Below are 131,731 nucleotides of genomic sequence, written 5' to 3'. Positions count from 1 at the left end.
TTTTCAGTCATAGACTATCTGGAATTTCTTAGTCCCATATTTATTTTGAATATAGTCAATCCATCTTCTCCACTCCAATTTATATCTCTCATTTGAATGGTCCTTGAGATATGCTGATATTTTAGCCATCTCTGCTAAGTTTGTTACTTTTAATGCCCATTCTTGAATAGTAGGCAAATCTTCCTTCTTCCAATATTGCGCCACCAAAACAATCTTGCTGCCGTTATCAAGTACAAAATCAAATTAGTCTCTACAACAGTACGGTGTAGTTACAATTTATTGACGGTACCAGGAGATGCCAGAATCAACGAAAAAGAACTGGAAAAAAATCAAGAAGTATCGTGACCTGGCCATCAAAACTACCCGATTATGGATGAAGCATGTAACAGTGATACCCAAGGTCATCGGGGCACTTGGTACCCTGGCCAAGAATTTTACAAAACACATCAAGAAATTGCAGCTTCCTGCAATAACACCAGCGGAACTGCAAAAAAGCCGAGGTGGTGCAGTGGTTAGGGTGCAGTACTGCAGGCCACTTCAGCTGACTGCTATCTGCAGTTCGGCGGTTCAAATCTCACCGGCTCAAGGTTGACTCAGCCTTCCATCCTTCCGAGGTGGGTCAAATGAGGACCCAGACTGTGGGGGCAATATGCTGACTCTGTAAACTGCTTAGAGAGGGCTGAAAGCCCTATGAAGCGGTATATAAGTCTAACTGCAAAAAATAACTGCAAAAAACTACGCTACTCAGAACATTGTATATTTTAAGAAGGTTCTTGGTTGATACCCAGGATGTTGGGCAGCAACCCGCAGCAACCATCAGCACTGGCCTATGGTATTTGTGACCCATCTTTAAATGTCCACTTGCCTGAGTTTCATGCTTAATAGATAAATAATAAGTTGATATCTAATATATAAAAGAAATAATAAGTTGATATCTAAGACGTTGGCAGTAACCTGCATCAACCATCAGCACCGGCCAATGGTATTTGTGATGCATTTTTGAATGTTCAGTTGACTGAGTTTCATGTTTAATGAATAAAGTAGTTAATAACAATAATAATCATCATCACCACCACCATCATCATCTGCAATTCTGCGGTTTCCCTCCAGGAGGAGCTCTTGCCCCTGTTCTGGGCTCTCTCGGTGTCCCAGCATCTCCAGTGTGTTTGCTTGACAGCTAACCCGGAACACCGAGGCCCGGGCGGGGGGGGGGGTCCTATGTCCCAGAGCTCCCCCCCCCCCCCCGTTGCATGCACCCCGCACACTTGACACCTCGCGAGGATGCCGTGAGAGGAGCCGAGGAGCCCCGGAGCCCTCTGGCGGCTCTTTCGTGCAGCTGGCTGGGTTCCGGGGGCAGCTTGGGAAAGGAGAACATCCCTCCGATTGGAAGCCATCGGCCTCCGCGCCAAAGCCTTGCCTGATTGGAGGCCGGGACCCCTTTAATGCCGGGTAGGGAAAGGCGAGGACTGGCCTACATTTCCCAGCAGCCCACGGCGCGCGCAGAAGGAATTGTGGGAACTGAAGTCCTAGCGAATCTGCCAGCCGCAGCTTGCCCAACCCCGGGGGCAGGAGCAGGACGTGCGACCCCCACCCTTGGCTTCTCCTCCCTCGTCCCCCTCACCGAGGGAGGGGGAAATGTGCCAGGAGACCCTTTGGCTTCTTCCAGGGGGAAAAAAAGACCCCTGCAACATCTGGAAACTGGATTCCAGCAGCACCGAAAACCCCTGGGCACGATATAGGATCTTCCCCCAATTCCTCGCCTGTGGGGGTCTCCTGCTCCTGTACATGGAGCCTCCGTTTTGCCCTGGGGGCTGATTGAGCGGCCTTTCACCGGGCCCGTTCGTCCTGCGTCGCCCAGGGGCTGGGCGGGCAGCGACCGATGTTTCCAGCTTAGAGGAGGGATGAGCTGTGCCAGCCTCCTGCAGATCGCCTCTGCGCCTGCCGCCCAGCCCTGCTTTAGCCATCCTTGGTCGCATAAGCCCCAGCTCCTTGGGGTCCGTCCACGGGCCCTTTCAAAAGATACTCGCGGGTGCTGAAGTGAAGGAAGGAAGGAAAAGGAAAGAAGGAAGGAAGGAAGGAAAGAAACGTTCTTCGCTGCTCCCGCAGGGTCTGTAAAGAAACCCGGCTGGGCCCCGCCGAGGTTGGAGGCGGCGCTGGGCTCGCCGGCTTTGCGGCGGCGGAGAGCGGAGCGTCTCGGCCGGGCGGGGGCTGGATCAAGGCCCGCCGCCGCCCCGCCCTCCCTGCCTCTTTCCCTCCCTCCCGGGAGGGTGTGTATGAAGCTCAGCCCGCCTCCAACCCCCCCTCTGCCCGCCTGCAGCAGAGAGAAAGGACCGGCTGTTGCTCCGTCGAAGCCGCCGCTGCCGCCTCCGTTTCGGCTAGGAAGGCGCGGGGGTCTGGGCGGTGGGCGGCCTTGGACTCTGCAACTGCGCCCCCTCCCCCCTGCCCTGCAGCTGATGCCCAGGGAAGGGCGACGCGATGGGCTTCCTGCACCAACTTTATCTCCTGCTATGGAAGAACGTGACGCTGAAGCGACGCAGCCCGGTCAGTAGCGGGGCGGAGGGTGGTGGTGGTGAAGAATTTGGAAGGGAGGGGTACCGGGGCCTGGCCCCCTCCTCCCCCTCGGCCGGCGGGGCTTCCCAGATTCCAGCGGTCTTGGGGGTGGCCGAGATTTCCTTGCCCTGTTTTGCAAGGGGGGGTGATGGTGGCGGAGGCTTAGGAAAGGCTCCCGCCGAACAGCTGGGCTGAGAGTCCGAAGAGCCCCCCCCCCCCGGAGGCAGATCTGCGCCCACACTCTGTGCTTTCCCCCCTCCCCCCCTCCCTGCCTGCCTGCGGGGGATGGGCTCTGCTTGGAAGACCCCGAGCTGCTGGCTGGAAGGGCCGGAGGGAAGCGGTCGGGCTGGAGCCCGGCCTTGGTCGGAGGGGCTGAAAGGCAGCGAGGGTCAACCCGGGGCTCAGAAGCGCCTCCTCTCCCGCGGACTGTCACCGTTGGGGCGGCTGCAGAGAGGCTGGGCGAAGGTCGCCTCCACCTGTCCCTGCCAGCCGCTCTTCCCTCCGGTTTCCAGGTCAAGGGCGGGAGGGGCTGCAGAGGCCTTTTCCCCGGAGAGAGAGAGAGAGAGATCGGCAACAGGTCTGGGATGGGGCATCCTGAGCGTCTGCGCTTTCCCCAACTTCCCCACCTGGGCGATATCTAAAGAGCAGGAGGTGAGAGAGGTGGGTAGGTAGCTCCCTTCTGTGCCCCTCCGCCTCCATCCAGTCTGGGCAGTTTCTGTGCTGCTTCCCAGCCCTTAATAGCGATGGCACTTAGACTTATATAGCGCTTCTCTAAGCAGTTTACAGAGTCCCCAATAGTCTGGATCCTCACTTTGCCCACTTTGGAAGGATGGAAGGCTGAGTCCACCTTGATTAAAGACGATGAGGGAGGCTGGGCAGGCTTTCCGTGAACCAGTTGGAAATAAAATGCTGGTGATGTCTGGCTTCACCTGGAAGGCAACGCCAGAGGCAGCTGGGTTCCCAAATGGTGCTAAACTGAGCCAAGAACAGCTAAACTCCAGGGCCTGCCCCTCGTTGTTGACACAGTTTAATCTCTGCTCCCCTATTTAAAAATAAACTTGGCATGTTTTCTTTGTCAGAACCAGCCTCACCAGGGGGAGGTTTGGTTCTCACTTTGCCAAAGGAAGTAGTCTGCGCTGTGCTGCCAGCTGCTTGCCCTGCCTGGCATCTGCCTTTCAGCAGCTCTGCACACACCCTGGCCTGTGGAACTCATGGCCACAGGTCCTGGCATGAATTAAGATGCTAATTGTGGAGAAAACAACGGTCCCTCTTGCAGGAGCTAATTGTGCCGCCTTGATGGTCTTCTGGGAGGGGGTATCCTCCTTATGAGGGGTGGGCGTCTGGGGGCAGTGTGGGGTGGGAATTCCCCTCGTGTTTGCTGGAGGAACTCCACTGACCACTCTTCACTGGTATGAGAGTGGTCAGGCAGAGGGATCGTTAGGCTTTAAGGCACCAGGCTGGCATGAAGGAGGGACATTGGCATTTTATCTACTGCTCTTTTCCTGGTGGGGAATGGAGGCCGCGAAGTGCAGGGAAGCTCCCCCAAAGTTATCTGAAGGCCGTGATGTGAAGTGAGCTCTGCAGAATTGATCATCTGCAGTCCTTTTAAGGGGCAGCTTCATCCCTGGCTGCCTTGGGGCACAGCCAGAGCTTGAAAACCAGAATCAGGTGCCATAATCCAGGAAGGGATTCTTCCACCTGTGGAAATCTGCACCCGCTTTGTTTTTCTCCTCCCAGCTTAAGACCTGGGCTCTGATTGGGTGGAGGTAGTTTGGGGCTACCTGGAAGCGTTGCGTCACCCAGGGCTGGAGGGTCTTTCATTTCCCACTCTGCCTTTCCAGGGGCCAGAAGGACTTTTCTGAGCCTTTCAATGCTGCGTGAGGATTAGGCCATTAAACGTATCCCAGCTCTCTTGGAAGCTGGTGTGTCTCCTTCCCTTCTCCGCTGGCTTTCCCTCTCTGGCTGAAGGCGAATCCCTCTTCGGCCTCCGGCCCCTCCTCAGCAGGGATGAGCCCCTATTTCACAGAGGGCAGTTTGATCTGGGGTCCTTCTTAGAAAAGGGCTGTGTGGGGGAGCAGCAGGTTCAGATTGCACTCTGGGACTTTGGTGAGTTCAACTGGGGCATCTGTCAGTCACTTGTTATCTTGGGGCGGGCGGATAACTTTGCGTGAATTTGGCTGCTGCTTCTGGCGTCAGTTTCTGCTTTATCTTTGACTTCCCTCTGAATAATCTGGCAATCTGCCCGTTCTTGGAACTGTAACTTCATGTATGCCGTGGCTCCTTCCCTCTGCAGAAGAGAGCCTCCCCCATAATTTATGCCCATTGTAATGAAGGAGCCCTGGAGGATTTGGCGAAGAAGGCCTCTGCAGCAGCACCAAGGCGTTTCGGGGGCATAAATTCTGCAGAAGCTTCTGCTGCGGAGCAAGCTTGGATTCCTTTCCAGCTTCCCGGGCGGGATGTGGCCCCTTGCAGGGAAGCTCCGTGCACTTGTGCCCTGCCAGGACTCGCACGGGAGACCCTCCGAACTCTCAGGATGCCTGTTGTCCCAGGGAGACCAAACCATTCCCCAAAGGCAGGGGGGGGGCTTTGTGTGGAGGCTGACTGACTGACCTGTAAGGTTGGGTCCATCTTGACCCCAAGAGCTGGGCCAGACCCAACGAGAGCTTCTTCCTTAACTCCGGCCAGATAACACCCGGTGCTTTTTCTGGAAGGTTCTTCTGTTTTTGTCCCTGTCTCTGGCGCATAGCAAAATAGTCAGACAGACCCTGTCGATAAACTGATTTCCGCCCAGAGTAGAGCAAACAAAGTTTGTGTTTGGAGAGAGCTGGTTCCCAAAGCTGGCGGGAGAATTCTGGAAGTCTACCCGTCTTCAGAGCTGCCACGTTTGAGACCCGCTGCTCTAAAGGGGGGTTGCATTTCAGCCCCTACTTTTCCCCCCTCTAGGGAATCAGTCTGGGTGGGTTGAAGCATCCGCAGGAGGCTGGAGCAGCCTCAAAAGAGGAGAGCCTGCAGTTGTTCTCCCTGCCTGGCCAGAGGACGCAGAAGAGGCTGTGACATAGAAGTGTCCCCTGCAGCGTCTCCTGAGCAGGGCCCATGTGGCTGGGCTTGATTGACCTCCAGGATCTTTAAAGGGTCTCCTTGCTTTGGATCCACGTGAGGGAAGAAAGGCTGCCCCATTTTAGGGCTGGGTCTCCGTCTAATGAGGCATCCTCACCTGGGCACATCAACCCAGATGGGCCTGGTTTGTTTACGGAGAGCCTTGCAGATCTGGACCTCTGCTAAGGGACACCTGGAGGAGGAAGGAAGCCCCTTAGAAAGCAGCTTGAACACAAGCCTACCCTCTTGGCTGTGGGCCTCCCCATTGTCCTCCCAGTTTGAAATGGAGAGATTTGGCTGCCCTGCTGGAGCTGACCTCCCCGCCTGGACAAAGGGGGGTTTGTCCACCAGGACGTCAACGCCGCCACCTCGGCTGCGGGTTTCTGGGAAGCCTCTGAGAACTGCTGGAAGAATCTTCTGTGTTTTAATACAGGGGCTTTCTTTGTCCGCCGTCCTCCCTCCCACCCACCCACCCACTCACCCACCCAGCTGCTCTAAAGCCAGGAACTGGGTGGGCAGCTCTGCTCATCTTTTAATCCTCTTGTGCATGAAAATTTGGGGAGGGAGAAGAGAGGGGACTCTCTTGTGGCTTTTGACTAAAAATCCCTGAATGGTGGAATAGCTGGTTTTTTTTTTTTTTTTTTTTTTGTTTTGGTGGCCATGAATAAAGGTGCAGGTTGTTAATTTTAGGCTCTCAACGGGTGTCGTGCTGGGCAACCACCCACCTGTTCTTTGGGCGGCTGTTCCACCTGGCACATAACGTGAGCTGTGCAGGTTAATTTACTGCCCTCCCCCTGTTATTCCACACACTTTTTATTATCTGCTTTTCGGTTTCTCTTTAAGGTGGAGAGAGGGGAGGGGGCAAGCAAGAAAAAGGCTGCCATTTAATCCCACTTAAAGCAAAGAACCCCTTTGACTACAGGAGAGAAAGAGAGGGAGGGAGAGGGAGAGGTTGCTGCTTGATGCAAAATTCACATATTTAGAAGCAGGAACTGATTTGTTACAGGATGTGTTGTAAAAGTTGAAAGGAAAACACTTGGAGAAAGTTTGTAATTAACTCTGCGGCTGAACATTCTGCCGTGATTAAATCTTTTGAGATCATCCAGGGCTGGGGAGGAAGCAGCCACACAAGCTTCACATCCTCAAGCGGTGTGGGTGGGGATCTCTGGGCAGGGACCCTCGTGGTCATGCCCCTGAGCTTTCACCCAACTGAAGGCAACCAAGCTGCTTTCCCCTGGCACAGTGGCTTTTGACACAAGAACTGGCTTAGCTGGGGCTTTCTAGGTGCCCTTTGAAGTGGTCCTTTTCTTCTGGTGCTTCTCCCCTGGCCAGTCGTTTCCTCCTTGGCAGTGCCAAACAGAACATTCCCTTCCTTCTGAGGGGAGGCACACCTGCCGTGCCTCGGGAGAGCAGATGGCGCTTGGTGGCATGGGAAGAGTCCCACGGGGGAAACACGGGGCCATTGTGTTTGGTGAGTGAGTGCCAAGAACCTTTCTGCAGCTGCAACAAAACCAGGGAGCTGCCCAGCGTTGCTTTCCTTGGGGATGGGGCTAGGCCATAATTTACCTGGAAATCTCCAATTTATTAGCCTGGAAGTGAAAGAGGGAGATGTGGGCAGGGCCAGAGAAAATGACATTTCACCCCCAGCAAGAACACTAGCAGGAAAGGGCATTAAAAGCCAATTTGCACCCACATGAGTCATTCTCTATGCCGAAGGTGGGTGAGAACCTTTTGCCGCTGGTCCCAAGGAGAAATCGGATGCCTGCAGTCTGATCCTCCCCTTCCCAGCTTAACCAGCGTTTCTCCACCTTGGCAACTTTAGGACGTGTGGACTTCAACTCCCAGAATTCCCCAGGCAGCTTGCTGGCTGGGGAATTCTGGAAGAGAAAGCCTCGCGTCTTGATGTTCTCACGATTGAGAAGCCCTGCTGTAGAGTTTAGTCCATTCTCTGAAGCGTCCAAGCTGCTTGGGGAATTCTGGGAGCTGAAGTCCACACATCTTAAAAGTTGTCAAAGTTGAGGAACACTAAGTTAGACTGCTCCTGAGCATCCAGCTCAGTTATGTAATCATTCGGTGGGTTTCCCTGGTCCCCTTCCCCAGTCAGTGGGTTCTCAGCCCACCTTTATTGCTCTGAGTTTTGCCAGAAGAAGAATTGAGAGAATGAGGAAATGCCCATGACTTTCTCTGGAGGGAGGGGCTCCCTCGAGCTGCTTCCTCCCAGCCCTGCGTAATTGCATCACAAGCTGTGTTGTGGGTCTTCTCTTGCTAAACAGCCAGACACACCCCTTTCCTTTTAGGAGAAAGGTGAGGCTGGTAAACAGTGCTGGGAGCGCCTAGGCGGCAGCTGCGCCCAACAACAGCTGAGAAGTGCCAGGTGGACCTTTCTTCCAATTTCCTCATTGCAGAAGAAAAAATAAAAGGCAGCTGCCGACCCCGGCCTGCCCTTTAGCCAGCAAAGCCTATATAAAATATAGGGTGTGGCGGGAAGTCCTGGAGGCTGCTGTGTCAAGAGAAATAAAAGATTTCCCCTTGTTATCCAGCTGTGCACACGCACATACCCTCAGGGCTGCTGTTTTTGACAGAGGCCCCTGGTGCTCCTTTTCCAAGGGGAGAGGAGAACTTTCTCTCTGAGAGCTCTTCCCATCACTTGTCTCCCTTCCCACTTTTGGGGTGGGGTGGGGTGGGGGGGACCGGAGTTTGCTCTGTGTGTGTACGTGTGTCTGTGTGTGTGTGTAAGAGAGCGAGTGCCAGCAGTCTCTTTGCGGGGTCGGAACCCGGGTTCTGTCGAGGGGTGATTCACTCCGGCGTGGTGTCTTGTGGGCAGAACAGTGTGCCTGCTTGCAATGTAAAAAAAACCGGATTTGGTTGCTATGGAAACGTAGCAAAGAGGATCTTCTTCATAAGGCTATTTTTAAAAAAATAAATAAATTGGAGAGGGATCCAAAAGGGAAAAAAAAAGAGAGGGGTGGGGGGAACTGGATCAAAGATCTGATATGAACCACTTGCCCCCTCCTCCCACAAAGGGCTAGCTGGGAGCTCTGGGGAGATTGGGCAAGACTTGGGCAAGGGGGTTGCGTATCTTTTCCTTTTTGGTTGTTGGGTGTTAAGAGGAAAATTCTCTGTTGCTGTTTCTTACTGTGGAGGCATCGGTTACTGCTGCAATTTTGCTCAAGGAAATGGAAATATACAAAGACTTGCTTGATTCCAGAGCTACAAAGGAGGGAAGAATAACGTGCGTGAAATAAATATTCTGCCTCTGGATGCTGCAAAGCAGCCTCCGTCTCGCAGGGGTTTAGCCCGGAGGTCTTTCCATCAGCCTTGAGGGCCCTGTGGGCTGCGGGCAGTGCCACCCTCTTTCCCTGCCGTTTACAAGTTGGACAGCTTGGGCAAAGGGCTGCCCAGGGCCCAGGTGTGACTTCCTCCTCTTCGGTCTGCTTCAGGCAGCCGTTGGGGCCCTGGGGCTGCCAATGGCCCTGAGCCTCTTGGAGGGACGGTGCCCTTCTGCCCTTGCCGAGGAAAACGGCAGGCGATGCCGCTTCCTTCCGAAACGTTCATGGTGGAAGGGAAGACGGCCAGCCACCCGGAGGCTAAAATGCTTGGCGCTGCCTGGTAGAAACCAGCTAATGAAACAGGCCTGGTGTTTCTGGGGACAAAGTGACAATTGTCAGCTTCCCGTGAGTAAACAAAGGAGGAGGGAGTCAGTGGGGAGACGGCTGCCCTCCCTGGAGGAATTGTATTCGGCGCCTTGACTCGGCTTGGGCAGAAGAAGCTGGTGCTGCATCCGAGGCCCAAAGGCGCCTCTGTCCCTCCAGCTTTCCCAGTTCCCCTCCCAGCAGAGAAAGGCTTCTGTTGGCACCCAGCCAGAACATTTCCCTGCATCTCCCCCTTTTCCTTTTCAAGAAAGAATTTCAACCTGAGTAACCTCCAGGCAGGATACCGAGGTCTTCTCTCCACCCCCACTGGTGTTTTTTGCATGAATCTCCACAGAGCTTCCTTAGTGTGGGATCCTGGCAGGTGGGGGACTTGATTGCTCAAGGGTGGCCTCCAAGGAAGGCCACGGCTGTGGTGCTGAAGCCTCCTTGGTTCCCAGTTTTAGGAAGGCTTCCTTAGGCCCATAACTCTGGGGAAGAATCAACAGGTCAATCGTGGCCAAGGGCCGTGGGGCACCTTTACAGGTGGGCCCTTCTGAGAAGAAAAGGGAATTGCTTCTCTTGGGCCTGGAGGGGAGGCGGGAGGGGGTTGTGGCCTACCAGTGGCCAGTGGAGCTGGCAGCAGATTCGGACAAGTAAGGAGGTTGGGGAGGAACCTGGGCCAGTCCTGGGCCAGTTCTGGGGAAGGCTCTGGTTAGGGCTCTGCGTCGGAGGGAGAGAGGGGGCCAGAGCCATATGCCAGTTATCAGCTGCCTTCAGAGTCAGACATCAGTGAGGCAGAAGAACAGATGGAGCCTGTTCCCAGTGTGCGCATGTGCAGAGTTGCCAGCTAAACAACAGGGGTTGACTTGGGAGTAAGGCCACAGGTGGACGATGAATGGCCCAGAGGGAATAAAAGAGCGAAAAGGGAGTGGAGTTTGCAGGAGACAATTAGTTCCTTTTAATAGTTCGACTCTCGAGACTCCTTGCCAAGTTCTGCAGAGATCGGCCTGGCAGCTCTCCAAGCCAGAGAAGGTCTGTGACTATAAATCCTCCCTTGAAAGACTTTGCTGGAGGCGAATGAGCAGATTTCACAGCAAATTAATAAAAGGGTTTTTTATCGGGACAAGGAGTTTGCTTCATCCTCTTGGGAAGCCTCAGTCAGAACAGAGGGGTTCGCAGCTGCTCTGCCCAAGAAGAGCAAAATGGGCATCCAGGTGGGCAGATGGGGTGGGGAGAGCGGCTGGTGGGGTAGGAGGATCTGAGTGGGGATCTTGCACAGCAGTGCTCCCTCCCTCCCTCCCTCCCCATTTTCATACTACTTTGAACGCTCAATTGCCCGACATTCTGGGTTTGCACTAGTAAGCCTCATTCAAGCAGAACAAACATGGGTTGTTGCCACCAGAAGAGCTGAATCTAGGTCAGTGAGTCAGGAGGTCTGGTTGGCATTCCCAGGTTGCCTCCTGATCCATTCCCCCCCCCCCCACTAGGAAACAGGAGGGCGACTTGGGGGATCCTAAGCCACCCTCGGATTTTGGGGGTTCAAGCCTTCTCCTTCGGCACAAAAGACTCCGGTGGGGTTTCTGTGTCCCCTCCGTTTGCCTCCCAGCCAGGTTCGGGGACGGTGGGCTCTGCCTGGAGGTCTCCCCCTGCCCTTTGACTCATTCAAGCTCTTCCCCCCCCTCTCCAGTGGGTGCTGTCCTTCGAAATCTTCATCCCGCTGGTTCTCTTCTTCATCCTGCTGGGGCTGAGGCAGAAAAAGCCCACCATCGCCGTGAAGGAAGGTAAGTGCCTGGCCGCCGGGAGGAACATGGTAATATTGGTGAGTCTTCCCCGATGGCCACGGGCACAAAGTCCACAGGTGAAGCCTGTCACCAGTGGCAACCAGGCCTCCCCGGGGAAGGCAGAGCCGAGGGATGCCGTGCCCTGCAGTTAGCAAACGATCCCTGCTTCGGACCGAAAGTGTCCTCAGCTGCCCGGAAGCTCGCCCACCTGGGGCAGAAACTCCTGCAGAGATGCGATGGGCAGCCTCTTCCCAGAGCCACTGCCACAGTCAATGGTTCTGGCTTTGGGGGCCCAAGAACCCCAGGGGCCTGGTGGGCAGGGAGGAGATTCCCAAAGGGTTGCAGCTGCTCCGCTGGTGATGGCGATGTAGGCAGAGGGTCACAAACTCTCTGTTAAGCCCCATTGGAATCAGCAGCAGCCTTTAGGTGCCCATTGGAAATGCCCCCGCACATAACCCAGCCCTTTCTTTAGTACCCCCCCCCCCAATGCCCATGGGAAGCTGCCCAGGCTGGCAGTTCTACCGTCGGAGGCATCGCCATGATCCGCCCCGTTTTGCTTTGAGGTTTGTTTTTTTCTTTTGTTTCTGAAATGTTTTTTTTTTCTCTTCTCTTCCTCCCACTCTTATTTTTCTTTTCAATTCCCCGCAACCTGACCTCTTTCTTCCTTCTTTTGCACCTGTGTTTCTTCTAGTCTGTAAGTTGGTTTCCTTTGGGCTGGGGCCATGTCTTCAGAGGGGGGGGGGGTCTCTTTGCCCCCACCCCCACCCCTTAGTTGACTAACGTTGTTTTAATGCCAGCTTTTTCCGATCTCCCTTCACATTCATAGCCCTCCCGGTCATGGTGGCAGGTAATCTGTTGGGGATTGGCGAAGGGGTATAAAGTCCTATGCAAATTCGGAAGCCAAGGCCTCTTCCCAAAAAGCTTTGGGAATCGCAAAAGCCTCGAAAATGCCCCCTCCTCAAAAAGGCTGTAAAAGAAGGTTATTTGCCACCATTGGGATCTCCCCCCCACTCCTAGATTTATATCTAGCTTACTCCTTATCTCACCCCCCCTTTCAATCCTGCCTTTTTTTTCCTGCAGTTGATCAGGGTTGGATCCTGGCTTAATTCCCTCCTCCCTGTCTTTTTAACTTGCCCTCTAGGACAGTGTTTCTCAACCTTGGCGACTTTAAGTCCTGTGGACTTCAACTCCCAGAATTCCCCAGCCAGCTGTGCTGGCTGGGGGATTCTGGGAGTTGAAGTCCACAGGACTTAAAGTCGCCAAGGTTGAGAAACACTGCTCTAGGATGTGACTAACCGGTTGGCCAAAGCCATCTGCCTTTGGTCAGGGTGGGTCAAAGGTCACTGGTTCCTGAGGTTCTGGATGGGTCAGCAACTCAGGAGTTTGCACAATCTCCGATGCCTCTGAAGCACAGAAGAGTAAATAAAATTAGATTTCAATGCATGTTTGCTTAGAAACGAATCACTCTTTCAAGTAAATCTTTTACAGAGTGAAATTATTTGATCAAGCCGTACCTTTTGGAATCGCTGGAGATCCTGGAATTCAGAGTGGACATTTATTTGCAATTTTGGGGAAGGTTTTGTTTTGGCTCCAAATTCCGCTTGGGAAGGGGCTGCAAGGGGCTTGGAGTTCTGCCTGGGAACAGACGTGATGCCATCTTGGCTGCGGGCAAAGAACCGGCTTCTCCATGCTCCTGAGGTGCTGGACTACAGTACCCATACCCCCTTGTGAAGTGTCGTGGGGCCTATGACCCAGCACATCTCCAGGGCACACTTAAGCACGGAGAAGGGGGAATTGGATGGAAGGACCGCTGACCTTTAACCCTCTGAACCGTCCCTCTGGCTAATCGGAAGAGACTTCTCCAAACTGATCTGACTTCCACACTGCTCTCTGAACTGGTTGTGCATCTTCTTACACACCCTGTCAGGTTTCCACCCACCCCTCTTTTCTCACGCTCTTCCTCCTCTAGCCTACTACACGGCAGCGCCCCTCACCTCGGCCGGCATCTTGCCCATCATGCAGTCCCTGTGTCCCGACGGGCAGCGCGATGACTTCGGGTTCTTGCAGTACTCCAATTCCAGGTGGGCCCCGCCACACCCCAAATGCCCAATTCCTGGTCTTCTGTTGCAAAGGATGGTTTGCAGGAAGAAAAGTGTGGGTTTTTTCCCCCATTCCTTTTGGTGCTTTGTAGCCTTTCTGGAGAGCAAAGGTGAGCAAGGCTGGGCAGACCTCAGGCTCTTTCCTCCACCAACCCTGGCAAGTGCAAAGGGCTGAAGGAAGTCAGAGCCCCTCTCAGGGTGTGCCTCCCCTTCATACATGCCTCCCCCCACCTTGGGGATCTTTCCTGCAGGGTTACCCAGTTGCTGGAGCGGCTGAACGAGGTGGTGGAGAAGAGCAACCTGTTTGACCCGGATCATGCCGGGCCGGAGGAGGAGTTGGAGTCTCTCCGGCGCCACCTGGAGTCTCTTGGCAGCAGCACCGGGCCCAGCCCCGTGGAGACCCACTTCACCACCAACGCAGGTGGGTTGGGGTCCTCCCCCTGTGGGCCAGGATGCAGCTCAGGGGAGAGTTGCTGCCGGTGTTGCTGTCAGTCCGCATTGCGTGCATGCAAAACTGCTTGCACAGTTGAGTGTAAATTGTTCTGAGCATGTGCAGAAATGAAAAAATGAGTAAAAACCAGCAGCGTCTAGGGAACCGGTTCGGGGGCATGGCCAGCCTGCTGCTACCAGTGCGAACCGGTAGCAACCCACCTCTGATGCAGCTGCTTGCCTCGTCTGGTTGCTGCTTCTGGGGACAAGCTGAGGGACATGCTTCCCGCCTGAGGGTGGGCGCTCTCCCTGCTCCCGCTCACCGCCCCATCTCCCCCTCCCCATTTATCCTTCCTTGGCAGCCCCCGGCTTCTCCCTGGACTCCGTGGCCAAGGACAAGACGGAGCTTCACCGCTTCCTCATGCAGAACCTCTCCTTGTCCAACGAGACGGTGGGGCTGCTCACGGGCTCCAGCATCAACCTGAGAGAGGTTGGCGGGGCAGGAGCAGGGGGCAAGGGGCAGGGGGGAGTCAGCTGCAGGCCCAGACCTGGAGGGACAATTGGGCCTCAGATAACGGGGGGGAGGGGGGAGTTGCCAGGGTCAAAGATTGACAGTTATTTTCTTAGGTCTACCGGCTCGTCTTTGGTGTGTCTCCTGGCTCTCCTGATGGCTTTGGCCCAGTGGACAAGCGGCATCACCCGGAGGTAAGACTTCCTGGCGCCTCATCTTGCTTGTCATGGCAGGCATGGGGGGGGAGAAAGAGGGGGGAAGATGGACAAAGGTTTGGCTTGGGGTGAGGGATGGACTCGGGCTGGTTCAGGAGGGGGTGGCAAATGGATGGTTGCCGTTTGGTCCAGAAGCCCAGCCTGCCCCTTCAAAGACTTCCTAGGAGGTGGGGAATTGTGGGAACTGAGGTAGGGAAGGTTGTGGGCAAAAGAGAAGCCGGAGAGGGTCTCTGACCTCTTCTCCACTCTTCCCCTCCCCAGAAAAGCTTTCTGGGCAACCTGAAGATGATGGAAGATGGGCTGGTCCGGCAAGCGCTCCGCCGCCCCCCCAAAGGCGCCCAGCGGAAGGCCATCCTCCGGCTCTTCTCCCATGCTTTGGGCCTGGCCAGCCCCATGGCAGAGCCCCCTGGCTCCGACAGCCCCCAGACCTTTGTGAGGGACGTGGAGGTGAGGGGGCCGCAGGGGGGGGAAGCCAACTCTCTGACTGGGGGGTTGGCGAGGGGGCTCTGCCATGGGGCTGGGGAACTGGTTCAGGGGCATGGCCAGCCTGCTGCTACCAGTGCGAGAGGGAAGGCAGGCAGGGGGCAGCCACCAGCCTCCCAGCCACAACAACCCTGCTTTGCCATCACGGCCCATGACAGGGCCATCGACCATCTCTTCAGTAACCACAGCTGCTTCCCCCCCCCCCCAGAACATCCTCTTCACCGCCCCTGTGCTGGAGAACCTGACATGTCGCCAGAGCCAGGATGCGCTGAGGCGCATCCTGGTCATCCCGGAGAGCCAGCAGCCTCTCCTGCAGGCCTACCGCGCTGGTGTCTGCAACCAGAGCGCCAGCCTGCGGGCCGACTACTTCAGGCAGCTGGTGGTGGAGATGAAGGACCAGCTGGAAGCTCGCAAGGTGGCTGAACAGGTAGGCAGGGCAGACTCTTCTGCGGCACCCCAGCCTTCGCTCACTCTCCTCCTGACCCAAGAGCCTCACCTGAGCGTCCGGTGCAGGGCTGGGATGGTCTTGGACTGCGCGGTTTGATTGGACCCGAAGGATCTTCCGAGGAGCAGAATTTCCTCGGTTGCAAGTAGATCTTTCTTCCCGCAGCTGAAGCTGGACGAGGTGAACCACACGGCCCAGAGCCGGCTCCACGCCCTGCTGGAGGACCTGATGGAAATGGAGAAGGTGCTGAAGGACCTGGACATCCTCTCCGCCCTGGCCAAGCTCCTCCCCAAGGGGGCCTGTGCTGCAAAAGCGCCCCCCACCGCCCCCAACAGCACCGGCTCAGCTGTGAACTTCACCTCCGGCACCAACTCCAGCTCCGAGGAGGGCAGGGCCGAGAGCGAGGCGCCAGCCGAGGATCCACAAGGGCAATGCTCGGCCTTTGTGCAGCTCTGGGCCGGCCTGCAGCCCATCCTCTGCGGGAACAACCGGTGAGGATCCCAGGGCGGCTGTGCCCGGGCACTTTGCTCTGGGGTCAGTGAAGCACAGGCGTGTGCCGTTTACCCTCCACATCTGCCCCCTTAGGACGATTGAGCCCGAGGCGCTGCGGCAAGGGAACATGAGCTCTCTGGGCTTCACCAGCAAGGAGCAGCGCAACCTGGGCCTCCTGGTGCACCTCATGACCAGCAACCCCAAGATCCTGTATTCGCCCGTCGGCACCCAGGTGGATAAAGTCATCTTGAAGGTGGGCAGAGCTCAGGAACAGGCTTTGCTCAGGGAATGCATCCAGGGGTGCCACCCGCCCTCTCTTCAAATGAAACACACACACACAACCTTGGCACGTTGTCTGGTTGACCTTCGGAGAGGCTGCCCGGCTGCCAACTCCAAGGAGAAGCGACACCAATGGAATCGTGGTGGAGTCCCCCTGGTGCTCCACAGATTCCGGCCACTGCCACGCCTTTCCCCGCATTGCAAAGAGGTTTATTTTTATTCCAGGGGAGAGTTCTCAGCACCCAAAGGAAAACGTTCCCAGATTCCCCTTGAGTACCCCACCTGCAGCGTCTTTGGGGCACCCTGCTTAACCCCCCCCTCCCCTCGCACGACAGGCCAACGAGACCTTCGCCTTTGTGGGGAACGTGACGCGCTACGCCCAGGTCTGGCTCAACATCTCTGCCGAGATCCGCAGCTTCCTGGAGGAGGGCAAGTTGCAGCAGCGGATTGCTTGGCTCCAGAAGGTATTGGGGGGGGGGGTGGTTGGCTTGAGCCCCCTGCTCACCCAGGGAAGATGGCCGGCAAAGAGGACCTGAAGGCAGAGAGGAGGGGGCTGCCCGCTCTCACTCCCCGCTCTCTTTGGGGCCCCCAGATGGCGGCCGACCTTCACCAGAACCCCGAAGTCCTGAATGTCTCTGACAGCAGCCTCTTGCACAACTTCATGGAGAGCAACCTGTCGCTCTCCAACACCAGCACGCTCCTCCAGCAGCTGGACACCATCGACAACGCTGCCTGCGGCTGGATCCAGTTCATGTCCAAGGTGGGTCTCGCTGGGCCTCCTCCCTGGCCAGAAGGGGAAGGGTCAAGCGGGGCTCCACCTCCAGCTGGGCAGCGGAGATCTCAGGGTTGGGGAGTCAGGAATGGAGTCCAGGAAGAGGGCATGGCAGGACTTTTTAAAAAATACATTAAAGATTTAAAATATATTTTTGGCATGGTGCCATTTGGTGAAATCATGATTTAAAGGATTTGAGATTCAAATGGCTTAAGAATACAAGCTACATCCGGCAGGGGTTGGTTTCCTCCCTCTTTGAGTCGGCATTGCTTTCTAGGGGGTTTCCTGCCTCCCTTGCTTGGGGTTCCTAGGCTTTGGGGGGGGGCATGTTCCTAGGACTGGCGCTCTCACACAGTCGCTCCACTGGGTGAGGGGAAGCTTTAATTTTGGGCTGTCAAAGCGCCTCCCTTGCAACTCAAAGGGTCCCCCTTTCCCCCAGGTCAGCGTGGACATCTTCAAGGGCTTTCCGGACGAAGAGAGCATCGTGAACTACACCCTCAACCAGGCCTACCAAGACAACGTCACAGTCTTTGCCAGTAGGGGCCTGCCTTCCCCTCCCTTGCTGCTCTTCCACCTTCCTAGCAGAGCCACCAGTTGGAGCCCTGGAGCTTCTGGGCAGGACTGGCCCTCAGTATAGCCAGCAGGGGGGAGTTTTTAGAGTGGGCCTTCTATTTTGGACCACAACTCCCATTATGGAAGGGAACGGTGGTGCCAATGGCTTCAGCACTGTGGACAGCTCCAAACTCGTTTTATTGCATAATTTGCTGTTTGTCAACCTGGTCAAGTATAAGGTGTGTAGGTGTCAACCCCCAGAATTCTGGGAGGATGAGCCTGCTGGATGGGAATTCTGGGAGTTGAAGTGCACATGCCTTAAAAGATGACAAGGTTGGGAAACACTGGTGTGTTGACTCCCTGGTTGCACAACGATGTATGTAAGAGCCTTTTCTGAGTACAAGGCTAATGGGGACTGTAGAGAGACAGAAATATTGATTTATGAGGACATTTACTCTAGAGGCCACCTATTATTTTAGATGGTTGAATGCAACCTCCCAGGTCAGCACCTGACTTACTTTGAGCCAGGTGTGCTGGCACTTTTTTCGCCTCCCTTATGGGCCATTTTCTGTCTTTTTTTCTCTCCCAAAGGTGTAATCTTCCAAACCAACAAGGATGGCAGCCTCCCTCCCCACGTCATGTACAAGATCCGCCAAAATTCCAGCTTCACTGAAAAGACTAATGAGATCCGGCGGGCGTATTGGAGACCCGGGCCAAACCACGGGGGGCGTTTCTACTTCCTTTATGGCTTTGTCTGGATCCAAGGTGAGCCCTTCCTGGCTTTCTCAGAAGATGAATCGATGCTCCCTTTTCCCGTCCCAATGACTGCAGGTTAATTGAGGGCATACATCAGTAACACTTTCTGACCCTTCGTTTTATTGTCCATGTGGTGAAAAGGCCAGTCACCTCTGGAGGCCCCAGGGCTGACCTTCCCAAACGCAGGGATCCATGCCCTGAGCACCTTTGGCATAAACCTAAGTGCTTCTCTCTTCCCAAAGACATGATGGAACGCGCCATTGTCAACACCTTTGTCGGCCGCGATGTGGTGGAGCCGGGCAACTACGTGCAGATGTTTCCCTACCCCTGTTACACCCGTGACGAGTGAGTCCCCGTCTCTGTCTTGGGGGGGCGGTGCTCCCTGGGGGAACAGGTCCTCTCTGAAGGCCAAGGAGAAGGTCTGTGCTGCTGTCGGCCTGGCCCCCGACTCACTCGGCCCCCTCCTCCTGGGGACGGATGGGGGTTTCCTGGACTGTGGACGAGGCTCCCATTTTTCCCTCCTCCAGCTTCCTCTTCGTGATCGAGCACATGATGCCACTGTGCATGGTCATCTCCTGGGTCTATTCGGTGGCCATGATGATCCAGCACATCGTAGCGGAGAAGGAGCATCATCTGAAGGAGGTGGGACGGGAGGGGCTGCTTCCCAAGGCCAGGGGGACATTCCGAGGCAGGAAAGGAAGAAGGAGAGTGGGGAAACAGTCCAAGGGGGTGGGGAGCTTTGCTGAAAAGCCGGGGGGGGGGGGCTGAGCTGGGTGCTGCTGCAGCTGGGATACCTTACCCAGAATGGGAGTCTCCAACCAGGACCCTGCAGGCCTCCCTGGGTGCAGGTGGCAGAGTAACGAAATGGGTGCTGTGAAGGGCTGGGGAGGGGGGCGCGAAACCTCCTCCTGGAACTGGAGCTGGACGTGCTCCCAGAGGGGGGGGGTCCCTCCAGCTGCCCCCTCGTCTTTTCAGCCATGGCTCTTCCCAAGCCGGCGCCCTCCCTCCTGTGGCGCTTCCCTGCAGAGCTCCTTCCTTGCCTCTGTGCCAGGAGGGCCTTCCCTTCCCATTCCCGCCGGCGTGGCTGTGTCCCTCAGCCGCCCTGCTTAATGAGATCATGATGAAGTGCCAGGGCAGAGAGCCAGCCAGCCACACAGCCTGCCTTCGGGTGGGTGGCGGCGTCCCTGCCAAGGGAGTTGGCAGAGGTGCCAGCTGCAGGGAGAGATTCCGTCCAGGCTGGCAGGCGGGCAGGGAGAGGCCCTCGCCAGAAGCTCTCCTGGCCACAGCAATTTTGCCTCAGAAGGACGGCTGGATTCCCCTCCATCCGAAGGCGGAAGGCTCAGAGTTTCAGAACTGCAGCAATTTCTGAAGGTTTTGGGCCTGGGAGCTGCCGAGGGGCCCTTCCCCCTGGGGCTGACGCTTTGCCTGTGCCCGGCAGGTGATGAAGATGATGGGGCTGAATAATGCCGTCCACTGGGTGGCCTGGTTCATCACAGGCTTCGTCCAGCTGTCCATCTCGGTCACTGCCCTGACCGCCATTCTCAAGTACGGGAAGGTCCTCATGCACAGCGACGTGCTCATCATCTGGCTCTTCCTGTCCGTCTACGCCGTGGCCACCATCATGTTCTGGTGAGGGCCAGCGGAGGGGAGGATGGCCTGGTTGAACGTTCACCCTCCTCTGGCCTACATTATGGGGCTTTGCAAAAGTAGGAGATCCGGTCCCTTGCCTCCCGTGGAGATGCCTTGCTGAGCAGAACGTGGGGCTCCCTCAAAGTAGACCCCGGCTGAGGATGATGGGCTTGGGAAGCCTGCTTAGCTAAGCCGATTTACCACCACCCCATCCATAGAACAGCTGCCTGTCACTGACCCCTCCCCCTATCTCCCCACAGCTTCCTGGTGTCCGTGCTGTATTCCAAGGCCAAGCTTGCCTCGGCCTGCGGTGGGATCATCTACTTCCTCAGCTACGTCCCCTACATGTATGTGGCCATCCGGGAGGAGGTGGCCCACGACAAGATCACCGCCTTCGAGAAGTGCATCGCTGTGAGTCCCCGGGAGAGACGCCGTTGGGGCTCCTGGCACTTGGGGGGGCAGCAGGAGCCTTGGGGTGATCTGTCTCTGTAGGGGGGTGGGCAACCTCCTCCAGCTGGAGGTTCTGTGGGGCCTGAGTTGGGCATCGGCCTGGCACAGCAAGGCGTTTTTCTCAGCCCTTTGAGGAATTTTCCCCCCTCTCCATTTCTCCCCAGTCCCTGATGTCCACCACAGCCTTCGGGCTGGGCTCCAAGTACTTTGCCCTCTACGAAATGTCCGGCGTGGGCATCCAGTGGCACACCTTCAGCCAGTCCCCCGTGGAAGGGGACGACTTCAACCTCCTGCTTTCCATGATGATGCTGATCGTGGACGCCGTGGTCTATGGGGTGCTGACGTGGTATATCGAAGCCGTGCACCCAGGTATGGGTTTGGGGGATCCCAGGGTGGGGGTCTTGCTGACTGCAGCTGCCACCCTGGGCTGAGACCCTCCAGGGCTCCTGCTGTGCCAACCGGCGCTTCTTCCCCAGGGATGTACGGGCTCCCGCGGCCTTGGTACTTTCCGCTGCAGAAGTCCTACTGGCTGGGAAACGGGCGCACGGAGACCTGGGACTGGTCCTGGCCCTGGTCGAAGCGGCCCCACCTGAGTGTCACGGAGGAAGACCAAGCCTGTGCCATGGAGAACAGGAGGATGGGTAAGGGGGCGAGGGAGCAGGGCCAACGCGGGGCATGGTGAAAAAAAGGGGCCCTTTGCCCGAGCTTTGGAGACTCTCAACAGCACACCTGGCCAGAGAGGTCCAGAGGTGCTTTTTCCTCAGACCCCCCGTATTCTCTGCCCTTTGTTGACCGCTGCAGAGGAGAGCCGGGGCATTGAGGAGGAGCCCACTCACCTGCCCCTGGTGGTCTGCGTGGACAAACTGACCAAGATCTACAAGACCGACAAAAAGCTGGCCCTGAACAAGCTCAGCCTTAACCTCTACGAGAACCAGGTGGTCTCCTTTCTGGGCCACAACGGTGCGGGCAAGACCACCACCATGTGAGCGTTGCAGGGGGCCCCGGGCAGGGTGCAGGGGGGAGGCGGGCAGGGGACGGTGGGGGGGGTGTAGCTCCGCCTGACCCCATCCCTGTGCCGCTTCCTCCCCCGCAGGTCCATCCTGACCGGCCTCTTCCCTCCGACCTCCGGCTCGGCCACCATTTACGGCCACGACATCCGGACGGAGATGGACCAGATCCGGAAGAACCTGGGGATGTGCCCGCAGCACAACGTCCTGTTTGACAAGCTGACGGTGGAGGAGCACCTTTGGTTCTACTCACAGCTGAAGGGCATGGCCAAGGAGGAGATCTGCAAGGAGATGGCCAAGTGGGTGGCCCCCCCACCCTCCCCCAGCACTCCCAGCTCCCATGCTCCCCAGCCAGCAGGAGCAGGCCTGCTGCTCCCTTTCCTCCTGCTCCGTCCTGCCTCTCGGGCTTAGGTCGAGAATCCTCCCCTCCAGCAGATCCAGGCGAGTCTCCCCTGAGGGGCCCCCAAAGTGACGCCCCCCCTTGCTTTGCTCCCCACAGGATGATCGAGGACCTGGAGCTGACCCACAAGTGCCACTTCCTGGTGCAGATGCTGTCCGGAGGGATGAAGAGGAAGCTCTCGGTGGCCATCGCCTTCGTAGGGGGCTCGCGGGCTGTCATCCTGGACGAGCCCACCGCCGGCGTGGACCCCTATGCGCGCCGGGCCATCTGGGACCTCATTCTGAAGTACAAGCAAGGTGGGTCTGCGGGGCCCTTTTTGGGGGGAGTGCAGTCCCTGGTCCTCTCTCATCTTGGTAGGCGCTTTGTGAGGGGAGGGTCTTCCAACCCCCCTCCTGGCCCACCTTCCCCTTTTCTCCTCCCCCCCTCCAGGTAGGACCATCCTCCTCTCCACCCACCACATGGACGAAGCAGACCTGCTGGGCGATCGCATCGCCATCATCTCCCATGGGAAGCTGAAGTGCTGTGGGTCGCCCCTCTTCCTGAAAAGCACCTACGGGGACGGCTACAAGCTGACGGTGGTGAAGAAGCAGTCGGACGCCCGGAGCAACCCCGGTCAGTGGCCCCACCAGCCCTCCTCCTGTCTCCCGGGCAGGGTGGAATCCTCGGGCTTTGCGCTGGGCACTCTGCCTCGGTCCTCTTGCGCCCTTGGCCTTTCGTGCTTCAGGTAGACTTCCTGGGAACAGGGAGGTTCAAATCGCCCCCAGGCCCTTTGCAGACCCATCTCTTTCCTCTTCTCTCTGCCTCTCCTTTCCAAGACTTTCTTTTGAAATCCCCCAATTCTGCAGCCCTTCTGGTGGTCATGCTCCAAATCCTGAGCCACGTGGAAAAGCCTCCTTCCCCCCCCCTTTTCCTTTGGCCTGGCTAACTCTCCCCTCCCTCCCTCCCCAGAGACGGGGCTCCCCCGCAGCCCGCCCTGCCCCTCGGCCACCAGCCCCTGCTCCGAAGAGCGGGTCAGCCAGTTCATCAAGAAGCACGTGGCCTCCTGCCTCCTCATCTCCAACACCAACACGGAACTCTCCTACATCCTGCCCAGCGAGGCTGCCAAAAAAGGCTGCTTCGAACGGCTCTTCCAGGTGGGCACGGGGGTCTCACGGGCGGGCGGTGGGAGGGCTGCCTTGGATCTTGAGTCCAGGGCTTCTTCCTTTCCTGGGGGGCATGGGGGAGGTGGAAACACATCAAAAGTCCTTTAAAGCAAGAGAGACCCAGAGATGGTGATCTCTGGGCCTCTCTTCTTCTCAAGAAGCTAGTTCTCTTGAGGGGGGGCTCCTTGCCATCCTAGATGCCCCTGTTCTGCCTCCAGGGGATTTGTAAACCATTCAAATCTCACATTTGGGCACTACTATGGAGGATGCCGTCATTGGCAGAGAACAGCGGCCCCTTGTGGTTGCGGAGGAGGTCTGCCCCTGAGTCTGGAAGCTCAGCGTCAATATCCACTGATAGCCCCCTCCTCCTCCTCCTGGAGTTGGGAAAACTGATTTAAAGCCACGAATCTGCAGGAAGTGGAGCAGAGAACTTCCTTTCATCCACCCTGGAAGGACCGTCACTGACCGAGGCACGGTCTGCATGGAGACATTCCAGAGAAGAGGGCTGCAGGGCCCTCTCGGAGACCGACCCCCCCGAATGGAGGTGATGCAGTGGGGCCTGCTCCTAACACCCCCCTCCCCTGCTCCCTTCTGCAGCACCTGGAGCACAGGTTGGAAGAGCTGGACCTCACCAGCTTTGGCCTGATGGACACCACCCTGGAAGAGGTCTTCCTGAAGGTCTCGGAAGAAGACCAGTCTCTGGAGAACAGCGATGCGGGTACGCTGCAGGGTTACGGTCCGGCCTCCCTTGCCGGGGGGGGGGGGCAGTCTTCTGCGGCCCTCGGCAGCCGTTCTCACCTCTGCCCACCCTTGCAGATATCAAGGAGTCCAAGAAAGACGCTTTCCCGCTGCCCAGTCCCCGCCTTGGCCCCAAGCCCCAGACCAACGGCCATCCACTCCCGAGGCCGGCAAGGCCCACCAAGCCCGAAGTGGACCTGGGGAACCTCCTGGATTGCTCGGACCTGGCCAAGTCCCAGGCATCCTTGCACTCTTCCTCCTCCTCTTCCTCCTCCTTGGCTGGTTCCATGCGTGGCGAGGAAGGTGGGGCTTATTCTGAGTTCTACGGGGATTACTGCCCCCTGTTTGACAACCCACAAGACCCCGATAATGGCAGCCTGCTAGGTTTGTAGCACGGGGAAAGTCTGAGGGGTGCAGGGGAGGGGAAGGAGCCCCCCTGGTTCCCCAGAAGCTTCCCAATGGCTGCCTTTTCAAAGCAGGAAAGCTGGGTGTTCAACGGGTTAAGGGTGGAGGGGCGCGGCCTCCTGGTGCTCAGGCGTTTGGCAGAAGAAGGAAGGGGAAACTGAGGCAGGGCCCCTTTTCCTCCTAGCGTCCATTGTGTCTCCTCTTCCTGCAGAGCCAGATGCTGACCCGGAAGAGGCGTCCCTGACCGGACAAAGCAGCGCCAAGCTGGAGGGCTCCTGGCTGAAGCTGCGCCAGTTTCACGGGCTACTGGTCAAGCGCTTCCATTGTGCCAAGCGCAACAGCAAGGCCATCTTCTCCCAGATCCTACTGCCCGCCTTCTTCGTCTGCGTCGCCATGACGGTGGCCCTCTCGGTCCCGGAAATAGGTAGGGGGCATCCCTATCCTGCCCACCCCTATCTGAGGGGCAGGAGTCTCTCCCCTCCCCGCCCAATGGGGCCAAGGCTGGCCCTCCAGAGGGGATGGATTGGGGGTGGGGGCTTCTCTGTAGAGGGACATTTTAAAACCTCGTTGGGCGTTTTTGCTTTGAGTAAGCGATGGAGCCTCTGTGTGTGTGTGTGTGTGTGAACCCTCCTCCTGCCCCTCTTTTCTGCTGCTGAAATGGGGGGTGTCCTTCCACAGCCAGTTATTTAGCCCCCTCTTTTTTTTAATTAAAAGTTTTAAAAAAGTTTTACAATATATGCCTCCCCTCCCCCCCACAAACCTCCCAGAGCAAATAAGAGTATAAACATTTAACAACCATATTCTAAAATAAACTAACAGACTAACAGCATCATCCCTCACTTGTGCTTTAACTCCCCTTTTGTAAAGCTAACTTTAAACAAGTTATATCATTCCTTGCTCATTCAATCATAAGCTATCTGGAGTTTCTTAGTCCCGTATTTATTTTGGATATAATCAGTCCACCTTCTCCATTCCAGCTTATATTTCTCGTCTGAATGGTCCTTGCGATATGCTGATATTAGTTTGTTACTTTTAACATCCATTCTTGAGTAGTAGGCAAATCTTCCTTCTTCCAGTACTGCGCCACCAACAGTCTTGCTGCCATTGTCAGGTTCAAAATCAAATTAGTCTCTATAACTGTACAGTCAGTAATTATACCTAAGAGGAATAACTGGGGAGTAAACTTTATCCCTCTTGCTTTCCAGGTGACCTGCCTCCCCTCATCCTTTCGCCTTCCCAGTACCACAATTACACCCAGCCCAGAGGAAACTTCATCCCTTACGCCAATGAGGAACGTGGCAACCAGTAAGAAATCACCTCTCCTCTTTGCAATCTTCCCCCCCTCCCCACCCCCGGGGCATTTCCCAGGAGGTCTCAGACCTGTAAAATGGGAGGGGGGAGTAGCAAGGAGACCCTTGCCCATTCCAGGGCCTGCTCTGAGAGAGGTGGGGTACGATCTGCCTTGGTGTCTGTTCCTTTGAGAAGAATCTCTCAGGGTCTGGTTGGAACAAATGTCTGCTTTTGTCCTTCATACACCCCCCCCCCCCCCCACACACACACACTGGAAAGCTGGAGTCCTTCATTCAGCTGGGAAAATTCTCCTCTTCCTCCTCCTCCTCTTAGCCAGTCCTCACCAGACGCCAGCGCCCAGCAGTTGGTGAGCACCTTCTACCTGCCCTCCGGCATCGGGGCCACCTGTGTGCTCAAGTCGGCCTTCAACAGCACCCTGGACCAGCAGGTCCAATCCCTGAACCTCAACAGCAACGAGTCCAAGATGTTGGCGGCCAAGTACTTTGACGCCATGTGCCTGGACTCCTTCACCCAGGGCCTGCCCCTCTTCAACTTCGTGCCGCCCCCTCCGTCCCCGGCCCCCTCTGACTATCCCTTCTCTCTGGACGAGGACTTGCTGCGGGCCTGGAATTTCACCACCTTCCCGCCAACTGTTAAAGGTAAGGGCGGCCCTCGGCCTTCGAGGGGGATGGACGTTGTGGCCCACCAGTGGCCAGTGGAGCTGGCAGCCAATTCAGACAGTGAGGAAGTTGGGGAGGAACCTGGGCCACTCCTGGAGTCTGGGGAAGGCTCTGCGTCGGAGGCAGAGGGAGGGTCAGGGGCATCTGACAGTTATCAGCTGCTTTCAGAGTCAGACATCAGTGAGGCAGAAGAACAGCTGGAGCCTGTTCCCAGTGTGTGCATGCGCAGAGTGGCCAGATGAAGGGAACAGCTAAAGAACAGGGGTCGACTTGGGAGGAAGGCCACAGGTGGACGATGAATGGCCCCTCCCAGAGGAAATAAAAGAGGAGCGAAGGGGGAGTGGAGTTTGCAGGAGACAAATAGTTCGCTTAATTGGTTTGTGACTCTCCGAGGCTCCTTGCCAAGTTCTGCAGATCTCGGCCTGTCAGCTCTCCAAGCCAGATAAGGTCTGTGACTGTAAATCCTCCCTTGAAAGACTTTGCTGGATGTGAAGGAGCAGAATTCACAGTCAATTAAAAAGGGGTTTTTGTAGGACCAGGAATTTGCTTCAGGCTCCTGGGAAGCCTCCGTCAGAACACTGGAGACGCAGAGGCAGGCTCTGAAAATGGCGCTTCCATGGTGCCTGTGGTTGGCTGGGAGGGGCTCCTCGGGCAGGCTCTGGGAGTGGCCGGGAGCCCCCTCGACTGAACGGCTGCCCCCCTTCCATCCTTTGAGCTGCTTTTCTCTGAGGCTCCTCCGCGGTTGCTGGGTCCCCTCGGTGGGTGAAACCTCTCCTGGTTTTCCTCCCTGCCAGAGACGGTCACCTCCACCCCGGCCCAGCCCAGCATCGTCCACGAACCCATCAGGTGCACCTGCTCCATGCAGGGCACCGGCTTCTCCTGCCCCAGCGGGGTGGGGGGCCACCCTCCCCAGATGAAGGTGGTGACGGGGGACATACTGGTGGACATCACGGGGCGCAACGTCTCCGAGTATCTGCTCTACACATCGGACCGCTTTCGGCTGCACAGGTCTGTGCGTGGCGGTTGCATGGTGGGGATGGGAGCGTCTCCCCCCCCCCCACCCAGGAGGAGCTCTGGCAGGTGCCTGTGAGTGAATGTGGCAGCTGCTTTCCTGTCCCAGGTATGGAGCGGTGACCTTCGGCAACATCCAGAGATCCATCCCGGCCTCTTTTGGGGAAAATGCGCCTCCGATGCTCCGGAAAATTGCTGTCCGCAACACGGCCCAGGTAGGGGCTCGGCTAAATCTCTGCCTGTCTATGGCAGAAGCACAAGGCAGTTGGGTTGAATGGGAGTTCCTGTGGCAGCTATCAGGGGCCGTTCCCTCCAGGGGTCCTCTGTGCCCGCTGCCCTCCTCAAGCGCCCTGTCTGCGGGAGAGCAGCCTTGGCCAACGCTCCCCTCCCTACGCTGCCTTCCTAGGTATACTATAACAACAAAGGATACCACAGCATGCCCACCTACCTCAACGCCCTCAACAATGCCATCCTCCGTGCCAACCTGCCCAGCAGCAGGGGCAACCGCGCAGCCTATGGTGAGCAGGGAGGGTGGAAAAGATGCTGGGCAGAATTGGGGCAGCGGCAGCATTCGACCGGGTGGCATGGAGAGGCTCTGCCCTCTCCACATGGGAGGAGGCGAGAGGGGAGGGGGAGGCGATGTGGCTAGGAGGGAATCTGGAGGAGGAGGAGATGGGCATTGGTGGGCTTGGCAGAGGAAGCCCTCTCAGGCACTCATGCCAGACTCTCTCTATCTGCCCCCCAGGCATCACTCTGACCAACCATCCTATGAACAAGACCAGCGCCAGCCTTTCTCTGGATTACCTGTAGGTCTCCTTTCCCCCTCTTAATTGCTTGTTGGTTTACCTCTGCACTGCTTTTCAGCATCTTTTTATGACCTGGGGTGGCAGGGGGGGTAAAGTTTCCCTTGCATCCCACTTCTCCCTCTGGCAAGCAAGGGGCCTCTCTTGGAGCAGGCCCAGGGCATTCACAGACCTCGGGGTGGTGGGGACCATCCCAACCTCGCAGGGGCCTTGTCCAAGCTTTGGGGCAAAGACGGCTGGGGTCTGTGAAGAGGGTGGGGAAGCCGAGGAACATCGACAAGCGGGCCAACCTCTCCTCCTCCTCCCCTCAGCCTGCAAGGTACTGATGTGGTCATCGCCATCTTCATTATCGTGGCCATGTCCTTCGTGCCGGCCAGCTTTGTGGTCTTTCTGGTGGCTGAGAAGTCCATCAAAGCGAAACACCTCCAGTTCGTCAGCGGCTGCGACCCCGTCATCTACTGGCTGGCCAACTACGTCTGGGACATGGTAGGTGTCAACGCCCAGTGTGATCCTAGTGAGAGAAGGTTGGGGGGAGAGCTTTCCACGCACTGTTGGCTGAAGTCAGATCTCAGATTCCTGCAGCAGGCTTGGGAGGGGTGCACCTCATTGGTGAATGTGATTTATGACCCAGACTGAGTGGAGGGGAGGGACAGGGGTAAAGTTCAGCTATAAATCAAACAAAGCTCAGATCTGACTGCAAAGAGGCCTTGCCTAATGGGGCTCCTAATAAATGGCTAGTTTTTCATTGAAACTTGGCTCGATACTCATGAATCAATTAGGGCATTTTTAGGAAACCTTACAACAGGCTGAAAGGTGGGCTGGGCTGGCTGGGACCCCCAAGCCATTAGGGGGGCAGAGGGGTGGCTGGCTTTGGGGGCAGGGCAGAGGGACGCCAAGCTGAACCTCTCCTGGGCTCCCTACCCTTCCTCCCCTCCAGCTCAACTACCTGGTCCCAGCCACTTGCTGCATCATTATTCTCTTCGTCTTCGACCTGCCGGCTTACACCTCTCCCACCAACTTCCCTGCAGTGCTGGCCCTCTTCCTGCTCTACGGGTGAGTGGCGGCTGGGGGAGGAGCCATCGGGACCCTGGTGAGGGGGGGGTCTCCCCTGTCTGGCCTGGGGGGCGGGGCAGTGTCAGCCTGAGGCCTAGTTTCTCTCCATGATATGCTTCTTTGGGCCAAAGTGACACTTGTGGCGTGTGGGTCTTATTTGGAGGCTGCCGTAAGGCTTAGGAATGGAGCCTCCCCTGTTAGAGGCAGTCTACCTCTGAACCTCTGGAGGAAGGAGCTGGGTGGGAAATTCTCAGGCAGGTCTTTGAGGGCTTCCGTCTGGGGCCTCTTGCGCCCTTCCCCCCCAGGTGGTCCATGACGCCCATCATGTACCCAGCCTCCTTCTGGTTCGAGGTGCCCAGCTCGGCCTACGTCTTCCTCATCGTCATCAACCTCTTCATCGGCATCACGGCCACCGTGGCCACGTTCCTCCTGCAGCTCTTTGAGCACGACAAGGTGGGTGTTGCCAGAGCAGGAAGCCAAAATAAGGACTTTTTTAAAAAAAACCACCTTCCCCTAAGAGTCCCTGGGTGAGCCTTTCTCTTAAACACTGGACCCACGTGGGGGAGGGGCCTCTCGTTCCATGCACAGAAGCAGCGCAGCCTCCAAATCTGGGAGCTGGAGCTGGGGGGGGGGAGCTGTGGCGAGGGGGCTGGTCTGACGCTGCTGCCGCAGCCCTTCCTTAGCGCCTCTTTCTCCGTAGGACCTGAAGGTGGTAAACAGCTACTTAAAAAGCTGTTTCTTGATTTTCCCCAACTACAACCTGGGCCACGGACTCATGGAGATGGCTTACAATGAGTACATCAACGAATACTACGCAAAGATCGGTAAATAGCAATGGCCCTTAGACTTATACACCGCTTCACAGTGCTCTCTAAGAGGTTTACAGAGCCAGCCTCTTGCCCTCCCCAACAATCTGGGTCCTCATTTTACCCACCTTGAGCCTGGTGAGATTCGAAGTGCCAAATTTCAGGCAGCCGGCAGGCAGCAGAAGGAGCCTGCAGTACTGCACTCTGACCTCCGCTCCACTGTGGCTCTTAGAGTTTCCTATTTGGTTGTTCAGCTTATATGCTGCCATCTCACCCTCTCCAAAACGGCAGTAAATCCGCCCTTTGCTTTAGCCCCGGGATTTCTCCTCCCCAGTCTCCCTCCCAGGAATATGAGCTTTGGTTGTGAGGTTTGGAACATGCACAGAGCAGTTTCTTAACCTTGGCTCGCTTAGTGACGGCTGGCCTTAGATTGCCAGGGGGGATCCGAGAGGAGAGGAAATTATCCTGATGTCGTCCCCCCACAACCTCCGGTGGCTCTTGCATTCAAGGGAAACGTTTCTTAAAAGGGAAGAAAAAGCATCTTTGGGGCTTTTGTGTTTTGCTGGAAAAATAGCTCTGGGAAGCAGGAAACCAGCCCCTGGTGACCCTGGGAAGGCCTCAGACGAATCCCCCCTCCCCCACCAAGGAAGCCCCCAATCAGGGGAGGCTTTGGCCCTCTCACCCCAATTGATGCCTCTGTTCCTGTAGGGCAATTTGATAAGATTAAGTCTCCCTTTGAGTGGGACATTGTGACCCGGGCGTTAGTTGCCATGACAGTGGAAGGCTTCGTCGGCTTCTTCATCACCATCATGTGCCAGTACAACTTTCTCCGAAAACCACAGTGAGTGTGGCAAGAGGCGTGCCCAGAAGGGAGAATTTTCCTTCTCATCTGACTGGGTGGGAATCACAGTCCTGCAAATCCGTGCTGGGGAGGGAAAGACAGACAGAAGGACCTTGGGCTGAGTCTCCCCTTGAGAAAAAAAACAGCTTCTTTGCACCATCCTGCCCCCTCCCCCTCCCCAGGCGTTTCCCCGTGTCCACGAAACCCATTGAAGATGATGTGGACGTGGCCACCGAGCGGCAGCGAGTTCTGCGTGGGGATGCCGACAATGACATGCTCAAGATTGAGAACCTCACCAAGGTGTGTGCGGGGGAGTGGGGGGTGGGCTCCATCTGAGGCAGGTTTGGTGTCAGGGTTCCAAATAGCATCCAAAATTAAATCCAGAGTCCAAGGCAAAGGATTCCTCAAAGTCCCAATTTATTAAGAGTTGGCACATCTGGGACCTTAACCCGAATCTGAAAGCTTCCTGGTTTTCCCCTCCGGGGTACAATGTTGAACTTGCCCCCACACCCACAAGTCCATCCTATGGTCCAATCTCCCACTGCCATACTGGTAGTTCCACCCATCCATTTCTGGTCAGGTGCAGAGGTGCAAAGACAAAGGATGACCTTGGCTTTCTAGAAAGAATGTTGTTATGGCTACATATCATCTAACTCTGTACAATCCCCCCTCCTATTTTCCCACAATAGAAAATGCATAGTTGAATAATAGAAACTCTGGAAGGCCAAAGACCGAAAAGGAAAGAGGGCTGCAGGCCTGACATTTGGCTGGAGCAGGGGGCTCAAAGGGAGCGAGATCTGAATCCTGCTGAGATTTGGGGGCAGGAGACGGGGGGAGGGGAGGGGTCTCCTGCAGGTGGGGATGCCCCGAGGCTGAGGAGGAGCTCTTTTCTCACGGCTTTTTTTCCTGCCCTCCCCGGGACCCAGGTGTACAAATCACGCAGGATTGGGCGCATCCTGGCCGTGGACCGGCTGTGCATGGGCGTCCGGCCGGGGGAGTGCTTCGGCTTGTTGGGCGTCAACGGGGCAGGGAAGACCACCACCTTCAAGATGCTGACAGGGGACGAGATCACCACCAACGGCGAGGCCTTCATTAATGGGCACAGGTGCGCCTGGCACGCAGAGGAGGGGGCTGGAGGGTCCTTTAAGGGCCCACCTGTTGCAGGGCTCCCTGGGAACACTGCGCCCAGCGCTGATTTTTTTTCTGTTTATTCCGTTCTTTTCCCCTGGAATCTCCTGGGAATTTGCTCTCCCTGTCTGAAAATAGACTCATTTGCACACAAAGCAAGAAGGGTGATTCCATAGGCCTGTGGAGCCTCCATGGGCAGGCAGTAGTGTTCTGATTTACTCACTGCAGGGAAGCGCCACCAAAAGAAGGCTCTTTTCCCGCTAGCTGTTGGAATCCTGTGCTCATCTTTTTTTTTAAAAAAATAAATTTTTATTTCTCATATATACATTCACAATTATATGATCTCATAACATACGAATAATAATATGTATTTGTAACAATTTTTCTCCCCTACAATTGACAATATAATTGAAATTACTTTCTTACCATCCCATAAACCCATCTTATTTTACAACAATTCTACTTCTTCCTTCCTTCCCTCCTTCATTCCCTCCTTTCTTCTCTCCTTCTCTCCTTCCTTCCCTCCTTCTTTCCCTCCCTCCTTCCCCTTCCCTCCCTCCTTTCTTCTCTCCTTTCTTCTCTCCTTCCCTCCTTCCTTTCCTCCTTCCTTCCCTCCTTCCTTCCCCCCTTTCTTCTCTCCTTCATTCCCTCCTTCTTTCCCTCCTTTCTTCTCTCCTTCTCTCCTTCCCTCCTTCCTTCCCTCCTTTCTTCTCTCCTTCTCTCCTTCCTTCCTGTGCTCATCTTATCTGCTTCCCCCCCCCCTAAATCCATTTGTTCTCTATTTCATTTTTCACCGCTGTCGCTTTGAGCAATGGGTCCCGTTGTCTTTGGAAAAGGGCTGCTGAAGCCCCTTTCCTCCCAGCCGGCCTTCCTGGAGGGGCTCTGGGGCAGGATGAGCCCCTTGTGCTCAGCCCAGCTCTCCGTTTCCACAGCATCCTGAAGGAGCTTCTGCAGGTCCAGCAGAGTCTGGGATACTGTCCACAGTTCGACGCCCTTTTTGATGAGCTGACGGCGCAGGAGCACCTGGAGCTCTACACCCGGCTGCGTGGCATCCCGTGGAAGGATGAGGAGCGGGTGAGGCACAGGCAGAAGGACGGGAACTTCTCCCCCCCTCTCCCGGGTTTTCCTGCTTCTGTGTAGACTTGGTGGAACTCACCTCCACAAGACAGAAAGGGCCAAGGGAACCGCCTCTGCAGGGACTTCCCGGGACATGTGGCAGAGGCTGGGCGAGGGGGGGGCCTTCAGCAGTACCCCCGCGGCTGCCGTTGGGCTTTCTCTGTGGGTGTGAGACCCCTCTTCCTTCACAACCCAGGTGGTCAAGTGGGCGCTGAAGAAGCTAGAGTTGGATAAATGCGCCAACAAGCCCGCCAGCACCTTCAGCGGCGGCAACAAGAGGAAGCTGTCCACCGCCATTGCGCTGATCGGCTACCCCGCCTTCATTTTCCTGGTGAGGAGCGACAGTGGGGAAGAGACCCGGCTGGAGGGTTGCGGGGGACGCTTCACTCTTCCGCTCTGATGCCTGGAGTGCCACCCCAGCTGGGCCTAATGCTGCCCCCTGGTCCCCTCCTTTGCAACAGGATGAGCCCACCACGGGCATGGACCCAAAGGCTCGGCGCTTCCTCTGGAACCTCATCTTGGACATCATCAAGACGGGCCGCTCCGTGGTCCTGACCTCACACAGGTGGGCTGGGCATGGTTCCTGAGGTGCCAGGGAAAAGGGTGGACTGGATGGGGGAGCGCCAGAGATGTGGGTGAGTAAGGGGGCAGCGGCTGTAGGGCGGCCAAGAGCCGATGGGCGAGCTGTCATGTGTCCCCTCCCGCATGCCATTTGGGGAGTGGGCACCCTTCCTTCCAGCTGTGCTTCTCTTCTCCCAGCATGGAGGAGTGTGAAGCCCTCTGCACGCGGCTGGCCATTATGGTGAACGGGCGACTCAAGTGCCTGGGCAGCATCCAGCACCTGAAGAACCGGTGAGCCCAGGGCGCTGGGTGGGCACACCATGGGCTGCTTCCACCGGCCAAACCTGTGGAAGCTCTCAGTGCTGGCCTGGGGGCAAAAGGGTAGCAGACTAAGTGTCCAGTCCTGGAGGAAGTCCTCTTCTGGGCCCTTTGGAGGGAGGGGAAGGAGGGGAGGGCCCTCCCAGCTGCCCCTTCCTAGACGGCAGCTTTATCTTCCTTACCGGAGCCATCCGGCCAGGAGACCGGCTGTTGCAGGTGCCCCCTCCCCCCCCTTGTTCTGGACAGGTTTGGGGACGGCTACATGATCACCGTCAGGACCAAGTCCAGCCTGAACGTGAAGGAGGTGGCGCAGTTCTTCAGCCGGAACTTCCCGGAGGCCGTCCTCAAGGTTTGGGCGACCGCCGGAGGGAGGGGGGGCTCACCTTGGAGGAGGAGGTGGCACTGACCTTCCTTGCCTTCTCCCCCCCCCTCCCCCAGGAGAGGCACCACACCAAAGTCCAGTACCAGCTGAAGTCGGAGCACATCTCTCTGGCCCAGGTCTTCAGCAAGATGGAGCAGGTGGTGGACGTCCTGGGCATCGAGGACTACTCCGTCAGCCAGACCACGCTGGACAATGTGAGGGGCCACCGACGTCCCCACTTTCCCTTTGGCTGCCCTCTTCTGTGGCCAGCTCTGTGCTGGCTGTGCTGGCGTCCTTGGCTGGCTGAGGGTGATGGGAAGGCCCCGGATTTCCCCTTTCTGTCCCCGCCACCCCAATCCCCGGCCGGGGGAGACGAGTCCTGGGCTCCAGCCTGAGCTGCGGCTTCCTTTGCAGGTGTTTGTGAATTTTGCCAAGAAGCAGAGCGACAACTTGGAGCAGCAGGAGAGCCTCCCGCCCTGCCCCATAGAGTCCCCTCTGCAGCGCCTCCTCAGCCTCCTGCGGCCCCGGGGGGCCCCGACGGAGCTGCGCACCATGGTGGGGGAGGAGCCCGAGGACCTGGAAACGGACGACGAGGGGCTGATCAGCTTTGAGGAGGAGAGGGTGAGCCAGGATGCAGCAAGGGAGCTAGCCATGCAGGGGGGGGGCGCAGGAGGCTGGCAAAGAGGCTTGTGGGGAGGGGGGAAGCTTCCGGGGGGATGCAGCATTTGTTACCTTTCCTCTTTTCTCCTGCCCCTTCTCTCCCCCCACCCAGGCCCAGCTCTCCTTCAACACGGACACCCTCTGCTGAAAACGGAGGGGACGCAGCCCCCTCCCTTGGCTGGGCAGCCCCTCGCCCCTTCCCGCTTGGTGGCTGCCATCCTCTCTGCCCAGCGAGTGAGCGGGACGTCCTGAAGGCACCGAGAGGAGGCATTGCCTGAGCCTTTGACCTGGGTGGCCCCCCAGGATGGAGTGGGCCCTACGCTGTTTTGCAGACGGCCAAGGACCGGATGCAACGCAGTCCGGCTAGTTGAGAAGATGTGGGGTACGGCGCTGATGCAGAGGAGAAACAGTGGCCTCCATACCCCACTGGAGCCCCACAGTTTGGGACATTCGTCCTGGGAGAGACTGCGCTCTGCTATATCCCACTGCCTCTCCTGCCGCCCTGGGCCAGATCTGACTGCGGGGGGCAGCTGGCCGTGCTGGAGTGGATAGCTGGGCACTGTCAGCCTTTCCGGCCAAAGGGAAGCAAGAACGCTGAGGGGGGGTAGATCCTCCTGGACAAGTCTGGAGATTGCGCCTCCCTCCGTCCTCTTTGCCCCCCCCCTCTCTCTCAGCCCAGGAACCAAAGCCCCCTGCATGAAGGCTCGGGAAGGGCTGGGCATCTGAGCCAGCCTCCCCCCACTCAACCCAAAAGCAGCTCAAGGAAGCGCCTCTGTCTCCTCTAACCAGGCCTGGAGGTTTTTGCTTCCGGATCTCCTTTTTAAAGCCTCAAGTAACACGCCAGGGCTGAGAGCCCCCCCCTCCCTTCGGCTGTGGGGCAGGAGCTCCCCACTCTTCTGCTTGCGCCCTAACCTGGCATGGCATTAATCGGAGGCCTCCGGTGGGATCGCCAGGGTCTCTCAGGAGCTCTCATTGCACAACGAGTCGCTGCCAGAGGAGATGCCCTTCCAAGGGGAGCCAGGAGGGTCCCCTCCAGCGGCATCTGGAATTGCCCCAGATGTGTGGGACTCTAGATCCCGATGTCCCAGCTGGTGGCTTGGGAAGATTTAGTCTGAAATGCAAGAAATCCAGTCCATGGTGCACCCCATCCGTTCCTGGTGGGGAACGGCAAGCCCCCCCCCCGCGCCGCCACGGCACTTGCCCTATTCTCCCTCCCCCAGCTGTGCACCGACCAGCAGAGAAGCCAAGAGGCCAGCAGGGGCTCCCCCAAATGAAGAGGAGGGGGTGCTGGAAGACCTGGAGGTCTTTGGGACCAGAGCGAGGATGGCAGCTTCTTTGCACCGAAGGAGTGTAAATTGAATTCGGAGGAAGGGGACAGTTTTAGACAGAGATTGAATCGGTTTATTTTGGGCTTTGCAAGCACAATGTTTTCTTTTAAATTTATTGGAGCGCCGGGGAGGGGTTTGGAGCCTAGGCAGGGTGTGAAACTGATGGGAACTGTGCTGGGCTCTCTCCCCCCACAACAGCCGTGGGACTCTGCCGGTCCCCTCTCTGGAAATGGGCCCCGGACATCCGGCACAAAGGGAGGCATCAGGCCGCCTGCAAAGAGAAGCCGGCTTGGAGGACTCTCTGGCGAGCCCTCTTGCCCGGGGTCTGCTCGGCCCCTCCGGCCCTCCTCTCTGCCCCGAGCCCTGGCTGGGGGTGCTGAGCCCCCCCTTGGGGCAGCTTGCTCTCTTTGCAAAGAGCCTGTACATTGCTAGAACCGGAAAAGCCAATGTGAAAAGTAATTATTGTTTTAATAAAAAAGTGAGAATAACCGATGGTTGTTTGGCAGAGACTTTTGTGGGGGAGCTGAGGGGCACCCCAAAAAAAGGGGGTGCCAGGGGGTGGCTGGTTGGAGTGGCTTTTAAGGGTGACACACCATCCGTCGCTCCGCCGAAGTGGGTCTCTTGCTCCAGCCCACGTTAGCATTTGGTTGGGGGATATTTTTATCGTCTTAGAATATCCACAACTTTCACTCACCTGTGTTCTGCTTCTTAAGTCACTTCCCCCTGATCAAGGCAGGCGGGGTGGGGGGTGGGGGCGATGGAAGCACGGGGGAGGAGGAGGGGGTGCTGCTTTGAACCCCATCTCTCAGTCCTGGGCGTGGCAGGCTGGCATTTTCAACAGCGCCATCCGGCCGAGGGTTTAATTACACCCACGCTGGGAACACCACCTTAATCAACAGAGCAGGAGAATTGTGCAGAAATGCGACGGTTGTTTTGATGTTCCCGGAAGTGTGCATGTCACACTTTTTGCTTTCTGAGGAGCCGAAAACTAGCCAGGGCAGGGCAAGGGAGCTGCCCCGGCTGCCCCAGGCCTGGGGTTTCCAAGAGATGGGATGAGGATAATGCCACCGGGAGGGTGTTGCTGGGCCAAGGGGGAGGTGAACGATGGGCTTTTTTCTTCTCTCCCCACAATCATCCACACCAGCTTTTCGCAAGGCTTCCTCCACTGCCCCGAGCGCAGCCTGGCTCCCCACTGGGATCTCGCTGTAAATCTGGGGCTGCTAGAAGGAAAAGAGGAAATTTGACCCTGCCTGAGAGGGACGAGAAGGGCCTATATCCGTGATGGTGAACCTATGGCACACGTGCCCAAAAGTGGCACGCAAAGCTGCGTGGCCTCGCTTGTTTGTCTTCCGGGTTTCTGGCACGCACGCATGTATGGCGATCAGCTGTCCTTTGCATGCGCGGCAGTGGTGGAAACCGGTGTGCGCGTGGAAGGCCACATGCGTGCTAGAACCTGGAAAGTCGGCTTTTCTGGAGCCTGTCCCCAATGAGTGCGTGTGTGACATTTCCATGCGACCTTTTTGACACTCAGTGCTGAAAAGGTTCACCATATATACCTATGTAATCAACATGGTAGTGGCAAAAATCTCTCCTTTTTTTCCATTTTCCTTTTGCAAAACTCAGCCTTCCTGGCGCTTCGGTCTCTACCAAGCCAAGAGGGCTGGAGGAACTCTTCCTCCCTCGTGCCACTGCCCAGATGCCCCTCCTGGGTTTCAACCCGCTCAGCGGGCAGGCTGTGGTGTCCCGTGATGGGGGGGGGCTTTCATGGAGCTGCCCAAACACACACTAGCTGCCCAGGGACCCCCCCAACACGGGCTCTGCCTTTCTGCCGCTGCCACCCCAGGAACCAGGGAGTGCCCGGGATTGGGTGGCTTCGGAAACAGGGCGTTGGGAGGTGAGGAAGAAAGAATGCGGCTGGTGAAGCTCTCGGGAGGGTGTGTCGAATTTATAACGCAGATCCGAGCGGCTTCTGGACAGCTTTCCCTGCTGGGGCCCAGAGAGGATGGCGGAGGGTTGCAAGCTCCAGCTGTTCGTCAAGGTAAGAGCCGCCCTGCCTTCCCTCTGCTGCTTGGGCTGGGATGCTCCGGACGGGACCTCGGCTGGCCAAAGTCACCGATTGGAGACCTGGAGGAAGAGCCTCCAGGCGGTCCCATCTGCTAAGCGAGTTGCCGGAGAGCCGGTAAGCTGAAGGGCAGAGTGGATGGGCCTCTCCTGACCCCCTGCAGCCTCTGGCTTTGGAGTGGGCTGTGTCTGGAGGGGCCCCTCCCGTACTCCTAGCCTCTGGTTCCTTTCCAGCTGGGAGGCTGGGTCCTCTGGGTCCAGCTGGCCTCCGGGCATCCCCAGCCAGGGTTTCCCCTCTGGCCGGAGGGGACCTGTGAGCCCTGCAGTGGGGCCCTGTGTGTGTGTGTGTGTGTGTGTGTGTGTGTGTGTGTGTGTGTGTGTGCCCGTGCATCCTGCAGGGAGGGGCTGGGAAGTCCTGAGCGCGCCTTCTCTTTCCACGAATGGGCTGCAACAGTCCTGTTTCCCCCACTTGGAGCCGAAGGGATCTTTTTGCGTGCAGCTGTGTTCCAAGAGAGGAGGACTTTGCCCGAATCCATTTCGCAAAATGAAACTGCCAAATCCTTGCCCCGAGGCACCTGTCCTGGCAGAGGGAGCCTCTCTTGGCCAACCTGAAACGCTGCCTTGGTTTTGGATTAGGCCGGGGAACAACCTGATCCCGGCCGAGAGCTGGGATGGGGGCAGGGCTCCCTGGTCTTCTGCCCGCTCTGCACAAGGGGGCTGGTTAGGCAGGGCCCCCCTGAAAGGCACGTCAGGCTTTGGTGCCGGCGAGGCTGAATGAAACGGTGTTCAAATCGTCTTCCCATCAACGCCTGCGCTGATCCAAAAATACCTCTTGTCTACGAGGAAGGAATTGACAAGCGTTGAAACCGGACTGAAATCCCGGGGAGTTTTGACAGCGGAGCGAAAGGCTTAAAGGCGTGTTTCTGCCGCTGACCCACTTCACTGGCGCAGTCCTGGGAGGGAGGATGGGATTTGTAGTGCCGTGCATTCGGTGGATGCTGTGTAAGGAAAGGTGGCACGTTGCTTTTAACCCTGTTCTGCCCAAAAGGGCATTGGAGCTCATTTCTCCTGCCAGGATGCCACTCCGGGCCCTCTCTTAACTCCCCCTCCCTGCCCCGTTTAGGCCAGCACGGATGGAGAGACCATAGGGCACTGCCCTTTCTGCCAGCGCCTTTTCATGGTCCTGCTGCTCAAGGGGGCGCCCTTCACTCTGACCACAGTGGACACGAAGAGGTAAGGGCCAAAGGGAAGCCCGGAATCTCGCCTGCTGACAGTTGGCGATGCTGAACCTACCTCTGGCAGTTCCCCTTTGATCTCCTCCCCCCCCCCGAATCCCCTGGCAGGTGATGGGGATTGTTGCCTCACCCATCTGGGGGCCCTGGGGTTAGAAAGGTCTGGTGGGGGGAAGGTGTCTGGGTTTGGGGGTCGCATCTGGAAAAAGAGGGCTCTGTATGATCCAGGCCCCTGGGAACGTCACTTGTGGGGATACAGAAAGAGGGGGGCACCTCCATTTTCCAGGCTCAGCCCCCTTTTCCCTCCCAGGTCCCTGGATGTCCTGAAAGATTTCGCCCCAGGAGCCCAGCTGCCCGTCCTGCTCTACGACGGGGAGCCCAAAACAGACACCATCAGGATCGAAGAGTTTCTGGAGGAGACCCTGAACCCCCCTGAGTAAGTGGTGGGGGTCCCCATCCAGGGAGGGTGGGGGTGAGTCCAAGGGAAGGGAGAAGCAAGGGCCTCCTGCCTGCTCTCCTCTCTGTCTTCTCAAAGGCAGGGCAGGATCCTGCCCATTGTGCAGATGGAGAAACTGAGGCCAGGAGCCACAGCAGTCAGCATTCCTCCGTCTTCCCCCACAGGTTCCCCAGCCTGGCGCCCAAGTACAAGGAGTCCACCTTAGCTGGGAATGACATCTTCCACAGGTTCTCCGCCTACATCAAGAACCCGATACCAGCTCAGGACGAAAGTGAGAATGGGGAAGGGGCTTCGGACTGCCACCCCCGGTCCTCCCTAGCTAGCATGCGCCAAGGCCCTTAGCAGAGTCCAGTCCTTTGGGGGACTCAAAGGTAGACTGTGTTGAGCCACGGAGGCTCCATTTGAGGCCCGGAGAGCAGCACGGAGAAAACCCAGCTGCCTTCCTTCCAATGTGCACTCGGGAGACAAAGTGGGGGAGGGCAGTACAGGAAGAGGCGACGTCCCTTCCCTGCAGGGGGGGCAGGCCAGGCACAGACCAAACGGGGGGGGGGGGGGAATCTTCCCTTGGTCAGCGAGTTGAGTGGCAGCCGATGGAGCGAGGGGGCAAAATGGATGTAATCAAGTGGTCAAGCAACAGAGAGACTCCTCTGAGCATCTCAAATAGCAAAGCAAAAGCATCTTTCGAAGGGGGCGTCTTTAGAAGCTCAGGCCCGACTGAATCTTCGGCTTCCGAAGGAATGGCTGAGCAGTGGATCAAGCCCCCACTTTAGAAGCAGTCTATCTGGGCATCCTTCTGCTGCCGCCTGCCCCAGAGGCTAACTCCTCGGGTGTTTTCCCCACAGCTCTGCTCCACGCCCTCCTCAAAGCCTTCCGTAAGTTGGACCAATTCTTGAACATCCCTTTGGACTACGAGCGGGTCCGAGACCCAGAGCTGGTCATCTCCCGCCGGCGGTTCCTGGATGGGGACCAGATGACCCTGGCCGACTGCAACCTGCTCCCCAAACTCAACATCGTTAATGTGAGAAGCCCCCGAGGGTGGCAGAGCCCCCTTCCTCTCCTCCCCAGGGGGCCCCTCTGGCTGCTCTGGGCACCCTCTTCTGCCGGGCACTTCCTGGGGCCGAATTCCCCTCTGCGTCTCCTCTGGGAGCACCTAACGTATTCAAGGAAGGGCGGGCCTCCCCTCCACCCCACCCTCCACGGAGCCATAATTATCCCAAAACGCAGCACAAACAAAATTTGGTATCCCCGGAATCTCGACCTTCCAGTTGTTTGGGTTCATCTTGAGAACAAAGTCAGCGGAATAAAAGGACGGCTGGCATTGCCACCCTCGGCTCCAGGAGGCGCTGACTTTGTCTTCCCTCCCTTGCCCTGCAGGTTGCGTGCAAGCACTACCGCCAAGCGGGCATCCCCAGAGAGATGCGGGGCATCTGGCGATACCTGGAGTCCGCTGCTGAGACCAAGGAATTCCAGTACACCTGCCCGGACCCCCAGGAGATTATCCAGGCCTACCACGGCGTGGTCAGGCAGACCTAATAGCCTCCTTGCCCCCCCCTGGCTAAAGTTGGGGTCTGGCTAGCTCTGGCTGGCAACCTCCTGGCTCCTCTTCCTTCTCTCTCTGAGCCACCCATAGTGGAAGAAAGCAGGGCAGGTCCAGATGAGCCCCCCACCCCGCACCCGTGGGCATGGTCTTTAGGTGGGTCTGGCATCGCCATCTTCCCCTCCCGCCAAGGCAGCGGGTTCTAACGGTTTAGGCCTCTGCCCCTGGGCAGTACTGGCAGTGCCAATGTGCTCTGGCGGTCCCTGGCTAGTCCCTTTCTTCCCTGGGGGGCTCCCCTCGCTTCCTCAGCCTGGAAGAATTGAGGGAGGGCAGTCAGCTCCCTTCACCCCTGCGAAGATGGCCTGAAGGCCTTGAAGCGGGGCTGGGGGCTTCTTAGCTCATCAGAAATTGTGGGAGACCCTCGCTGGAGCAACCCTGCACACAATCTGCCTCTCAGGTGTGTGTTTGTGTGTGTTTGTGTGTGTGAGAGAGAGAGCATGTCTGCATTTCCCCATTCTCTCTTCCCCCATGGCTCTTTTTAAGTGCAGTACCCCCTCCCCCCAAATGTCCAATGCTTTACATGTCTTTCCCCAAAATTAAATATACGCTAATATATCAACAGAGAATTTAGAATCCGTCAATTTTTGTGCTCTAGACAAAGTACTTTCCCTGCAGAATCACCTAGAATTGGAATATTCTCTCCCTGTTGCCCAAACTGCCCCCCATCCGGAGAATTTACTCCCACTGGTCTAGATTTTTGTCCCCCCCCCCTCCAAAGAATTTGGCCCAGAAAGAACAAACTGGAAAGTGAGTAAAATCAAGCATTTTATTGTCTCCTCCTTTCTATTATAATACATATAAAAATATACTTGGTGTAGTTTTAAGGCTTAAATAACGTTAAAAATCGCCATGCTGAAGTAGTTCTTTCCCATTTGATTTGGAAAACGGTTCAGGCGTCTTCGAAGTCCACCCCCGTCGGGGTCTTCTTGCTAGAGCAAGAGAGAAGCCCCTTATGAGCATCCTTCACGCCTTCAAACGCCCCTCCCCGCTTCCGCCCCCCCCTCCCTGGCACTGCCATGCTCAGGAAGAGTGGGCGCTGACTGGCAGGGAGAAGGAAGCTGCTGGGGGCCGCTGAGAGGTGGTGGATTTGCACACCTGTCAGGCCCTAATGGTTGGGAGCGATAGGGATTCAAGCTCAACATCTGGCGGGAGGAAGGAGGGAGAGAGGTTTCTCCCATCCCATCATCCGCCTGACCCAAACTCTGCTCGAAGCCCAATCTCAGCTCTGCCACAAAGAGGGACGAGGACCAAAAGCAGAGCTGAGGATCACACAGAGCTGTCTGTCCCCCCCCTCCCGCCCCCCCCCGAGCCAACCAGGTTCCAGAACTGGCATGGACCATGGAAGGAAAAGGCGCCCCTCAGTGGGCACGATGGGTCAGCTCCATCCAAGCAACAGGACCAGTGCAGCCCAAGTGGTTACCTTCTGAATCCAGGGTTAATGAGGGATTCCCCAGGCAGCCGCCGCTTGCTCGGACCGGCCCCTCCTCCTCTGGGCTTCCGCGGACAGAATTCTGGGGGGGGGGGCAGAGAAATCGCAGTGACATCTTCCTCGCGTGAGCCAAACTTTGGGGGAGGGGGGCTATTCTGGGGGAATTGCTACTTTTCCAGGAGTTTGGAGTATCCAAAGAGGGAGGTGAGGGGCCCCCTCGGGTGGCACTCAACATTGGCACAGAACTGACCCGGGCACCGTTTCTCTCGACCTGAGAAAACCCCCTTTCCCCTTGGACAGTTCAGGGTGTCTCAATCTGGTTTTTCTGGCCTGGGAAGGCAGATCTTTCGGAAGGGAGGGGCCGGGGGCAGGTTGTGTCAGATTTCTCCTCTCTCTTCCGGATGGTTTGACTGGGAGGGGCGGAAGCGCACCCTCCCGACTGGATGCCGCCTCTTACCTGTTCCCAAGAGACTCTGGCTTGCTGAGACCTTTCGGGGGCTTCTGAGGGCCACGGAGGGGGCAGCCGCTGTGCCTTCTGGGGAAGGAGGAGGAAGAGGAAGAGAAGCAGTCAGGCCCTGGTGGCCCCCGAGCCCAGAAACCCTCCAGGCCAAAGGGGTCCTTTCAAAGCCCAGCCCCCCACCCCCGGGGGGATATTTCGGCTGGGCAAAATGTTCCTTCAGTCGTGCTTGTGCTTAAACTGGCCTTGGTAGAAATCTCTACAGAATGTAACAGGAGTTTCAGTCACAGAGGAACCCCAAGAGCCATGCCCGTTCCCTGCCCCTGCCCCTCCTCTTTTTACAGCCACTGAGCCCCTCACTTCTCCCTGCCCCTTCCCCTAGCAGAGAGACCAGTGCTTTCTGTATTGATGTCTGCAGCTGCCAATTATTATTATTTTTTTAAGTGCCATGGTTTGGGGGGGCTTTGATACCCCGACGGGAACACCGCCAACCACCCAGGCCTCCTCCAGGGACCCGGCTGCACCTTCCAGGGGCTTGTCCAGCGCCTGCAGCTGCTCCACCAGGCCGAAGGTGAGCTCCTGCACCTGCCTCCTGGCCTCGGGGAGCGAGGCTTTGTCCAGGTCGAAGGTCACGCTCTGCCCACCGTCCTGGACCTGCAGCGTGGCCTTGGTGTCATGGAGAGTGAGGACAGGTTCCTGGCCCTGCAAGAGTTCCCTGCAAAGAGAGTGGAGAGTGACTGGCTGTGCCCCGGAGGTGCCAGGAGGCAGAGCTGGGAGGGCATGGCAGCCGTGCTGAAGCAGGCAGGGAATTCACTCCCCTGCGTGAAAGCCAAGGGCGCCCCCTCTCGGCCAGCCCTGGCATCTCCCCTTTCGGCTTCCAGCTCCGGCTGTCTTCCTGCCAAAGGGGTTCTTATGGGCGCCTCCAACGGCTGAAGGAGCTGCCCACCGGGGGAATCCGCCCTGGGAAGGGAGAGAGGGAGCAGAACCATGGCCAGCGGCCCCACTCACCGCAGTCTGGCGAGGCGGCCGGCGGGCGAGCCGGGCTCCTCCTGCGCCAAGGGGAAAACACAGTCAGCCGCGGGGCGCGCGAGGGGCGCAGCGCCAAGGACCCCAGACCCGGGGGGAAGCAGGGGGGACCCTCCCTCCGCACCTGTCCGTGCAGCTTCTCCGGAGGGACGCTGCAGCTCCAGAACTCCCAAGCGTCGGTCAGCCTGCGGGCAGGGAAGGAAAGAAGGGAGGGAAGGGGGGAACGGTTGAACCAAAAGAGCTTCCCGCCGGCAGGAGAGGAAGAGGCGGCGAGGAGGGCGGGGGATCCCAGCCTGGGCTCTTCTCTGCCAGCCTCCAGAGCCGAGGGTGAAGTGGCATCAAAGGGGCGCTTCTGAGAAGGAGGGGGGGCAGGCATTGTTGAGGAGGGGGGGCTTCCCAGGCTCTCTGCACACGCTCAGGGGCCGAGGAAGAGGCTGCCGGGGGGGGGGCAGAGCCCAGCGCCAGGGGGTCCCGCACTTACTGCAGCCGCGGAGAGGCGTCTCCGTCCCGGCAGAAGCAAAGGAACCGCCGCCCTCCGTGGCTCAGCAAGCGCAGCGGCCGCGGCGCCGCCATCGCTCCCGGCCGCGCGCCAGGCTCCGTGCGCTCCCGCTCGAGCGGCGCCTGCCGGCTAAACTCCGCGGCTCAAGCTCTGGCCGCCTCCGCCGGCCCTGCAGAGGGAGCTCTGGCCGCCCGGCAACCGCCCAGGGAAGAGGCCATGCCGCCCGCCGCGCCAGCAGACCCGGTGGGTGGCTCGGGCGGCTGCGTCTGGTGACGGGCGGGCAGAGGGCAGCGGGCGCGGGGCGAGGGGCAGGCGCGGGCGGGGGGACAAGGCGGGCGCCGCTGGAGCCCGGGTGGGGGGCGAGTCTGACCCGGGCCGTCTCTTCCGCGCTGCAGGACTTCGCCTTGTGCCAGGCTTTCGTGCGCTTGAAAGGGCTGGCCGTGCTCGCCATGGGTAAGCGCCCCCTGTCCGCGGGTCCCGTGGGGGGTGGCTTTAAAGGGGGAAAGGGGGGCTCCATGCTGCCTTGAAGGCGCTGGCCTGAGCCTCTGTTTGTCTCCACGCAGGTACCGGAGTGGCCTTTGCTGTCCTCAGGAAGCCTCTTCCTCTCCCCTGGAGCGGACTCCTCTCTCTGGGTTGGTATTTCTAGGGAGCGCTCCCCCCCCCCAATCCCAGAGGCAAACCGGCCCTTGGGGTGGGGGGTGGGCGACTAAGATTCTTTTCCCTTGGCTGAATCTAGCAAGGCCATGGAAAACTCCCCAGGAGCCTCCTCAAATTGAGGCCCCTGGGGGAGGAGGGGGGGTTCCCGCCAGAGATGGGATTTCCCCCATGGGCGTTTCCCAACCCCAACCCTGGTTGGGCGACCCCTTGGATTGGGAAGAGAGGCGATTTCAGAGGGACTCTCCTCTTCTTGGGCTCCTGCAGCTCTGGCTGCCTTACCCACCTACGCTGTTACCCGGAATCAGCTGAAGAACTGTGCTGACCAGTGGGACTTCCAGACCCCTCCCCAAAGGTAGCCCGAAGGTGAGCAATGGGGGGGGGGGTCGAAGCTGTTCCAAAGGCTGCAGCCACATTACGGATCTCAACCAGGCAGGGCGTGGAGGCCTGCTCAGGAGAAGCAATGCGGTCCCTTGGGGTTTCGTGCAATGTGTGAACAAGGTTGTCGGGGGGCCACGCGTTGCGTTGAGCGTCGAGCTGCTCCTAGCTCAGCCCCTGGCAAAGGCTGGCAGATTTTATGCCCTTGGAATAAAGGACACTCAGAGACCTCTGGCTGGGTTGCGAAATTATTTCTTCCTTTTATTTATTAATTTTGGGTAGGTTGGCTGCTCAACTCCTGCAAAGAGGAAGCGGGGGGGGGGGGGGGACGAAGGCCCGGAAACTCTGCAAAGGCCCTTCAGGGTAGCTGTTCAAAGATCAGTTAACCACGTACATTTTCTGAAACGCAAACTCTTTGCCAAATCAAATGCAGAGGGGATGGGCTAGATGCCCTTCAGGACCCCTCAGAAGGAAACCCCCTTCTCGGAAGAACCCCACTGTGCCCTGCCCAGCCTTTATCCTTTGCTCCCCAATATCCCTCGTTGAGCTGCGGAGGATGGGTGGGTGGAGAGAACAGGAGGAGCAAGACAAAGAGAGGCAGGTGTGAAGCTGGCCTCCCTCAGCAACAGTGGTGGGTTTCAAAAAAAAATTCGAACCTACTCTGGGTATGGCCTCCTTTGTGGGAGTGGCTTGCCGGCCATGTGACCTGGTGGGAGTGGCTTGCCGGCCATGTGTTTTCTTTCTTTCTTTCTTTCTTTCTTTCTTTCTTTCTTTCTTTCTTTCTTTCTTTCTTTCTTTCTTTCTCTCTCTCTCTCTCTCCTCTCTCTCTCCTTCCTTTTGTCTCTGTCTCTTTTTCCTTTTTTTCTTTCATCTCTCACTTTTTCTTTCTTTTTTTCTTCCTTCCTTTCATTCTCTTTCTCTCTCTGTTAGTCTCTCTCTCTCTCTGTGTGTGTGTGTGTGTGTGTGTGTGTGTGTGTGTGTGTGTGTGTGTGTGTCAGTGGTGGGTTTCAAAATTTTTTGGAACCCCTTCTGAATGTGTGGCCTGCATTCCAGGTCCACTGGTGGAACCTCCTCTAACCGGTTCAGTAGATTTGACGAACTGGTTCTACCGAACTGGTGCGAACTGGTAGGAACCCACCTCTGCTCAGCAACCAAGAAGGAAACCACTTAACTCTGACTGTTGTGTTTTTAATGATGTATTGTTTTTTATGTTATGACTTGTTTGTCCTCCCTCCCCTTGAGTTGTGAGCCGCCCTGAGTCCCCCCAGGGAAAAGGGCGGCATACAAATAAAGCATCTCAATCTCAATCAATCTCAATCTCTCTCTCAACTCCATTTTGCAGAATTAAGAGTGCTTTTATTGGTACATGAAAAGATAGCAGCTAAACGAAGCAAGATCTGAGGCAAAAGCGCGCGAAATCATAGATATCAATATGTGACCAACCCCCTCCCCCCGCCCCCTCCCCCCCCCCCCCCGTAGCCCTCATCCCACTGTCCAATCTGCAGATCCCTTAGGTGTCATGCGAGTTTCATCTTCAAGGAGCATCAGCAGCAGTGGTGGGTTTCAAGCAACTTCGGGAAAGCCCTTTGCTAGCAGGCAGATTCTAGGACGCCTGCCGCCACCAAAGGACCTTCCCGAAGTTGCTTTTCTGAGCACAGGGAAAACGGACGGTATTTTGTCCCTTCTGTCTCCCCGTTGCTCAGAAAAGCAACTCTGGGAAGGTCCTTTGGTGGCGGCAGGCGTCCTAGAACCTGCCTGCTAGCAAAGGACCTTCCCGAAGTTGCTTTTCTGAGCAACGGGGAGACAGAAGGGACAAAATACCGGCCGGCCGTGTATACAGGGCAGGGGGCGGGGCCTCAGTCCCCCACTTCTCCCCGCCCAGGCCCCTCATCTGCCCCAAGGGAAGCCCTCACCTCTCTTTGTCTTACTTCCCCCCCTTCAATTCCTTCCATCCATCCCCCGGGATTTGGGGGGCATTGCAACCTCCGTGGGGATCACAGTCCAGACTCAGCCTCGGAAACCCTTGGCCCTCTGCACCTCCTCTCCTGGCCTGGTGGAAACTCTCTTTTCTTTCTTATTCTTTCTTTTTTTTAATTGAAATTTTTTGGGGAAAAAAAGCTTTTACAAATGTTTACTTCCCTCCGACTACCCTCCCCACCCAACCCCCACAACCTCCCCCCCCCCCCCAACTTCCCAGAACCAATACAGGGTATAAATCTTTAACAAAGATATTCTAAAATAAACTTTAAAAAAGTTAATATCATCTTTCATTTGAGCTTTAACTCCTCTTTGCTAGACTAACTCTAAACAGATTATATCATTCCTTGTTTTTTCAGTCATAGACTATCTGGAATTTCTTAGTCCCATATTTATTTTGAATATAATCAATCCATCTTCTCCACTCCAGTTTATATCTCTCGTTTGAATGGTCCTTGAGATATGCTGATATTTTAGCCATCTCTCTTTTGTTACTTTTAATGTCCATTCTTGAATAGTAGGCAAATCTTCCTTCTTCCAGTATTGCACCACCAGCAGTCTTGCTGCGGTTATTAAATGCAAAATCAGGTTAGCCTCTATAACTGTACAATCAGTAATTATACCTCACAAAAATAACTGAGGTGTAAACTTTATCCTTTTTTAAAGAACATTTTGCATAATCCACCATATTTTTATCCAAAATGCTTTAACCTTTTTACAAGTCCACCATATATGATAGTATGTAGCACTAGCACAATCACATCTCCAGCATTTAGGTTGTAAGTTCAGATACATAGAGGCCAATTTTTTAGGATCTAAATGCCATCTATAAAACATCTTATAAAAGTTTTCTCTCAAATTTTGGGCTTGTGTAAATTTTACATTTCTTACCCAGATCTTTTCCCATGTATCCAACATTATTGGTTCTTCAAAGTTTTGTGCCCACTTTATCATACAGTCTTTAACTAATTCTGTTTCCAAATCCATTTCTATTAATGCATTATATAGTCTCTTTATACGCATTGGGCTTTGATCTCTAATTTGTTTTAGTAAATTATCCTCGTCTTGCATAAAACCGATTTTTTGATCTTTTTTCCATCTGGCCTGTAACTGCCCATACTGGAACCATGTTTGAATTGCCTTTTCTTCTTTTAGTACATTCAAGGGTTTTAACTGTAATACACCTTTTTCTAAGGTAAGAAGCTGTCTGCATGTAATTACATCCTGTTTTTGTACTATATTTATGTTTTCTATTGCGTGTCTAGGAATTGCCCTAGGAATTTCTTATTCTTTCAATACTTATTTCACTCACTAACCCTTAAAGTAATCCATCAGGCAACATAACTGCTTCTCAACCAGTCTGTCCAGATTTGGCCGCTTCTAGGAATGGGGTGCATTTTCTTGTTTTTGTTTTTAGCTTGTGAGAGCATTTTATTTATTCAGAGATTAATGGTGGGCAAAGAGATGCTTGTGGGTCCCTTTGGTTTCCTGGGAGAAAGGCGGGGAGGCTTAGGAGGTTCTGCTGGGCGGCCCCCCAGAAGTGCCAGGCCAAGCCCCTGAGAGGGAGGGGGGACCCTTCATGGTATTGGACCTGGGTACTTGAGAGACCGCCTGCTGCCAATTACCTCCACTAGACCAATTAGATCCCACAGACTGGGCCTCCTCCGAATTCCATCGGCCGGCCAGTGTCGACTGGCGACTACCCGGAGGAGAGCCTTCTCTGTGGCTGCTCCGACCCTCTGGAACGAACTCCCCGTGGAGATTCGTACCCTCGCCACCCTCCAGGCTTTCCGCACAGCCCTTAAAACTTGGCTGTTCCGACAGGCCTGGGGCTAAATATTCGCTGCCCCTATCTCGAATGGTATGATTGTTGTTGTTTTTTTTTTTTAACTATGTATTGTTTTGTGTTGTGTTAAACTGTCTGTATCCCCCTTTCCCTTCTTTGAGTTGTGAGCCGCCCTGAGTCCCTTAGGAAAAGGGCGGCATACAAATGAAATAAAACTCAAAAACTCAAACTCAAACCCAGGAGAGGCAAGAGCTGTGTGTGTTTACGCCCTCTTCAAGAGAGGAATGAGGAAAAAAACACAGATTTTTTTTTCTTTGTTGGGTTTTATTTATGCTTCATTTGACAAACAAAGCTTGGCGTCTTCCGGCCTTTCCAACTGGGGTGTGGGGGGAGTTAGCTTGCAAGGACCCCTCTGGGCCCCGAATCTTCACTCCTTCACCTTGACCCTTAGCAGGTGGCTGGAGAGGAGAGAGAGAATTGGTCATCAGAGGAGGAGGAGGGGGAGGGGTAGTCGTCCTCTGGTGCCCTGGGGAGCCTCGGTCTGGGCTTAGCAGGGAAACAGGAGTTGACGTGAAAGAAGCCCAGGAGAGCTTCCCTGGCCCAGGAGAGGGGATCGTGAGGGACCCAGGGCTTACCTTGAAGGCGGTTGCGCAGGATCTCACCCGTGATGCCCATCCTGGTGGCAGCCTGCCTGAATTAGCCTCCAAAGCCGGAGTCACTGTGGACTGAGTGCCTAAAGGAGGCAAGCAAGGAAGAGGAGGGCGGTGTTGGCAGGAGACCTCAGGGAGGGAGGGAGGCTGCTCTGGCTCCCCCTCCCCAATTCTGCTGGAATGGATGGAGAGAAATGGAGGGGGGAATCTAGAGGCACAAAGAGGGAAGGGGCTGGAGGGGGCAGGCTGGCGACCCCCCGGGGGAAAGCCTTCTCTGTTGCAGCTCCAGCCCTCTCCACGCTCCCCGTGGAGATCTGGACCCTTACTACTCTCCCAGGCCTTCCGCAAAGCCACTAAGTCCTGGCTGCTCCGGCAGGCCGGGGGGGGGCTGTTGAAGTATCCAGCCCCACGGTAACTATGAATGTTGTGTATTTTAAATTGTTGTTTTTTCTATTTTATCCCCTTCCCCTTTTTATTGTAAGCCGCCCGGAGTCCTTCGGGAGTGGGCGGCATACAAGACCAATAAACTCAACTCAACTCTCCAAGGAGGTCCCAGCTGGCACCCCAAGGATGGCGGAATTTGGGGGGCAAGGAGCAAATGGGAGGGGCATTGCTTTGCTGCCAGCAACATTAGGAAGGGCGAGGACAGGATGAGGGTCTCTCCTGACCAGCCCCCACACCCAGCTCCCTTACCAGCAAGCGCCAGGAAGGTCTCCGCTCTGTTGGGGCCCCGCGAGATGTAAGCGATGAAGTAGGTATTATAATCCGTTTCTGTAAACCGGAGGGTGCTGGGGACGTCTGGAAAGCGGGAGAGGCTGTTTAGTCTCCTTTGGGGCAGGAGCTCTGCAACCCCCCCCCCAAATCCCAGGAGAAGCCGCCATCCACCCTGGAGACCCCGGTCCTGCTCCTGTCCCTGCAAGGGTGGGTTCTTGCCAGTTCTAGCTTCTTCTATAGAAGAGATTCCACAAATCTACAGTGCCGTTTAGAACCGGTTCCATCTCCCTCCCCCCGCCCGTCCGCGCATCATCAAGATGAAGAGTGAGAGGAGGAATTCTGGGAGTTGAAGTCCACAAGTCTTAAAGCTGTCAAGTTTGAACACCCCTTGGGGGTTTTTTTCTAAAGGGTTAGGGGTGCGAGGCTCTTGTAACTTCACAGCTTTAATAGCAGTAGACTTATATACCGCTTCATAGGGCTTTCAGGCCTCTCTAAGCGGTTTACAGAGAGTCAGCATATTGCCCCCAACAATCTGGGTCCTCATTTTACCCACCTCGGAAGGATGGAAGGCTGAGTCAACCCTGAGCCGGTGAGATTTGAACCGCTGAACTGCTGATCTAGCAGTAGCCTGCAGTGCTGCATTTAACCACTGCGCCACCTTGGCTCATGTAAGACTTGCACACTTCAATGCCAGAGTTCTGAGCCAACATTTTGTTCCTAGCAAGAGCGTTGTTAAGTGAGTTTCACCACATTTTACAAGTCGGCCACACCCACTCAGTCACATAGCTGGCAAGCACTCCCACCCGGTCACATGGCCGGCAAGCCACTCCTACAAAGCAGGCCACACACAGAAGAGGTTTTTTGAAACCCACCACTGTGTCCCTGCCTTGGGGAGGGGGCTTCTCTTGGGCAGGAGGGGGCAGGCTCAGCCCCTGCCCTGCCCAGTGGGGTCTTTGCACACTCCCACAGGGGGAAGGATGAAGCCTTTTGCAGGAACTGGGGGTCGCCGGTTGGGCAGAAACGGTCAACTGCCCAGTCAGCAGGTCCGCCTGGAGGCGGGGGAGAATCCCCCATGGACTCACCGTTGGCGGCATAGTCCCCAGGCACCAGTTTTGTCAGTGCAATATCTTCGGTTACACATTGGCCGTTCCTAGAAAAAAAAAGGGGACCGCATAAGCCTTTGGGGGTGGGAGGGTCTTGGAGGGCCCCACCCGTCTCCTCTTTTGGAGAAGGGAACCCTCGGCCCAGCCAGCCAGGCTTCCCCTTATGCAGCGACCAAAACTCACTTGAGGATTCTAATGCGGTACGCCAGGTTTCCATTTGGCCGGGCCACCAATGTGAATGCAGGAAACTCCACATTCCTCACCTCTCCAGTAGGAATGGAGAGGAGAGGATACCAAGCCTTGGCAATCTAGGGAAGGAGAAAGGAGAAACATTTGTTAGCGCTGAAGGCACTCACCCAAATCCTTCCTGACAGACCTGGCTGGACCGTTTGTAATGGGAGCCAACCCTTGCAGGGCTGATGATGTTTCCTAGTTGGGTCGTGAAGGTCTGCCAGCCAGCCCAGAGAGCACCAGGGACCCCACAGTCCCCCCTTCCACTTAAGAGTTGTGGTGGGAGGAGAATTCCCTTCCAGGATTCCCAGCTCTGACCCTTTGGTTATCGAGGGAGCTCAAGATGGGAACATTAATGGTGGCTTCCACCCAGTAGATCCCGGCCAAGAGAAGGCTGCCCAGCAGAAGCTTCATGGCTGCAACCCTTTTGCCCCTTTGAGAGGCCAGCCTCTCCCCTTGCCCCTTTTATCCTCTGGCGCTCCTGCAGGAGAAGCCACCCTTGACCAGGAAGCCATAGAAGGAGGACGGCATGGACCACTGGCAGAAGCAATGAGGCCCGGCTGGCTGCCCTTCGGAACATATCCGCATGGGACGTTCCGTGCAGGGAACGTTTGGGAGCATGGCCTTCCTTCCTGGGCATCCTGGAAGGGGGGTGGACACAGTCACGCCCGGAAGAACCCCACTGTGCGCTGCCCAGCCTTTTGCTCCCCAATGTTCCTCTCTGGATGGAGCTGCGGTGGATGGGTGGGTGGAGAGAACCAAAGGGGGAAGAGCAAGGCAAAGAGAGGGAGGGGCTTCCCTTGGGCACAGACGCTTAGGGTCTTGGCCTCCCAAGAATAGGAGATTGAGGGACCCCCGGTGGGGAAGGATTCTGAACTGGGGCGTCTCTTCCGTGCCTTTCGTGAGGCTTTGGTGCACCTGAAGGGGCTGGTCGCAGTCGCTGTGGCTGAGCCCTGACTGTCCCGGGGCTGCCATTGTGCCCAGGTCCTTGGGCTGGGCCTAGATAAACAGAGAAGGGTGAAAAGGGGGGGGGGAGGGTAATCCTGCTGCCTTGAAGGCGCTGGCTGAGCCTCTGCTTGTCTCCATGCGGGTACAGGAGTGGCCTTTGCTGTCCTCAGGAAGCCCCTTCCTCTCCCCTGCAGCGGCCTCTCCTCTCTGGGTTGGTGTTTCTAGGGTGCACTCCCACCCCCAAAGTCCCGGAGGTAAACCGATCCTTGTGGTGGGGGTGGGGGGATTCCAATTGGAGTTGGCAATAAACATGGGTTCAGTGGCCTCTTTTTTTTCTATGCCCAGCTAGGCAATGGCCCAGAGGGAGCTGAAGAAGCAGGCTGGCTTATGCGGTTTCCAGCCCCCCCCCCAAAAGGAGACCTATAACTGGGGGTTGAATCCCTCTTTCTGTGCAGAAGGTTAAAGAAGCCCCAGAGAATGTGGGGGATGTCTTTGGTGGCATTCGCCTCTCCCTGTGCTTTGCATCCCATTGCCTGAGGGCCAGTCTTGTTAGTAGCAATAGCAATAGCAGTTAGACTTATATACCCCTTCATATACCTCTCTAAGCGGTTTACAGAGTCAGCATATTGCTCCCAACAATCCGGGTCCTCATTTTACCCACCTCAGAAGGATGGAAGGCTGAGTCAACCTTGAGCCGGTGAGATTAGAACCGCTGAACTGCAGATAACAGTCAGCTGAAGTGGCCTGCAGTAGCAATAGTTAGGCTTATATATACCGCTTCATAGGGCTTTCAGCCCTCTCTAAGCGGTTTACAGAGTCAGCATATCGCCCCCAACAACAATCTGGGTCCTCATTTCACCTACCTCGGAAGGATGGAAGGCTGAGTCCACCTTGAGCCTGGTGGGATTTGAACAGCCAAACTGCTGAACTGCAGTGCTGAATTTAACCACTGCGCCACCTCGGCTCTTAGTCTGAGCAAGGGGCTGCCTGGAGGAGCCCCCCCCCCCCAGAGGTGCCAGGTCTGATCCTGTGTTGAGAAGTCCAGAGCCTTCTCCCTGGCAAAATCCGCCAACTCTTCTGCCCTTTGCATAAAGGACCCTCAAGAGACCTTCGATTGGGTCGCATTTCCTATATTGATTTATTGGTTATACTTAGTAACTTTACATTTGTTGGCTCTCCAATTGCTGCGCACATGAAGGGGGAGAGATAGAAATGCCACCACCACCCCCCACTCATCCAAGGCTCTTGGGAGTAGCTGTTTAAAGGTCATTTAATCATGTATTTTTAAAAAAATATGAACTCCCTGTCAAGTGGAGGAGGCCTTTCCACGCATACCAGGTGATGCCATCTGCAAAAGACCCCGCTTCTGCTGCCCTGTATTTGCCATTGGAGGGGTGGCAGCTGTTGTATCACCAGGTCCGCTTATACTTGCACTTTTTTTGGGGGGGGGTGCCACTTGTCTTGGGTGGGGAAGGAAGGGCATGTTGTGGTGCCTGCTCAGAGTGTCACCTGGGCATGGGAGAGAGAAGGGTGTGGGTGCCCAGAAGGCCAGCCCAGGGCATCTTCACAGCATCGGCCATCGGAGGAAGCTATTCCTTGGCCTGAGCTCAGAGAGGCTCATGGAGAAGGACGACTATTCAGGGACTAACCTGAAGGCCCCCCCCCCCCTCCACTGAAGTTGCCCACAGTCAGCCGATATTTGGTGAAGGAATGCTTTGTTTTTGAAATAGAAAATTAAGAAAACGCACCTCGTTCTGTCCCCTTCCCTGGAAGAGGCAAAAAACTGGAAATGCTGGCTGAGAAGTCATTACATTGTCCAGTTGGTTTAAGAATTAACGAGCAAAATAACTTTAATTGCACAACAGCCTTGGCGCCTGAAGATCAAATGCCATGTTCCCAATCAGAGCCCCATTTTACACTCTGGGTTGGGCTGAAACCAGAGGCCTGGCTGGATCCAGTGCCCTCAAAGATGCTACCCCATCTCAGTTGCCCCCCTGCTGCCTTCAGGAAGATGGGGAGCCTGTCTTTGGGGAAGAAGGAAGCCAAAAAAGGGAGCAGCTCCCGAAAGGCTGCTTGGGGGGCACTTGGTGCTCCACCACCCAGGTTCCTGCCTGGAGCTGCTGGGCTGCGGGGCAATGGGGGGGGGGACGACACCCGTGGCCCAGAGTCAACCCTCACCTTCCGAAGGCCAGGGAAAACCAGCCTCTCTTATATATGGTTTTTTCCCCACCTCCTGAAGTGGCTTCTGGGGAGGTTGCTCTTATTCACATTGTGTCACTTTTAATTTAATTCGCACGTGGGTGAATCCGAGTGTGAGAACAAGGCCTGGGTGTAAAAGGGCCAAACTTCTCAAAGGCCCAAATTCCCGAGTGGCTTTTCCAGGAGAAGGGAGGAAACTCCTGGCTGTTTCCCAAAAGGTTGGCAGAGCAAAACATCGCCAAATCTGGATCGAATTTGGACCTTTCCCTTCCTGGGATTCAGAGCAAGCCTTCTTGCTCTGTGGCCTTTTATCCTTCAGCCACGCTGCCCACGTGGGCAGGTATTTGCTTGGTGCGCACCTGTCCGGTTCTGCTGACCACCCAGCAGCGAGGAAAGATAGCAATAGCGGTTAGACTTATATACCGCTTCATAGGGCTTTCAGCCCTCTCTAAGTGGTTTACAGAGTCAGCATATCGCCCCCACAGTCTTGGTCCTCATTTGACCCACCTCGGAAGGATGGAAGGCTGAGTCGACCTTGAGCCGGTGAGATTAGAACCAATGAACTGCAGATAGCAGTCAGCTGAAGTGGCCTGCAGTACTGCACCCTAACCACTGCGTCACCTCGGATGCCTGGTGGTTGTGTCAATCCACTTTCCCCCTTCTGCTTCGGAGCTCTTGAACCCGTGTCCCTTGCAAAGACGAAAAGCCCTGAGCCCACCTTCTGCTGAGTGGTCAGCAAGGGAGTTCAATGTGTCTTTTTTAAAATATATTTTTATTCTTTTTAAACAAAACAACACATACAAAACAAAGCAAGAGAAGAAGAAAAAACAACTTTCCTCCATTTCATCAAGCATGTCGTTTGGTTACAATTTTCTATGCATCAATTCTTATCAAGATTAACATCACTGGTTTTGCATTAAACATAACTGGATATTTCGCTGTCATTGAGAATTATGTGTTCAAATTACCATTAATATTCTTCCATTTGTAACAATCCTTATTTCCCATTTACCTCCCAATGACCTACAAGATCGCACAGATTGGGCCTCCTCCAGGTGCCGTCAGCCGGACAATGCTGGCTGGCGACTCCCTGGGGGAGGGCCTTCTCTGTTGCTGCGCCGGCCCTGTGGAACGATCTACCTACAGAGAGCTGGACCCTACCCACTCTCCCGGCCTTCCGTAAAGCTGTCAAGACCTGGCTGTTCCAGCAGGCCTGGGACTGTTGATTGATATCCAGCCCCGCTTAGATGGAATGGGTGTTGTGAATTTTAATACTGTATTTTTAATTTTTATTTCTATTTTAAATTGAAATGTTTCTTGTCTGTTGTGAGCCGCCCAGAGTCCCGTGGGAGTGGGCGGCATACAAATTCCAATAATTTGAAACTTTGAATTCATAACTATCTATCAAGTAACAAAGAGTCTTTAAAGTATTATAATATCACCTATCTTCAAGGAGAAAAACATCAACCCCTGCCCCCTCACCTGCGGGAGGCCAGAGGACAACACAGACGATGTCCCATCAGGAAAAAGAGAAGGAAGCCAATTTTGAAACACTTATACAAATGATGCAGAAAATGCAAGCAGGAAACGATACCCTTGTAAAAAAATGGAGGCAATGGAACAACAAAACCAAAGCATAGTGCAAAAAGTTGATAATATGGAAGGAAAAGTAGAAAGTATATACAACTGGATGCTGAAATACGAAAATAGGATTCAAAAAATTGAAAATAAGATTCAAGAAGGAGAGAAGAAAACTGAAAAGCTAGAGATCAGACTAAGTGATGTAGAAAGAGAGAGCAGTGGAATATTAAGATGGGAGATGGACAGATCTGAATTTTTCTTAAGATTTCAAAACATAGAAGAAGAAAAAGGAGAGGACTTAGTTCAGATAATTTCAAATATTTTGATAGATGTTCTGGGGATGTCCCAGGACCAAATAATAGAAACAATTGATGAGACTTTTAGAGTATACACAAGATATGCAATGAGAAATGCTCATCCAAGGGAAGTGCATGTAAGATTTACTAAGAAAACAAATCACAAATCTTACAGAAATTGAGAGATAGAAAATTAGAATATAAAGGTAAGGAGATTGTAGTACTCAAACAAATTCCAAGAGAGGTGAGAGAGAGGAGAAGAGAATATCAATTTCTGACTAAAGTATTGATAAAAAAAGGTGTTAACTACAGATGGCTCATACCGGAAGGTTTACTATGTACTTGGCAAGGACAAAGACACAGGATAGATACAACTGAGAAGGCAGAAGCTTTCTACGAAGAATACTTTAGAGAAATGGCGGAGAAAGCTGGGAAAGACGATGCAGTGATACAAATACTGGAACCACCTGCAACCGCGACCGAAAAAATAGAAGGAGCAGTAGGTGGAAGTGAGAAAGAAGGGGAGACAGGGAATGGGAGCTGCAAAGAAAATCGAGAACCTAGATCTACTAGAGCGATAAATCCTGTATATAAAGTATAAACATGGAAGAAAGAAAAATGATTACAATTAACATTAATGGACTTAATTCGGCAACTAAAAGGAAGAAAGTATTCCATAAATTAGAGAAATTACAACTTGACATAATCTGTCTGCAAGAAGTACATATTCAAAAGAAATATGAACATTTACTAACTCAACCAAAGCTTGGGAAAATGTTTTCATCATTGGCAAATTGCAAGAAAAGAGGAGTGGTCTTTTATATTAAAGGCAACATCCCAACAAAAGTAGTCTACGCAGAGGAAGAGGGAAGAATTTTGATGGTGGAAATTATGGATACCAAAAAGACACTCCTAATTGGAATCTACGCCCCCAATGAAAAACAAGATAAATTTTACAAAAAACTACACAAAAAAGTTTTGGAACTAGACTATGCTGATATTTGTATGATGGGAGACTTTAATGGCATTGTGAATCAAAATATGGACTATAAAACACATAAAACAAAAAAAATTAAATAGGAAGCTTCTGCCAAAATCTTTTTTTAGGATGACAGATGAACTAAATCTAAAAGATATATGGAGAGAAAGAAATGCTAAAAAAGAACAATATACCTTCTACTCAAATAGACATTCTTCATTCTCTAGAATAGATATGATATGGGCCTCAGCGGAGTTGAGCTCCAACATAAAAGAAATTGAGATTGAAGCAAGTACCTGGGCGGACCACAATCCAATTTTAACTAAATGGAAAGGCCAAAGGGCAAGATCTAGATGGACACTAAATAACACTATATTGAAAGAAAAAGAGTTTGTACAAAAAATGGAAAAAGAGCTAGTCCTTTTCCTTAAAGAAAATAGGAAAGAAGATACGTTGTTGCAGAATCTCTGGGATACAATGAAGGCTGTTATCAGAGGTTTGACAATAGATTATACAAGGAAGAGAAACTCAAAGAAAAGACAAATGCATAAAGCTCTAGACAATGACTATAAAATACTTGAAAGAGATCTACAGAGAGCACCACACAAAAAAAAAGATGTTAAAATAAAAATGGACATAATTAAACACAAAATGGACCTATTAGAAAAGGAAGAACTGGCACAAAAAATTAGAGGTGCCAAACAGAATTATTTTGAAAATGCGAACAAACCAGGCAGGTGGTTGGCGTATAAGATGAAAAAAGAGAGAGAAACAAAGAAAATACTTCAACTAAGAGATAAACAAGGAGAAATTTAGTATGGAAATACCGAAAAAAAAATATTATACACGACTACTACATTAAACTCTATGAACAAGAGAAGGTGGAGGAGGGACGAGTCAAAAAGTATCTACAAGATGCCAATCTCCCCCAGGTACCAGATGAAACTAGAACAATGTTAGAAAGTAAAATAACAATGATGGAGCTAACAGAGGCACTTAAAAAACAAAATCATGGGAAAGCCCCAGGACCAGATGGCCTACCCGTGGAATTCTACAGAACATTTGAAGAAATATTGACCCTTCCACTCCTACAAGTCATGAATGAAGTGATGACTGAGAGCCAAATACCGAAGTCATGGTCAGAAGCGTATATCACACTACTACCCAAGGAAGAGACTGATTTAACACAAATCAAGAATTATAGACCAATTTCTTTATTAAATTCAGACTACAAGCTATTTGCATCTATACTAGCTGAGAGACTTAAAAAATACTTAAATGGCTTCATCCATTCAGATCAAAATGGCTTTTTACCTAAAAGACAAATCAAAGACAATATGAGAATAATTTTGAATACCTTGGAATACTATGAGGCCCACCCAGAAAACAACTGGCACTGATGTTCCTCGATGCGCAGAAGGCCTTTGATAATGTGAATTGGCAGTTTATGTTTTTGCAACTGGAGCAGATGAACTTTGGCAAGAAATTCACTCAAACTATACGAACGATATACCAGAAACAAGCAGCAAAGATAATGGTAAATTGAGAACTAACAGAACCGATTGAAATAAAGAGAGGTACAAGACAAGGCTGCCCACTATCACCGCTACTCTTTGTCCTAACACTAGAGGTCTTAAATAGAAAGATCAGAGAAGAAGAAGAAATAAGAGGAATGAAAATTAAGAGAGAAGAGTATAAATTGCAAGCGTTCGCAGACGACTTAGTTTTTATTCTTGAAGATCCATTAGAAACCGCACTCAAATTGTTAGAAAGAATAGAGGAATATGGAGAAGTAGCAGGCTTGAAAATAAACAAAGATAAAACAAAGATCATGACAAAGAATATCCCAGCTACACAAAAGGAAGAGTTGTCAGAAATGTTGCAGATTCAAAACACAAGTAAGATTAAATATTTGGGGATACATTTATCACCTAGATGTAGCACTCTTAAAGAGGATAATTATACCAGATTAAAACGACAAATAGCAATCGATTTGGAGAAATGGGAAAACTTGCATTTATCAATGATGGGAAGAATTTCTACAATTAAAATGAACATTTTACCTAGAATTCTATATCTGTTTCAGACAATCCCAATCAGACTGGGTAAGGATTTTTTTCTAGATTTAAATAAAATAGTTTTGAAATTTATTTGGCAAGGGAAAAAAGCAAGAATAAAACTTAAATTACTACAAGATGTTAGATCAAGAGGAGGTTTTGGGTTACCCGATTGGGAGCTATACTATCAGGCAGCAAACCTGATGAGGATTAAAGAGTGGATATCATTAAAAAACTCTAGATTATTGAACGTAGAAGGTCACGATTTGCTGTTGGGATGGCATGCTTTCTTATGGTATAAGGGAACTAAACCACATGGTTATTTTAGAAGACATTATATAAGGGAGGCGTTGTTGTTAAATTGGGAAAAGATTAAAAAATTACATTATTTAAAAATTCCAGTCTGGACATCAACAATTGAAGCATTTTTGTATCCGATAATACATAAAAAGGAACAAACAGTTAGATATACAGAATTATTGAATACAGAGGGTGAGCTCAAATCTAGTCAAGAGTTGAAGCAAGAAGGGATGGAAATGAACTGGTATTCATATGTACAGATACAATCTAGATATAATGAAGATAGAAAAACTAAAGGTCTCTATAACAAAATGAGCTAGACAAAATTCTAACAGGTACTGATGAAAAAGTAATTAAAAAACTATATTTATTGGAGTTTAAATTGCATGAAGAACAAGTTAAAGAAACTATGATTGCTTGGGGAAAAAATTTTAAGTATGGGATTGATTTAGAGAATTGGCAGAAATTGTGGTCTCAAAATTACAAAATGACAATGTCCACTGCATATAGAGAAAACTTGTATAAGATGTTTTACAGGTGGCATCTACCCCCGACCAGAATCGCAAGAATGTTCAAGAATAAATCAGAAAAGTGTTGGAAATGTCACCAGATACCTGGCTCATACTACCACATGTGGTGGACTTGCACTGAAGCCAAAAGATACTGGACTAAAATCCGCATGTGGTTGGAGAAAATGATACACAAACAAATAGACTTTAAACCAGAGGTCTTTTTATTGGGAATCTTACCAGAAACCTACAACAAAGACTTAAAATATTTGATTGTAAATGTATTAACAGCAGCCAGAATTGTATTTGCAAAAATCTGGAAAAATGAAACAATACCAAAAGAGGAAGAAGTTATTCGAAAAATAATGGACTGTGCCGAAATGAGTAAATTGACATTTGAAATTAGAGAGCAAGAGGATGAACAATTTTATAAGATATGGGACTTGTTTTATCAATGGCTAAGGGGAAAAAAAAACAACTTTGGAAATGAAAAATGATACACTTATGCCTTAGTTGGAAAAAGTAAATGATGATATAATTATGCTGTGAAATAATTCAACAATGATATAAGGAAGTATTAATATAAGGTCTGGTGATATAATGTATAAGGTTAAGAACTTACTATAATGATATTTCGCTGCTGATAAGGCAATTCTAATAGGGGAACAAATGAAAACTGGTATATATAGGCAGCAATGCCTTGTTGAACAATGAAGGAATAAGATCTCTGTTTGAAGGTATGAAATGCAAGGTTAACAATGAATAGAAGTATACTTTCTGGGGGAAAACAATGCTAATGTTAACTGAATATATATTGTAGAAGGAAAATGAGGCCTTTAGTTACATTAGAGGAAATATATGAGATGGTAAATATTATTTGAAGATGTAGATGTTAAAACAACCGTAACCAAACGACATGCTGCATGTGATGATGGTGTTTTTTTTCTCCTTTTTTTTTCCTTTTTGGACCTTTTTTTGTCCTTTTTGGCCTCCCCCTCCTCCCCCCACCCTTTTTTTTCTTGTTTTTTTTTTTTTAAACCCTAGCTTATTGTGGTGTTTATTAAATATACAACAGAGAGATACGGGATGTACAAACTTAGTAGGGATGCACCTGTGATCAAACGACATATTGTATGTGAAGATGGGTTTCCCCTCCCCCCCTTTTTTTTCCATCTTCTCCCTTTCCCATTGTTGTCTGTGTAATTTTTTAAAAAAAATGGTTGCCTGGCGAGCAATGAAAGGACCATAGGCAGAGACCACCAGGGCCCCCAAGAATTCCTGGGGTCAAAGGTTTTGAAGTACCCGTGGTTCGCCTCATGAGGCCAATGTTGAGAAAAGACACAGACACGAGCTTTCTCGGGATGAGGCGACCCAGATTGGGGTCTGGGACCCCCTTTTATTGAGATAGGACAAAGGCAGGAGGAGCAATCAGCATGTGATTTAAGACAGCCTGTCAAACTACAATTGCTAATCTACTGCTCAGGGAAGTTCTGTCTATATATGGTCATATCCTGGTCAGGATGTTTCATCTTTTGGGACTTGTTTTTTCCTGTGTGGTTCAGCGTGGCTGCGCATGCCCTGTTATGCACTGGGCCATGGGTGACCGCCACACCTACACAAGAAGTTATATGACAACAAAAGGTGGGTCTGTTGACAGGGGGAGCGAACTGGATCCTGAATGAGACCCCTTCCAAATGAAGCCCCCCCCCCTTATTGTAAGGAGAGGAGGGATGTGCTGTGAATGAAGAGCACTAGGACTGGCACAAGGGGAGAAGGGCACCCCTTTCTTCCTGGCACTCCAGCTGTGGAAATTCCCACACCCCTGGGAAGAGGGCCGGGAAGCCCCCTGGGCCTTCTCTTAATGGGGCAGAGTGTCGGAGGGAAACCCTGGGGAAAGTAATGAGAGGGAAACCAGGGAGATGCCATGCCAGGTATTTCTGTATCTGTGCGTTTCTTTCTGCGCAGCTGTTACAATTATGGTTATTTCGCTCATTCCAGGCAATGTGACCACTTCTCAATCAGTCCATTCGGATTTTTCCCCTTCCAGTGCCAGGCCAGGGAGGGAGGGAGGATTACTCGACCCCGGGGGAGGCAAGATGACGGCAGAGCGGGGATTGGGGAGGGGGAACCCTCTTCAGGAGAGGAATGAGGAAAAGCACACCGGATGTTTCGTTTGCTGGGTTTTATTAATGATTCATTTGACAAAGAAGGCTTGCCGTCTGCCCTCTGGCTGGCAGGAAGGCAGCCACCCGCAGGGGACTCTTTAACAGAGATGGGGTCTTCCTGCTTCCCCAAGCGAGGTGTGGGTTGGCTGGCAAGGACCCCTCCGTGCCTCTGGACTCCTTAGCATGCTTCTGCAGAGGAGAGGAGAGAGAATAATTGGTCATCGGAGGAAGGGCAGAAGGGAGGCAGGGAGGGAGGAGACGTCCTTTTCTGATACCCTGGGAAGCCCAGAAGTGGAGATGCCAAGGACTGAAGCGTTACCTAGTGGGATCATGGGCACAATCGCTCCTGAGATGCCTACAGAGGCGGCCAAATTGGCAAATTTCGTCCTTAGAGCCTCCGACAAGGTTTTCTCTTTGGCTAGAGACAAGCAGGAACATTGAGGGAGTTGGGGGGGGGGAGGAAACCTGGGGTTTGGGGAGGGGCTGGTTAAACTGCTGGGGAGGATGGAGAGAATCGGAGGGGGGAGATCCAGAAGCTTCCCTTAGGGCAGAGATGCTGGGGGAGGGGGCTGGAGCGGGAGTGGACGTGCCTCCCCAGGAGGTGCTCCAAAGGTGGCGGTGGAGGCGGCCCATTGGGGGCAAGAAACCAAGGAAGGGGGAGGCAAGGGTCTCTCCCGCCCCCCCTCCAGCCCTCATACCTGCAAGCGTCAGAAAGGCGGTTGTTCCCTTCACGACGGAAGTGATTATGTAGGTTTCGTAGTCCGTGTCCAGGATCTGCGTGACGGCAACGCCTTCCGCACAAAAGACAGGCTGTTAAAAAAAAACCTGGGGGCAGGAGTCCCGCGAGCGCCACCCGCTCCTCCCGCAGGAGCCCCCATCCTCTCCTGGGAGGTGGGGGGCTCAGGCCCGATCCTCCAAGGAGGGGGGACTGAAGCCTCTTGTGGAGCGTGGGGGGTGGAGGGAGGGGAGGGATCCTCGCCACTTACACTTGGTCTTGAATTTCCCCGGCCTCCCTCTCCCTTCAGTGAACTGGAAGCTCGCCTCCTTGCATTGCCCCTGTCTGGAAAGAAACAGCACAGTACACACTTTTGGGGGGCGGGTGGAGTGGGGGCAAGTGAGCCAGCTTCTGGCTGAAGGCTTGCAGCACGGTGCGCTGTTAACTGGAGCCCGGGCATTGCGGCGACAGGGTCTGAGGATGGATATGGGAGTCCCACGCGCGGAAAGGTTCCCATCCGCCCCCCTTTCCCTCCGGGCTTTCCCCCCTCCTGCCCTGTAGGGCAGGAGCCTCCAAGACTTACTGGAGGTACTTAAAGGAGTAGAGGAGGCCTCCATTCCCGCTGGCACTGAGCGTGTATGCGGGGAACTGTTTTTCAATAAAGATGTTTGCCACGGGGTACCAACGCCCGACAACCTGGAAGGAGAAAGCGGCAGTTTGTTAGCGCCGAGGGGCCTCCAAAGTCCAAGCCCTTCCTGCCAGGCCTGGGGAAGCTCCATGCCAGCCGTCCAGGAGCCAACAAGGGGGAAGCGCCTGTGCCTGGCAGGGAGGGCTTCTTGCTGTCCACCGCAGGAGGCTTCTGAATCCCGGAGAGGCACCAAGGAAATGAGGTGAAAATCTGGCAGTGCGGAAGGAAGACGCCTCGCCGGAGCCCAGAAGAGAGACAGCCGTGGAGGCTTCTCCTCTCTGAGCCCAGAACTCCATTGTCTCCTCTATACCATTCGTAATGGGAGCCAACCAACCCTTGCAGGACTGATGATGAGGTTCCCTAGTTGGGTCGTGAAATGTCTGCCAGCTAGCCCAGAGAGCACTACAGCCCCCCCCCCCCGGGGTCCCCTTCCACTTAGAGTTGAGGGGGGGGGGAGAAGAATTCCCTTCCAGGATTCCCAGCTCTGACCCTTTGGCTCTCGAAGTTCGCCATGGTGGGTAATTGCTGTGCGGCTCCCAGCCAGCAGACCCCAGCCAAGAGAAGGCTGCCAAGGAGAAGCTTCATGGCTGCAACCTTTTTGCCCCTTTGAGAGGCCAGCCTCTCCCCTTGCCCCTTTTATCCTCTGGAGCTCCTGCAGGCAAAGCCACCCTTGACCAGGAAGCCATAGAAGGAGGACGGCATGGACCACCGGCAGAAGTAATGGGGCCCGGCTGGCTGCCCTTCGGAACACATCCGCATGGGACGTTCCCTGCAGGGAGCCCTTGGGAGCATGGCCTTCTCTCCCGGGCAGTTTGGAGGGTGGGTGGGGTGTGTGTGTCACAGTCATGAGGACTTCCCTTCAGCTATTCTGCTGCCCACCCCCACCCCCTGTATTTTGCATCCCCTACCATTTTTAATTCAGGTCTGGCCTTTATTCCCCCCCCCCCACTGGATCCTCTCCCGCCCCCAAGCCACAGGCCCAGGTGGCTTCAAGGTTTCAAGGTTTATTAGCATTTGTATGCCGCCCACTCTCTCTCAAGGGACTCTGGGCGGCTCACAGATAAAACAGGGGACATATATAAAAAAATTAAATTAAAAAGGCTCCACAGGGCGAAAGGGGAGGAAATAAAAGTCACACTGCAGAAAGGAGTTTGCATCATTTTCTTTTTATTAAGATTCCTCCCTGGAATTTGAGCCAAGCCCATAACATGCCCAGCTGCTGCCCCCGGCCGTTTCGCAGCCTAGGCTCTGGTCACCTGCAAGGAAAGGAGCCAGTGAGCGGAATCAGGGTGCTGCCTCCCCCTGTTTTTCATGCAAATGGGTAGGATTTGGCAGTGTAGACGGGGGGGGGGGGGGCGGACCCATCTTAGAAAACTCACCTATCGTTCTTATTTGCACTCCACTGTGGGGGAGAAAAGGGGGGGCATTAATGGAGAATAGGATGGACACAAAGTGTGTTGCAAGGAAGGGTCAGTTCTTAGGTCATCTGCCCACCAACATGACTCCCCCTTCTCCCCTTGCATGTTGACCACCCATCTGCACCCATCTTTCTACACAAGACATACTCAGAAGAGATTTCAAGAAGTCCATTCCCATGAATGGACTCTATTTAGATCTCTCTCTCTCTCTCTCTCTCTCTCACACACACACACACACATCTCTCTCTCTCTCTCTATCTATCAATCATCTATCTATATCAATCATCTATCTATCTAATCTATCTATTTATCTATCTATCTATCTAATCTATCTAATCTATCTATATCTATCTATCTATCTATCTATTTAATCTATCTATCTATATCTTATCTTATCTTATCTATCTATCTATCTATCTATCTATCTATCTATCCATCCATCCATCCATCCATCCATCCATCCATCCATCCATCCATCCATCCATCCATCTATCCAAGAGCCGAGGTGGCGCAGTGGTTAAATGCAGCACTGCAGGCTACTTCAGCTGACTGCAGTTCTGCAGTTCGGCTGTTCTAATCTTACCGGCTCAGGGTTGACTCAGCCTTCAATCCTTCCGAAGTGGGTGAAATGAGGACCCGGATTGTTGTTGGGGGCGATATGCTGACTCTGTAAAACCGCTTAGAGAGGGCTGAAAGCCCTATGAAGCGGTATATAAGTCTAATTGCTATTGCTATTGCTATCTATCTATGTCTGTCCGTCCGTCCGTCCGTCCACCATCTATCATCTATCATGTATCTCTCTTTATTTCTGCCTTTGAGTTGACTTCTTGGAAAAGATCCCTGCTGTGTTTATGGCCACATTTTTCATTGTGGTTTGCCGGGAGGGAGAGACCGGGGGGGGGGGGGGCAAACTCTGCCCAATGACTTCTATGCGAAAGGCAGGACTAGAACTCAGGCCTCCCAGTTTCTCGCCCGGAGTCTTTGACCCTTCCTATTCATTACTTTTCTGCTCTGAGTTGCCTTACCATATGGTTTTAAAAAGACGATCTGATCCTTTCTGTAGCCGAGACGTTTGCATTCGTCTTCAAATTTCTGCTTTATCTCTGGATCCTGAGTTACTTCCTTGCCTGGGGGGAACAGAGAGAGTGGTGGGGTGGGCTGAATGGGGGAATGGGGGGGGGGAGATGTTTCAGAAGGGGAGTGATGGGGGCAGACTTAGTTAGGGGTTTCCCATTGTATCAGGATTTTGCCAGATCAGTAAATGCTGGGCAGCCTCTGAACTCTTCCAGAAGCCCCCAGGCTTAACTTTTAGGGAAATGCATTAAGACGGGCGAGGTGATGCCGATGCCCAGCCTGCCTCCTCCTTGCGGGGACGATGGGCCTTGGGGCACCTACTGTGAAGCATTGTGGCTTTGGATTTGTTGTCTGCGTCCACCACGCTGATGGTTGTAATGACGAAGTTGCCTTTGACCTTCACCGATTCCACCATCACCGTTGTATCACCTGCCAGGAAAGGTTTGGGACGTGAGGGGCAGAATCAGGCAGGCCCAAATCTAGCCAAGCTGACGACCCTTTCAGGGCCTGGAACCTCAGCGTTGGCTCATTGGGCCGAACAGCTTCTCCGATAACTCTCCAGAGCGTTTCAGGTATATTACAGGCAAGAGGAGCAAGGCGTACCTATGGGGAAAGGATGTGCAGTTGTGATAAAATCAAACTGCGGAAATTACAGTGTAAATATTAGAAGCGAATAGTAATGTTAGCGTCCTTTAACCCTTAGCGTGTAGTATTTGACATGGTTAACGAAATGGAGGTTGGACTTTCTGCACCATGTCGGGCTCCTAGAAAAGAGGGGCAGCCTCTCCCCCACTTGGGCTTTTCACAAAATAGCAACTTGCTGCATCCCAAACAGGTTGGGGCCTTGCAGGAGGACATTCCCGTTACTTCCAGCCAGAGGTGGGTTCCTACCAGTTCGCACCAGTTCGGTAGAACCGGTTCGTCAAATCTACCGAACCGTTTAGAAGAGGTTCCACCAGAAAGCAGGCCACACCTACAGAAGAGGTTCCAAACAATTTGGAAACCCACCACTGACGCACACACAAACACACACACACACACAGAGAGACTCACACAGAGAGAGAAAGAGAAAGAGAAAGAAAGGAAGAAAAAAAGAAATAAAAAAGAAATAAAGAAAAAGTGAGAGAGAGATGAAAGAAAAAATGGTAAAGGAGACAGAGAGACAAAAGGAAGGAGAGAGAGAAAGAGAGAGAGAGAGAGAGAGAGAGAGAGACATGGCCGGCAAGCCACGCCCACCAGGTCACATGGCCAGCAAGCCACTCCCACAAAGGAGGCCACACCCACAGAGTAGGTTCAAAAAAATTTTGAAACCCACCACTGCTTCCAGCCTTCGGCTTCCTTGGGTCCTCCAAGAATGGAGATGAATGGGAGCCCTGTGATTCATGTACTAGGGACAATCCAAGCTGCTATTTCACCTTCCCCCCCCTCCACCCCCCCTTTCCTCCCACTGGGACACACAAACACACACACACCCCAGGAATCAGGGGAGTCAAGGCTCCCCAATCTTTTCAATGGAAACGATGGATAGGCAGGGAAGGTTTATATTTCGAGATTACATACGGCTTAAAAATATTTGGAATGTATACTGTCTAGGAAGGAGCAACTGCAGTTCTTGGAAAGGCCAGCGTGGCGGAATAACACAGTTGGAAGGGACCTTGGAGGTCTTCTCGCCCAAGCCTATTCGAGGCAACAGGTGGTCCAGTTTCAAAAACCTCCAGCCGTGGCTCCCCCATGGAGGCAGTCTCCATCTCTCAATCCGCTGACCGATGGACTTGGCCTGTAGTGGCCCCAGGCCCCAGATCCCTTTATGTGGGCCGCATCCCCCAGAGGCCGACGAGCCTGGAGAGAGGCGGTCCCGAGAGAGCAGGAATCCTGGCCCCACCCCTCCCCACTGGAAGAGATGCTACGGGTTTGCCCAGCATCTCCTGCCCAGCATCTCCTTGCTGGAGTTGAGGGCAAAGGAAGAAGGCCTCCCCGGGGGCCCAGTTTTGACAGGTGAGCGAATCAGGCAGGTAGAAAGGGAAGCCAGTACAGACCAGATTTGAAGATATATTTTCCATTTTCTTTGTTTCTTCTGAGCTGGTAGGTTACGTTCTTGCACCCGTCCGGCCTGCAGAAGAAAAAGTGGAGAGAGCTCTTCATTGGGAGTGAGAGGGGAGGCTGCCTGCCCTAGACGGCCTAGAGTCCCACCGCCAAACGTTGATCTGAACTGACCTATGGAGGAAGCCTTCCTAGGTTGTCCAACAGAGTGGGAAGCCCCCCCCGAGCTATAGCCATCTGGGCTTCACTATCCCTGGCGGTGGGCTTCCCAGAGGCCTCTTTCTGCCTCCCTCCGTTCGGCCAAAGGCTTGTTGCTAAGGAAGCCAGATGGTTGAGCATTTCCATCTGCCGGAGTGAGCCCGGCTGCCCAGTCCCAACCTCTCTTTCTGACATTGTAGTCTTTGGGGCACCTGCCAGACCAGTGTCCTGCTAATGTGAGGCATTTCAGAATCACAACCGGGTCAGAGTATTGGTGTCAGTGGCTGAAGAACCTCAACAGATGCCTTCGGTCTTCCTTCTAAGCTAGCCGGGCTTTCTGTGGCGCTGGCATGGGGCTGCCCCTTACTCCAAGTCAGCCTTGGCTTCGTAGGACAAGCCCAACGTGCTCCTCCTTCCAACTGCCTCAGAAACCCACCCTTCCGGCCTGCGGGGCTCTTGGGATGGGCCTGCCTGTGCATTGCAGAGTCGGTCCACAAGGGCTTGGCTTGAGCTGGGATACTTACATGGGGAGATAGACTGTAATGCTAAAGACGTCTTCCTGTGGTGTTGACACATCAGTAGCAAATGCCGGCATATTCCTTATCTGCTCCAGATGGTCTTCTGAAGTGGTGGCAGCTGCCAGGGTCACCCAGGTACCCGGATGCTGCAACAGGAAGGGGGAAGAGGAGCCCCATGAGGTCCCTGGGAGGGACCAGCCTCCCGCCTGCTCCCTTGAGGCCCTCCGTTGAAGCTACTCCCACAGCTATGCAATTCCACTTTCAGTCAAGGGAGCTGGTCCTGCCAAGGGAAACCCACTTGGCTGCCCAAGAAATAGAGTGGGGGGGGCAGCCTGTTCCCCAAGGCAGGACGAGAAGCAATGGAGGGAAGCTAAACCAGGAGAGAAGCGACCCAGAACTCGGGAGGGATTTCCTGAGAGTGGGAACGGCTTCTCACTTGGGGTGTGGGGTGGATGCCTCATCACCGGAGGGTTTTAAGAAGGGGCCAGGGAGCCATTTCTCTGAAATGATAGAGGGTTTCCTGCCTGAGCAGGAAATTTATTTTTTCTGAACAGACTTTTTTTTATTTTCCACTTTCATAACATAGACTCACATGTATACTATTACATAGCCAATATCCTATTGTGTTAAGTAGTAATTACATCAGTTCCTCTTGTCATCAACGCCCAGAAAGATAAAAACCCATTATTAGCTCTTCTGCTCTCCATACACCTCTTTCTTCTGCCTCTCTCCTCCCTCCTTTCTTCCCTCCATCATCCTTTCCTACTCTACTTCCCCTTCCTTTCTCCTTCTCCTCTCTCTTCATTCCACTCCTCCTTATCCTCCTCGTCTTCCCCCCTTGCCCTCTCTCCTATCCCTCTCTTCCCATCTTTCTTCTCCCTTCTGTTTCCCACTCTTCCTCTCATTGGTGTATTTCCGCTTCTGAGCAAACTCCATTCTATGTTGATGGTATTTATGCTTCCATATCAATATACTTCACATATCTTAGTTTTAAAGAAAAAATAAGAGAAGACGATTAAGTAAGAGAAGACAGTATACATGTGCTGGACTAGAATTTAGATGCGGCCGCAACAAACAGCTTTCTTTGAGTCGAGGGGAGAAGGTGAACATTGCTTCAGTTCCCTGCAGAAAGAGCGTTTACATGGGGTGGCTGCAGAAGCAGATGCTCCCCCCCTTCCAAGACCCAAAATCAAGTGTTCTCCGTCACAGATTGAGGGAGAGATGAACGATGCAACCACTTCCTCCCCCAGTCTGGAAGGACAGTTCCCCTGGCTGGTCCTTTGGCCTGGAGAGAGAGAGGGGAGACCTGGCACAATTTGCCTTCAGCATTAGTGAATCTCTCACGTCAAAAAAGGGGGTCCCTTCCCACACTTGAGACTGCAGTATTGGGGGTCCCTTGATCAATCATCCCAAAGCAAGCCACCCCTGCTCCAGCCACCAGGGTCTACCTCCTCGGTGATTGCGCTCATGTTCTCCGATTCAGCCTGGACGAAGCAGCAGAGGGCCAGGCCCAAAGTGAACAGCAAGGATCTCATCTCGCTCGCTCCGTTCTCCTTCTCAGCCGAAGAATATTCTGAGCCTCGTTGGCGGGTGACTGGGGCTTGCAGGGGCTCCTGCTCTTATAGAGCCTGGGGGGGGGCTCCCCGTGACCTCCACCCTCTCTGGGGCTTGCGTCACCTCCATCCAGGCGTGCAACCACCAAGATAACGGGGTTATTCTTGGCTGGGCCCCGATGCCACGAGGGTCCCGGCTGGCAGGCTGACCTTACCCGTTGACGTTCTCCAAACAGGGGACGTTTGCGTTGGCTCTGGACCCAGTGGGCATTTGGCCTGCAGCCCACCGGGAAAGGTCTCCCTCTTTGTTCGGAGCTGGGCAACAAAGGTCACTGGCTTGGCTAAAGTGCAAAAGTAACAAGATTGTGACCAGCTAGGTGAGAGAACAGGGGAGAAGAGGAGGTCAGGAGACCGAGGTGTCCTCAAGGGGTGATAAGATATCGTGGTTAAGCTCAAATAATACCAAGTTGATGCTTTTGGCATTTTGTGTTCTTGAGAATACAAGGGAAGGTCAAAGTGAAGTCAAGAGAATGAACTGCTGAGGGTTTTTACTTTTACAAATATTTACTTCCCTCCCCCCACAAACCCCCCAACCTTCCCCCCCCCAGACTTCCCAGAACCAATAAAAGGTATAAATCTTTAACAAAAACATTCTAAAATAAGCTTTAAAAAAAAAGTTGATAACATCTTTCACTTGAGCTTTAACTCCTCCTTGCTAGGCTAACTCTAAACAATTTATATCATTCCTAATTTCTTTAGTCTGAAATTTCTTAGTCCCGTATTTATTTTGAGTATAATCAATCCATCTTCTCCACTCCAGTTTATATCTCTCGTTTCAATGGTCCTTAAGATATGCAGATATTTTAGCCATCTCAGCTAGGTTTGTTACTCTCAGTGTCCATTCTTGAATAGTAGGCAAATCTTCCTTCTTCCAGTGTTGCACCACCAACAGTCTTGCTGCGGTTATTAAATGCAAAATCAAGTTAATCTCTACAACTGTACAATCAGTAATTATACCTAACAAAAATAACTGAGGGGTAAACTTTATCCTTCTTTTAAGAACATTTTGCATAATCCACCATATTTTTATCCAAAATGCTTTAACCTAAGGGGTCTAGGTTTTGAAGGGTTTTCATATGCACCATTACAAGGTAGATTGAATGTAAGGATTGCGTGTCCCAGAGGGGATTTTTCAAAAGGCAACTAGGTTTTCTTGGTTTTTTGCTACTAATCCAAGAAGCTTTTTCAGTTCTGGCTGAACGGTGGATGGATTTATATTCAAGTCAGAAGTGAAGAAGCTTCTTGGATGAGAAGCAAAACATTTTTCAAGGAAAAAAACCAAGAAAGTCCAGTTGCCTTTTGAAAAAGCGCTTTTGGGACAATCACGACTGAGAATCTCCACAGACATAAAGATTCAGTGATGAAATGGGATACGAATTTTGGCTATAATATCTGGGTGGACCAGTAGGAGACAATGTGGAAAAAGGGACTGGAATTCATACCCTGTTTTAACTTAAGGGAGAATTTTCACAAAAAGAGGAACCTTTGGTAGGACACCAGAGAAATTATCAGAGATGTATAAAGGTACGTCTTGTTAATGTTGGAAATATAGCAATAGCAATAGCAGTTAGACTTATATACCGCTTCATGGGTCTTTCAGCCCTCTCTAAGCGGTTTACAGAGTCAGCATATCGTCCCCACAGTCTGGGTCCTCATTTCATCCACCTCGTAAGGATGGAAGGCTGAGTCAACCTTGAGCCGGTGAGATTTGAACCGCTGAACTGCAGATAACAGTCAGCTGAAGTGGCCTGCAGTACTGCACCCTAACCACTGCGCCACCTTGGCAGAAAAATGAGGAAGGGAAGTTTACCACACACATAGTGGACTTGTGGAAAAGCAAAACAAATTGGAAACAAATAATATAATGATGCAAAGAATTTTGAAGCTTAATATTGAGGAGATCCTTCCTTCCTCCCTTCTTTCCCTCCCTCCTTCCTCCCTTCTTTCCTTCCTTCTTTCCTTCTTTCCTTCCTTCCTTCTTCCTTTCTTCCATGAAAGGTTATCCAAGAGAAAAAAACCCAGTTGACTCCTTCCTGGTGCCACATATTCAAAGGAACAACATCCCCCCCCCCCGCCCCATTGTGAGAGTTGCATGGCAAGACAGTCTATAACTTGGGTTAACAAATCCTGATTGTTATATTCCCTCAATATGCTGGAAGAAGGATTCAGAGAACCTGGGAATGTTTCCGGAAGGCCCAGGGACTAGAAACTGTGTCCTGTAAAGAGAGTGAGCTGATAAGTTGGGGGGGGGGGGCAAGCAGGATATGCTCTGGGTTCCAATCCCTCCAACCCCTGGGCAGCAGAACCAGCTCCCTCAGAAGAGGCCTGCAAGTAGAGGCTGGGCAGCCCTTTCTCTGGGTGCTTGGGGTGCTGAAGGGGTCCCTCCCCCCCCCAACTGGAGATTTCATATAAATCAGTCTCTGGCTGGGGGGGGGGGTTTGCAGACCTCCAACATGCTGAGACAAAGGCTGTGTCCCACCACGCCCTGAGCCACCAGCCACGTGCTCCGCATGTCTTCACACAACGTGCTAGTCTTCCCTGTTGGGAAACCACACCACTCCTGTTACATCAGCAGTCACCAACTGGGAGAAAATGTTGGTGGTCTGCAGAAAAATTATTTGCACTTTTTATATTGCACTAACTACGGGGTCCTCTAACTACGACCCCTGGGACGGATACGTGCAATGAACGGCTGTGTTGCTGCAGAGAGTCTCCCCCTTCGGGGTCTTTTTGTGGGGGTTGTTGGGGGGGCAGAAATCCCGACTTGGGGTCTGCTTCAGCCTCCTGGTGGGGGGCTTTGGGCGAAGGCTGGAGGGAAGGGCCGCTGGTGGCGAAGAGCCGGAGGGCCTCGTTCCAGTGGGACGGCATCATGGCCTGGAACTGGCTGAGCATCTCAGCCCTCTGAGCCTCCAGGCGCCGGCACCTGGCCTTGTACTCCTGCAGGCCTTCCCTCTGCTTGGAAGGCCTATGCTCCTAGTCCTCAGTGAGGTGCTTCTGCTGAGCCTCCTTCTTGGTCAGATCCAACTTGAACCGAGCTGTTTTGCCAACTCTTTCTCCTGGGGGCTGCTTAGCTCCAGCAGCTGCTTCCTGTGGGGGCCCTAAGGAGTCCGGATGGGCAGGCGAGGAGGGGCTGGCAAGGCGCCCCTCAACATGAGTGACATTGAGTTGGCCACGCCCACCCAGTCACATGACCACCTTGCCCCGCCCGCCCACCCAGTCATTAGGCAGGTCATAGGAGTGGTCCACAGAATTTAAAATTATGCATTCAGTGGTCCCTGAAGTCCGAAAGGTTGGTGACCTCTGTGTTAGAGAACTTGTGGGGACAGGAGGACTGTGGGGAGGGGAATCCCCTCCCTTGCTCAGGGGAAGGACGCTGCTCGGGATGGGAAGGGAGCCGCTCGGAAGGAGCATTGGGCTTGGCAGATACAGACCAGCAGGCCCCACCGGCTGCCACATCTGGAGCCTCCTTCCCCCGCAGGGGCTGGTGCTGCTGGTGGCTCAGTGGTTAGAGGGCAGTACTGCAGGCTACTTCTGCTGACTGCAATTTGGCAGTTCGAGTCTCACCAGGCTGAAGGTTCACTCAGCCTCCCATCCTTCCGAGGTCAGTGAAATGAGGATGGTTGGGGGCAAATATGCAGCATCTGTAAACCGCTTAGAGAGGGCTGCAAAGCGGTATATAAGTCTAAGGGCTATGGCTATGATGCGAATGCTCCACCTCTAACTCTGGCTCCCCTTTTATTGCCCTGGTCAGTTTGGCAAGGGCTCAGTCTCACCCCTCCTGAGGGAGGGCCAGGGTTGGCTCCCGGAGGAGGGGAACCTTGCAGCCTGTGGATTCCTTTGGGGGGAAGGGGGGGCTGTGGGGAGAAGCGGGTGTCCCTTTCCTCTGCTTGCTGCTGTCTTGCAGCTCCTCCTGTGGGCTTCCCTGGGAGTTGTGGAGGGGCTTCTGTCTGTGGTCTGGATGGGTTTGGGGGGGGGGCTTTGTTGGGGAGCAGGATGGCCATTTGGGCCTGGTACGGCTAGGCAAAGGGAAGGGCTGACTGGGTCCAAAGGCCGGGAGGAAGAAGGGCGCAGCCTATTTTGTTGGCAAATTGCAGTTTAACGCCCATCTATCCCCCATCTCCTCTCACTTATGACTGCAGGATTCTCCCTTTGTTGCTTGCAACCTTCCGATTGATATTGATGGTTTCCTGATTGCTTATTTGTACCCTGTGACTATCATTAACTGTTGTACCCAGGGCCGGATTTTCCTATAGGCTAACTAGGCTTCAGCCTAGGGCCTCAAGATCAAGAGGGGCCTACATTCAAATTGTTAGCAAAATTAAAATTACACTATTCTAAAAACAGTGAACACTAAAACACTGAACCGAAAATGAGAAATTCTACGCATATGACTAATAAACAAACATAAAAATGTATTGGTTAAGATCGTTCCAGCGCCGCAGCAGTTGGGGAGCCCGCCCACGTTCCCGGCATCGGCGGTCGGGCGAGAGGCGCGGCCGCTCCCAGTAGCCGCCCCGTCGACGCGGAGCCCACCAGCGGCCAGGCAGGTGAGGGCGAGGGGGACGAGCCGGGCAGCTGAGCGCAGCAGGGGAGGTGGCTGGCCCCGCTGCCTTTGCCGCAGAGCAGAGCTGCCCTCCATCGGGAGGCCAGCTATATATATATTGATATATATTGATATATATTGATATATATTGATATATATCACAGTAATGATGTATTTTATTGTCTCTCATGTAATTTACAAACTTAAAAATGGGAGGTGAAAGGACCTCATAAGTGGAATAGCCTAGGGCCTCTTTTCATCTAAATGCGGCCCTGGTTGTACCTTATGAGTCTTGACCAATGTATCTTGTCTTTTGATGTCCACTGAAAGCATCGGCACCAAAGACAAATTCCTTGGGTGTCCAATCACACTTGGCCAATAAAGAATTCTATTCTATTCTATTCTATTCTCTGTTCTCTTCTCTTTTCTACTCTACTCTACTTTACTTTCTCTTCTCTTCTCTTCTCTTCTAGTCCAGTCCAGTCTTAGTCTATTAGTTTATCCTGTTCCAGTCCATTCCAGTCCAATCCAGTCTTAGTCTTAGTCTATTATTGAAAGTTTCCGGATGACCCCTGATATTCACCCACCCTTTGCTCTCTGGGGGTGGCTGTTTAGGGACAGGGAGCCCCTGGCCGCCTCCACCCGCTCATCTTCAGAGATGTAGCACAGACATCTCCCCCTCCCCATGCCTCTCCCCCTCCCCCTTTCAGATGTATTCACTTCCTTGTTTGTTTACTCGATTTATTTGCCCGGGTGGGGTAAGCTCTCAATGCATGTGGCTCTCAATTTGGGAACCAGGGGCGGGGGGGGGCTCAGAGGGAGGGGCTTCTCTGGGCAGGCACAGCAGGCTGGGATCCCCCCCTCCCCTACATCTCCCTTGAGGTTCGGAAGCAGAGCGGCTTTTGCTGGAGAGGAAGTCCTGTCCTGCCCCCTCCTCCACCCATATTTCTCCCCCTCACCGTTCTTAAATTCAGGTCTGCCCTTCATTCCCCACCCCCAACCCCCACTGGATTGTCCCCCACCTCCAGCCCACCGATCAAGATTCCCCCCTCCGCAGGGCGGAAAAAAGTGCCATTCAAGACAGAAGTGCATGCTCTAAATCTATTTATTAATATTTGCAACTTGAGCCAAGCCCGAAACACGCCCAGCCGCCTCCTCCCGGCTGTTTCGAAGCCTCCGCTCTGGTCACCTGCAAGGAAAGGAGGGGAATTGGGGCTGCTTCCAAGCTGGACAATCCGCTTGGGCCCTTGGATTTGTTCCTGTCCCTCCTGGGGGTCTGGGGACAGCTACGTGAGCTCCCCCCACCCCCAGTTTTCATGCTGACAGGCAGAGACCCACAGATGGTCAGCCAGGCAACCCCCCTGGGCACTGCCAGGAGCCCCCACCCACCCACACTCCAGAAGGACCCCTTTGTGTCCAGAGCTCTGGAGAAGCTCACGGCAGTCGGTGAAAGTGAGGGAGGGCCCCGAAGAAGACCATCGGCTCTTAAGAACCAGAATAAACCTACCTATGTGGAACGTGGGCACATCCCTGTGGAAAATGGAAAAGAGCAGGTTGAAATGCGGGCAAGGCCCCTGGCTGCCACACAGGTGGGCCTCTGGAGGGAAAGGAGCCACCAGCGGGCACCACCCCTTCCCCTCCAAAGACTCCAGCCACCCGAAAAGGCAGGGGCGCAAAGCCCCCTCCTCTGCTCCTTGCCTGGCATATCCCAGGGGAAGGGGAAAGCCACCGTTTCTCAGGGTGCCACTGCCATGCCAACAGCCCTCTCGGATCCTGCCCCCAGGGCTGCTGCCGGCACACAAGGCCCCCTTGGCAGAATTCCACTACACCCCTCCCCCGCTTCAAGAAAAGTATGTTTATGTTTAAAAATAAAAACAAATTCTAAAAAAAGAAAAAGAAAAGTATGAAAGAAATTAATTTCAACTGGCCCTCTCACTCACGCAACACTTTGCAGTGGCACAAAATGGGCACACCAGGTTGCGGTGGCGCTGCCCATAACTTAATCGCCATAACAATGCCCCCGGGTGCTTCTTCCAGCTGCTGGGCCCTGGGTCTCCTCAGCCGCCCCCCCAGGACCTACCTTCTGTGGGCAGGACATGAACCTCTGTCCCTGGCATGACACTCTCAGAAAATTTCTTGAAATTCTGCACGGCCTCCTCAATGTTAGCCGAATCCCTGACTGCGGAGAGAACAGAGTCAGAGCTGAGTGGGCCCTTGGCCTGTTTCCACCTGGGGGGAGGGGGCAGAGTAGGCTTCTAAGAGGGGGAGGGCCCCCTCCTTGGGCAAGTCTCTCCAAAGGGAGGGGCACCCTCTTGGGAAAGAGGAAAGAGGGGAGGGCTTGGGTCGACTGCAATGGGGGCCCACCAGGGACTGAGGAGTTGAGGGTCCTGCGGCCCTGGACAGGCTTCTGCTTTCGGGTGAGGATGCACAGACATGAATCTGAGCTCAGTGAGTTGCGCCCCTACAAGCTCAGGCCAAGGGGCACCAGAAGGGGCAGCCGGGTAGGGGAGGCGATGCCACAGGGAAGGCCCAGCAGAGGCAGGTGCCATGTTGGGGGGCTGAGCCCCTGAGGCTCCCTGGCTACCAAGGGCCACCCCAAGGGTGAAGAAGAAACTGGGGGGGGGGCTCTGCTGTGCTCCCTCCCTTCGGCCTCCATCGCAGGCTCCCCACCCCCTTAGATAGAGCCTTGCAGGGGATGGCTGGTTTTGCAAAGCAAACAGGGTTTATGCTATTTCCATCAATATTTCCCGCTGCTGCAAAGGGCTCAAGCAAATGATGGATTAATGGGACATGCAAACTACATCTGGGCCCTCCTTCCTTTCCTCTCTGGCTGAGATACGCACCCGCGAGTGATGCCATTTTGCACGAGCCCTTCTTATTTGTAAAGTCGACGCTGACGAACACACTTTCCCCTTCCTTGTGTACGTTACGGATAGTCACATCACCACCTTTCTCTGTAAGAAGAAATGAAGCAACCATAAATCGGGCTGGGCTTTTTCACAGAAGGGGGGGCAGGTGATCCCCAGTTGGAAGCCTTTGAGATTTAGGTAGGAGATGGGGGGGGGTTCTTTTCTCTTCATCCACTGATGAAGAAGTCGGGGTCTTTGGGATGGAAGACAACCTTAAGGGCATCCGAAGGACCCTGCCTGCCCACCTGCCTCAAGGAAGCCCCTCAGAAGGGGAAGATGCAGCTCGCTTGAGAGGGGATTAAACTCCTTTTCACCCCAGAAATGAGAGGGTGCCCCAGAGTCCCCCTCCTTTGCCATCCTTCCAAAGCCCAGCTCCTCCGGGCCTGGGCTCTTTGGGTCTTAAGGGGCCCATCCCCCTTAGCTCCTCTGGCAAGGGTGCTGGATCCTGGGCCCTGAGGTGGGCAGAGCGGACATTCCAGCCCCCACCTCATTCCTTTCCCAACCCCCACCAGGACCCCCGGTTCTTGACCTGACAGGATCCCATTGTTAAAAACCAGCCTTTCAACTACGTACCACATTTGCCGTGGAACTTTCCGTCTTTACTTTTGTTGAACTCCTTTTTCATTGGCATGCACCCCTTTGGCCTGCAAAACAATGGCAAAGCTTCTGAGACCATTCTCAGATCGCTCGGCCTCTTAGGTAAAGCCCCTGCCCCTCCAGACGGTCCTTCTTCCACCTCCAGGTTCTCCAGCTGATCTCACTTGTGGCCTGAAACCCCTGGGCTCTGTGGAAGGTGGCCTTATCCCTGAGGCCCTTCCCTTAGCCCTCAAACACTCTCTAAATAAGGGGGTTTTCCCCTGGCCTACAAAAAGTCAACCTAGGCCCTGACTGATGGTGCTTGCCTCAGTCATTCTCCCTGAGATGTCAGGAGGACGTGCCCTGAAGGGCTCTCGGTCCTTCTCCCTTGGGGATCTCCCTGGATCTCAGAAGGGGCTGAAGAAACAACCCTGGCCCCAGGGCAGTTCCAGGACTTTGGGGGGACTCGCTGGCTCCCAAGAGCAGCACCGCTGGACCCCTGGCCATTTGGGCATCATGGAAGCAAGCAGCAAAGTGGGGCACTTACGTTCTTATAACCATGGTCATTTGCACTTTTTCATTTATGAGTGTAATATCAACGGGAGATGCCGTCATGCGGGAAACCATATCCTTCATCTTCGGGCAAGTGGTTGCCACGGCTCCAACGATATAAGGTCCCTCTATCTGGGGACCAAAGGCAGCGTTAGGGACCCAACTGGCATTTGCAGAAGGAGCCTCACCCCAGAAGCCTTTGTGCCATGGAGGCTGCCCGTCAGTGGGCAAGAGATGCAATCCCCCTGACCGGGAGGCAGCCCCACAGACCCTTCAGGGGGGCTCCCGGATGACTTCTCTGAGGATTTCATTGCGGTTCAGCTGTGCATTTGGAAAGAGTTGGTTTATGAGACATTCCATCCAAATGCATATTTAGGGATGAATTTTTGCATACAATGCATAAAAAATATCCCAGGTTTGTTTATTTGCCAGTTTTGTTCAATCGCGGTCTCCTCCCAAGTGAGAAAGGGCCCTCGCTGCCCCAGTGAAGGGGGAAGGCGGAGACCCCGTGCACCAGCTCTCCCCTCTGTGCCCAAAGAGGGGCTTCTGGTGCCTGGGTTCCTTCGATCAAGGGAGGGCCAGACCAGAGACACACACACCCCCAGCCACATGTACTCACCTCTTTAAGATTAGATGTCTCAAATGGCTCGTACCCATTAGCCTGGAGGAAGCAGCAGAGGGCCAGGCCCAAAGTGAACAGCAAGGATTTCATCTCGCTCGGTCCTTTCTTATCCTCAGCCAAAGAATATTCTGAGTCTCGGAGACAGGTGACTGGCGTTTGCAGAGGCTCCTTCTTTTATGCAGCCCGGGGGGCTCCCCGGGCCCCCCCCCCCTCGCAGAGGCCTGCGTCATCTCCATCCAGGCGTGCAACCACCGAGATAACGGGGTTATTCTTGGCTGGGCCCCGATGCCACGAGGGCCCCGGATGGCAGGCTGACCTTACCCGTTGACGTTCTCCAAACAGGGGACGTTTGCGTTGGCTCCGGACCCAGTGGGCATTTGGCCTGCAGCCCACCGGGAAAGGTCTCCCTCTTTGTTCGGAGCTGGGCAGCAAAGGTCAGTGGCTTGGCTAAAGTGCAACAGTAACAAGCTTGCGAGCAGCCAGGTGAGAGAGCAAAGGAGAAGAGGGAGTCAGGCGACCCAGGTGTCCTCAGGTGCCCAAGAGGCGACACTGTGGCACTGTACAATGCAGCATTTGTGGCCAGAGAGGAGGGGGGGGGACGAGCTCCTTCCCTACCTTGCTCTGCTCCAAGAGTCTGGGGAATGGAGGTTCCCCAAGGAGACTGTGGAAAGAGGCAGTGCCACCTTGGGGGCCTCAGTGCCACCCTTCCCACATAAGTGAACAAGCTCTCAGTGCCCCACTGCTTCACCCCTCTGAACCTCTCCGGAAGGGCTCTTCTTTTGGCCTAAAAGCCACCTGACCTTACAACCCAACCCAGGGCGGAGCACCTCGGGCAAGTAGGTCTCAGAGGGGAGAACAACACTAGTCGCCATGACACGGGGCAGCTGAGCCATCCCAGGTGGCCTCCACTGTGTCGGCAAGAGGGTGCATAGAGGCGCCTGGGGCGGCCACTGTGAAGCGATCAGAATGTGCTAGAGCAGACTCTGGCTGGCACTGCCACTGTTTCAAGGGTGGCTGGCAAATGTCTCACATCCTCCTGACCATGGACTCCAGAGTGGTGCCTGCTTGGGATGGATTACGGGGCTCTTGGGGCATCTGTAGGCAGGGCTGGGCAGGACAAGTGCCTTGCCATCTTTGATGGGGGCAGAAAAAGGAGGAAAGGCAGATGGGAGTTCCCAATTTTTAATCCTCCCCCCAACTTCCTTAAATATAAAGCCAGAGATTTATGCATTTATGAGTCTCGTGCCTTAAAATATGGTTTACAGATGTATTTAGAGGGCCGCAAGATGGGTCTGGGGTCTGCCTTGGCCCGGAGCTTTCCAAAGTGTTTCCAAAGTTCACTGTGACCAAATCAAACCAACCAGGGCTCCTGTCTGCTGCTCCCCCGTTCGTCCAGTCTTCCCTCGGCAATAAGCGTAGGAGCAGGGAGGGGCCAGGGGTGCGGAAGGGACAGGCCAAAGCTTCCTGCGATGCACAGTGCCTGGGTGGGCAACACCCTGAGAAGGGTTGCCTGGAGAGTCCTCCTGGCCAGGACTACGGTGGCCACGCATGTTCTTGGAGGAAGTAAGAAACGAACGGGAAAAGAGGGCAAATCTTACTGAGGCTCATAAGGATTAAATAAAAGGGGACCGGTTTTTTTTAGCAGATTATTATTATTATTTTTTCCCTTCTACAACACCTTACAGTCATTACATCAACATTGTTATGTCATCATACCTGTACATGTGTATAATATTTGGCTTCTATAGTTACACACCTTTATACACAGTTCTATATACATTTTTATATACATTGTTTTTTGGCTTAATTTTATTCTTGTTTTGCAGCCATTTGTACCAATTGTTCCAAATTTCATAATATTCCGACTCTTCTTTATCTTTTAATTTCAGTGTTAATTTGTCCAACTCTGCACAATCCAAAGTTTTTTTTTATCACTAAGGGGACCGTTTCTATTTATCACTTTATCACTGGGAGCCCAACCAAGGCAAGAAATTGTGAAACGAGTCTAAACAATTCTGACATGAAGGGCGGCCTGCTAGAATGATGGATTGCAGGGTCCCCGTGGGCATAACCCACTCTTTGTATCGAGACGTCTTTTCATTGGCCACAGAACTGATTCCTCTCGGGGGGGGGGGGGTATTGATTGCCAGTTTCGTCTCTTCTTTCTCAGCTGGGCAGGCGCTGAAGGGCGCTGGATTCTTCCTGTTGCCTGGGGCTGCTGGGCGAGAAAAGGGGGCGCCCCATGGCTCATCGGGGCCAAGGATGGAAGCAGCAGGGAAACCCCACTATCTCACATGGTTCTTTTGACCTCTCCCAGGGGTTTTTAGGCATGTTTGCTCTTTCTTCACGCCGACAGGCCACCTGTGGTCCATAACAACGCCTGAGAACAGATGGAGGAAGTGTCCTTGTGTTTCCAGCCTCACCTGGCCTCAAACTCAGAAGGACTGGACTTTTCATGGACAACATCCATGGCCAAAGGAGAACGTGGGCCAAAGCCTGAGCAGGGAGAGATTTCCTAGTTGTCAGAGCAAAGACGTCTCCAAATCTGGACCTTTCCCTTCATGGGATTCCTAGCACCCGACCGAACCTTCCCCTTGCCCTGTGGCTTTTAGTCCTTCAGCCCTGTTTCCCACGCAGTCATCAAAGGTGCTGCGTGGTTGTTTCCTGGGTGAACACGTGTCCCCAGGTTTGAACTCCGGCTTTTAGTCTTTTTCTCCAAATTGGAAATCTGACTCTCTCCAAAGTGAGGAAGAATGAGGAGGAAAGCGGTGGGGCCGAGAGGCGGGTGTCCTGCTCGACAAGGAAGCAGTTTGCGGTTTTGTCATTGTTGATCTTGGAGTCCCCACAAGAGAAGGACGAGAGCAGCCGGCACCAATAAAAGCCAGAGAGGGCCCAGGACAGGCGGCAGTCGGAGTCCAGCTGGCACCATGGGCAAAGCTGGCAAGCAAGCGGCTCTCTTCCTCCTCTGCCTCATGGCCACAACCTGTCGAGGGGAGAAGGAATCCTCCTGCCCAGGTGAGCAGCTGCCAGGTGGGCTCTGAGGAGGAGGAGGAGGAGGAGGAGGAGGAGGAGGAGGAGGAGGAGGAGGAGGAGGAGGAGGAGGAGGAGGAGGACAGAAGCATGGACACCCTTTGGAGATGGTAAATTTACCTTTAAAAAGGAAAAAAAGTTAGGCATCCCAAACCTTCTTCTCCCTTCCAGAAGCCCAAACGGTGGATTTGAATGGAAGCAAGTTGACCATCCTGCGGGGATGCCCAGGATACCCTGGCGCTCCAGGGCCCCAGGGCCCCCCCGGTGTTCCAGGGGCCAAAGGTGGGTCTGTTGAGCAGGGGACGATCTGGCTCCTGAATCCGCTCCCTTCCAAATGAAGCCCCCCACCCTTTTATCACAAGGCAGGAGGATTGCGCGGCAAAGGAAGAGTGCTAGGACTGGCACAAGGGGGCGAGGGAAGCCCTGCCTTCCTGGCACGCCAGCGGTGGAAATTCCACCTCCCGCTGAGCTTAGTCCCTGAAGAGAGGGGCTGGGGGGGGCCTTCCCCTCCGCCCCCCCCCCCGAAGAGGGCCTGGAAGCTCACCCTGCCTTTTCCCAACAGGTGAGAGGGGCTTGCAGGGAAGCCCTGGTGAAATTGGAGCCCCTGGACCAAAAGGTAAGGGGGCAACCAGGGGATTCTGACACCAGAGTTCCATTTGTGTGTGTCTGTCTGTCTGTTGTGTGTGTGTGCGTGCATGTGTGTGTTGTCTGTGTGCAAGAGAGGAGTGCTTTGGGGGAAAGGCGCTCCTAAGAAGGGAGGTTAAAATTGAGGGTTGGAATGCCAGGTCCAGACGGTCAAGACCCCCAGTCTACCCCAGACCCTCCCCCATCAGATGGCCTCCCGTGTGGGCAGGCAAGGGGGGGCAGCATCTAGAGGGGGGGTCTGCCTGGGGCGAAGGTGGGGAACGGGCAGGTTGAGCCAAGGGGGTTCAGAGGAATTTCTTCCCTTCTCTCAGGAGAAAAAGGGGAGGAAGGAAAACCCGGAGAGAAAGGTAAGAGTTTCTCGGGGGTCCCTTTTTCTCACTCTGCTGCCAACACACACACACACACACACACACACACACACACACAAACATACAGACAATGATACAAATTGTGTTTGTGCAAATCCCAAATAGCAATAGCAATAGCAGTTAGACTTATATACCGCTTCATAGGGCTTTCAGCCCTCTCTAAGCGGTTTACAGAGTCAGCATATTGCCCCCAACAACAATCCGGGTCCTCATTTTACCCACCTCGGAAGGATGGAAGGCTGAGTCAACCCTGAGCCGGTGAGATTTGAACAGCCGAACTGCAGAACTAGCAGTCAGCTGAAGTAGCCTGCAGTGCTGCATTTAACCACTGTGCCACCTCAGCTCTATGATGTCATTCCATTCTAAATGGAAAATGATGTCATTCCATTCTAAAAGACTTTTAAAAAGTTGACCTCCGGCGTGCCAGAGACATTTTTCAAAAGGAAGGGATTCCGTGCCTCCCCTCCCGCCTCGGAAAATGGCCCCGGGGGCTCCTGCCTCCTGGGGGCGAGCTTCCTGTGCCGAGGGGCTCTGGGGGGCTAGAGGGAGAGCATGCCAGGCATTTTGCCCCAGCAGAAGGGGAACTTTTTCGGGGGGGGGTTCTGCCCAGTTCCTTCTTCAGCTCCTTGCCCCCCCTCCTGTGCCTGAGTGATACCCTTTGACCCCCCCGAAAGAGGGGGAATTCTGCCTTTCTCTTCCTCTTTGCCTTCCAGGGAATAAAGGAGACAAAGGAGAAATTGGTAAGAATTGTGTCCCCCCCACCCAGGAAAGCCAAGAGGGACCCTGGTTGAATCCTGTTCAGTTCAACCCCCACCCCCAAATGAGCTGAAAGGGATTCATGGCCATGGCACATCTGACTCGGCTGAGCCTATGTCACCCTCAGCTCAAGTCAGGCCTGAGGGATGACTGGTTTTCCCCTCCCCCAGGCCCCCCAGGCCACATGGAGTGGGGGAGTTCTTCTCCCTGGGGAAGGAATTGGTGGGAGTTCCCTGCCCTCCCTGAGCCGCTTCCTTCCTTTGCACAGATGGGGAGGGGCTGGATGCTCTCCAGTGCAAGCGAGGTGAGTGGGGGGGGGGACTCCTCCCTACCCCTTCCTTTCCTTCCCCCCACCCCAAATATCCGGGAGAGCCAATGACTTGGCCAGGTAGTTCCGGGGTCCACAGGATCCCCTTATGACCACAGTCAGCCTTGGCTCCAAAATGGGAAACACAAAAAATGGGTAACTGTGATTTTTAAATTAAAAGTTCAACTACTTGGCTCGCTTCACCAGATGGAAGCCTTTTGCAAACCCCCTCAGTTGCGGCCCCTCAGTTATCTCCCCAGGAATCAGAATCTGCCCTTCCTTCTGCCCAGGTGCCCGAAACTGCAAGGAGCTCCTGGCCCAGGGGGTGGTCCTGAGCGGCTGGCACACCATCTACCCCCAGGACTGCCGGCCCCTGCGGGTGCTGTGCGACATGCACACCGATGGAGGCGGATGGATCGTGAGTCCGGCCCACAGCGTTTCTGGGTGGGGAGGGACAGCTCTGGGGACTCCCAGCATTTGGGAAGGGAGGGGTGTGGGGAGAGAAAGCCTGCCCAATGGGGAGGGGAAGATGCCCGGCTGTCACCCGCAGGTCTTCCAAAGGAGGTCGGATGGCTCCGTGGATTTTTTCCGGAACTGGGATGACTACAAGAAGGGATTTGGAAGTGAGCTGAGCGAATTCTGGCTGGGGAATGACCAGCTTCACCTCTTGACCTCCCTGGGTGAGAGGCTTCTCCCTGGACCCTCCTGCTGCCAGGGGAGAGGGGCGCAGGGCTTTGGCTGTGCAGAGCCTCTGGTGAAGCCTGAGCCCCCTCTGTGGATGTAGTAACAATTGTGGGGCCAGAGCTCCAGACTGAGGATCTTTGAGCCATGTGAAGACTGAACCTCATGGCTCTTCTCTCTATCCTAGGAGAGAACGAGTTGCGTGTTGACTTGATGGATTTTCTAAATAAACATTCCTTCGCCAAATACGGATCCTTCCAGGTGGCAGCGGAATCCGATCAGTATCGGCTGACTGTGGGCAACTTCACAGGGGGGCCAGCAGGTGAGTCCCCCAAAGAAGTCCTTCTCCATGAACTTCCCCAACCTGTGCAGTGCCAGTCTGGCCAAGGACTGCCCTCCCTGGCTGGCTGATGCCCTGGAGATGCCCTGGAAACCTACCTGCCTCTCTCCCCCCCCCCCAGGCGACTCTCTAAAGAGGCACCACAACATGTCCTTCTCCACCCGGGACAAGGAGCAGGACCCCCCCAAAAAGAAATGCGCCACAAGGTTCAAAGGGGCCTGGTGGTACCACGGCTGCCATGACTCCAACCTCAACGGGAAATACTGGCTGGGAGAACACCAGTCCTTTGCAGACGGCATCAACTGGAGAACAGGGAGAGGCCACAACTACTCTTACAAGCAGGCAGAAATGAAGTTCAGGCGTACGACTTAGGGGGCTCCTTCAGCTGACGGGGGTTTCCTCTGAGGGGTATCCAAAGGGCATCTAGTCCATCCCCTCTGCTTTTGATTTGCTAATTTGCATTTGAATTTTACAAAATACAAATGATTAAATGATCTTTAAGCAGCTGCTCCTTTTCCATCTGATTCCCTTCTTCTGTGCAAGAGCTGAGCAGCCAAGGGATGGCAAATGAATAAATACGGTTAAGGTTAAGGTTAAGGTTTGTTCAACTTGTATGCCGCCCTATTCCCGAGGGACTCAGGGCGGCTAACAAACCAAAGGGAAGGGGAATACAAACAGAACACAAGACAAACAAAATTAAAATTAAAACAAAACAACAGTCACAACAGTTTAAGTGGAGCCGGGAGCTCGTCAGCCCCAGGCCTGCCGGAACAGCCAGGTCTTTTATTAATACAATTAATAAAAGTTTGATCTGCAACCCAGTATCCAAGTGTCCTCCATTCCAAGGGCATAAAATCTGCCAGAGATAGAGCTCTGAACTTCTCATAACAGAGCAGGACCAGCCGGCCACCTCCCAGGTGGTTCCCACACATCGTGAAGCCCCAAGTGGTTGCAGAGCATCTGCATCAGCCTGGTTGGTCCCAAACTGAAGGGGCTGCAGGGGGCTGCAGCCTTTGACCTCCCCGAGAGTCTCCCAGGCTTTGAAAGCAACTTCGCTTCCCCCCTTCGGTCTCCCAAGGATCATCCAATGGTGAGGGAGTTCAGCACCACAGCCAGCGCCTCCCTCCCTCCCACCTCCCCCATGTCAACTGTTGGAGAACATGAAAACAAAGCAGGAAGATGCGGAAGGGCACCTGAGTCTTCCCCTTTACCTAGGCACCCGCCTGGGGTTGCTGGGCGGTGGGGAGAGGTGGGGGGCACCCGGGGGTCAGAGCTGGACTTCCCCTTCCTGGAGCCCTGATGGCAGAGGATGAGAGCAAGAGGGAAAGCGGCCCATCTTATATGATTCTCTCCACCTCCCCAAGTGTCTTTTAGGGATGTTTGCTCGTACCCATCCTGTATCTTTACACGTTGTGCCGCTTTTAATTCATATTTATTTATTTGTTTGTTTTCTTATTAAATTCATTTGCCATCCATCTCGTATCAAAACAACTCTGGGCATCTTACATTTGTCTGCTCTTATCCATCCTGGATCTTTACATCTTGTGCCGCTTTTAATTCAAATAATGTGTGGCTCACAACCCCATGTGGGGCTGGTCAGGCCCTGCACATGGAACCCCTCCCTGGCCTCGGATGGGAAGGTCCAGACTTCTCAAAGGCAACATCTGGGAACAAAGGAGAAAGTCCATCAGTTCCATCTGCCAGCCAATGTCGGCTGGCGACTCCCCGGGGGAGATCCTTCTCTGTTGCAGCTCCAGCCCTCTGGAACGAGCTCCCTGTTGAGATCCGGACCCTTAGTACCCTCCCGGCCTTCCGCAAAGCCACCAAGTCCTGGCTGTTCCGGCAGGCTGGGGGGAGCTGAGAAGCATCTACCTCCACGGAAATTGTGAATGTTGGTTTTGTTTTTAATATGTTGTCTTTGTCTCGTTTCCCCCCTTTCCCTTGTCTTTTGTGAGCTGCCCGGAGTCCTCCGGGAGTGGGCGGCATACAAGACAAACAAACAAACAAACAAACAAATAAATAAATAAAGTCTCCAGTGGCTCAAAGGCTGCGGAGGGAGGTAACTCCTGGCTGTTTCCTGGATGGGTGTCATAGCAAAGACATCTCCAAGTCTGGATTGAAATGAAATCTGGATTAAAACTAAATCTACTTTGAAATCGGACCTTTTCCTTCATTCACCGCAGCTGACCAAGCTGTCTCCCTCCCCTCTTGCTTTTAGTCCTTCAGCCACATTGCCCACATTTCTATACATTTCTGCACAACCAGGACAGTTACAGCCGAGTTGTTTACTTGGTGCACAGGCGTCCCCAGATTTGAAGTGCGGCATAATTTTGGCCATTGGACTCCCGGTTGCTGACTCTGAATGGGAAAGCTTCTTGCAACCAAACAACAGGAAAAAAGGACCACCTGGAAGATACTCCCTGGTTGTGGAAGTCCAAAATTTCCATTGCAACAAAAAGGAAACTGGAGGGAAGGAGGCTCATTTGGAGCAGGTGAGCGAGACGCCCCCCCCCCCCAAAATGAGGAAGGATTAGAAGAAAAGCTGTTGAGCCGAGAGGCGGGTGTCCTGCTCGACAAGGAAGCAGTTTGCGGTTTTGTCATTGTTGATCTTGGAGTCCCCACAAGAGAAGGACAAGAGCAGCCGGCACCAATAAAAGCCAGAGGGGGCCCAGGACAGGCGGCAGGCGGAGTCCAGTTGGCACCATGGGCAGCAAGCGAGCAACTCTCTTCCTGCTCTGCCTGATGGCCGCAAACTGTGGAGGGGCCGAGAAGGCTACCTGCCCAGGTGAGCAGCTTCCAGGTTGACTCTGAGGGGGAAAGACAGCATCACCACCCTTCGGAGATGGAAAATTTAGGTTTGCTCAAAAAAAAAAAAAGGTGCTTATTCTTTCAGCATTTAATTCTTCCTTCCCAGAAGCCCAGGTGTTGGAGCTGAATGGAAATGACAAGATGACCATCCTGAGGGGATGTCCAGGCTCCCCTGGCTCTCCAGGCCCCCAGGGACCTCCTGGCTTTCCCGGGGCCAAAGGTGGGTCTGCGGAGGGAGGTGGCTCCTGCCTCTGGCGCCTCCCCAAGGAAGCCCCCCATCCTGGCCGCCAGTAGGAGGGAGTGTGCTGTGGAGGGAGAGAGCTGGGATGGGAACAAATGCGGCTGGAGCTGCTGGCCGCTTGAGCTGTGACAGCTGCCCCTCCGGAAGTGGGCATTTCCTTGGGGACACAACTATCTAACACAAGGGCACAAAAGAGAGCGGCTGGCAGCGGGCTTCCCCCTGGGAAGAAGGTCTGGAAGCTCACCTTGCTTTCCCTTGACAGGTGAAAGGGGTTTGCAGGGAATCCCTGGGGAAGTTGGACCCCCTGGGCCAAAAGGTAAGGGGGGTACCAGGGGGATTCTGAGTCTAGTGTTGCAGGTGTGTGTGTGTGTATATATGTGTGTGTGTGTGTGTGTGCTTGTGCGTGCTTGTGCAGCTGTTGGAGAGAGAGGATCGCTTTGGGGAATGGAGCTCCACAGAAGGGGCACTAAAATAAGGGGGGTTGGACTGCCTCAGTCAGAAGGTCAAGACCCCCACCCCACCCCAGACCTTCCCCCCTCAGCTGGCCTCCTGTATGGGCAGGGAGGTCAGAGGGATGGCACCTGGGGCACTGCCTGGGGCGAAGGAGGGGAGGCCCCTGGCAGGTTGAGCCAGGGGGACTCAGAGGAATCTCTTCCTTTCGCTCAGGAGAAAAAGGGGAGGCAGGAAAACGCGGAGAGAAAGGTAAGCATTTCTTCTGCTTCTCAGGGGTCCCTCTTTCTCACCCTGGAGCCCCCCACACACACACAAACACAGTATTTGTCCAAGTCACAATTGATGCCATTTGGTTCTGAAGATCAAGATTCAGAACCATTGAGATATTTTTCAAAAGTAATGGACCACCCCCCTCCCCAGAAAATGACCGATGAGGCCCCCTGGGTGAGTAGCTCAAGGGAGGGGGTCCTGGGGGGCTAGGGAGAGAGGTGGCCCCCATTTTCCCCAGCACCTTTTTCTGAGGTTCTTCTTTGGCTTCCCCCTTTGAGCCCCCGTGAGGCTTCTGGACCCCCCCAAATGGGGGGGAATTCTGCCTTTCTCTTCCTCTTTGCCTTCCAGGGAAAAAAGGCGACAAAGGAGAAATTGGTAAGAAACGTGGCCCCTCCCAGCAAAGCCAAAAGGGCCCCTGGTCGAATCGAGTTCCATGGAGCTAAAGGGACTCCTGGCTGTGGCTCATCAGACACGCAGACTATAAGATAAGGGACTTGGAAGGGACCTTGGAGGTCTTCTAGTCCAACCTCCTGCTCCCACCAGGAGGCCCCCGTGCCATTCCGGACAAAATAACTGTATAATCTCTTCTTGAAAGGCTCCAGTGATGGAGCAGCCACAACATCTGGAGGCTCCCTTCCCCTCAGCTCAAGTCATGGCCGCGTCCCCCACTCCAGGCCCTCCTGGCCACATGGGACGTTCTCCTCCATGGGGCGGGAATTGTTCCTCAATCCCAATGGGAAGAATGGTGGCAGGGGAAGACGTTGGCCCAGCCCTCCAGAAATGGCCCAAGTGACGTCCTGCCCAGATGGTGGGAGTTCCCTGCCCTCCCTGAGCCACTTCCTTCCTTTGCACAGATGGGGAGGGGCTGGATGCTCTCCAGTGCAAGCGAGGTGAGTGCGGGGGGCTCCTCCCTATCCCTTCCTTTCCTTCTCCCCCCCCCCCCAAATATCTGGGAGAGCCAATGACTTGGCCAGGTAGTTCCGGGGCCCACAGGATCCCCTTATGACCACAGTCAGCCTTGGATCCAAAATGGGAAACACAAAAATGGGTTTTCTCTAAAGTAACTATTATTTTTAAATCAAAGGTTGAACCACTTGACTGGCTCAACCTGCTGGAATCCTGTTGCAAACCAGCTGTGGCCCCACAGGAATCAGAGGGGTGGGTGGGTGTTGGGCCAAGCCACAGCAGAAGGGAGCACCCCCTCCCCTGCCTCTCCTTCTGCCCAGGTGCCCGAAGCTGCAAGCAGCTCCTGGCCCAGGGGGTGGTCCTGAGCGGCTGGCACACCATCTACCCCCAGGACTGCCGGCCCCTACGGGTGCTGTGCGACATGGACACTGACGGAGGCGGATGGATCGTGAGTCCGGCCCATGGTGTTTCTGGGTGGGGAGGGACAGCTCTGGGACCCCCAACATTTGGGAAGGGAGGGGTGTGGGGAGAGAAAGCCTGCCCAATGGGGAGGGGAAGATGCCCGGCTGTCACCCGCAGGTCTTCCAAAGGAGGTCGGATGGCTCCATGGATTTTTTCCGGAACTGGGCTGACTACAAGAAGGGATTTGGAAGCGAGCTGAGTGAATTCTGGCTGGGGAACGACCAGCTTCACCGCTTGACCTCCCTGGGTGAGAGGCTTCTCCCTCGTGGCCCTGAGCCCCCCTGCTACCAAGGGAGAGGGGCACGGGGTCCATGCTGGGCAGAGCTGCTGCCCGACCCTTCTCACTGGACGAGGGTCTTGGTGTCTGAGCAGTGCATTATGTGAATCACACACAAGTGAGTTTCTGCAGGTGTGGACCTGATTCCCCAATTCCTTCCTAGGAGAGAACGAGTTGCGTGTTGACTTCATGGATTTCGAAAATAAACATTCCTTCGCCAAATACGGATCCTTTCAGGTGGCAGCGGAATCCGATCAGTATCGGCTGACTGTGGGCAACTTCACGGGGGGCTCCGCAGGTGAGTCCCCAAAAAAGTCCTTCTCCATGAGTCTCTCTGGGCTGGGCAGTGCCAGTCAGGCCAAGGACCGCCCTCCCTGGCTGGCTGATGCCCTGGAGATGCCCTGGAAACCCACTTGCCTCTCTTCTCCCCCCAGGCGACTCTCTAAAGAACCACCACAACATGCCCTTCTCCACCCGAGACAAGGAGCAGGACCCCCAAAACCATAAATGCGCCACAAGGTTCAAAGGGGCCTGGTGGTACAATGATTGCCATGACTCCAACCTCAACGGGAAATACTGGCTGGGGGAACACCAATCCTTTGCAGATGGCATCAACTGGAAAACGGGGAAAGGCTACAACTATTCATACAAGCGCACAGAAATGAAATTCAGGCCTGTGGCTTATGGGGCTCCCTCAGCTGACGGGGGTTTCTTCTGAGGGCTCCCGAAGGGCATCTAATCCATCCCCTCTGCTTTTGATTTGCTACCTTGCTGGAGCGCCTGCATTATGCAACATTTACAAGATGAAGTGATCTACTCCCAAGTGACTTTGCAGGGTCGGGGGTGGGGGTGGGGGGCTTTTCCACCTCTCCCTCTTCACCTGCACAGCAGTTGGGAAGCCAATAAATGTAAAATAAATAAGATTAATAAATAAAAATGTGATCTGCAATGCAGCCGGAGGCCGCCACGTGTCCTTCATTGAAAGGGCGTAAGATCTGCCAGCCTTTGGCAGAGGAATGGCTTTGAACATCCCGACACCCAGCAGCACCAGGCCTGGCACCTCCCAGTTGGTTCACACGTTGCGGGAAATCCCAAGTGGTTGCATGGCATCTCCTAGGCAGCCTTCTTCAACTGGCCTGGTTGGTCTGAGACTCAGGGAGTTGCAATGTGGCTGCAGCCTTTGAACTCTCCACAGTCTCTGAGGCTTTGAATCTAACCCGGGAACCCCCTTAAATCTGTCCAGGTTCATTCCTGGCTGGTGGGGTTTAGTACTGCAGCCTGGATCAGCCCTCCCCACTGTGGTCTTTTGAAATGAAGCTGAAAGGTGCAGAAGAACTCTTGTCGTTTTTCATTTTGCCTGGGCATCCGCCTGGAGCTGCTGGGCTCTGGGACAAGGGGGTGGGTGCCCCCCCCTCCGTGGTCAGAGCTGGACCTCTCCTGCCTGGAACCGTGATGGCTGAGGATGAGAGCAATGGGGGGAAATAGCCACTCATGTAATTCTTTCCCATAAAGGAGATTTTTTTTTGTAGCTCTCTGAGCTTGGTGGTTTTCTTGTTCCATGATCCAACTAGGTAACATCATCAGTTGCTAGGAAGGAGTGGATTTGCTCCTGGTTTATATATTCTAGTGGTTTGTCCTATCAGTGTTGGTGGGGTTCATCTTAGAGGTGCTTTTTTTGGGCTTGTCACAAGAAACGGACACGCTTGGTCTCAACTGGGAATCTGTCACCATCCTAGACCAAGCCAAGTCCCAAAACACCAGGGGATTTCTAGAAGTCTGGCACTCTGGCGACAAATCAGCCCTCAACAGACACATAGGCATTAACAATATTTATAGACTATGCAAAAAGGACAATCCCCCAGCCCAAAAAGGAACTAAAAGACCCCAGCCCCTCCCCACCAGCGATCAGGACCCAGAAGATCCTAGATTAATTCCAGGGTCATATCAACAATCAAGAACTAAGCAATATCCCAACCAAGGAACTTCCAAACAATAAAAGGCCCAACCCAAATAATCCACCATCACTAGCACTGGCAGGGCAAGTCACTAGAATATAAGCTGAGAGCAAACATCACTCCTCACTAGCACTGATGAGGTTACTTTTATTATATGTGTCTATGTCATTGTTGTATTTCCCCCCCCTGATTTTATGTGAGCCGCCCTGAGTCCCCTCAGGGAAAAGGGCGGCCTACAAATGTTAATAAAATCTAAAAAATCTAAAATCTAAAAACCTAGTTGGGTAATGAGAGAAAACAACCAAGCTCAGGGAGCGTCTTAATTTTTTCCACCTCTCCAAGTGGCTCTCCAAGTGGCTTTTGGGGATGTTTGCTCTCATCCACGCTGAATCTTTACATGTTGTGCCACTTTCAATTCAATTCACGTGTGTGTGTGGTTCACAACACCATGGGAGACCACTCACACCTTGCACTTGCAACCCCTCCCCCTTCAGATGCGGAAGGTCCAGACTTCTCAAAGACGAAGGTTGAATGTCTCCAGTGGCCAAAAGGTTGAGGAGGGAGGCACCTTCTGGCTATTTCCCGGATGGCTGACACAGCCAACACATCTCCAAATCTGGATTTTTCCCTTCATGGGACTCAAAAGGACCCGACCAGATCTCCTCCCTCCCCTGTAGATTTTAGTCCTTCAGCCCTGTTGCTCATCTTTCTACACAAACAGGAAAGTGTATTTGTTTACTTGGTGCATAAGTGTCCCCAGATTTGAAGCCTGGCATAATTTTGGCCATTGGTTAATTGCTCTGAATGGGGAATCCAATTCTGCTTACAAAGCACCAGCGGGGAAAGGGGACCACCTGGAATCTCATTAATCCAGTTGTTCCATTGCACAAAAAGGAAACTGGGGGGAGGCAGGCTCATTTGGAGCAGGTGAGGGAGGCTCCCTCCCCAAATCAGGCAGAATTAGAACACAAGCTGTTGAAGCGAGAGGTGTGTGTCCTGATCAACAAGGAGGCCTTTGTGTTGTTGTAACTATTAACCTCGGAGTCCCCGCTTGAGAGATTAAAATCCAGCCTCCGCCAATAAAAGCCAGAGAGGGTCCAGGACAGGCGGCAGTCAGAATCCAGCTGGCACCATGGGCAGCCACCGAGCGGCTCTCTTCCTCCTCTGCCTCATGGCCACAACCTGCGGAGGGGCGGAGCCTTCCTGCCCAGGTGAGCAGCTGCCAGGTTGCCTCTCAAGAGCACAGGCAGCATTGCCACCCTTCGGAGGTGGGAAATATAGCTTCATTAAAAGAAAACCTGCTTATTCCTTCCAAATCTTCTCCTTCCCTCCCAGAAGCCCAGGTGGTGGAGATGAAGGGCAGCAGCAAGCTGGCCATCCTGAGGGGATGTGCAGGGATGCCTGGCTCTCCAGGGGCCCAGGGACCCCCTGGCTTTCCTGGGGCCAAAGGTGGGTCTGCGGAGAGAGGAGGGAGGTGGCTCCTGCCTCTGGTGCCTCCCCAAGGAAGCCCCCCATCCTGGCCGCCAGTAGGAGGGAGTGTGCTGTGGAGGGAGAGAGCTGGGATGGGAACAAATGCGGCTGGAGCTGCTGGCCGCTTGAGCTGTGACAGCTGCCCCTCCGGAAGTGGGCATTTCCTTGGGGACACAACTATCTAACACAAGGGCACAAAAGAGAGCGGCTGGCAGCGGGCTTCCCCCCTGGGAAGAAGGTCTGGAAGCTCACCTTGCTTTCCCTTGACAGGTGAAAGGGGTTTGCAGGGAATCCCTGGGGAAGTTGGACCCCCTGGGCCAAAAGGTAAGGGGGGTACCAGGGGGATTCTGAGTCTAGTGTTGCAGGTGTGTGTGTGTGTATATATGTGTGTGTGTGTGTGTGTGCTTGTGCGTGCTTGTGCAGCTGTTGGAGAGAGAGGATCGCTTTGGGGAATGGAGCTCCACAGAAGGGGCACTAAAATAAGGGGGGTTGGACTGCCTCAGTCAGAAGGTCAAGACCCCCACCCCACCCCAGACCTTCCCCCCTCAGCTGGCCTCCTGTATGGGCAGGGAGGTCAGAGGGATGGCACCTGGGGCACTGCCTGGGGCGAAGGAGGGGAGGCCCCTGGCAGGTTGAGCCAGGGGGACTCAGAGGAATCTCTTCCTTTCGCTCAGGAGAAAAAGGGGAGGCAGGAAAACGCGGAGAGAAAGGTAAGCATTTCTTCTGCTTCTCAGGGGTCCCTCTTTCTCACCCTGGAGCCCCCCACACACACACAAACACAGTATTTGTCCAAGTCACAATTGATGCCATTTGGTTCTGAAGATCAAGATTCAGAACCATTGAGATATTTTTCAAAAGTAATGGACCACCCCCCTCCCCAGAAAATGACCGATGAGGCCCCCTGGGTGAGTAGCTCAAGGGAGGGGGTCCTGGGGGGCTAGGGAGAGAGGTGGCCCCCATTTTCCCCAGCACCTTTTTCTGAGGTTCTTCTTTGGCTTCCCCCTTTGAGCCCCCGTGAGGCTTCTGGACCCCCCCAAATGGGGGGGAATTCTGCCTTTCTCTTCCTCTTTGCCTTCCAGGGAAAAAAGGCGACAAAGGAGAAATTGGTAAGAAACGTGGCCCCTCCCAGCAAAGCCAAAAGGGCCCCTGGTCGAATCGAGTTCCATGGAGCTAAAGGGACTCCTGGCTGTGGCTCATCAGACACGCAGACTATAAGATAAGGGACTTGGAAGGGACCTTGGAGGTCTTCTAGTCCAACCTCCTGCTCCCACCAGGAGGCCCCCGTGCCATTCCGGACAAAATAACTGTATAATCTCTTCTTGAAAGGCTCCAGTGATGGAGCAGCCACAACATCTGGAGGCTCCCTTCCCCTCAGCTCAAGTCATGGCCGCGTCCCCCACTCCAGGCCCTCCTGGCCACATGGGACGTTCTCCTCCATGGGGCGGGAATTGTTCCTCAATCCCAATGGGAAGAATGGTGGCAGGGGAAGACGTTGGCCCAGCCCTCCAGAAATGGCCCAAGTGACGTCCTGCCCAGATGGTGGGAGTTCCCTGCCCTCCCTGAGCCACTTCCTTCCTTTGCACAGATGGGGAGGGGCTGGATGCTCTCCAGTGCAAGCGAGGTGAGTGCGGGGGGCTCCTCCCTATCCCTTCCTTTCCTTCTCCCCCCCCCCCCAAATATCTGGGAGAGCCAATGACTTGGCCAGGTAGTTCCGGGGCCCACAGGATCCCCTTATGACCACAGTCAGCCTTGGATCCAAAATGGGAAACACAAAAATGGGTTTTCTCTAAAGTAACTATTATTTTTAAATCAAAGGTTGAACCACTTGACTGGCTCAACCTGCTGGAATCCTGTTGCAAACCAGCTGTGGCCCCACAGGAATCAGAGGGGTGGGTGGGTGTTGGGCCAAGCCACAGCAGAAGGGAGCACCCCCTCCCCTGCCTCTCCTTCTGCCCAGGTGCCCGAAGCTGCAAGCAGCTCCTGGCCCAGGGGGTGGTCCTGAGCGGCTGGCACACCATCTACCCCCAGGACTGCCGGCCCCTACGGGTGCTGTGCGACATGGACACTGACGGAGGCGGATGGATCGTGAGTCCGGCCCATGGTGTTTCTGGGTGGGGAGGGACAGCTCTGGGACCCCCAACATTTGGGAAGGGAGGGGTGTGGGGAGAGAAAGCCTGCCCAATGGGGAGGGGAAGATGCCCGGCTGTCACCCGCAGGTCTTCCAAAGGAGGTCGGATGGCTCCATGGATTTTTTCCGGAACTGGGCTGACTACAAGAAGGGATTTGGAAGCGAGCTGAGTGAATTCTGGCTGGGGAACGACCAGCTTCACCGCTTGACCTCCCTGGGTGAGAGGCTTCTCCCTCGTGGCCCTGAGCCCCCCTGCTACCAAGGGAGAGGGGCACGGGGTCCATGCTGGGCAGAGCTGCTGCCCGACCCTTCTCACTGGACGAGGGTCTTGGTGTCTGAGCAGTGCATTATGTGAATCACACACAAGTGAGTTTCTGCAGGTGTGGACCTGATTCCCCAATTCCTTCCTAGGAGAGAACGAGTTGCGTGTTGACTTCATGGATTTCGAAAATAAACATTCCTTCGCCAAATACGGATCCTTTCAGGTGGCAGCGGAATCCGATCAGTATCGGCTGACTGTGGGCAACTTCACGGGGGGCTCCGCAGGTGAGTCCCCAAAAAAGTCCTTCTCCATGAGTCTCTCTGGGCTGGGCAGTGCCAGTCAGGCCAAGGACCGCCCTCCCTGGCTGGCTGATGCCCTGGAGATGCCCTGGAAACCCACTTGCCTCTCTTCTCCCCCCAGGCGACTCTCTAAAGAACCACCACAACATGCCCTTCTCCACCCGAGACAAGGAGCAGGACCCCCAAAACCATAAATGCGCCACAAGGTTCAAAGGGGCCTGGTGGTACAATGATTGCCATGACTCCAACCTCAACGGGAAATACTGGCTGGGGGAACACCAATCCTTTGCAGATGGCATCAACTGGAAAACGGGGAAAGGCTACAACTATTCATACAAGCGCACAGAAATGAAATTCAGGCCTGTGGCTTATGGGGCTCCCTCAGCTGACGGGGGTTTCTTCTGAGGGCTCCCGAAGGGCATCTAATCCATCCCCTCTGCTTTTGATTTGCTACCTTGCTGGAGCGCCTGCATTATGCAACATTTACAAGATGAAGTGATCTACTCCCAAGTGACTTTGCAGGGTCGGGGGTGGGGGTGGGGGGCTTTTCCACCTCTCCCTCTTCACCTGCACAGCAGTTGGGAAGCCAATAAATGTAAAATAAATAAGATTAATAAATAAAAATGTGATCTGCAATGCAGCCGGAGGCCGCCACGTGTCCTTCATTGAAAGGGCGTAAGATCTGCCAGCCTTTGGCAGAGGAATGGCTTTGAACATCCCGACACCCAGCAGCACCAGGCCTGGCACCTCCCAGTTGGTTCACACGTTGCGGGAAATCCCAAGTGGTTGCATGGCATCTCCTAGGCAGCCTTCTTCAACTGGCCTGGTTGGTCTGAGACTCAGGGAGTTGCAATGTGGCTGCAGCCTTTGAACTCTCCACAGTCTCTGAGGCTTTGAATCTAACCCGGGAACCCCCTTAAATCTGTCCAGGTTCATTCCTGGCTGGTGGGGTTTAGTACTGCAGCCTGGATCAGCCCTCCCCACTGTGGTCTTTTGAAATGAAGCTGAAAGGTGCAGAAGAACTCTTGTCGTTTTTCATTTTGCCTGGGCATCCGCCTGGAGCTGCTGGGCTCTGGGACAAGGGGGTGGGTGCCCCCCCCTCCGTGGTCAGAGCTGGACCTCTCCTGCCTGGAACCGTGATGGCTGAGGATGAGAGCAATGGGGGGAAATAGCCACTCATGTAATTCTTTCCCATAAAGGAGATTTTTTTTTGTAGCTCTCTGAGCTTGGTGGTTTTCTTGTTCCATGATCCAACTAGGTAACATCATCAGTTGCTAGGAAGGAGTGGATTTGCTCCTGGTTTATATATTCTAGTGGTTTGTCCTATCAGTGTTGGTGGGGTTCATCTTAGAGGTGCTTTTTTTGGGCTTGTCACAAGAAACGGACACGCTTGGTCTCAACTGGGAATCTGTCACCATCCTAGACCAAGCCAAGTCCCAAAACACCAGGGGATTTCTAGAAGTCTGGCACTCTGGCGACAAATCAGCCCTCAACAGACACATAGGCATTAACAATATTTATAGACTATGCAAAAAGGACAATCCCCCAGCCCAAAAAGGAACTAAAAGACCCCAGCCCCTCCCCACCAGCGATCAGGACCCAGAAGATCCTAGATTAATTCCAGGGTCATATCAACAATCAAGAACTAAGCAATATCCCAACCAAGGAACTTCCAAACAATAAAAGGCCCAACCCAAATAATCCACCATCACTAGCACTGGCAGGGCAAGTCACTAGAATATAAGCTGAGAGCAAACATCACTCCTCACTAGCACTGATGAGGTTACTTTTATTATATGTGTCTATGTCATTGTTGTATTTCCCCCCCCTGATTTTATGTGAGCCGCCCTGAGTCCCCTCAGGGAAAAGGGCGGCCTACAAATGTTAATAAAATCTAAAAAATCTAAAATCTAAAAACCTAGTTGGGTAATGAGAGAAAACAACCAAGCTCAGGGAGCGTCTTAATTTTTTCCACCTCTCCAAGTGGCTCTCCAAGTGGCTTTTGGGGATGTTTGCTCTCATCCACGCTGAATCTTTACATGTTGTGCCACTTTCAATTCAATTCACGTGTGTGTGTGGTTCACAACACCATGGGAGACCACTCACACCTTGCACTTGCAACCCCTCCCCCTTCAGATGCGGAAGGTCCAGACTTCTCAAAGACGAAGGTTGAATGTCTCCAGTGGCCAAAAGGTTGAGGAGGGAGGCACCTTCTGGCTATTTCCCGGATGGCTGACACAGCCAACACATCTCCAAATCTGGATTTTTCCCTTCATGGGACTCAAAAGGACCCGACCAGATCTCCTCCCTCCCCTGTAGATTTTAGTCCTTCAGCCCTGTTGCTCATCTTTCTACACAAACAGGAAAGTGTATTTGTTTACTTGGTGCATAAGTGTCCCCAGATTTGAAGCCTGGCATAATTTTGGCCATTGGTTAATTGCTCTGAATGGGGAATCCAATTCTGCTTACAAAGCACCAGCGGGGAAAGGGGACCACCTGGAATCTCATTAATCCAGTTGTTCCATTGCACAAAAAGGAAACTGGGGGGAGGCAGGCTCATTTGGAGCAGGTGAGGGAGGCTCCCTCCCCAAATCAGGCAGAATTAGAACACAAGCTGTTGAAGCGAGAGGTGTGTGTCCTGATCAACAAGGAGGCCTTTGTGTTGTTGTAACTATTAACCTCGGAGTCCCCGCTTGAGAGATTAAAATCCAGCCTCCGCCAATAAAAGCCAGAGAGGGTCCAGGACAGGCGGCAGTCAGAATCCAGCTGGCACCATGGGCAGCCACCGAGCGGCTCTCTTCCTCCTCTGCCTCATGGCCACAACCTGCGGAGGGGCGGAGCCTTCCTGCCCAGGTGAGCAGCTGCCAGGTTGCCTCTCAAGAGCACAGGCAGCATTGCCACCCTTCGGAGGTGGGAAATATAGCTTCATTAAAAGAAAACCTGCTTATTCCTTCCAAATCTTCTCCTTCCCTCCCAGAAGCCCAGGTGGTGGAGATGAAGGGCAGCAGCAAGCTGGCCATCCTGAGGGGATGTGCAGGGATGCCTGGCTCTCCAGGGGCCCAGGGACCCCCTGGCTTTCCTGGGGCCAAAGGTGGGTCTGCGGAGAGAGGAGGGAGGTGGCTCCTGCCTCTGGTGCCTCCCCAAGGAAGCCCCCCGTCCTGCCTGCCAGCAGGAGGGAATGTGTTGCGGAGGGAGAGAGCCGGGATGGGAACAAATGCGGCTGGAGCTGCTGGGCGCTTGAGCTGTGACAACTGCCCCCCCGGAAGTGGGCATTTCCTTGGGGATAGGCAGATGCACAGCTATCTAACACAAGGGCACAAAAGAGAGTGGCTGGCAGGGGGCTTCCCCTCTCCTTCTGCAGAAGAGGGCATGGAAGGTGACTTTGCTTTCTCCTGACAGGTGAGAGAGGCTCACAGGGAGCCCCTGGGGAAATTGGAACTCCTGGGGTGAAAGGTAAAGAGGAAACCATAACCTATGCTAGCATTGCATGTCTGTGGGCGTACCTGTGTGTGTGCGTACGTATGTATTCCCTGTGTGGACAGAGAAGAGGGCGGGCATGGGGGGGTCTGCCTGGGGGAGCGGGCTGGGGGAGGTTGAGCCAGGGGGACTCAGAGGAATCTCTTCCTTTCGCTCAGGAGAAAAAGGGGAGGCAGGAAAATCCGGAGAGAAAGGTAAGAGTTTGGTTCTCTCTCTCTCTCTCTCTCTCTCTCTCTCTCCCTCCCTCCCTCCCTCCCTCCCTCCATCTCTTTCTCTCTCCCTCCCTCTCTCTCTCCATCTCTCCTCTCTCGCTCTCCCTGTCCCTCCTTCCCTCCCTTCCTCTCTCTCTTTCTCCCTCTCTCCCTCTCTCCCTACCTCCCTCTCTCCCTCTCTCCCTACCTCCCTCTCGCACACACACACACACACAACCACAAATTGTGTTTGTGGAAATCACAAATGAAGTCATTCTGTTTTGAAATACTGAAAAATGTTGAGGTCAACAGAGATGCTTTTCCAAAGGAAGGGACCGACGAGGAAATGACTGATGAGGTCCCCAGGGAGAGAAGCTCGGGGGGGGGGGCACCCATTTCCCCCCAGAGGAGCACCTTTTTTCTAGGGTTCAGCACAGCCTGGTTTTTCCTCAGCTACCCCTCTTGAGCCCCCATGAGGCTGCTGAACCCCCAGCCGCTCAAGGAAAGCCAATTCTGCCTTTCTCTTACTCTTCGCCTTCCAGGGAATAAAGGAGACGGAGGAGCAATTGGTAAGAATTGTCGTCCCCCCAAAGAAAGCCAAAAGGGACCCTGGTTGCTACCTGCAGCTCAGCCCCCAACCAACTCAGTGGGGCATGAAGTTGTGGTTGAAAGGGACTCGTGGCTGTGGCACAGGTGCCGTGGCTGACTTCAAGTCAGCAGAGGTGGAACCCTTCACCAGGTCCTTGCCTGCCACCTGGGGTGGGGTGGGGTCTTCATCCAGGGGGGAGGAACTGAATTTTATTGGCTTCCTTTCCTGCAGATGAGAAGGGCTTCGATGCTTTCCAGTGCAAGCAAGGTGAGGGGGGGGCGGGGGGCGTCCTATACATTTATTTCCCTCCCCCACAGATACCCTGGAGAGCCAGTGACATGGCCAGGGCATTCCCCCTTCAGCCTTTGCATCAAAACAATCGGGTTTGCCTTAAAATAGGCTTAATTTTTTAATTAACTTTTCAACACTATGACCCCTTGGCCTGCTGCCTGTTGCTGATCAGCTGTGGCTCCTGAGTCAGCCCTCCACCCAGAACACGAAGGTTGGGGGTATTGGGCCAAGCCCCTGGGGAAGGGAGCGCCCCCCTCTCCTGCCTCTCCTTCTGCCCAGGTGCCCGAAACTGCAAGGAGCTTCTGGCCCAGGGGGTGGTCCTGAGCGGCTGGCACACCATCTACCCCCAGGACTGCCGGCCCCTGCGGGTGTTGTGCGACATGCACACCGACGGAGGCGGATGGATCGTGAGTCCGGCCCACAGCGTTTCTGGGTGGGGAGGGACAGCTCTGGGGACCCCCAACGTTTGGGAAGGGATGGGTGTGGGGAGAGAAAGCCTGCCCAATGGGGAGGGGAAGATGCCCAGCTGTCACCCGCAGGTCTTCCAAAGGAGGTCGGATGGCTCCGTGGATTTTTTCCGGAATTGGGCTGACTACAAGAAGGGATTTGGAAGCGAGCTGAGTGAATTCTGGCTGGGGAACGACCACCTTCACCTCTTGACCTCGAAGGGTGAGGGGCTTCTCCATGGACCCCCCTGCTACCAAGGGAGAGGGGTGCAGGGCTGGTCCTGGGGCTGGGCAGAGCTGCTGCCTGACCCTTCTCACTGGACGAGGGTCTTGGTGTCTGAGCAGTGCATTATGTGAATCACACACACATAGGAAAGAACGAGTTGCGTGTTGACTTGATGGATTTCGAACATAAACATTCCTTCGCCAAATACGCATCCTTCCAGGTGGCAGCGGAATCCGCTCAGTATCGACTGACTCTGGGCAACTTCATTAGCGGCCCTGCAGGTGAGTCCCCCAAATAAGTCCTTCTCAGTGAGTCTCTCTGGGCTGGGCAGTGCCAGTCAAGTCAACGACTGCCCTCCCTGGCTGGCTGATGCCCTGGAGATGCCCTGGACACCCACCTGCCTCTCTTCCTCCAGGCGACTCTCTAAAGAGGCACCAAAACATGCCCTTCTCCACCCGAGACAAGCAGCAGGACCCCAAAAACCAGAAATGTGTTGAAAAATACAAAGGGGGCTGGTGGTATAATGAGTGCCATGACGCCAACCTCAACGGGATTTATTATCTGGGAAAACACAATACTTTTGCGGAAGGCATCAACTGGAAAACAGGGAAAGGCTACAACTACTCCTATAAGCGCACCGAAATGAAATTCAGGCCGGTGGGTTAGTGGGTCTCCTCCTGAGGGGTTCCTAAGGGCATCTAGTCCATTCCATTTGCCTTAGATCCACCCCCTTGACAGAGAGTTTGCATTTTAGGTAATTGAGGCGATAAAACCATCTTCACTTCAGCTACTCCCAAACGCCTTTGCAGAGTGGGGTGGGGGGTTTCTATCTCTCCCCTTCATCTGTGCAGGAGTTGAGCCGTCCATGAGTGTCAGATTAATAAATACAATTAATAAAAGTGTGATCTGCAACGTAGACAAATGTCTCCAGTTATTCTTTATTCGGAGGCATAAAGTCTGCCAGCCTTTGCCAGAGACGGGGCCCTGAATGTCCTGGCACCTGCCAGGCAGTTCCCCACATTGCACGAACTCCCAGGTGGCTGCGTAGCATCTCAGGGGTCCGCAAGGCAGCTGCAGCCTTTGAATCCTCGTCCTGAGTCTATGAAAGCAACCTGGGAGCCCCCGAAGCCCCCCAAGGTTCACTCCTGGCTCAGGGAATTGAGTTCCTTCCTTTTATTTGCATCTGAACAATTTATTATTCCCTCCTCTTCCCACTCGTCCGTCTGGGGAGCTTACAGTGTTGAGAAAAGTGTATAAAACCTAATAAAATATATACTGTCAGAAATCAACCTACCCAAAAAGATGGGGAATCATGATGAGGTGTAGAGTGGGGATGGAGTGCTTAATCCCTCATCCACCCCTCTCCTTCATGATGGGGTCCTTGAAGAAGATGAAAAAAATAAAAGCCTTGAATGGGATTGGATGCTTCCCCAGGGCTCCCTTGGCTGGGCACCTGCCTGGGGCCATTGTGTTGTGGGACAAGGTGGAGGGGCACCTGTGGGTCAGAACTGCACCTTCCCTTCCTGGGGCCCTGATGGCTGAGGACGAGAGCAACGAGAGCAGTGGGGAAAACAGCTGGGAAAAACGGCCCCTCTTCAATGATTCTTTCTACATCCTCAAGTGGGATCTTTGCTCTCCGTACCTTTATACCATTTTATTGCTTTTAATTCAATTCACGTCACGACACCATGTGAGACCAGTCATGCCTTGCACATGCAGCCCCTCCCTGCCCCCACGACCTGGGATGCAGAAGGTCCCACTTCTCAAAGACAACATCTGGGCACCAAGCAGTGGTGGGATTCAAATAATTTAACAACCGGTTCTCTGCCCTAATGACCATCTGGGTAGGTGGGGCTCGGTGGTCCTGTGACTGGGTGGGCTTGGCCAACTCAATGTCACTCAGGTCAATGGGCGCTTCGCCTTAGCCATTCCAATATAATAAGGGTTAACCGGAGAGGCAGTTTCTGTAAGAGGGTCAATAAAGAATAGGCTAGAAACAATTCTAGAAAGTTTCCTTCCTGCCTTCCTTACAGAATTAGCCCTGTAAAGTGGAGAAAAAAACAAAAGGAGATTTCTTCCAACAACTGGTTCTCTGGACTGCTTAGAAAGTTAACAACCGGTCCTACCAAACAGGTGCGAACCGGCTGAATCCCACCACTGGCACCAAGGATAAAGTCTCCACTGGCCCAATGGCTGAGGAGGGAAGCACCTCTTAGCTATTTCCCCAACAGTTGCCTCAGCCAAGACATCTCCAAATCTGGACCTTTCCCTTCATGGGACTCAAAGGGACCTGACCGAACCTTCTCCTTCCCCTGCGGCTTTTAATCCTTCACCCCTTTTGCCCAAATTTCTACACAATCGGGAAAGTTACACTATAGTTGTTTACTTGGTGCACAATCTCCGCAGATCTGAAGTCTGACATTATTTGAGCCATTGGGTGCCTGGTTGCTTACTCTAAATGGGAAAACAATTCCTCTTACAAACCTCCAGGAAGGAAAGGGGACCACCTGGAATCCCACGGTTGGGAGTCGCCCAAAGTTTCCCTTCTGGCTTTGCTTGGGAGCAGATGAACGGGGCTCCCTCCAGAAACGGGGAGGATGAAGATCACTGAACCTGCCGGGTGAGAGATCCATGTATCGTGATTGACAAGGAAGAGGCGGGGATGTTGCCACCGGTGACCTTGGGATGCCCGTCTGAAAAGGACCGAAGCAGCAGATAAAAGCCAGAGAGGACCCAGGGCAGGTGGCAGGCAGAGCCCAGCTGGCACCATGGGCAGAGTGGCTCTCCTCCTCCTCTGCCTGATGGCCGCAACCTGTGAAGGGGCAGAGAAGTCCACCTGCCCAGGTGAGCAGCTGCCTGGTTGGGGGAGAGGCTCCTTCAGAGAGGAAAAAATCCGCTTCAGTCCAGGAACAAAGTGGGGTTTTATTCCCCCCTCCAAATGTTTCCCTTTCTTCCAGACTTGAAGCTGCTGGGCCTGGAGAGCAACGAGACGCTGGAGCTCCTGCGGGGAATTCCAGGCTTCCCTGGGCCAGCAGGGTACCAGGGGCCCCCAGGGGTAACCGGGAGCAAAGGTGGGTCTGTTGACAGAGGGATGAGCAGGGGCTCAGCTCTGAGGGTTCCCCGGAGGAAGCCAACTGTCCTGTCCTCAGGCAGAAGGGACGAGCTTCGGAGGGAGAGCGGCAGGCCTGGCACAAATGGGGCAAAGGCTGCTGGGTGCTTGGTCTTTCAGAGCTGCCCCTCCTGGTGGGCACTTCCTTGAGCCTACACAAAGGGGAGATGATGGCAGGGGGCTCTCCCCCCCCAACAGAAGAGGGCCTGGAGGCTCACCCTCCCTTCTCTTAACAGGTGAAAGGGGCTTGCAAGGAATCCTTGGGGAAATTGGACCCCCTGGGCCAAAAGGTAAGGGGGCAACCAGGGGATTCTGACTCCAGGGATGTAGTTATTTTCTGTTTGTGTGTGTGTGTGTGTGTGTGTGTGTGTGTGTGTGTGTGTGTGTGTGTGTGGTGTGTGTGTGTGTGTCAGAGAGAGGGAGAGAGAGAGTGTGTGTGTTTTTAAGCAGGAGGAGAGAGAGGGGACTATTGTAAAAGAGCTCCAGAGAAGGGGCTCTCTAAATGGGGGGGAATTGGACTGACTGAACCACCCTCCACCCTCAGCTGGCCTCCTGTGTGGGCAGGGAAGAGGGCAGGGGGGGCTGCCTGGGGTGAGGGGGGGCTGGGCCAGATTGAGCCAGAGGGACTCAGAAGAATCTTTTCCTTTCGCTCAGGAGAAAAAGGGGAGGAAGGAAAACGTGGAGATAAAGGTAAGAGTTTCTTCTGCTGCTCTGGGTCCTAATTCACACATGTGCACACACACACACACATACACACACAGAAACAGCTTCAAATTGTTTCTGTGCAAATCACGACTGATGCCATTTGGTTTGCGCTACTTGAAACGTTGATCTCAGAGACATTTTTCAAAAGGAAGGGGGGGCAGGCTGAGGAGCCCACTGGGGGCTCTGGGAGGGGCTGGGGACAGAGCGTAGCACTCATTTCCTCCTAGTAGAAGGCTTTTGAGTGTTGAGCCCCCACGGGGGGTGTGTGTCTTCCTAAGCTGCTTGGCTCCCTCCCCCTTGCGCCCCAGGGATGCTGCTGGACCCCCAGTTCTCCCTTCCTTCTTCTCTTTCCTTCCAGGGAATAAAGGTGACAATGCAGTCATTGGTAAGGATTGTGGCCCTTCCCTGAAAACCCCAAAGGGCCCCGGGTTGAATCCTGTGGCATGCAGCTCAGCCCCTTCCCCAAGCTCAGGGTGGGTCGAGGGGAGGCTGAAAGAGAAGGATGGCACATCTGACCTACAGGATAAAGAATAACAGAATTGGAAGGGATCTGGGAGGTCTTCTAGTCCGACCCCCTACCATTTCAGACAAATGGGTGTCCAATCTGACCTTCAAACCCTCCATGGTGCCTCTGACCCCCTCAGCTCAAACCAGCATGGCTTCATCCCCCCCTCCCTGGCCTTGCCTTCCCCATGGGGAGGGGCTGCTGTTCCTGCATGGGGTAGATAGGAATTGTCCTTCTCTGCTTCCTTCCTCTCTGCAGCTGAGAAATGGCTGGGGGATCTCCAGTGCAAGCGAGGTGAGTGGGGGGCTCTCTCCTAGCTCTCCCTTCCCTTCTCCATCCGCCCCCACCCCTTATATCCAGGAGAGGCAATGGCATGACCAGCATCCTTCCAGCATCCATAGCGCCTCCTTCTCACCACATGGATTTTGTCCTAAAATAGGTGCAATTTTTCGTGACCCGACAATTGCGCGATAGACATATGCGCATCGACAAAATAGCGCCGATTAAAACACGACGTCAAAATCGCGCCGACAAAAGCGCGATGACAAGCACAATAAAATTGAAAAAAAAATTAGGATTAGGGTTAGGGTTAGGGTTAGGGTTAGGGTTAGGGTTAGGGTTAGGGTTAGGGTTAGGGTTAGGGTTAGGGTTATAACGTACGTATATGTGTCCCACTATTTTAATGTTCATGACGCAATTTTCTCGGCGCACATTTGTCGGCACGCTATTGTTGGAAATCAATTCGTGGTTTTGACAGCGCTAATTTGTATGTCGCGGTTTTGTCGGCGCGCATATGTATATCGCGCTTTGTCGGTGAGCTCAATTTTTAATTAAAAATTCAATACCAAAACCTTTTGGTCCTCTCGAACAGTTTTGCTCCAGCTGATCAGCTGTGGTCCCTGAGTCAGCCTCCCAGGAATCAGAGGGGCTGGGCCAAGGGGGAAGGGAACGCCACCCTCGCCTGTCTCTCCTTCTGCCCAGGTGCCCGAAGCTGCAAGGAGCTCCTGGCCCAGGGGGTGGTCCTGAGCGGCTGGCACACCATCTACCCCCAGGACTGCCGGCCCCTGCGGGTACTGTGCGACATGCACACCGACGGAGGCGGATGGCTGGTGAGTCCGGCCCAGGGCAGATCTGATGGGAGGGGGCCCCTGGCATTTCTGGGGGGAGACGGGCAGCTCTGCGGACCCCCAACATTTGGAGAGAGAAGGGTGTGGGGAGAGAAAGCCTGCCCAATGGGAAGGGGAAGATGCCTGGCTGTCACCCACAGGTCTTCCAAAGGAGGTCAGATGGTTTGGTGGATTTTTTCCGGACATGGGCTGACTACAAGAAGGGATTTGGAAGCAAGCGGAGCGAATTCTGGCTGGGAAATGACCTCCTTCACCGCTTGACCTCTCTGGGTGAGGGGATGGACCCTCCTGCTGCCAGGGAAAATGGGCACAGGGCCTGGCTACGAAGAATCCATCTGGGCCCTCCGTCCCCACTGTGAATGGAGAGAGAGGGAGAAGGGGCTATGGGGCTGCTGCCTGACTCAGGGCTATGGGTCTTGGGGCTGAGCAGTGGGCAAAGGAAGTAAATCTGGATGGCATTTACAGAGGTGGGCTTGATTCTCTCATTCTTACTTAGGAAAGAATGAGTTGCGTGTTGACCTCATGGATTTTGACAACCAACATACTTTTGCCAAATATGGATCCTTCCAGGTGGCAGCCGAAGCTGATCAGTATCGGCTGACTTTGGGCAACTTCATAGAGGGCCCTCTAGGTGAGTCCCTGAAAATGCCCCACTTCATAAGCCTCCATGGGTTGGGCAGTGCCAGTCAAGTCAAGGAACACCCTCGTTGCCTGGCTGATGCCCTGCCAATGCCTGGAAACCCACCTGCCTCTCTTCCCCCCAGATGACTCCCTCTTCATCCACAACAACATGCCCTTCTCCACCCGGGACAAGCAGCAGGACCCCCAAAAGTTCAACTGCGCAGAGAAGTACAAAGGGGGATGGTGGTATAACGACTGCCACTTCGTCAACCTCAACGGGAAATACTGGCTGGGAGACCATGACTCCTATGCGGACGGCATCAACTGGAGGACGGGGAGAGGCTTCCACTACTCCTACAAGCAGTCAGAAATGAAATTCAGGCCTACGTCTTAGGGGGCTCCTTCAGCAGATGGGGGTTTCTTCTGAGGAATTCCAAAGGGCATCAAGTCCATCCCCTCTTAATAAAGGTATGATGTGCAACCCAGTGAAGGCCTCCAGGTGTCCTTCATTCCATGGGCATAAAATCTTTGGCAGAGGCAGCGTCATGAACTTTCCATCAGAACCAGCCGGGCACCTCCCAGGCGGTTCCCACACAGTGTGAAGCCCCAAGTGGTTGCAGAGCATCTCCTAAGCCTCCTTCTGCACCCAGCCTGGTTGGTCCCAAACTGAAGGGGCTGCAGGGGGCTGCAGCCTTTGACCTCCCCCAGAGTCTCCCAGGGTTTTTTTTTTTTTGCAATTAACAATTTTTTTGTTATCGTCTCTGATTTCCTGGTTTTGGGTCATAAGTTCTTCCGACAAATCTTTGTGAGCAGCAGATATCTCTTCTTTAATTTTAATTTCCATTGCAGCTGCATGATTTTTTAAGGCTTCAGTTAATTCTTTTTGCAAGATTTCTCGCGTCAGGGGCTCCCCTGCAGGAGTGTGGGGGGGAGTAGTGACTGTAATTTAGTGGTGGGGGCAGGCGAGCTTCCTGCACTTTTCAACACAATTGGGGGGGGGGACTTTTGCTGCTTAGAAGCCATTCCAGGTTTAACCTTATCTATCCAATTAGTAAGTCCAGGCAAGCCGATTATCCAACAATTACTGTTTAGTTTGGTGATAAATCACTTCTTGATCTTTAAATGTTCTAAGCTCCGTAAAGATGTCATCAAAGCTTGACCCCACCTACAAAGCTGTTTGGCGCCATTTTATGTGTCTTTCTAGCAAGTAAATTGTCAGAAGGGATTCTTTAAAAAGATGAAGTTAAAGATTTATACATACAATTAGGAGTTCACAAGTATCAGTTCCGCCCGTTTGAAATCAATAATAAATTGATCTTTGTGCTGAGGGTGGGCGAATGCCTTCGTTCTGCAATAAGAAGCAGAAGAGACACTTGACGCGGAGAAATGCTATGCAACCGGGCATCTCCCACTCCCTTCCCAGATTAATGCTCTGGGGGGGTTAGTTGGAGCGCTGCCCAAACATAGCTCACTCGCCTTCTTTTTCTAAGCCCGAAGAAGAGGTAATCAAACTGCTAAAGAGTTGATGGATGCTGTTTAGACAGTTTAACGCAGCCAAGATTCCGGAGCTGTTAAAGACAACAACGCCTGTCAGGCCGCCGCCCATCGAAAGTGGCCCAGGCGGTTCCCACACAGCGTGAAGCCCCAAGTGGTTGCAGAGCATCTCCTAAGCCTCCTTCTGCACCCAGCCTGGTTGGTCCCAAACTGAAGGGGCTGCAGGGGGCTGCAGCTTTTAACCTCTCCCAGAGTCTCCCAGGCTTTTTTTTAATTGAAATTTTTAAAAAAGCTTTTACAAATATTTACCTCACCTCCCCCACCCTCCCCACATGACCCCCCCAACCTTCCCCCTCCAACTTCCCAGAGCAAATACAGGGAATAAATCTTTAACAAACATATTCTAAAATAAACTAAAAAAAAGTTAGTATCATCTTTCATTTCAGCTTTAACTCCTCTTTTGTTAGGCTAACTCTAAACAGATTATATCATTCCTCGCTTTTTCAGTCATAAACTATCTGGAATTTCTTAGTCCCATTTTTATTTTGAATATAGTCAATCCATCTTCTCCACTCCAGTTTAAATTTCTCATCTGAGTGATCCTTAAGATATGCTGATATTTTAGCCATCTCTGCTATTTTGTTACTTTTAATGTCCATTCTTGAAGAGTTGGCAAATCTTCCTTCAGCATATTAAATTGCGCTCGTAATAGGGTAATTGCTTCTTTAATCTTCTTACCTCCTGGGTTTAGTATTAACTCCTGTTCTCTCTTCCTAATCTCTTCCTCTAGTTCCTTTCTTTTTCCCCCCTGTCTATGTCTACGTAACTTATTTAAATTTATTGACTCCTCGCATGTACGCTTTAGTTGCATCCCAAACCATTTCCATTGATGTACCCTTGTTTATGTTAAAAACAAAGTATTTTCTCAACAGTTTTTTACATTCATTAACATTTTTCTCATATCTAAATAAATTTTCATTTAATCTCCACCACCTTCTAGATTCCTTCCCAACTTCCAATTCCATCCAAACTGGGTAATGATCTGTTAAGGCTCTGGAACCTATCTTCGTCTTCTTTACCCTGGAAAGCAAATCATTTGTTGTTAATATGAAATCAATCCTGGAAAAAGATTGATGTCTATCAGAAAAGAATGTAAAGTCCTGTTCTCTTGCATTTCTTTCTCGCCAGATTTCTCTTAGCTCCATATCATCCATACTATCGAAAAAAGTGTTTGGATGTTTTGCAGGAGACCCTTCTTTTCTTTCTTGGTATCTAAAACTCCATTCCAGCCACCCATTAATATGCAAGATCTATAGTCCCATTGTATTAACTTAGTATGGGGCATTTTGTAAAATTTGTCTTGTTGTTGATTGGGAGCATATATTCCCATTCAAAGTATTTTTTCCCCTTCTAATGCAAGTTCTATTGCAATATATCTTCCTTGGGAGTCTGCTTCAATTAGTTCAGCTTTCATGTCCTTTCTTAGGTATATAACTATATCATTTTTCTTCTCTGAGGCGGAGGCTACAAAGTGTTGTCCAAGTCTTGCGTTCATCAAATATTTCTGGTCAGTTGTTCTAATGTGTTTCTTGCAGGCAAATTATATCATTCTTAAATTGTTTCAAATAATGGGGGCTGCAGCCTTTGACCTCCGCGAGAGTCTCCCAGGCTTTGAAAGCAACTTCGGATCCCCCCCCTTTGGTCTCCCAAGGATCATCCAATGGTGAGGGAGTTCAGCACCACAGCCAGCGCCTCCCCCTCTCCCCTCCCCCATGTCAACTGTTGGAGAACATGAAAACAAAGCAGGAAGATGCAGAAGGGCATCTGAGTCTTCCCCTGGGGTCCCTTCACCTGGGCACCTGCCTGGGGTTGCTGGGCGGTGGGGAGAGGTGGGGGGCACCCGTGGGTCAGAGCTGGACTTCCCCTTCCTGGAGCCCTGATTGCAGAGAATGAGAGCAACAGGGAAAGCGGCCCATCTTATATGATTCTCTCCACCTCCCCAAGTGTCTTTTAGGGATGTTTGCTCGTACCCATCCTGGATCGTTACACGTTGTGCCGCTTTTAATTCAAATTTATTTATTTGTTTGCCTTCTTATTAACTTTATTTGCCATCCATCTCGTATCAAAACAACTCTGGGCAGCTTACATTGTGAACATTAAAATCCTAAAAGAGAAATGTTTCCAAAACAATAAAAATGGAAAGCTGGGCAAGGCCTTTCCTGGCATCTCACAAGGGCCTGCATCATGCAGAGATTCTAGCTGGGGACGAATGCGAGTGACTTTCTCCACCAGATGTTGGACAAATTTTTCTGCATGGCCCTGAACTCCCTTCTCCTGTCCCAGAAGCAGCCAGGTGACCTGATCAGGTCAGGTGACACCCTGCAGATGCAATAAATTCACCTGTGGCTCACAACACCCTGTCAGAGCAGACAGGCCTTGCCACCCCCCACTTCAGATGCAGAAGGTCCAACTTCTCAAAGACAACATCTGTACATCAAGGAGGAAGACTCCAGTGGCCGAAAGGCTGAGGAAGGAGGCATCTCATGGCTGTTTCCCCAACAGTTGTCAAAGCAAAGAAAACTCCAAATATGGATTGAAGTGAAATCTGGATTGAAATCGGACCTTTTCCTTCATTCACAGCACCTGGCCAAACCTCCTCCCTCCCCTGTGGATTTTAGTCCTTCAGCCACGTTGCCCACATTTCTACATATTTCTACACAATCAGGAAAGTGTGTTTGTTTACTTGGTGCACAAGTGTCCCCAGATTTGAAGCCCGGCATAATTTTGGCCATTGGTTAATTGCTCTGAATGGGGAATCCAATTCTGCTTACAAAGCACCAGCAGGGAAAGGGGACCACCTGGAATCTCATTAATCCAGTTATTCCATTGCACAAAAAGGAAACTGGAGGGAGGCAGGCTCATTTGGAGCAGGTGAGGGAGGCTCCCTCCCAAAATCAGGCAGAATTAGAACACAAGCTGTTGAAGCGAGAGGTGTGTGTCCTGATCAACAAGGAGGACTTTGTGTTGTTCTAACTATTAACCTCGGAGTCCCCACGTGAGAGATTAAAATCCAGCCTCCGCCAATAAAAGCCAGAGAGGGTCCAGGCGGCAGTCAGAGTCCAGCTGGCACCATGGGCAGCCACCGAGCAGTTCTGTTCCTCCTCTGCCTCATGGCCACAACCTGCGGAGGGGCGGAGCCCTCCTGCCCAGGTGAGCAGCTGCCAGGTTGCCTCTCAAGAGCACAGGCAGCATCGCCACCCTTCGGAGGTGGGAAACATAGCTTCACTTAAAATAAAAACCTGCTTATTCCTTCCAAATCTTCTCCTTCCCTCCCAGAAGCCCAGGTGGTGGAGATGAAGGGCAGTAGCAAGCTGGCCATCCTGAGGGGATGTGCAGGGATGCCTGGCTCTCCAGGGGCCCAGGGACCCCCTGGCTTTCCTGGGGCCAAAGGTGGGTCTGCGGAGAGAGGAGGGAGGTGGCTCTTGCCTCTGGTGCCTCCCCAAGGAAGCCCCCGTCCTGCCCGCCAGCAGGAGGGAATGTGCTGCGGAGGGAGAGAGCAGGGATGGGAACAAATGTGGCTGGAGCTGCTGGGTGCTTGAGCTGTGACAGCTGGCCCTCAGAAAGTGGGCATTTCCTTGGGGATAGGCAGATGCACAACTATCTAACACAAGGGCACAAAAGAGAGCGGCTGGCAGGGGGCTTCCCCCCTCCTTCTGCAGAAGAGGGCGTGGAAGGTGACTTTGCTTTCTCCTGACAGGTGAAAGGGGCTCACAGGGAGCCCCTGGGGAAATTGGAACCCCTGGGGTGAAAGGTAAGTGGGCAACCATAACCTATGCTAGCATTGCATGTTTGTGGGCGTACCTGTGTGTGTGCGTTTGTGTGTATTCCCTTTGTGGGCAGAGAAGAGGGCTGGCATGGGGGGGGTCTGCCTGGGGGAGGAGGCTGGGGGAGGTTGAGCCAGGGGGACTCAGAGGAATCTCTTCTTTTCGCCCAGGAGAAAAAGGGGAGGCAGGAACACCCGGAGAGAAAGGTAAGAGTTTGGTTGTCTGTCTGTCTGTCTGTCTGTCTGTCTGTCTGTCCGTCCGTCCGTCCGTCCGTCCGTCTCTCTCTCTCTCTCTCTCTCTCTGTCTCTCTGTCTCTCTGTCTCTCCTCCCTCGCTCTCCCTGTCCCTCCTTCCCTCCCTTCCTCTCTCTCTTTCTCCCTCTCTCCCTCTCTCTCTTTCTCCCTCTTTCCCTACCTCCCTCTTGCACACACACACAGACAACCACAAATTGTGTTTGTGGAAATCACAAATGAAGTCATTCTGTTTTGAAATACTGAAAAATGTTGAGGTCAACAGAGATGCTTTTCCAAAGGAAGGGACCCCCATGAAAATGACTGATGAGGTCCCCGGGGAGAGAAGCTCGGGGGGGGGGCACCCATTTCCCCCCAGAGGAGCACCTTTTTCTAGGGTTCAGCGCAGCCTGGTTTTTCCTCAGCTACCCCTCTTGAGCCCCCCATGAGGCTGCTGAACCCCCAGCCCCTCAAGGAAAGCCAATTCTGCCTTTCTCTTACTCTTTGCCTTCCAGGGAATAAAGGAGACGGAGGAGTAATTGGTAAGAATTGTCCCCCCACCCCAAAAGAAAGCCAAAAGGTCAGCTCAGGCCCCAACCACTCAGTGGGGCTTGAAGTTGTGGTTGAAAGGGACTCGTGGCTGTGGCACAGGTGCCATGGCTGACTTCAAGTCAGCAGAGGTGGAACCCTTCACCAGGTCCTTGCCTGCCACCTGGGGTGGGGTGGGGTCTTCATCCAGGGGGCAGGAACTGAATTTTATTGGCTTCCTTTCCTGCAGATGAGAAGGGCTTCGATGCTTTCCAGTGCAAGCGAGGTGAGGGGGGGCGGGGGGGGGCGTCCTATACATTTATTTCCCTCCCCCACAGGTACCCTGGAGAGCCAGTGACATGGCCAGGGCATTTCTCCTTCAGCCTTTGCATCAAAACAATCGGGTTTGCCTTAAAATAGGCTTAATTTTTAAATTAACTTTTCAACACTATGACCCCTTGGCCTGCTGCCTGTTGCTGATCAGCTGTGGCCCCTGAGTCAGCCCTCCACCCAGAAGACGAGGGTTGGGGGTATTGGGCCAAGCCCCTGGGGAAGGGAGCGCCCCCCTCTCCTGCCTCTCCTTCTGCCCAGGTGCCCGAAACTGCAAGGAGCTCTTGGCCCAGGGGGTGGTCCTGAGCGGCTGGCACACCATCTACCCCCAGGACTGCCGGCCCCTGCGGGTGCTGTGCGACATGCACACCGATGGAGGCGGATGGATCGTGAGTCCGGCCCACAGCGTTTCTGGGTGGGGAGGGACAGCTCTGGGGACCCCCAACGTTTGGGAAGGGAGGGGTGTGGGGAGAGAAAGCCTGCCCAATGGGAAGGGGAAGATGCCCAGCTGTCACCCGCAGGTCTTCCAAAGGAGGTCGGATGGCTCCGTGGATTTTTTCCGGAAGTGGGCTGACTACAAGAAGGGATTTGGAAGCGAGCTGAGTGAATTCTGGCTGGGGAACGACCACCTTCACCTCTTGACCTCGAAGGGTGAGGGGCTTCTCCCTGGACCCCCCTGCTACTAAGGGAGAGGGGTGCAGGGCTGGTCCTGGGGCTGGGCAGAGCTGCTGCCTGACCCTTCTCACTGGACGAGGGTCTTGGTGTCTGAGCAGTGCATTATGTGAATCACACACACATAGGAAAGAACGAGTTGCGTGTTGACTTGATGGATTTCGAACATAAACATTCCTTCGCCAAATACGCATCCTTCCAGGTGGCAGCGGAATCTGATCTATATCGACTGACTCTGGGCAACTTCATTAGCGGCTCTGCAGGTGAGTCCCCTGAAGAAGTCCTTCTCCGTGAGCCTCTTTGGGCTGGGCAGTGCCAGTCCGGCCAAGGACCGCCCTCCCTGGCTGGCTGATGCCCTGCAGATGCCCTGGAAACCCACCTGCCTCTCTTCCTCCAGGCGACTCTCTAACGAAGCACAACAACATGCCCTTCTCCACCCGAGACCAGGAGCATGACCCCACAAATGAGAAATGCGCTGGAAAATACAAAGGGGCCTGGTGGTATGAGAAATGCCATTTCTCCAACCTCAACGCGATTTATCATCTGGGAAAACACAATTCTAATGCGGACGGCATCAACTGGATCACAGGGAGAGGCTACAACTACTCCTATAAGCGCTCCGAAATGAAATTCAGGCCGGTGGGTTAGTGGGGCTCCTCCTGAGGAGTTCCTAAGGGCATCTAGTCCATTCCATTTTCCTTTGATTCCCCACCTTGACAGAGAGCATGCATTTTATGTAATTGTCATTATTAAATGATCTTCAATTCAGCTACTCCCAAATGCCTTTGCAGGGTTGGGGGTTTCTATCTCTCCCCTTCATCTGTGCAGGAGTTGAGCCGTCCATGAATGTCAGATTAATAAATACAATTAATAAAAGTGTGATCTGCAACCTAGACAAATGTCTCCAGTTATTCTTTATTCGGAGGCATAAAGTCTGCCAGCCTTTGCCAGAGACGGGGGGCAGTTCCCCACATTGCATGAAGTCCCTGCAGAGCATCTCAGGGGTCCGCAAGGCAGCTGCAGCCTTTGAATCCTCGTCCTGAGTCTATGAAAGCAACCTGGGAGCCCCCGAAGCCCCCCAAGGTTCACTCCTGGCTCAGGGAATTGAGTTCCCTCCTTTTATTTGCATCTGAACAATTTATTATCCGCTCCTCTTCCCACTCGGTCCGTCTGGGGAGCTTACAGTGTTGAAAGAGAAAAGTGTATAAAACCTAATAATAATAATATATACTGTAATAAGTCAACCTACCCAAAAAGATGGGGAAGGGGAATCATGATGAGGCATAGAGGGGGGACGGGGTGCTTAATCTCTCATCCACCCCTCTCCTTCATGATGGGGTCTTGGAAGAAGATGAAAAAATAAAAGCCTTGAATGGGATTGGATGCTTCCCCAGGGCTCCCTTGGCTGGGCACCTGCCTGGGGCCATTGGGTTGTGGGACAAGGTGGGGGGCACCTGTGGGTCAGAGCTGGACCTCCCCTTCCTGGGGCCCTGATGGCTGAGGACGAGAGCAACGAGAGCAGTGGGGAAAACAGCTGGGAAAAACGGCCCCTCTTCAATGATTCTTTCTACATCCTCAAGTGGGATCTTTGCTCTCCGTACCTTTATACCATTTTATTGCTTTTAATTCAATTCACGTCACGACACCATGTGAGACCAGTCATGCCTTGCACATGCAGCCCCTCCCTGCCCCCATGACCTGGGATGCAGAAGGTCCCACTTCTCAAAGACAACATCTGGGCACCAAGCAGTGGTGGGATTCAAATAATTTAACAACCAGTTCTCTGCCCTAATGACCATCTGGGTAGGTGGGGCTCGATGGTCCTGTGACTGGGTGGGCTTGGCCAACTCAAGGTCACTCAGGTCGATGGGCGCTTCGCCTTAGCCATTCCAATATAATAAGGGTTAATCAGAGAGGCAGTTTCTGTAAGCAGGTCAATAAAGAATAGGCTAGAAACAATTCTAGAAAGTTTCCTTCCTGCCTTCCTTACAGAATTAGCCCTGTAAAGTGGAAAAAAAACAAAAGGAGATTTCTTCCAACAACCAGTTCTCTGGACTGCTTAGAAAGTTAACAACCGGTCCTACCAAACAGGTGCGAACCGGCTGAATCCCACCACGGCACCAAGGATAAAGTCTCCACTGGCCCAATGGCTGAGGAGGGAAGCACTTCTTAGCCATTTCCCCAACAGTTGCCTCAGCCAAGACATCTCCAAATCTGGACCTTTCCCTTCATGGGACTCAAAGGGACCTGACCGAACCTTCTCCTTCCCCTGCGGCTTTTAATCCTTCACCCCTTTTGCCCAAATTTCTACACAATCGGGAAAGTTACACTATAGTTGTTTACTTGGTGCACAATCTCCGCAGATCTGAAGTCTGACATTATTTGAGCCATTGGGCGCCTGGTTGCTTACTCTAAATGGGAAATCAATTCCTCTTACAAACCTCCAGGAAGGAAAGGGGACCACCTGGAATCCCACGGTTGGGAGTCGCCCAAAGTTTCCTTTCTGGCTTTGCTTGGGAGCAGATGAGCCGGGCTCCCTCCAGAAACGGGGAGGATGAAGATCACTGAACCTGCCGGGTGAGAGATCCATGTGTTGTGATTGACAAGGAAGAGGCGGGGATGTTGCCACCGGTGACCTTGGGATGCCCGTCTGAAAAGGACCGAAGCAGCAGATAAAAGCCAGAGAGGACCCAGGGCAGGTGGCAGGCAGAGCCCAGCTGGCACCATGGGCAGAGTGGCTCTCCTCCTCCTCTGCCTGATGGCCGCAACCTGTGAAGGGGCAGAGAAGTCCACCTGCCCAGGTGAGCAGCTGCCTGGTTGGGGGAGAGGCTCCTTCAGAGAGGAAAAAATCCGCTTCAGTCCAGGAACAAAGTGGGGTTTTCTTCCCCCCTCCAAATGTTTCCCTTTCTTCCAGACTTGAAGCTGCTGGGCCTGGAGAGCAACGAGACGCTGGAGCTCCTGCGGGGAATTCCAGGCTTCCCTGGGCCAGCAGGGTACCAGGGCCCCCCAGGGGTTACCGGGAGCAAAGGTGGGTCTGTTGACAGAGGGATGAGCAGGGGCTCAGCTCTGAGGGTTCCCCGGAGGAAGCCAACTGTCCTGTCCTCAGGCAGAAGGGACGAGCTTCGGAGGGAGAGCGGCAGGCCTGGCACAAATGGGGCAAAGGCTGCTGGGTGCTTGGTCTTTCAGAGCTGCCCCTCCTGGTGGGCACTTCCTTGAGCCTACACAAAAGGGAGATGATGGCAGGGGGCTGTCCCCCCCCCCAGAAGAGGGCCTGGAGGCTCACCCTGCCTTCTCTTAACAGGTGAAAGGGGCTTGCAGGGAATCCTTGGGGAAATTGGACCCCCTGGGCCAAAAGGTAAGGGGGCAACCAGGGGATTCTGACTCCAGGGATGTAGTTATTTGTGTGTGAGAGAGAGGGGGGAGGGAGGGAGGGGGGAGTGTTTCTAAGCAGGAGGAGAGAGAGGGCACTATGGTAAAAGAGCTCCAGAGAAGGGGTTCTCTAAATGAGGGGGGGGATTTGGACTGACTGAGCCACCCTCCCCCCTCAGCTGGACTCCTGTGTGGGCAGGGAAGAGGGCAGGGGGGGGCTGCCTGGGGTGACGGGGGGCTGTGCAAGATTGAGCCAGGGGGACTCAGAAGAATCTTTTCCTTTCGCTCAGGAGAAAAAGGGGAGGAAGGAAAACGTGGAGATAAAGGTAAGAGTTTCTTCTGCTGCTCTGGGTCCTAATTCACACATGTGCACACACACACACACACACACAGACACAACTTCAAATTGTTTCTGTGCAAATCACGACTGATGCCATTTGGTTTGTGCTACCTGAAAATGTTGATCTCAGAGACATTTTTCAAAAGGAAGGGGGGGCAGGCTGAGGAGCCCACTGGGGGCTCTGGGAGGGGCTGGGGACAGAGTGAAGCACTCATTTCCCCCTAGTAGAAGGCTTTTGAGTGTTGAGCCCCCACGGGGGGGGGGGTGTCTTCCTCAGCTGCTTGGCTCCCTCCCCCTTGCGCCCCAGGGATGCTGCTGGACCCCCAGTTCTCCCTTTCTTCTTCTCTTTCCTTCCAGGGAATAAAGGTGACAACGCAGTCATTGGTAAGGATTGTGGCCCTTCCCCGAAAACCCCAAAGGGCCCCGGGTTGAATCCTGTGGCATGCAGCTCAGCCCCTTCCCCAAGCTCAGGGTGGGTCGAGGGGAGGCTGAAAGAGAAGGATGGCACATCCGACCTACAGGATAAAGAATAACAGAATTGGAAGGGACTTGGGAGGTCTTTTAGTCTGATCCCTGACTGAAGCAGGAGACACCATTTCAGACAAATGGCTGTCCAATCTGACCTTCAAAACCTCCATGGTGCCTCTGACCCCCTCAGCTCAAACCAGCATGGCTTCATCCCCCCTCCCTGGCCTTACCTTCCCCATGGGGAGGGGCTGCTGTTCCTGCATGGGGTAGGCAGGAATTGTCCTTCTCTGCTTCCTTCCTCTCTGCAGCTGAGAAATGGCTGGGGGATCTCCAGTGCAAGCGAGGTGAGTGGGGGGCTCTCTCCTAGCTCTCCCTTCCCTTCTCCATCCGCCCCCACCCCTTATATCCAGGAGAGGCAATGGCATGACCAGGTCCTTCCAGCATCCATAGCGCCTCCTTCTCACCACATGGATTTTGTCCTAAAATAGGTGCAATTTTTCGTGACCCGACAATTGCGCAATAGACATATGTGCACCGACCAAATAGCGCCGATTAAAACGCGACGTCAAAATCACGCTGACAAATTCGCAACGTCAAAATCGCGCCGACAAAAGCAAAATACAAGCAAAATAAAATTGAAAAAATTTTAGGGTTAGGGTTAGAGTTAAGGTTAGGGTTAGGGTTATACACGTCCCACTATGTTAATGTTCATGACACGATTTTGTCGGCGCACATTTGTCGGCACGCTATTGTCGAAAATCAATTCGTGATTTTGACGGCGCTAATTTGTCTGTGGCGGTTTTGTCGGCGCGCATATGTATATCGCGCTTTGTCGGTGAGCTCAATTTTTAATTAAAAATTCAATACCAAAACCTTTTGGTCCTCTCGAACAGTTTTGCTCCAGCTGATTAGCTGTGGCCCCTGAGTCAGCCTCCCAGGAACCAGAGGGGCTGGGCCAAGGGGGAAGGGAACGCCACCCTCGCCTGTCTCTCCTTCTGCCCAGGTGCCCGAAGCTGCAAGGAGCTCCTGGCCCAGGGGGTGGTCCTGAGCGGCTGGCACACCATCTACCCCCAGGACTGCCGGCCCCTGCGGGTACTGTGCGACATGCACACCGACGGAGGCGGATGGCTGGTGAGTCCAGTCCATGGCAGATTCCTTCGGAGGGGCACCCTGGCATTTCTGGGGTGAGAGGGACAGCTCTGCGGACCCCCAACATTTGGAGAGGGAAGGGTGTGGCAAGATAAAGCCTGCCCAATGGGAAGGGGAAGATGCCTGGCTGTCACCCACAGGTCTTCCAAAGGAGGTCAGATGGTTTGGTGGATTTTTTCCGGACATGGGCTGACTACAAGAAGGGATTTGGAAGCAAGCAGAGCGAATTCTGGCTGGGGAATGACCACCTTCACCGCTTGACCTCTCTCGGTAAGGGGATGGACCCTCCTGCTGCCAGGGAAAAGGGGCACAGGGCCTGGCTACGAAGAATCCATATGGGCCCTTGGCCCCCACTGTGAATGGAGAGAGAGGGAGAAGGGGCTATGGGGCTGCTGCCTGACTCAGGGCTAAGGGTCTTGGGGCTGAGCAGTGGGCAAAGAAAGGAATGCTCAGTGGCATTTACACAGAGGTGGGCTTGATTCTTTCATTATTACTTAGGAAAGAATGAGTTGCGTGTTGACCTCATGGATTTTGACCATCACCATATTTTTGCCAAATATGGATCCTTCCAGGTGGCAGCCGAAGCTGATCAGTATCGGCTGACTTTGGGGAACTTCATAGAGGGCCCTGCAGGTGAGGCCCTGAAAATGCCCCACTTCATAAGCCTCCATGGGTTGGGCAGTGCCAGTCAAGTCAAGGAACACCCTCGTTGCCTGGCTGATGCCCTGCCGATGCCTGGAAACCCACCTGCCTCTCTTCCCCCCCAGATGACTCCCTCTACATCCACAACAACATGCCCTTCTCCACCCGGGACAAGCAGCAGGACCCCCAAAAGTTCAACTGCGCAGTGAAGTACAAAGGGGGATGGTGGTATAATGACTGCCACTTCGCCAACCTCAACGGGAAATACTGGCTGGGAGACCACGACTCCTATGGGGACGGCATCAACTGGCGGTCGGCGGGAGGCTTCCACTACTCCTACAAGCAGTCAGAAATGAAATTCAGGCCTATGACTTAGGGGGCTCCTTCAGCAGACGAGGGTTTCTTCTTAGGAATTCCAAAGGGCATCTAGTCCATCCCCTCTGCTTTTGCTTTCCATCTGTTACCTTGACACAGAGTCTCTTTTTTAATGAAATTTATATGATGGAACGATCTTTAAGCAGCTTTCTGTCCGTCCTTCATCTGCAGAGGGGCTGGGCAGCCAATGAATGTCAAATTAATAAAGAAAATTAATAAAGGTATGATATGCAACCGAGTGAAGGTCTCCAGGTGTCCTTCATTCCAAGGGCATTAAATCTTTGGCAGAGGCAGCGTCATGAACTTTCCCAGGTGGTTCCCACACAGTGTGAAGCCCCAAGTGGTTGCAGAGCATCTCCTAAGCCTCCTTCTGCACCCAGCCTGGTTGGTCCCAAACTGAAGGGGCTGCAGGGGGCTGCAGCTTTTAACCTCTCCCAGAGTCTCCCAGCCTTTTTTGGTGAAAATTTTAAAAAAGTTTCACAAATATTTGCCTCACCTCCCCCACCCTCCCCACACGACCCCCCCAACCTTCCCCCTCCGACTTCCTAGAGCAAATACAGGGAATAAATCTTTAACACACATATTCTAAAATAAACTAAAAGAAAGTTAGTATCATCTTTCATTTGTGCTTTAACTCCTCTTTTGTTAGGCTAACTCTAAACAGATTATATCATTCCTCGCTTTTTCAGTCATAAAATATCTGGAATTTCTTAGTCCCGTTTTTATTTTGAATATAGTCAATCCATCTTCTCCACTCCAGTTTATATTTCTCATCTGAGTGATCCTTAAGATATGCTGATATTTTAGCCATCTCTGCTAAGTTTGTTACTTTTAATGTCCATTCTTGAATAGTTGGCAAATCTTCCTTCAGCATATTAAATTGCGCTCGTAATAGGGTAATTGCTTCTTTAATCTTCTTATCTCCTGGGTTTAGTATTAACTCCTGTTCTTTCTTCCTAATCTCTTCCTCTAGTTCCTTTCTTTTTTCCCTCTGTCTACGTCTATGTAACTTATTTAAATTTATTAGGACTGCTCGCATGTACGCTTTACTTGCATCCCAAACCATTTCCATAGATGTACTCTGATTCATGTTAAAAACAAAGTATTCTCTCAACAGTTTTTTACATTCATTAACATTTCTCATATCTAAATAAATTTTCATTTAATCTCCATCACCTTCTAGATTCCTTTCCAAATTCCAATTCCATCCAAATTCCAATTCCATCCAAATCGGGTTATGATCTGTTAAGGCTCTGGAACCTATCTTCATCTTCTTTACCCTGGAAAGCAAATCATTTGCTGTTAGTATGAAATCAATCCTGGAAAAAGATTGATGTCTATCAGAAAAGAATGTAAAGTCCTGTTCTCTTGCATTTCTTTCTTGCCAGATTTCTCTTAGCTCCATATCATCCATTATATCGAAAAAGACTTAGGTAGTTTTGCTCGTGTTTGGATGTTTTGCAGGAGACCCTTTTTTTCTTTCTTGGTATCCAAAACTCCATTCCAGCCACCCATTAATATGTAAGATCTATAGTCCCATTGTATTAACTTAGTATGGAGCATTTTGTAAAATTTGTCTTGTTGTTGATTGGGAGCATATATTCCCATTAAAAGTATCTTTTCCCCCTTCTAATACAAGTTCTATTGCAATATATCTTCCTTGGGACTCTGCTTCAATTAGTTCAGTTTTCATGTCCTTTCTTAGGTATATAACTATACCGTTTTTCTTCTCTGAGGAGGAGGCTACAAAGTGTTGTCCAAGTCTTGCATTCACTCCCACTACCTCCAGATGTCACAGAAGGATACCATGGTCGATGGTATCGAAAGCCGCTGAGAGGTCAAGAAGCACCAGGATTGAGGAATGCCCTCTATCCCTGGTCCACCAGAGATCATTGATCAGTGTGACCAAAGCGGTTTCAGTGCTGTACCCAGGCCTGAAACCAGACTGAAAGGAATCCAGATAATCCGCTTCATTCAAGGTCCGTCGGAGTTGAAGAGCCACCACCTTCTCAACAACCTTCCCCAGAAAAGGAAGGTTGGAGACAAGATGGTAGTTTTTCAGGACGGCTGGATCCAGGGAAGGCTTCTTGAGGAGGGGTCTCACCACCACTTCCTTTAGTGGTTGTGGGAAAGACCCCTCCTGCAAAGATGTGTTGGTAATCGCCTGGAGCCAGCCTTGTGTCACCTCCCTGCTGGTCAAGACCAGCCAGGAGGGGCACGGGCCCAGTAAGCAGGTGGAGGCTCTCATCGCTCCCATGGCCTTGTCCACTTCCTCAGGGGTGACAAATTTGAACTCATCCCAGGAAGTCCGATTTAGACCTACCCTCGGCATCTCGGCTGGTATTGCCCAAGCAGAGTCTAGGTCTGTCCGAAACTGAGTGATTTTATCCAACAGAAACTGAACAAATTCCTCAGCTCTTCCCTGCAGGGGTTCCCCCACCCCCTCACCTTTCAGGAGGGAGCGGGTCACCCTGAACAGGGCAGCTGGGCGGGATTCTGCGGACACAATAAGAGCAGAAAAATGCGTGCATTTTGCCACCCGTATCGCCACTAGGTAAGTCCTAATAAAGGCTCTTAGTAGTGTTCGATCAGATTCAGAGTTACTAGTCCTCCAACATCGCTCTAGGCATTTTTTTTGGCGCTTCATCTCCTGGAGTTCCTCGGTAAACCAAGGTGCCCTCCTGGATCCACTGCCGCGGAGAGGCCTCAAAGGCGCAATCCGGTCCAGTGCCTCAGTCGCTGCAACATTCCAGGCAGCGACTAAGGATTCGGTTGGATTGCAGGCAAGGGAGTCAGGTATCTCCCCAAGTTCCCTCTGAAATCCCATCGGGTCCATCAGGCGCCTGATGGACCCGATGGGGGCCACCTCCCTGTAGTGAGGGAATAGTGTCCTGAAGTCAAACCTCAGCAAGGAGTGATCTGACCACGCAAAGGTGAGGTCTCTATTCCCCTTAATTCCAGATCACGTCTCCACTGCCCCGAGAGAAACACAAGGTCGAGTGTATGTCCCACTCTATGAGTTGAACCCTGAACTACTTGGGTCAAGTTCATGGTTGTCATGGAGGCCATGAACTCCTGTGCTCCCTCAGAGTGTTCGCCGAGAGACGGTAGATTAAAGTCCCCCAGCACCATTAGCCTGGGGAACTCCACCGCCATCCCGGCTACTGCCTCTAGTAGTACAGGAAGGGCTGTCGTGACGCAGCTGGGAGGTAGGTACATCAGGAACAAACCCACTTGAACCCCTAGGTCCAACTTCAAGAGAAGAGACTCACACCCCACAATCTCCGGGGCAGGGATCCTGCGAGGGACTAATGACTCCCGAACAACCACGGCTACTCCCCCACCCCTTCTTTGGTGTTGTGGTTGGTGGAGCACCTGGAACCCATCTGGACACATTTCTGAGAGGGGGATTCCTCCCTCTTGGCCCAGCCAGGTTTCAGTTATACATGCCAGGTCTGCCCCCTCGTCTAATATTAAGTCCCGGTTGAGGGGAACCTTATTCACAATAGACCTGGCATTTAGCAGCAGCAACCTGAGACCACGGCCCTGATCTCCTCTGCCACCAGGTTCTTGAGGGGAGCCTGAGGGGCCGGAACAAGGAATCGCTGTAATGTAGCGAGTCCTTCTTCCCCAGTAATGGCTAGCCCTACAGCTCCCGTCATATCTGCCCCTCCCGGTCATAACCGAAATGCTCCGACCCTCTCCCCCATCCGTAGACCCTCCCCACTCTCCTATGGCCCCCATTCTTCCCGGCAGGCCACACATACCATTCACTCCAGGGTGAGGGGCGGATCCGGGCCCCCATCCACTTCTGCTTCAGCACTCAGTGGAGGGGGCTCCAGGTCGCACCCCCAGTCCTATCATGTTCACCCAACAAACATTCTACTCAGACGCACCCACCAGATGTTGGACAAATTCCTCTGCATGGCCCTGAACCCCCTTCTCCTGTCCCAGAAGCATCCAGGTGACCTGATCAGGTCAGGTGACACCCTGTAGATGCAATAAATTCACCTGTGGCTCACAACACCCTGTCAGAGCAGTCAGGCCTTGCCACCTCCCCCCCTTCGGATGCAGAAGATCCAACTTCTCAAAGACAACATCTGTACATCAAGACTCCAGTGGCCGAAAGGCTGAGGAAGGAGGCATCTCATGGCTGTTTCCCCAACAGTTGTCAAAGCAAAGAAAACTCCAAATATGGATTGAAGTGAAATCTGGATTGAAATCGGACCTTTTCCTTCATTCACAGCACCTGGCCAAACCTCCTCCCTCCCCTGTGGATTTTAGTCCTTCAGCCACGTTGCCCACATTTCTACATATTTCTACACAATCAGGAAAGTGTGTTTATTTACTTGGTGCACAAGTGTCCCCAGATTTGAAGCCTGGCATAATTTTGGCCATTGGTTAATTGCTCTGAGTGGGGAATCCAATTCTGCTTACAAAGCACCAGCAGGGAAAGGGGACCACCTGGAATCTCATTAATCCAGTTGTTCCATTGCACAAAAAGGAAACTGGAGGGAGGCAGGCTGATTTGGAGCAGGTGAGGGAGGCTCCCTCCCAAAATCAGGCAGAATTAGAACACAAGCTGTTGAAGCGAGAGGTGTGTGTCCTGATCAACAAGGAGGCCTTTGTGTTGTTGTAACTATTAACCTCGGAGTCCTCACTTGAGAGATTAAAATCCAGCCTCCGCCAATAAAAGCCAGAGAGGGTCCAGGACAGGCAGCAGTCGGAGTCCAGCTGGCACCATGGGCAGCAAGCGAGTGGCTCTCTTCCTCCTCTGCCTCATGGCCACAACCTGCAGAGGGGCGGAGCCCTCCTGCCCAGGTGAGCAGCTGCCAGGTTGCCTCTAAAGAGCACAGGCAGCATTGCCACCCTTTGGAGTTGGGAAACATAGTTTCACTAAAAGAAAACTCTGATTATTCCTTCCAAATCTTCTCCTTCCTTCCCAGAAGCCCAGGTGGTGGACCTGAATGGCAACAAGCTGACCATCCTGAGGGGATGTGCAGGGATGCCTGGCTCTCCAGGGGCCCAGGGACCCCCTGGCTTTCCCGGGGCCAAAGGTGGGTCTGCAGAGGGAGGAAGGAGGTGGCTCCTGCCTCTGGCGCCTCCCCAAGGAAGCCCCCTGTCCTGCCCGCCAGCAGGAGGGAATGTGCTGCGGAGGGAGAGAGCTGGGATGGGAACAAATGCGGCTGGAGCTGCTGGGCGCTTGAGCTGTGACAGCTGCCCCTCCGGAAGTGGGCATTTCCTTGGGGATAGGCAGATGCACAACTATCTAACACAAGGGCACAAAAGAGAGCGGCTGGCAGGGGGCTTCCCCCCTGGGAAGAAGGTCTGGAAGCTCACCCTGCCTTCCCTTGACAGGTGAAAGGGGCTTGCAGGGAATCCCTGGGGAAGTTGGACCCCCTGGGCCGAAAGGTAAGGGGCGAACCAGTGGGATTCTGAGTCTAGTGTTGCAGGTGTGTGTGTGTGTGTGTGTGTGTCCCTTGTGTGTGTTTGTGCAGCTGTTGGAGAGAAAGGAGCGCTTTGGGGAATGGAGCTCCACAGAAGGGGCACTAAAAGTGGGAGTTTGGATTTCCCGAGAGAAGGTCAACCCCCCCACCCTCACCCCAGACCCCCCCTCAGCTGGAATCCTGTGTGGGCAGAGAATAGAGCTGGCATGGGGGGGGTCTGCCTGGATGAGGGGGCTGGGGGAGGTTGAGCCAGGGGGACTCAGAGGAATCTCTTCCTTTCGCTCAGGAGAAAAAGGGGAGGAAGGAAACCGCGGAGAGAAGGGTAAGAGTTTCTTCTGCTTCTCGGGGTCCCTTTTTCTCGTCCTGCTTGTGGGTCTCAGCTGTGCCAGAGACCTTTTCCAAAATAAATAGACCCCCAGAAAATGGCTGATAAGACACACACACACACACCATCCAGGGTGAGCAGCCTGAGGAGAGGGGCTGTGCCAGTGGGGAGAAGGTGTGGCACCCATTTTCCCTCAGAAGGAGGACAGCTTTTTCTGGGGTTCAACCTGGTTTTTCCTCAGCTGCTTCCCCCTCCCCCCTTTGAGCCCCCGTGAGGCTGCTGGACCCCCCAAATGAGGGGGAATTCTGCCTTTCTCTTCCTCTTTGCCTTCCAGGGAATAAAGGCGACAGAGGAGCAATTGGTAAGGATTGTGGCCCCACCCAGCAAAGCCAAAAGGGCCCCTGGTCGAATCCTGTTACATGCAGCTCAGCCCCCCCAAGGAGCTCAATGTGACTTGGAGGGAGGCTGAAAATACAGAATAACAGAGGCGGAAGGGACCTTAGAGGTCTTCTAGTCCAACCCCCTGCTCCTTAACAACCTCCAGAGACGGACCAGCTGCCCCCTCTGGAGGCTCCATCCCCCTCACCTAAAGTTAGCACCGCCAGGACCCTGTCCCCACCCTGGGAGTAGGGGGCTTGCCTGACACATAGGAGGCGGTGGGGAGATGAGGAATTGACTTATCTTTGCTTCCTCCTTTTTGGCAGATGAAAAGGGCTTCGACACTCTTCAGTGCAAGCGAGGTGATGGGGGGGCTACATCTTATCCACTTGTTCCTTCTCCCTCTCCCCAAATATCCAGAATAGCCTCTGCTGGGGCCCATCAGTTCTGGCATTGGCAAGATCCCCTCCAAACCATGAGCAGCTTTGCTCCCAAGTGGGAAACACAAAAAAAAAATGACTTTGCCATGAAATAGATTTAATTTTAACCAAAACTTTCAATGAAACACTGCATGGTTCGTCCCACCTGCTGGAAACCCCCCTCTCCTGCCTCTCCTTCTGCCCAGGTGCCCGAAGCTGCAAGGAGCTCCTGGCCCAGGGGGAGGTCCTGAGCGACTGGTACACCATCTACCCCCAGGACTGCCGGCCCCTACGGGTGCTGTGCGACATGGACACCGACGGAGGCGGGTGGCTGGTGAGTCCGGCCCACGGCAGACCCACTCAGGAGGGGAGCCTTCTGCTCGCCCCTCTCTTGCCGGTGTGGGGGGAGGAGAGGGATGAAGCAGGAACCGAATCTCTCCCAGGGGGCAGGATGGGGGTCGGAGGGACCCTGGGAGGGGGGAAGCACCTCTGGGTGGAGAAGGGCAGATGGGAAGGGAGGGGGAGAGAAGGCCTGTAGTATCGGGGCCCGTCCAGTGCAAAAGGTTAAGGATCCGGAATCTCGCTCACAGGTCTTCCAAAGGAGATCGGATGGCTCGGTGGATTTTTTTCGGGACTGGGCTGACTACAAGAAGGGATTTGGAAGCGAGCTGAACGAATTCTGGCTGGGGAACGACCACCTTCACCTCTTGACCTCGATAGGTGAGGAGCTTCTCCCTGGACCCTCTGGCTGCCAGGGGAGAGGGCCGTAGGGCCTGGGAAGAGTATGCAGTGGGCCCTCAGCCCCCTCTGTAGATGAGGAGGGGGCCAGAGGACATGGCTGTGGGGCTGCTGCCTGACCCTTCTCTCTGGGACTGGGGGGGGGCGGGGGCTGAGCAGCGCACAAAGGGAATCATGAGCGAGTTCATTTAGGCCGCTCTGGACCTGACCCTTCGGCTCCTTCCTAGGAAAATATGAGCTGCGTGTTGACTTGATCGATTTCGAAAGCAATCACACCTTCGCCAAATACGGATCCTTCAAGGTGGCAGCCGAGTCTGACCTCTATCGGTTGGCTGTGAGCAACTTCACGGGAGGCTCTGCAGGTGAGTCCCTTCTCCTTGAGCCTCTTCAGGATGGGCAGCGCCACTCAGGCCAAGGGCTGCCTTCCCTGCCAGGCTGGTGCCCTGGGGATTCCTGGTCTGGCCTGCCAGGTACCCACCCTCCTCTCTTCCCCCCAGGTGACTCTCTAATCCCCAAACACGACACCATGGCTTTCTCCACCCGAGACAAGATCAACAACCCCAAGGGGCAGAAATGCCCCCTGAAGTGCAAAGGCGCCTGGTGGTATCGGCAGTGCCACGACTCCAACCTCAACTCCCTGTACTTTCAAGGACACCACAATTCAGAGGGAGACGGCATCAACTGGAAGACGGGGAGAGGCCACCACTACTCTTACAAGCACACGGAAATGAAAATCAGGCCGGTGGGTTAGGGGGCTCCTTCACCTGAACGGGGGTTTCTCCTAAGGAGTCTCAAAGGGCATCTAGTCCATCCCCTCTGCTTTCGGCTTGCTACCTTGCCAGAGAGCTTGCATTTTACATAACCGTCCTGATTAAGTCATCTTTGTATCTACTCCCAAAGTGCCTTTGCAAGGTTGTGGGGGGGGGGGGCTTTCCCTCTGCCTCCCTTCATCTGCGTAGGAGTTGAGGATCCAATGAATGCAATATTAATAAACAATCTCAATAAATAAAAGTACAATTTGCAACCCAGCCGAAGGTCTCCTGGTCTCCTTTATTCCAAAACATAAAAAACAGCTGGCAGGACCCTGGACTTCCCAACACCCCCAGCAGAACCAGGCCTGCCACATCCCACGCAGTCCTCTCATTGCACGAAGTCCCACGTGGCTGCAGAGCATCTCCTCCTGCGCCCACCTGGTTGGTCTGAAATTCTGGGATTTTCCCTGTGGCTGCAGCCTTTGAAGCCCTCTGCAGTCTCCGAGGCTTCCAAAGCAACACGGGGACCCCCCTCAAGCCCCCCAAAGTTCATTCCTGACTCAGGGGGTTCAGCAGCTGCAGCCCCCCTCCCTCCCTCCCTCCCTCATGCGGCCTTTCAACATACATGGGAATTAAGCTGGAAGATGCTGACCAGTGATGGGATTCAGCCGGTTCACACCTATTTGGGAGAACCAGTTCGTAACTTTCTAAGCACTTCGGAGAACCAATTGTTGGAA

General features: G+C 53.6%; 13 protein-coding genes, 2 long non-coding RNA genes and 1 pseudogene across 16 annotated transcripts; 12 read left to right on the top strand and 4 right to left on the bottom strand.

The window, feature by feature from the left end:
• The first annotated feature begins 2,333 nt into the window (after window positions 1–2,333).
• Window positions 2,334–35,182, top strand: ABCA2 (ATP binding cassette subfamily A member 2). The gene is made up of 49 exons (XM_087704846.1): window positions 2,334–2,541; window positions 10,966–11,059; window positions 13,029–13,140; window positions 13,410–13,579; window positions 13,950–14,077; window positions 14,215–14,292; window positions 14,575–14,760; window positions 15,005–15,223; window positions 15,407–15,732; window positions 15,827–15,986; window positions 16,348–16,476; window positions 16,605–16,772; window positions 17,224–17,320; window positions 17,928–18,101; window positions 18,335–18,437; window positions 18,620–18,734; window positions 19,531–19,721; window positions 19,982–20,132; window positions 20,336–20,540; window positions 20,648–20,812; window positions 20,973–21,153; window positions 21,265–21,477; window positions 21,678–21,874; window positions 22,008–22,190; window positions 22,527–22,711; window positions 23,318–23,438; window positions 23,537–23,842; window positions 24,075–24,287; window positions 25,069–25,168; window positions 25,487–25,812; window positions 26,628–26,841; window positions 26,954–27,059; window positions 27,251–27,362; window positions 27,590–27,650; window positions 27,959–28,133; window positions 28,585–28,700; window positions 29,006–29,153; window positions 29,401–29,524; window positions 30,215–30,347; window positions 30,530–30,647; window positions 31,274–31,452; window positions 32,408–32,549; window positions 32,788–32,922; window positions 33,053–33,156; window positions 33,351–33,443; window positions 33,717–33,819; window positions 33,909–34,046; window positions 34,246–34,452; window positions 34,604–35,182. Exons 1-49 carry the CDS (start codon window positions 2,476–2,478, stop codon window positions 34,637–34,639), a joined length of 7,506 nt encoding a protein of 2,501 aa, XP_087560972.1. The 5' UTR covers window positions 2,334–2,475; the 3' UTR covers window positions 34,640–35,182.
• A 2,623-nt stretch (window positions 35,183–37,805) lies between these two features.
• CLIC3 (CLIC family member 3) lies at window positions 37,806–41,132 on the top strand. The gene is made up of 6 exons (XM_014058358.2): window positions 37,806–37,857; window positions 39,004–39,113; window positions 39,423–39,548; window positions 39,734–39,840; window positions 40,412–40,587; window positions 40,944–41,132. The coding sequence occupies exons 1-6, from the start codon at window positions 37,822–37,824 to the stop codon at window positions 41,100–41,102; spliced, it is 714 nt and encodes a 237-aa protein (XP_013913833.2). The 5' UTR covers window positions 37,806–37,821; the 3' UTR covers window positions 41,103–41,132.
• Window positions 41,133–41,918: 786 nt separating this feature from the next.
• Window positions 41,919–44,732, bottom strand: PAXX (PAXX non-homologous end joining factor). The gene is made up of 7 exons (XM_087704843.1): window positions 44,560–44,732; window positions 44,203–44,263; window positions 44,061–44,101; window positions 43,577–43,767; window positions 43,053–43,130; window positions 42,587–42,677; window positions 41,919–42,095 (listed from the first exon to the last, which is right to left on the bottom strand). Exons 1-7 carry the CDS (start codon window positions 44,649–44,651, stop codon window positions 42,056–42,058), a joined length of 594 nt encoding a protein of 197 aa, XP_087560969.1. The 5' UTR covers window positions 44,652–44,732; the 3' UTR covers window positions 41,919–42,055.
• On the top strand, window positions 44,663–45,837 carry LOC106542594 (transmembrane protein 141-like). Its single transcript, XM_087704844.1, has 4 exons — window positions 44,663–44,820; window positions 44,973–45,030; window positions 45,141–45,209; window positions 45,499–45,837. Exons 1-4 carry the CDS (start codon window positions 44,794–44,796, stop codon window positions 45,588–45,590), a joined length of 246 nt encoding a protein of 81 aa, XP_087560970.1. The 5' UTR covers window positions 44,663–44,793; the 3' UTR covers window positions 45,591–45,837.
• Window positions 45,838–63,106: 17,269 nt separating this feature from the next.
• On the bottom strand, window positions 63,107–64,648 carry LOC106542595 (uncharacterized). The gene is made up of 5 exons (XR_001313064.2): window positions 64,403–64,648; window positions 64,091–64,164; window positions 63,803–63,895; window positions 63,424–63,522; window positions 63,107–63,293 (listed from the first exon to the last, which is right to left on the bottom strand). It is a non-coding gene; the product is annotated as an uncharacterized LOC106542595 (long non-coding RNA).
• Window positions 64,649–65,657: 1,009 nt separating this feature from the next.
• Window positions 65,658–71,363, bottom strand: LOC106542579 (minor allergen Can f 2). The gene is made up of 7 exons (XM_087704842.1): window positions 71,204–71,363; window positions 69,762–69,901; window positions 69,036–69,109; window positions 67,321–67,428; window positions 66,951–67,052; window positions 65,887–65,909; window positions 65,658–65,763 (listed from the first exon to the last, which is right to left on the bottom strand). Exons 1-6 carry the CDS (start codon window positions 71,288–71,290, stop codon window positions 65,896–65,898), a joined length of 525 nt encoding a protein of 174 aa, XP_087560968.1. The 5' UTR covers window positions 71,291–71,363; the 3' UTR covers window positions 65,658–65,763; window positions 65,887–65,895.
• A 5,635-nt stretch (window positions 71,364–76,998) lies between these two features.
• LOC148048609 (uncharacterized) lies at window positions 76,999–80,765 on the bottom strand. Its single transcript, XM_087703667.1, has 7 exons — window positions 80,568–80,765; window positions 79,944–80,080; window positions 79,394–79,464; window positions 78,755–78,865; window positions 77,992–78,090; window positions 77,419–77,441; window positions 76,999–77,100 (listed from the first exon to the last, which is right to left on the bottom strand). The coding sequence occupies exons 1-6, from the start codon at window positions 80,658–80,660 to the stop codon at window positions 77,419–77,421; spliced, it is 534 nt and encodes a 177-aa protein (XP_087559793.1). The 5' UTR covers window positions 80,661–80,765; the 3' UTR covers window positions 76,999–77,100.
• Window positions 80,766–83,493: 2,728 nt separating this feature from the next.
• LOC106542647 (ficolin-2-like) lies at window positions 83,494–87,205 on the top strand. Its single transcript, XM_087704841.1, has 10 exons — window positions 83,494–83,585; window positions 83,772–83,882; window positions 84,163–84,216; window positions 84,557–84,592; window positions 85,327–85,353; window positions 85,638–85,673; window positions 85,967–86,094; window positions 86,227–86,356; window positions 86,545–86,679; window positions 86,819–87,205. The coding sequence occupies exons 1-10, from the start codon at window positions 83,498–83,500 to the stop codon at window positions 87,067–87,069; spliced, it is 996 nt and encodes a 331-aa protein (XP_087560967.1). The 5' UTR covers window positions 83,494–83,497; the 3' UTR covers window positions 87,070–87,205.
• Window positions 87,206–89,047: 1,842 nt separating this feature from the next.
• LOC106542646 (ficolin-2-like) lies at window positions 89,048–93,067 on the top strand. The gene is made up of 11 exons (XM_087704840.1): window positions 89,048–89,189; window positions 89,313–89,482; window positions 89,612–89,725; window positions 90,009–90,062; window positions 90,413–90,448; window positions 90,818–90,844; window positions 91,324–91,359; window positions 91,696–91,823; window positions 91,955–92,084; window positions 92,278–92,412; window positions 92,549–93,067. Exons 2-11 carry the CDS (start codon window positions 89,401–89,403, stop codon window positions 92,830–92,832), a joined length of 1,026 nt encoding a protein of 341 aa, XP_087560966.1. The 5' UTR covers window positions 89,048–89,189; window positions 89,313–89,400; the 3' UTR covers window positions 92,833–93,067.
• A 2,134-nt stretch (window positions 93,068–95,201) lies between these two features.
• On the top strand, window positions 95,202–98,868 carry LOC148048608 (ficolin-2-like). The gene is made up of 10 exons (XM_087707627.1): window positions 95,202–95,280; window positions 95,405–95,518; window positions 95,810–95,863; window positions 96,214–96,249; window positions 96,619–96,645; window positions 97,125–97,160; window positions 97,497–97,624; window positions 97,756–97,885; window positions 98,079–98,213; window positions 98,350–98,868. The coding sequence occupies exons 1-10, from the start codon at window positions 95,202–95,204 to the stop codon at window positions 98,631–98,633; spliced, it is 1,023 nt and encodes a 340-aa protein (XP_087563753.1). The 3' UTR covers window positions 98,634–98,868.
• A 2,097-nt stretch (window positions 98,869–100,965) lies between these two features.
• LOC148048607 (uncharacterized) lies at window positions 100,966–101,682 on the top strand. The gene is made up of 3 exons (XR_015695497.1): window positions 100,966–101,081; window positions 101,206–101,319; window positions 101,628–101,682. It is a non-coding gene; the product is annotated as an uncharacterized LOC148048607 (long non-coding RNA).
• Window positions 101,683–103,055: 1,373 nt separating this feature from the next.
• Window positions 103,056–104,355, top strand: LOC148048606 (ficolin-2-like). Its single transcript, XM_087704838.1, has 4 exons — window positions 103,056–103,183; window positions 103,316–103,445; window positions 103,595–103,729; window positions 103,864–104,355. Exons 1-4 carry the CDS (start codon window positions 103,157–103,159, stop codon window positions 104,112–104,114), a joined length of 543 nt encoding a protein of 180 aa, XP_087560964.1. The 5' UTR covers window positions 103,056–103,156; the 3' UTR covers window positions 104,115–104,355.
• A 2,287-nt stretch (window positions 104,356–106,642) lies between these two features.
• On the top strand, window positions 106,643–110,000 carry LOC148048605 (ficolin-2-like). Its single transcript, XM_087707626.1, has 8 exons — window positions 106,643–106,661; window positions 107,212–107,247; window positions 107,621–107,647; window positions 108,026–108,061; window positions 108,749–108,876; window positions 109,035–109,164; window positions 109,391–109,525; window positions 109,659–110,000. The coding sequence occupies exons 1-8, from the start codon at window positions 106,643–106,645 to the stop codon at window positions 109,907–109,909; spliced, it is 762 nt and encodes a 253-aa protein (XP_087563752.1). The 3' UTR covers window positions 109,910–110,000.
• A 4,112-nt stretch (window positions 110,001–114,112) lies between these two features.
• LOC148048604 (ficolin-1-like) lies at window positions 114,113–117,485 on the top strand. Its single transcript, XM_087704837.1, has 10 exons — window positions 114,113–114,219; window positions 114,346–114,459; window positions 114,767–114,820; window positions 115,004–115,039; window positions 115,578–115,604; window positions 115,841–115,876; window positions 116,182–116,309; window positions 116,442–116,571; window positions 116,721–116,855; window positions 116,990–117,485. The coding sequence occupies exons 1-10, from the start codon at window positions 114,141–114,143 to the stop codon at window positions 117,238–117,240; spliced, it is 990 nt and encodes a 329-aa protein (XP_087560963.1). The 5' UTR covers window positions 114,113–114,140; the 3' UTR covers window positions 117,241–117,485.
• A 1,793-nt stretch (window positions 117,486–119,278) lies between these two features.
• On the top strand, window positions 119,279–123,173 carry LOC106542645 (ficolin-2-like; annotated as a pseudogene). Its single transcript, XR_015695496.1, has 10 exons — window positions 119,279–119,393; window positions 119,507–119,620; window positions 119,894–119,947; window positions 120,252–120,287; window positions 120,659–120,685; window positions 121,078–121,113; window positions 121,773–121,900; window positions 122,059–122,188; window positions 122,417–122,551; window positions 122,686–123,173. The product of XR_015695496.1 is annotated as a ficolin-2-like (transcript).
• Window positions 123,174–129,046: 5,873 nt separating this feature from the next.
• Window positions 129,047–131,270, top strand: LOC106541978 (ficolin-1-like). The gene is made up of 6 exons (XM_087704839.1): window positions 129,047–129,068; window positions 129,412–129,447; window positions 129,711–129,838; window positions 130,095–130,224; window positions 130,470–130,604; window positions 130,740–131,270. The coding sequence occupies exons 3-6, from the start codon at window positions 129,812–129,814 to the stop codon at window positions 130,991–130,993; spliced, it is 546 nt and encodes a 181-aa protein (XP_087560965.1). The 5' UTR covers window positions 129,047–129,068; window positions 129,412–129,447; window positions 129,711–129,811; the 3' UTR covers window positions 130,994–131,270.
• Window positions 131,271–131,731: the final 461 nt, after the last annotated feature.

This window comes from Thamnophis sirtalis, unplaced genomic scaffold (assembly GCF_051295495.1).
Source record: "Thamnophis sirtalis isolate CommonGarterSnake01/CBP01778 unplaced genomic scaffold, rThaSir2_p1.2 scaffold_2, whole genome shotgun sequence".
Classification (NCBI taxonomy): domain Eukaryota; kingdom Metazoa; phylum Chordata; class Lepidosauria; order Squamata; family Natricidae; genus Thamnophis; species Thamnophis sirtalis.
Note: the sequence above shows the minus strand (reverse complement) of the source record. Positions and strands in the feature narration are given on the sequence as shown.

Excerpts from the sequence above, each read along its gene's own strand:
- ABCA2 (XM_087704846.1), top strand. The coding sequence starts at position 2,476 with ATGGGCTTCCTGCACCAACTTTATCTCCTGCTATGGAAGAACGTGACG. Across the intron at positions 20,541-20,647 it reads TATCGAAGCCGTGCACCCAG|GGATGTACGGGCTCCCGCGG; the intron begins GTATGGGTTTGG and ends CTTCTTCCCCAG. Across the intron at positions 29,525-30,214 it reads CGAATACTACGCAAAGATCG|GGCAATTTGATAAGATTAAG; the intron begins GTAAATAGCAAT and ends CTGTTCCTGTAG.
- CLIC3 (XM_014058358.2), top strand. The coding sequence starts at position 37,822 with ATGGCGGAGGGTTGCAAGCTCCAGCTGTTCGTCAAG. Across the intron at positions 37,858-39,003 it reads AGCTCCAGCTGTTCGTCAAG|GCCAGCACGGATGGAGAGAC; the intron begins GTAAGAGCCGCC and ends TGCCCCGTTTAG. Across the intron at positions 40,588-40,943 it reads CCAAACTCAACATCGTTAAT|GTTGCGTGCAAGCACTACCG; the intron begins GTGAGAAGCCCC and ends CTTGCCCTGCAG.
- PAXX (XM_087704843.1), bottom strand. The coding sequence starts at position 44,651 with ATGGCGGCGCCGCGGCCGCTGCGCTTGCTGAGCCACGGAGGGCGGCGG. Across the intron at positions 44,102-44,202 it reads CGGAGAAGCTGCACGGACAG|GAGGAGCCCGGCTCGCCCGC; the intron begins GTGCGGAGGGAG and ends CCCTTGGCGCAG. Across the intron at positions 43,131-43,576 it reads GCTGGACAAGCCCCTGGAAG|AAGGCACAGCGGCTGCCCCC; the intron begins GTGCAGCCGGGT and ends CTCCTTCCCCAG.
- LOC106542594 (XM_087704844.1), top strand. The coding sequence starts at position 44,794 with ATGCCGCCCGCCGCGCCAGCAGACCCG. Across the intron at positions 44,821-44,972 it reads CCGCCGCGCCAGCAGACCCG|GACTTCGCCTTGTGCCAGGC; the intron begins GTGGGTGGCTCG and ends TCCGCGCTGCAG. Across the intron at positions 45,031-45,140 it reads GCTGGCCGTGCTCGCCATGG|GTACCGGAGTGGCCTTTGCT; the intron begins GTAAGCGCCCCC and ends GTCTCCACGCAG.
- LOC106542579 (XM_087704842.1), bottom strand. The coding sequence starts at position 71,290 with ATGAGATCCTTGCTGTTCACTTTGGGCCTGGCCCTCTGCTGCTTCGTC. Across the intron at positions 69,110-69,761 it reads ATTACAGTCTATCTCCCCAT|GCCGGACGGGTGCAAGAACG; the intron begins GTAAGTATCCCA and ends TTTCTTCTGCAG. Across the intron at positions 67,053-67,320 it reads CAAAGCCACAATGCTTCACA|GCAAGGAAGTAACTCAGGAT; the intron begins GTAGGTGCCCCA and ends TGTTCCCCCCAG.
- LOC148048609 (XM_087703667.1), bottom strand. The coding sequence starts at position 80,660 with ATGAAATCCTTGCTGTTCACTTTGGGCCTGGCCCTCTGCTGCTTCCTC. Across the intron at positions 78,866-79,393 it reads AAAGTTCCACGGCAAATGTG|AGAAAGGTGGTGATGTGACT; the intron begins GTACGTAGTTGA and ends TTCTTCTTACAG. Across the intron at positions 78,091-78,754 it reads CAAAATGGCATCACTCGCGG|TCAGGGATTCGGCTAACATT; the intron begins GTGCGTATCTCA and ends TTCTCTCCGCAG.
- LOC106542647 (XM_087704841.1), top strand. The coding sequence starts at position 83,498 with ATGGGCAAAGCTGGCAAGCAAGCGGCTCTCTTCCTCCTCTGCCTCATG. Across the intron at positions 83,586-83,771 it reads GAAGGAATCCTCCTGCCCAG|AAGCCCAAACGGTGGATTTG; the intron begins GTGAGCAGCTGC and ends TCTCCCTTCCAG. Across the intron at positions 84,593-85,326 it reads AGGAAAACCCGGAGAGAAAG|GGAATAAAGGAGACAAAGGA; the intron begins GTAAGAGTTTCT and ends TTTGCCTTCCAG.
- LOC106542646 (XM_087704840.1), top strand. The coding sequence starts at position 89,401 with ATGGGCAGCAAGCGAGCAACTCTCTTCCTGCTCTGCCTGATGGCCGCA. Across the intron at positions 89,726-90,008 it reads TGGCTTTCCCGGGGCCAAAG|GTGAAAGGGGTTTGCAGGGA; the intron begins GTGGGTCTGCGG and ends TTCCCTTGACAG. Across the intron at positions 91,824-91,954 it reads CTGACGGAGGCGGATGGATC|GTCTTCCAAAGGAGGTCGGA; the intron begins GTGAGTCCGGCC and ends TGTCACCCGCAG.
- LOC148048608 (XM_087707627.1), top strand. The coding sequence starts at position 95,202 with ATGGGCAGCCACCGAGCGGCTCTCTTCCTCCTCTGCCTCATGGCCACA. Across the intron at positions 96,250-96,618 it reads AGGAAAACGCGGAGAGAAAG|GGAAAAAAGGCGACAAAGGA; the intron begins GTAAGCATTTCT and ends TTTGCCTTCCAG. Across the intron at positions 97,886-98,078 it reads TCACCGCTTGACCTCCCTGG|GAGAGAACGAGTTGCGTGTT; the intron begins GTGAGAGGCTTC and ends ATTCCTTCCTAG.
- LOC148048606 (XM_087704838.1), top strand. The coding sequence starts at position 103,157 with ATGCACACCGACGGAGGCGGATGGATC. Across the intron at positions 103,184-103,315 it reads CCGACGGAGGCGGATGGATC|GTCTTCCAAAGGAGGTCGGA; the intron begins GTGAGTCCGGCC and ends TGTCACCCGCAG. Across the intron at positions 103,730-103,863 it reads CTTCATTAGCGGCCCTGCAG|GCGACTCTCTAAAGAGGCAC; the intron begins GTGAGTCCCCCA and ends CTCTTCCTCCAG.
- LOC148048605 (XM_087707626.1), top strand. Across the intron at positions 107,248-107,620 it reads AGGAAAACGTGGAGATAAAG|GGAATAAAGGTGACAATGCA; the intron begins GTAAGAGTTTCT and ends CTTTCCTTCCAG. Across the intron at positions 109,526-109,658 it reads CTTCATAGAGGGCCCTCTAG|ATGACTCCCTCTTCATCCAC; the intron begins GTGAGTCCCTGA and ends TCTTCCCCCCAG.
- LOC148048604 (XM_087704837.1), top strand. The coding sequence starts at position 114,141 with ATGGGCAGCCACCGAGCAGTTCTGTTCCTCCTCTGCCTCATGGCCACA. Across the intron at positions 115,605-115,840 it reads AGGAGACGGAGGAGTAATTG|ATGAGAAGGGCTTCGATGCT; the intron begins GTAAGAATTGTC and ends CCTTTCCTGCAG. Across the intron at positions 116,310-116,441 it reads CCGATGGAGGCGGATGGATC|GTCTTCCAAAGGAGGTCGGA; the intron begins GTGAGTCCGGCC and ends TGTCACCCGCAG.
- LOC106541978 (XM_087704839.1), top strand. The coding sequence starts at position 129,812 with ATGGACACCGACGGAGGCGGGTGGCTG. Across the intron at positions 129,839-130,094 it reads CCGACGGAGGCGGGTGGCTG|GTCTTCCAAAGGAGATCGGA; the intron begins GTGAGTCCGGCC and ends TCTCGCTCACAG. Across the intron at positions 130,605-130,739 it reads CTTCACGGGAGGCTCTGCAG|GTGACTCTCTAATCCCCAAA; the intron begins GTGAGTCCCTTC and ends TCTTCCCCCCAG.